The sequence below is a fragment of the Heterocephalus glaber genome, unplaced genomic scaffold (assembly GCF_053883595.1).
Source record: "Heterocephalus glaber isolate CG9 unplaced genomic scaffold, H.glaber_assembly_v1.0 deba00001572, whole genome shotgun sequence".
In the NCBI taxonomy this organism is placed as follows: Eukaryota; Metazoa; Chordata; class Mammalia; order Rodentia; family Bathyergidae; genus Heterocephalus; species Heterocephalus glaber.
Genome location: NW_028258357.1, coordinates 19,829,162 through 19,973,340, shown reverse-complemented (window position 1 = coordinate 19,973,340; position 144,179 = coordinate 19,829,162). Strand labels below are relative to the sequence as shown.

General features: G+C 44.6%; 1 protein-coding gene across 7 annotated transcripts; it reads left to right on the top strand.

Moving 5' to 3' along the window:
- The first annotated feature begins 29,519 nt into the window (after positions 1-29,519).
- On the top strand, positions 29,520-99,877 carry Pah (phenylalanine hydroxylase). 7 transcript variants are annotated; one of them, XM_004844839.4, is made up of 14 exons: positions 29,520-29,668; positions 34,849-34,956; positions 59,033-59,216; positions 72,723-72,811; positions 82,249-82,316; positions 84,667-84,863; positions 86,330-86,465; positions 87,263-87,332; positions 90,803-90,859; positions 92,505-92,600; positions 93,052-93,185; positions 95,096-95,206; positions 97,149-97,264; positions 99,297-99,877. In XM_004844839.4, exons 1-14 carry the CDS (start codon positions 29,609-29,611, stop codon positions 99,338-99,340), a joined length of 1,470 nt encoding a protein of 489 aa, XP_004844896.1. In that variant the 5' UTR covers positions 29,520-29,608; the 3' UTR covers positions 99,341-99,877. The 7 variants fall into 7 exon arrangements, with proteins under 7 accessions (XP_004844896.1, XP_021114064.1, XP_004844897.1 ...); XM_021258405.2 differs by having other exon boundaries at positions 87,227-87,332; XM_004844840.4 differs by lacking the exon at positions 90,803-90,859.
- Positions 99,878-144,179: the final 44,302 nt, after the last annotated feature.

Sequence of the window (144,179 nt, the reverse complement as noted above, 5' to 3'; positions counted from 1 at the left end):
TGTCTCTGTCTTTCTCTCCCTCTCTTTTTCTCATTTTTGGAGCCAGAGTCTCACTATGCAGCCTAGGTTGACTTCAATTCACAGCCATCTTTCTGCCTCGGCCTCCTGAGTGCTGAGATTACAGGCACGTGTGACCATTGTTCTCTGTCCTCATGTGGAATAGATCCACTTTGGAAACCGTGAGTCCCATTCCCCACTCTGCTGCTTCATCCTCTGCCTCTCCAAACCTCCTCTACCTCTTCCCGATCTTGTTTCTCCCCAACTCAGTCCAGGAAGTTTGTTTGATTAGCTTATAACCTATAAGGTATAAAATACCTATGCATCCTTTAACAAAACGAGACCTTGTACTTACATCTGCCTTCACCCTCCTCACCAGGTCCCCTGTAGTCACCTGCACCTGAGACTCCGTCACTTCTCACCTCTGAGGTTCACCCCTCCACTGCAGATGGTTAACATCCTGCATCATCATGACAGGGCCCCAGAGCACTGATATTCAGTTAAATATTGTTATACGTGTGTCGCTGAAGGTATTTCTGTTGTGACTGACACTTGAATGAGAAAACAGAGTAAAGCAGATGTCTTTTCTCTGTGTGGGTGAACATCATCTGAGCTGTTTAAGGCCTGAACAGAGCAAAAGTGGCTGAGTAAGGAAGAATTGTTCCCTCGGGGCCAGGCTGGCTTCCTGCTGGGGCATCAGGTTTCTCCTTCCTGGGGACTCAGACTTGCACTGGAAGGATGCATCCCAGGCAAAGTCATCTTTTCCATCCTGTTCTTCTACTCAAAACCTCCCCATGGCCTCCCTGGTCCTTGGGGTGAGTGCTCTGTACCTTCCAAGCTCCAGAGTGAGGGCTCTGCTTTGCCCATTTGCACACCCAGCTCTCTGCAGGGTGTCTGGGACAAGGTGAGTGTTCAGTTAATGCTTGTTGAATGAATGGATGGACTTGGTAGCAATAAAGCTGATTAGCAGTATAAGCTGTATGCCTCTAGGACAAAGCAACTGCCATGCAAAAACATTTTAAATTAATTTAATGGATTAAAAAATCATCCTTCCTCTATTCACATGTCACTTGCCTCATTTGCCCCTTGGCATGGGTTAACTAGTGTATTAGTCACTTTTCTGTCACTGGGATGAAATACCTGACAAGCACGGCTTAAAGGAAGAGAGCTTCATTTGACTCACAGTTTCCAGTGGGTTCAGTCCATGGTCAGCTTGCTCCAAGGAAGAAACAACACAATGGTAGGGCCTGGTGGAGGAGATCTGCTCAATCCATGGTGGCCAGGAAGGAGAGAGAGAGAGAGAGAGAGAGAGAGAGAGAGAGAGAGAGAGAGAGAGAGAGAGCGCACAATGGATAGAGCACACCCATCCAGCTCCAGCCTCCAGTGACCCACCTCCAACTATGCCCACATCTTCACTGCACATTCAGCTATGAACTCATCCATAGATGAGTCCACTCACAAGTACAGCACCCCAAGATCCAATCACTTTCCAAATATGTGAGATTTGGGGGGAACATTTTAGATCTAAACCATAACACCTAGGATCACCAGTGACCTTTCTATGTGACTCTAGAGAGTCGAGGAAAACATCAAGTCTTTTCTCCAAGGAGCACACAAACCTTGTTTAAAGCACTTAATAAATATTTAGTGCAGTTGATGTTGGTAGTATCACAAAGGGTGGTTGTTAACGTGTTAGAATCCTCCTTCATATTTTCAAAAATGTGGGAGGCAGGAGCATGTGCTGCTGGGGGCTGAAGGGTTGGGTTGGTGGTCAGGTGGGCTTGAGTGATGGACTGAGAAAATTAAAGCAGAGAAATGACACCATCATATCCATAGAGGGTAAGTGCAGAGCTATGGAAGACAGAATGTAGCAGACAGACTCTGACTACTTTAAACCCTTTTCCAATGCTCCTCCTGAGCTTGTTAATCATGCACACCAACATTCATGCATTCCTTCAACAAACACTGGGATGTAAAGTGCAGGAGGGCACAGACTGTGTCCATTTCATTTACTAGTGGGTCTTGATATGCAGAACAAGGCCTACCCCATGATAGGAGCTCAATAAATATTGTTGCATAACCATGTGTGGTTTACCTTCTATCGGCCAGGCACGTGAGAGTAAAATAAAATAAAATGTTCAGTTCCTTTCAGGGAGTCCACATCATATTTCAGGGAGTTCACATCATATTCCTTTTTTTTCCCCAAGTGGGCAAGCAAAAAGGCAATTTTGAAACAAAACCAAAACATCAACGGTGTGTGTGCTGAGGGAGACCAAAGGAAGGGGCCGCTGGTGGTGTCAAGGAAGCGAGGCAAAGAAATTCAGGGAGGCGGCAGAGGAAGAACTGAGGTCATCAAAACTTTGCCATAGGATTAATCCACAAGCCTTGGATCAGTGCCCAGAGACTTGCACTGCGTCTGTGTGAGACTCAGGCTACCTTTTTCCCTACAAAATCCTCACTGTTCCCTCCTTTGGTCCTCACTATTCTTCCCTAAGCCTGGCACCAACCCTAGACCCAGTCAGGACTCGCGCTGTGCTATCCCCGGGTACTTGGGGCCGCCTGGCCCGACACTGCTTTCATCCCTTGCTCTCCCACAGATGTAAAGCTGGAGCCGAGCAGGCTACTTTCCTGCCCAGCTCCCATGGTTCCCATGCGTGGGGCAGACTCAAACTTGGAAACCCTGAAGTTTATAAAACTCTAGGACTTTCTTAGGAAAAGGGGTACAACCAATTTAAATGTAAAATCAAGCAGAAAAATATGAGTGTGTCTTTAAAATAGAAATCTGAAGAAATTGCCCATTATTAAAATCTGACAAGATATCACAAATTCCAGATAAAGGACTATGATACAGTTAAACCTTGGATTGTGAGTAACTTGTGTGAGGGTCCCACAGATGAGCAGACATTTCTAACAAATTCTACCTTGATAAATGAGTGATGTCTTGCAGTTCAAGTAGTACATGATGCCCAAAATTACATGACCATAACTGAGCCAATGGTTCTCTCTCTCTTTTGCCTCAGGATTGTGGGTGATCATCTCCCTGCAGAAAGAGGTTACAGAGGAGATTTCATCACAGAGGAGGAAGAGAAAAAGGCAGAGGAGTCCCTCACTTCAAATGATATTAGGAAAATGTGTAAAATGTGGGAAACAAGGCAAAACTTTGTAGAAATGCACCACCTGAATAAGGTTGTAGCAGTGCAAGCGATGGATCTGTTTAATAACAATGCAATGTCACATTTCTGAGAAATGTTCAAGAGGAGGCAAAAGCAAGGGCCATTGCTAGGTCCCTTGTCAAAGTTTGTTATGGCTGTGTCTATATGTCTGCTCAGAGCCTCATGTGGTATAGATGGGGTTTTTCGGAGGTGGCTGAATCTAGGGTGCGTGCTGCTGGGATCAACGATGTGATGCTGGGATTGATTCATAGTATGATGCTAAGATTGAGGCTGCCCAGTCCTAGGTGTGAATGCTACCCACTCTAAGGGTAGGAAGCCTGGATAGGACAGAAGGGATAGAAAGAGGGTTGCTGTGGTTGCTTGTTGCTTGCTGTTTCCCTGCCATGGACTGTTTCTCCTCTGTGAGGCCACTCTGCCAAGCCACCTGCCTTGGACCCAGCCAACTATGAACTGAAACCTCTGTGCACTGTGAGCTAAATAAACCTTTCCTCCTTTAACTTTGGGTGTTGAGTATTTTGTCTGAGCAATGAGAAAAGTAACCAAGACAAAGTTGCACAAAAAGAAAGGTTCCATTGGGCCCATAGATAGCAGCAATACTGTTAGTGAAAGTGAAAGTCATCCCTCACACCAGCCATATAGGCTTTTAAAGGTAAATGTGGGTTAATTTATTTTTATTTATATTTTCTTTATTATTTTGTGTTGTATTACAATATTTTAGTCATTTTTTATGTGAATTTTTTGGGTTGTGGGACAAGTTGTCTTGAGTTTCTATTATTTCTTATGGGGAAATTTGCTTTGATATACAAGTACTTTGGATTACAAGCATGTTTGAAGAATGAATTACACTTGCAAAGCAAGGTTTTACTGTATTTTTATTTATAAATTACCTAATAAACTTCTACAGGAACTTTTTCTACATTTTTGGTGTCTATTCTTTGGTCATCTCATAATTTTAACCAGCATTATCTTTAAGCAATGAAAAGACAATTCATTTTTTCTGTAACATAAGATTGAAATTTATTTTTATTATTCATAGTTTGGATGCTTTTGAAGCATCATTTACCCCAGATATACTAGTTATTAGTATACCTAATATGGATTGGTGTCACGCAAAGCTGGGGGTTCTGATTAACTGATTTTGCACAATTTTCATCACACAAGGAAAAAATAGTGCATTTATAATTTGTTGTGGTTTCTGAACAGGTAGAGTCCTGACAAGGAAAGATGGTATGGGCCAGGGTTTGAAGACAACAGACCCTGTAGAGCATGCTCAGCAGCCTTCTTACATCTAGATGACCAGGGACCACTGCACTGTCCACAGAAGTGTCTGCAAGGTACAGAGCTGCATCACGGTGCAGCCTCATCTTCCTTTACCTGGATCTCAAAGATGTCTGTGCCCATCATAGGGAGGATGGGAGATGAAAAGTCAGTGTTAGCTGGCTGTGGTTCATCTGTCAGACTTCGGTGAATGTCACAAAACAGATGGCGACCCATAAGCAGGTCAGCCCACTTCCAGGGCTCCTCAGTGAGCCCCGGAGCTGTAGACAGACACAGGGCCCTGAAGACTGAGCTTCATTGGCTCCACAGTGGATCTGTCTCTGATGTCTGTGAGTAGGCTGCAAACAAATATCGAATGAGTGAACAGATGAACAAATGAATAATTGAAACAAAGTAAAGAGACCATTGGATATGGACTAAGTGGACCTGGGTGACTTTTAGCAAGTCTCTGAACTATCAAGAGGGTATGCCTTCATTTTCAAAGTGAAAATATTCATCTCTGTCTTACAGACAATGCACATGAAAATATCCTATAAATCCAAATGTAAAACCCAAATAAATGCAACATGTAAGGGAAGGTCTACATTCTCTTTCTCTAACTCACAAACCCTGGTGAGGTCCGGTCCCAGAAGGATCCTCTCAGTGGTTGGCCCAGGGGGATGAAGTCCAGGGGTCTCTCCAGTCCTCTGAGGATGTCATTGTCTCTACCTACTTAGCAGCCTAGAAAGTATCTTGGGCCTATTTCCTATGCTTGCCCACCATATCTAAATTGACTCCTTTTTTCAGTCTTTTAAATTTTCCTCAAAGCTTTTCTATTTTCTTCATCTCCCCTCTCAGCACCACCTTAGTCCAAGGTGATGTGGCCATTTCCCACCTGGAGAACTAGAATTGGTCATAAGTGCTCTTCCTACCCCTCCACTCTCCCTACTATAGCCAGGGTAGTCTTGCCCAACATACAGATTCCACATAGCCACCCTCTGACTACATATCTCAGTAGTTAGCAACTCTTTCAAGATAAAGAACAGACCTCTCACCAGGGTCTGCAAAGGCCCTACATGGTCTTGTATTTTTGACCAGGCTCTCCATTATTTCTACCACATGGCCTTTGCTCATGCTGTCTTTCTGCCTGGAAGGTTCCAGAAGGTTCCAGGTTCTTCCTTTCCTCTTTCATCTAAATATTTTCTATTGAGAGGAGGTGAGCCAATACCAGCACCCAGAAGGAGGCTCGCCACCACCATTCCACCGCTCCTAGCAGGGGAGGTGAGCCAATCCCAGTGTCCAGGAGGAGGTTCCCTGCTGCCATTCCACTGCTCCTAGGGCAGAGGAGGTGAGCCGCCTGGGTGACAGCAGCAACATGCGCCCCCCCCCCCGCCATGGAAATGAGAAGATATGTAAGCAAGCCTCAAAAACAGACTTCCAGATCACCTACAACAAGCCCAAAGGGAAATGAGATGAAACAATCTGATACTCAACCACCTGGACTCCCTGAACTGGCAACAAAAGAAGATCTGGAAAAAATAAAATCAGAAATAATTTCTCAGATAACAGCAGAGATTGTGCCCATAGTGCAAGACATTATTAGTAAATCTAGAGAGGACACAGATAAAAAAAAATAGAGGAGCTGAGGAACATGATGGAATCCCAACAAAGGAAACAAAGGAAATCCATAAAACAGATGCAAACAGATTTCCAGGAGATTAAAAACTATTGAAAGTCTACGCAGTAGAATGAACCAATGTGAGGACAGAATTTCAGATACAGAAGATAAGATTGTAATTAGTGACCAGGAAAAGAAAAATTTCTTTAAAATAGTAAGGGAACATGAGAAATCAATCCAGCAGCTGCTAGACGATGCAAAGAAGAATGACATCAGACTGATTGGAGTCAATGAAGAAACAGGAGAGAGTGCAGACGACACAAAAAACTGTTCACAGAAGTGATGGCAGAAAACTTCCCAAGGAGGGGAAAAGAACTTGACATACAGATAAGTGAGGCATATAGGACTCCAACTAGCCTTGATAAAAAAAATCTACACATAGACATATAATAGTCAGGATTCCAGAAACCTAACAGAAGAACAAAATTGTACAAGCAGTTAGAGAAAAGAAACAAATCACATACAAAGGAAAGCCCATCAGAACCACAGCAGACTTCTCACTGCAAACCCTCAAGGCAAGAAGAGCTTGGAGTAATGTGTTTCGAGCCCTAAAGGAAAACAACCTCCAACCCAGATTGATGTACCCTCCAAAACTATCTTTCAAAATTGATGGAGAAATAAGATGCTTTCATGACAAAGAGCACCTTAGGAACTTCATGAATACCAAACCAACACTCCAAAAATTTTTAAACAATATCCTAGGAAAAGACAATGAGGATCACAACCCCAGGAAACCCAGCAGAATGAATCTGCCAGGCATGACAAAAAATTAAAAGCAAAGGGGGAGGATCAAGCAAAAAGAAAAAGTCATGACAATGATAACTCAATATGTATCAGTTATAACCATCAATGTTAATGGTCTCAACTCACCAATCAAAGGAAATAGATTGGCAGAATGGGTGAAGAAGCAAGATCCAACAATATGATCCAATGAATCCATTGGGCATGAAAAATTAAATGCAAAGGGGGAGAATCCAACAAAAAGAAAAAGTCATGACAAGGCTTTTAAAACTATTAACTTCATCTCCCTAATGAGTGCATAATTCAATCTTGTTATTGTACTGATTAGTATTTTTCTGATTCTAGTGTTACACACCTTTCCTTGTGCTGTACTGGCTATTTATCATCTTCTTGTGTCTACTTTTTAATTGGGTTGTCTATTAATGAGCTGTAAGAGTCCTTTATTATCCTGGTCATAGGTTATATGTATTGTAAATATGATCTGTTTAAGGACTACTTTTCATTTTAACGATGGCATTTAAAGTTCTAAATTTTGATGGAATCTCATTTATCAATATTTTTCTTTTATACATCATGTTTTTTGTATCCTAGGAAGTTCTCGCTTACCCTAAATTCATAAACATTTTCTCTTATAATTCCTTCTTAAAGTTTTATAGTTTTAGGCTTTCATATTTAGGCTCATAGATCCTTTCAAGTTATTTTTATGTATGGAAATAAAGGGTTGAGGTTCATTTTTTATATATGGATATCAGGTATTCTAGTGCCATTTGCTGAAAACACTATCTCTTCCTCAGCTCTTGAATTGAGTTTATATTCTACAAAATGTTAATGTTTAATAATCTTTCAAAACTCAGTGGACCATATATGTGTGGTTCTATTTCTAGATTATCTGTTTTATTCCAATGATCTATGTCTTTCCTTACACCAACACTGCCTTAATTACTATAGCTTTAGAAGAAGTCTTAAAATTAGGTACTAAACATCTTTCAATACTGTTTTTTTTCCTTTTAATTTTCTAGGTCCTTTGTACTCCTACATAACTTTTAAATTTCAATATGCAATTCTTCATTTATAGCAAATATACATAGACCTGAATTTTTATATATACCTTGTGTTTTCTAATCCTGCTAAATTCAAATACAAGTTCTAGGGGCTCCTAGAGATTTCTTAGTATTTTCTCTGTAGATGATCATTTCATCTACATATAAAGATTTTGCTTCTACCTTGCCAATACTATCCTAATTGTGTCATTTTATTGCCAGACTATTTTGATTTAGGCCTATGTTTCAATGTTTAATGGACAGATGAAGAGTAGGCATATCTGTCCTTGTTCCCCACCTTAGGGAGAAAGCATTGTATCTTCTCCATTCATATAAGGCATTTTTGCTGGAAGTATGGAGTACATGTCTTTAATCTGTTGAGAAGTTTCTGTTCTACTTCTAGTCTCCTGATAGCTTTTACCATGAACAGCTGTAGAATTTAGTCCAATACTTTTTCTCAAACTAGTGACAGGATCATATGGCTTTTTCCTTTCCTCTGTTAAAATGATGACTTCTGGGGGTGGATCTTCCAATGTTGAACCAACACTGCCATCCCTATAACAAAACCACTTTCTACATCCTGCCAGATCTGACTTCTAAGAGTTTGTTTTGTTAAACAAATTTCTATCTATGTTCTTACTTTTTCCTTCTATTATCTTTATCCAGTTTTAGGATTAGTACAATGTTGATTTCCTAAAATGAGGGGAGAAGTGTTCCTTTTTTTCTGCTTTAAATGTTTGATATAATTTATCAGTTAAAATGTACATGAGCCTGTTGTCATATAGGCAGGTTTTCAAGCTAGGAATATACTTTCTTTTAATGGGTGCTATTCAAATTTTATATTTCCTCCAGAGTTAGTTTCATTAATTTGTCTTCCAAGGTACTTAAAAGTTGTCAAATTTATTTCAAAACACATTTTTGTAATATGCTTTCTATATCCTTTTAAATTCTGCAAAATCTGTGGTAATGTCTCCTAGATCTTGATATTGTAATTTAAAAAATGTATAATTGATATTGTCTAATAGGAAGTTAAGGTCTAAAGGAGCAGGGGTAGTGGGAGGGATAGGGGAAAGGAAAGAAGGGAAGGGAAAAATATGAGAAAAGGAATAAAATGGAAACAAAGTCTTTGCAAATAGGGAAGGGTGGAGGGGGTGAAGGGAGGGCAGGGGAAGGGGAAAAAATAAGAACCAAGATATTCATGTAAAGGTACAAGATCCCAATGATAAATGTAACTGTATTTTATACCTAAAATGTACCAATAAACTTAATGGGGAAAAAATAAAATAAATATTTTCTATTTTCTACCATAAGATGGAGCACACTTTTGGGAAGAGTTATTAGAGCATCATATATAATTCCTGCATGACAGTTGTTACAATTGCCCATTTGAATGTATTCCTGTCACTCAATCAATGTTTACTTCCTAAAAAGGACATAAAGCTAGGGAAGCACTTGTATTCCTGGAACCTAGGACAGTGCCTACCTTGCAGCAAGGGCTGAATAATTTTTAGATTAGATAGAAGCATGTCACTTCTATTCCCACAAATATCTCCTTAACCTTGGAGTCCAACCAGCTACTTCCTCTGATGAGAAAGACACAGAGGACTTTAGAGGAAGAATCCATACCCAAGATCAAGTCTGTGCCTGACCAGGAAACTGAGCCCCCCTGAGCTGTGAGCTGTGAGCTGTGTGCCTGCATGCTCTCCCAGAATTCTTGCTAGGTGAGTGATGACTGCAGCTGCCAAGATCCGAGCTTCCAGAAGCCCCTTGGCACGGGGTTATGGAGTGGACGGGGCTGCTCAGTTCCACTCTCCTCCACTGAGCACTTTGATTTCCCCTGAGGGCCAAGAGGGAGAGGATAAGGGTGATTTCCCCGGCCCTAACATCTCTGTCCCAGATCTTTTGCTTCCCCTCTCACAAGACCACATTGTCTCAGCTTCCTCCTCCATACAATGGGAAGCCTGAAAGCAAATTGGATTGAATGTAGAAAGCATCAAGAAAATGTGTAGTGTGGCTGGTACTGAATACATATCTAGGTACTAAATAAATGTTGGTCCCTTTCTCTTTCCAGAAGGAATGAAATAGAAATAGTAAAGCTGCAGGATGTACCATTTGTGTCTAACTAAAAATTCAATATGGCATTGGCCAATGCTCTAAAAAATATTTTTTCATTGCAATTTTCTATGGCAAAGCATGAGCATGACAAATATCACTCTTATTCCCACAATGGAGGCAGAATTTATCTTCCTAAGTTCATTTTATTTTTGTGGGTATGTACTTCTTGACATATTTACCTAATGGAGAATAGAAGGCTTTATATCTTTTGTCAGTAGATAGCTTAACTTTGTGTATTGTAAGAGCTCATACTTCTGTGATCGTAAAAATTTTGTTTCTTGGGCCAGGGATTTAGCTCAGTGGTTTCGCCACCTGCTGTGCAGGCAAAAGGACCTGAGTTCAATCTCTGGTACCAAAAAAAAAAAAAAAAACTATTTCTCCATCTATTCTGTGAATGCACTATAATGAGTTTAATTATTCTGTATTGCTGAAGATTTCATTTCACTCCTTAATTTTTGAAATAATCTTTCCCTGAACACTTTTGTTCACATTTTACTACATTTCTGATTAAACTACTAAGACTCAAGCACTTCGTACCCATCAAGCTCTATGCTTAGTCTTGGGAATTTGGAAATAGTAATAATTATCTAGTTTGAGAGCTTGTAACTTAGGAGAAGAAACAGAAGGGTGAAAACAAGTCCACATAGACTTTGTGAGTTTATAGAGGACATTCCTGGGTGCTGTCTGGCACAAACAGGGGTGACCACTTTTGATGAGGTGCAGTGAGTCAGAGAAAGTTTCTTAGAAGAGGTGGTACATGGGTTGACCAATTGAGTATGGTGTTAGTCAGGTTTTCATCATTGTGAAAAATTACATAAATAAACTTAAAAAGAGGAAAGGTTCATTTGGGCTTACAGTATTGGAGGTGTCAGTTCATGGTTGGTTGTTTCCATGACTTTTGGACCTTTGATGAGGCAACACCTCATGGCAGGAGAATGTGACAGAGGACACTGCTTACCTCATGGTGGCCCAGATCAAATGCCAGAAAAAGGAGGAAGAGGGACCAGGAGCCAATATTCCCTTCATGGACACAGCCCCAGGGATCTAGCTTCCTTCATCCGGGCTCCACTCCCTGAAGGTTCTGCTACTTCTCCATAGCACCACAGGTTGAGGATGAAGCCTTCAGCAAATGAGCTTTTGGAGGATACTTATCCAAACCATACCAAGTACCACCCCTCACTCCTAAGCCTTGCCATTATACATAGCATCATCTCCCGGCTTTGACTTTGGAGTTTTCTTCAGACAATCTGTACCCTACTCTGTGTGGATTTGGTGTCCTTGCTCTGTCAGTCAGTGGCTGAGCCTGCTCTGTCTCTAAGCATCTTCAATTCCCCTGAGACATTGCTGTCCTCCCGCTAAGGGATCTGGCTGCCACCCTACTGGTGGCTTTGCTACCACACTCAGAACCAGTGGGGTGGTGGTAAATGTTCAGCAACCTGCCCACCTTACTCCAGCGAAACAAACACGTCCCTGATTTCCAGTGTTTGATGATGTCCGTGGTGCAAATATTCACGTTCACACTTTAACAGACGTTAGGCTGCCCACATGATGTCACCGAACTCACAGTCGGAACAAGATTAATGCGGTGCATTGTGATGTGATCTTTCTACCATTTGACTCAGTGAATGTAAATAACTGGGAGAGCATAGGTAGTAGGAAAATGCAGTGAAGTCACTAGGAAATAATTTTTTGTGTGTATTTATTACAGTTGTTTTCAATATAATTTATTCAATTGCAAGTTTACATAATTTAAATTTTAATCATGGTTGTGTTTAGCGATAGGCCTACAAATTCTTGAGAAATCAGCTCTTGAGGGTGTGTATGAGCTGCCTTTGACATAAACTTGTCTTGCTCACCACTCTCGATTGAGCTCACAGCTTTCTCCCACACACCAGCCACCTCTGGCCCAGATATACACGTGCATGTATTTTAGAGATTTTCCACGGTGTTCCCTCTACTGGAAACCCTCTTCCCCCAGATCTTTGCCTCTGGAGCCCTTTCATGGGTCAGTTCTGAGCTCAAATGTTTCCTTGTTCTCAGATGGGAAGGGGATCAAAAGATAGAGGGAGAGAAGGGATAAGAGAGGAAAGAAATTGAGATGTGTCATGTACACGAGCCAACTCCATGCAGGGATTGTAAACATTATACACTGCAAACATGTACAAAAAGGAAGGGGGTCAAGGGACAGGCAGAGGGGGAGGGAGGGGAGGGAAGGGGCTGAAAGAAAGGAATGGGAGTGTGTTATGTACATGTACTACCTTCCCATAGGAATGTGGACATTGTGTGCTTCACGTGTGTGCTGATAAACTACAAAATGTTACTGCATTGATCACATCTTGCCCCTGCATCCAACTGAAGCCAGCCTCCCCCAAATAGCGTCTTATAATACCTCTTGAAAACTTATTTCTTCTCAGTCATTATCATTGTTTTAATTTTACATTTATTTTGTTCTGGTCCCTGTGTTTATAGTTCGCCTCTCCTAGTGGAATGTGGAATCGAGGCAGGAGTGGCCTTGACTCTCCTGGTCATAGGGGTCTTGCTCAGTGCCTGGAAAATACATGTGCAGCAAATGTTTGTTGAAAGGATGAGCACATGAATGACAACACTCAGTGATCTCATGCCAGTGCTGCCAAGAAGAGATGGATGTAATGTTTCCAGGAGGTTCAGATCATGAATGCATATCATTTTCATTTAATAGACCTTTGATCAAATGCGCTTGATTTACTAATTGATTTTATTTTGAGCCAATGTAATGCTAAGTTCTGCTAAGAATTCCTGGAATAGCAGGCCCTAAATCTTATTTTCTGATAACCATGACTTCATACCTTAATTGCATTTTGTTTGCATGGACTTTGATAGATTTCTTTTTGGTAGATAGATTTCCTTCAGATTTCTGGATTATCTTTCTAGGAAAGAAGACTAAAAAGAAAGACGCTGTGGAAAAGAGGTTTTGAGCAAGCTCATGGGCCAGATTGATCTTGCACAGTGGTGATTTCCTGAGTTTCTGCAACAAGACATTGTACTTTTCTCTAAATTCTAAGGAGGAAAGAGTAGTTCTCAGAGAGATAATGCCACATTGAATATCATTTCCTTGTATCTTACAGGGTTAGGGTTAGATTTGTCTGTGAGTGACAGAAACTTCAAAGTAATAGGCTTAAGCAAAATTGAAGTTAGTTTCTCTCTTATATCAAAGCCTGAGTCAGCAGTCCAAGGTGGTTGGAGGGATGATTCATGGTGTCAGGAACCAGGCTCCTTCTCTCTTGACCCTTCTCTCTTTTTGCTCTGAAAAGCATGGCTTCTGTTCTTAAATTTCTCAGAACCCAATATGGCTGCTCCTGCACCACCCAGCATTTCTGCATTCCAACCTGCCAGAAGGACAATATGGAAGAAACGTTTGCCTTGTTGTTAGGTTTATATCTATCTGGTTGTACTCTGAAAGCCTCACCCACTCAGAGGCAGGGCTGGTGGCAGGTAATAGGATCATGGGATCTATAGCTAACTACTTGTTGGGAGGTGGAGCCTGGACAAAAGAGGTGGGTCGCTGAGGACATGACCAGAAAAGTCACATCTTCCTCTTTGGTCCCACCCCTCGCTCTTGCTTCCACTGTCATTCCCCTGTGCCATGCTGTTTCTTCTTTGGAGGTGGCAGACCATGGACTGAAATGTGAGCTAAAGTAAACTTCCCCCCCTTTAAGTTGTGGGTTTGGGGTATTGTGTCTCAGCAACAAGGAAAGAGACTAGGATAAATTTGGTACCAGAGAAGTGAGGTTGTGGCTTTGACTGTGATCTGACCATGCAGTTCAGAAGCTTTCAGGAGAGGTTCACAGAAGGAATTAGGAAGGGTTTAGAGATGATGGGTGGAGAAACCCTACAATGCTGTAAGCCATGCCTGAGGAAAGATTCTTGTCAGAGCTCAGAAGACCAGGATGCTGATAGAAATGCAGACAATAAAGGCCAGGCTCAGAAGGTTATGGTTGGGAATAAGCACATCATTGACAATTAAATTCCAGGCCATGTGTATTATGCTTCCTTAGTTTAATTCATAACTATTTAATCCTTCTTGGTGCTATTGGAAATGGTACTTTTCCCTTGATTTCTTTCTCAGTGGGTTCACTATTAGTGTACAGAAATACCATGGATTTTTGTGGTTGATTTTGTATTTTGCTATATTGCAGAATATGGTTATTAATTCTATGGGGTTTTTGGTAGGTTTATTTTTTAGTCTTCTATGTAGAGGGTCATGTCCTCTGCAAATAATGATAATATGACTTCTTCCTTTTCTATACATATTCTTTTTTTTTGTTTTTCTTGCCTAATTGTTCTTGTTAATTTTTTATGTAGTATGTTGAATGGTGAAAGTATACATCCTTATATTTTCCTGATTGTAAAGGGAAAGCTTTCAGTTTTTCCAAGTTTAACATGATGTTGGTAGTATGTCACAAATGACTTTTATCAGATTGAGGATAAGATCCTTCTATACCTATTTTCTTTAGTGCCTTTGTCATGAAGGGATGTTAGATTTTGTCAAAGGCTTTTTTTGCATCTGTTGACATGATCATGGGATTTTTGTCCTTGCTTCTTCTTTGTGTGATGTATTATGTTTACTGATTTGTGTATGTCAAACTATTCTTGTCTTGCTGGGATGAAGCCTACTTGGTCACGTTGCATGATCTTTTTGATAATTCATTACATTTTTTGCCAGTATTTTATTGAGGATTTTTACATCTATATTTATTAAGCAGATTGATCAATAGTTCTTTTTTTGCTTGGATCCTTGACTGGTTTTGGAATAAGATAGTGGTACCTTCCAGGAATGAGTTTGGGAGTACTCCTTCTCTTTCAATTTCATTAAAGAGCTTGAGAAGTATCAGTATTAGATCTTTCCTAAAGGTTTTATAGAATTCAGTGGTGAATCTATCTGGACTTGCACTTTTTTTAGTTGGTAGGCTTTTTATTACTTCTTCAATTTCATTACCTGTTGGATTATTCAGGGTTTTAAATCTTCTTGGTTCAGTTTTGGTAATTCATACATACCTAGGAATCTATCCATTTTTTCCTGATTTCTCCAATTTATTGGGGTACAGGTTTGGATGGTAGTTGTTTATAATTTTTTTGATTTTGGCATGGCCTATTGTGATTTTTTTATTTTAAATTGCATTGATTTGAGTCTTTTTTGTTCTATTGGTTAGGGTTTTGTCTATTTTGTTTATTTTTTGAGGAATCAACTCTTCAATTCATTGATTCTTTGTAATTTTTTTTGTCTCAATTTCATTGATTTCTGCTCTGATTTTTATAATTTCCTTCTTTGTACTATCTTTGAGTTTAGATTGTTCTTGCTTTTCTAGGACCTTGAGGTGCATTATTAGGTTTTTGGGGGTTTTTTGGTACTGCGGATTGAACTCAGGTCCTCGTGCTTGAGCAGCAGGCTGCGAAACCACTGAGCTAAATCCCCAGCCCTCTCTAACCACTTTTAAGACTCTGTTCTTGTGTTGCACTTTGAGGATTTTGAATATGATGTGTTGTGTAGAGATTCTTTTTTGATCTTGGATATTTGAGGCTCTATACACCTCACTTTTCTGGATATTAAATTATTTTTCCTTATTTGGAAAGTTTTCTGCTATTATTTCATCAGATTTTATGTGTCATTTGTGCTGCCTTCTGATTTTTCACTAACTGCAATCAATCTTAGATTAGTTTGTGTCACCTAGGAGTTGTTAGACCTGTTTTTCATGTTCTGTTGTTGTTTCTAAGGTATTTCTCATTAATGGGCCATGACAACAGCCCTGTCTTCTGGTTCTGACACTCTGTCTTCACGTTGGTCACTTCTGCTGCCCGTACTTTCGATAAAATTTTTAATCTCCTGAATTTCTATTTGGAGCCTTTTTATGGACTCTAATTCTTTTCTAACTGATGATTCATGTTTTATATCACTTTGTTTAGCTCTGCTAGCTTTTTATTCATGTCCTCTGTAGACTCACTGATCATTTTATTTGGCCTAATATCTGTTCACTTACATCTTCTGTGAGCTTCCAAAAGTTTTATTGCTCTACCTTCTTATCTTCTTTGATATCAGTTTCCATAATTTGGGTGTGTGGCTTTTGGCTTTGATGTCCTATTGATTAGTTTTGTGGAAGTTGGGAGGTTTTGAGGCATTTTGTTGGCTTGTCTTCTCATGTTTCTATTTTTCATTTACTTGTTTTTACTTGTCTGTTTTTGTATTGAGGCTTGTGTGTTGATTGTAAGGGAAAGCTTTGTTTCTAATATGGAGACCTCTTTATTTAATGTCTGAGTTTTAGTGCTGTCCTTTGGGCATGGCTGATTATTAGTCTTTGCCTCTGACCCAGGATCAAGCTATCTCCATTTACTTGTAGTGGGAACTTGTAGTGTATTTGGCCCAATACCCAATTCTCCAGGAATGTGCCACAGTGTCAGGAGAAATTCTACATAATTATGGGAAAAATCATTTCACAATTAAAATTATGATTAGGCCTTGTGTTTCTGCCTACAGGCCAGCTATGGCATGTTGAGACATAACTCTATTTTAGTCTCAGTCACAGCTAAGACCTCAATGGTCTAGTGATGCTGTGATGCTCCAGGGCAGGACTACATCAACTGAAGAGATCTTGGGTGGGGACAAATTCCTAATCAACCTAAATTCCTCATTGTTCTAGGATTATTGCCCACCATCCTCTGAGTCATCTGTTACTCGGAAAGTACCAAATAAAGGTGTAGCAGGCTTGGGGTCTTTCGTCTTTGCTACCTATAGCAGCATTGATCAGGCCAAAGCTTCTTCTCTAAGTCTCATTTCTGTCTTTATATTAACTAATTCGCCTTGTGCTGTCGTGGCTTGCAGGAGACTAGGACTCACTGCAGGAGTTCTAATAACATCCCCTTTCCCTGTTCCCTATATCACAGTATTGTTAATGAGCCCCAAATGCTTCAGATATTGAATTCCAAGAAAATCAATTAATAGCAACAGGTATATCATCTTGGTTATAGTAAAAAAAAAATCAGCCTCAATTATAGCATCAAATACAAACTGAATAGTCGGAATCCCTAGGACAAATAGTGTACCACCTTAGCCATAGAAAAGAGATCTATTGTTGTAGTATGAACACTGAAACAAACCAAATATTGATCTGCTATTGACCAATAGTAAATATCTACTAAATGGAACAATTTTATCTTTGCTAATAATAGAAGAGTATTCAACAACAATAACAATAAAGAATAAAATAAAGAATAAACAACAGTAATATGAAGTTAACTAGACATCTAGATATTCATAAAACTTAGTAATTTACTAGTAAAGGTAGAAGGAGTGGGGAACCAGAGAGTGAGAAAAGCTGAAGTTGAGAAATTGATCAATGGGATACGAGGAGAGAAAAGTGAGATGGGATTCCTGCTGAGGATTAAACAAAAAATTACTAGTGTCAGAGGAAAGTTATAGGAAAGAATGAGCAAGAAAAAGAGGAAAAAAGATACAGCAAAATATGGAAAAAGAAAGATGAGATGCAAGAGGAAAAAGTCGAAAGGACAAAAGAATAAATGAGGAAAGAAACTAAAAAGAGGGAAAAGAGGGAAAAAACCCCTAACCCCCCCCCAACACCTGGTGAAGAAAAGATAAAAATAACAGAAAACAGAAAAATCAATAAAGACTGAGAAACATTCCTGTGTTTTTGAAGAGCAGTGTCTGCCCAAGAACTGCAGCCGGGATAGAGCTGGTGGCAGTTTTCTTTGCTTGGCTTTGGCGCCCATGGGCTTTTGAGGTGTCCTCCCGGAGTCAAAGGCCCCTTGCTCATTCACCGCGGACTGGGCATTCACAAGCCAAGGCAGGTCCTTGTCTGGTGGTCAACCCTCTGGAGCCTGTTGAGTGTGGACTGTTGGCTTCCCATCAGCAGTCACCGGACCCGTTGCTCTCCTCTGTCCCTGAGCATCACCCTTATCCGGGATCGCTTGGGTGGTTAGTCCTCACCTCTGCTGCCCAACACCAAGAGAAGCAGAATGTCGGTCTGGCTTGGAGTTGGTGGATGTTCATGCCCTTGTGTTGAGTAGGGGGAGGTCCTGTTGGTTTCTCCCCTCATTCTTCCCTTTTGGAATGGGAATGCTGATCCTGGGGCAGTGTATGTTAGCAGTGTTTTTAATTTTTACAAGGGTTCACACCTAAGAGTTTGCCCTAAAACTCAGAGATTTTGCACTTGGACTTATTCTCAGCAATGAGGAAAGTGACCAAGACAGCCTCCTTAAAGGACACTTTTCAGGTGTTGCAAAGCCTTTCTCCTTGCATTTCTTTGGTCAAATATTAGACCAGCAGCTATATATACCTTCAGGGAAGGGTGGAAAATGCATGTTTGATTCTGAGAAGCCTTGGGGGTCGCTAACATTTTCTGAGTGAGAAGGAAAGAATGCAGAGCAACTCCTCTCTATGCCACCACTCCCTTCTCTATTAACTGGGCAAGGAATTTCTAAACATCTCTCTAAGAGCTAAGCAGTCCTGTCATGTTCCTGTGAAATTGGCTTGTAAGGAAAAGGTTGTAGTTGATATCCAGATGTCCTCCTAAAGCCTCATGTCATCACAGGCAGGACTTTGGGGAAGTGATTAGACTGGGGGGGGGGACTTGTAGCTGACTTGTGTCAGGAGGTGGGGTCTGGTTGGAGTTACAACTTTCTTCCCAGCTCCTCCCTTCATTCTCTGCTTCCTTTCTGCCATTCTGTGAGCAGCTCCCCCCACCATGGCCCTGTCATGCCATTTTGCCTTGGAGCTGGCCGACTTTGGACTGAAACATGAGCCAAAATAAACTTTTCTTTCTTTAAGTTATGGATGTTGGGTATTTTGTCCCAGTGATGAGGAAAGTGACTAAGACAGAAACAATGAGCCCCAGTGAATTTAGACACTTTATTGCTCACGGTGCAATAGGCAGCATTTCCGTGCTTTCTCTGGGTCTCCTGTCTCCCAGGTGGCATTGACAACATCAGTGCAGAATGGATGCAGGTGGATGCTAAGCACACAGTGGATCTGTTTCACAGCTGGGAGCACTGAGATTGGAGCATAGATCTTAAATAAGGCCAATGGCAACTTCTCCATCCTCTGCTCCAGAGACAGGCATTGTCTCACCTTGGATTGTGAGCACAATTTCTCTGGAGAGAGGAGGATGACTCTATTATCATGATGTCTCCTCTGTTCTCTCCTATATTGGTCTGGAAGCTTCTCTCTGGCTCAGAGGGAGACGTTATCTTAGCTTCCATTGTTGTCTGCTGTGGCAGTGTCCTTGAAAATGTGGTCCCAGATGTAGAACTACCATGGGAATCGCCTGCCAACAGTCCCCTTTCCTAAATTCTGCATAAATGCTTGAAATTAATTATATATTCAAAGGAATGTCCTTGAGACCCATAGGTCTAGTTCCCACTCTGGTACTCTGTCAAACGTGATTGTTTTCTTGTTGCTATTTAGGCCTTTGAGACCTTCTATGCAGGACATGCTAAAACCCCCTTTGAAACCTTAGACTCAGCCCTCACTTTAAGGATTTATAGGGGGAGACCAGCAGACTAAAATGATGGCTTAAAAGAGAGAAATCACTAGAAAGAGATTTGTCAGTATGCCGCCACATTTCTCTTCCTTGCATTGGAAGAGGAGTGATGGGGTCCTTTCTCTTCACCTTAACCAGTTTAGGGAAGATGAAAGAAACATATCAGAGAACTTGGCCTGTGTTCTCCAGAATTTGTGGGATACAGAGACAGTGTCTAACTCACATATAGAGACAGGAAACCAGGAAGCTTCTGTGACTATTGAACATGGGGAGATGACCACAATGAGAACAGGCAGAACAAAGGTGAATTTTTCTTGAAATAGGCTGCATGATGAAATGAGTCTATAAGAGACCATAGAACCATGTTTAAAAGCATCCTGTGGGAAATTTTCAAGGCACATATACAAGGCTGCATTCAAAAAGTAATCAAAATTTTTTGTAACAGAAGACACCAACTCCAGTTTACAGCTGTGGATGTTTCCATGAAGAGCAAGTACCTTCCACAGTTCAGGGCATCTGGGGTGGGTGGGGTTAGGGATTACGCCTTGGCCTTTATCCTGCCTGGTGATTTCAAAAGCACAGGACAAGGACATTACCCAAGGCATTGAGAGTGCACACAAGAGTAAATAAAATTCAGTTTAAATGTGTGCAAACATTGCTCCAAGGGACATCCTAATTTAAACTATACTAAGGTTTTCTCCCTTTATATTGGTGAAGATTTTAAAATTTTGTAAATTCTCACACATGGTTGAATGCCATGGTTCTGCATATCTGACATTTGTCTTGGTCCCAGAGTAATACATGAAAAATGTTCTCACCTCACTGGTTTACGTTGTTAGCCTCAGGACACTGAGTGCTAAGTGGGGAGTTTGTTCAGACCAAACGAGGCTCAGGCCTTGTTCCAGGCAAGATTCCATCCAGACTAACTTGGTCTCGAGCTCCTCAAGCTGGGTATGAAGCAGAGAGCTGAGTGCACATTCACTTATGTATCACTGTCCACGACTGGACAAGCCCAGGTGCAGACTGCAAGCATGCCCTGTTGGTCCTGGATGATGCTCATGACCTTGGCACTGTGAACATGAACTCTGCAGACTTGTTTACATACTCAGGTGATGTCTGGTCTTTGTGAATCTGAATTTACTTGTTGATATTTATCAACATCAACATGTGCAACTTTCCATTGTGTTGCAGTAGGTATAGGGGAAAAGACTTGCATTTTACAGGTAAACAATAAATTGGTAGAACTTCATTGGAGACAAAAAGGAAGTTAGAAATATCTCAAGTACTTTGCATTTAAATAATATGCTCTTTAAAACTCTTAGATTGTTGAGGAAATTATATGTAAAATGTAAAACTGAACAATAATGAGGAAAACAAATGTATCAAATTAATGGGACATAGAATAGTGTTTAGAAATATTTCATTTTAAATATATTTATCAAGAAACAGCGAAGGTTGAATACAAATGAGTTCGGTATTCAACCCAAGAAATTGGAAAAAGACCAATGAGTCAAACACAAAGAAATGACAAATAGAAAGAAATCAGTGAGAGAGGAAATAACACAAACACTAGGGAAGATCAGTTCTATGAAATGCTTATTCTTTTTTTTTTTTGGTACCAGGGATCAAACTTGGGACCTTGCACTTGTGAGGCAGGCACTGGAACCACTGAGCTAAATCCCTGGCCCAAAATGCTGATTCTTAATGAACAAAAAGAATAAGTGAAACTACAATAAATGAAATATAGAACAAAAAATGAGAAAATAAATTTAGAAGCAAATGGAGCTTTAAAATAAAAAATAACATTATAAACTACAATATGTTGAATTAATGTCTGGGAAAATATAAAATGAGAAGAAATAAAAAGCAAAAGTAGGCCAATAATAGTTGAATAAATTACAATGTTTTCTATTACTCTAAGGAGCCCCCTCCCCAGATATCAGGCCCAGTAGTTTTACAAAAGGCCTACTAAATCTTCAAGAAAAAGATGTTTTCTATCTTCTATGTGTTATTCTGGAAATTATAAAAATGGGGAAAGCTGTAACACTTTTTGTATAAGGCAACTACAATCTTGATTTCAAAGTGAGATGACGGTACAAGCAATGAAAATGTTCTATTTCACTAATATAGACAGAAAAATCCTACATAAAGTATGAGCCAACCATACCTAATAGTTTACTCAAAATTAATATATCATGATCAAGTAAGGTTTATCCTATAAAGCAAAAGTCTGAAAAATCTGTCTATGTAAATTCTCCACATTAATAGACTAAAAAGAGTACATCATAGAGTTTTCTCAGCAGATTCTGGGAAGGCAATCATTCAAACCAACACTTCATGATAAAAGCACCATAGACACAGAGGGGACTTTGTAAAGTTGATGGTGGTTATAACATCAAACACTTGCATCAAGCATAATACTAATGGAAACTTTCGGACTGCACTCACAATAAGGCTGAGATCCAGCATGTACACTTACTATAACTGCCACTGTTTACATTGGCCCCAGATTATCCCACAAATTCAGAGTGAAAGTGTTCAAAATTTCATCAGGAAATTTCCTATTTATTTTTTAATTTTTTTAATTTTTTGGTACCGGGGATCAAACTTGGGTCTTTGCACTTGCGCAGGCTGAGGCGAAACCACTGAGCTAAATCCCCGGCCCTCCTATTTATTAATAATAGATAAACAAATATAAGGAAAAATAAGATCAAGAAGGGGCACTTGAGAATCTGATAGTAAGATACACCCCCAGACAATACTGTATAAATAAAGAGATTGGGTGAAGGATGTGCTAATCACGATGTGGGAAATTCGAGTAGCATCAGGGTATAAAGAAAAACATTCACGACTCCCTACTGAGGTCCTGAGTCGTGCAGAAGACACCAAATCACCCCGCTGCAGACAGGCAGCCACCTGGTTCCACACAACAAAGACACAGAGGACACTGAACCACCAGACCACTGTACTGAGTCCCGCTGCTCCCGGCCCAGAGGTAGGGGCTTCTGAGCTGCTGTCCCACTGCTCCTGGTCCAGAGGAAGGGGCTTCCCAGTCACCATCCCTCCCGCTGCTCCCAGCCCACAGGAAACGGCTTTTGGGCCATCATCCCTACAGCTGCTCCCGGCCCCTGTCCCACCTCTCCCAGCTCAGAGGAGGTAATCCGTGCAGGCACTAACAGCCCCCTGCCCCAGTTGAAATGAGAAAACATGTAAATAAGTCTCAAAACCAGACTTCCAGATCACCTACAGCAACCCCAAAGGGAAATGAGATGGAACACTCTGATACTCAAACACCTGGATCCACTTAACTGGCAACAAAAGGGGATCTGGAAAAAATGAAATCAGAAATAATTTCTCAGATAACAGGAGAAATTGTGCCCCTAGTGCAAGACATTATTAACAAATCTAGAGAGGAGCTCAGGAATATGATGGAATCCCAATATAGGAAACAAATGGAATCCATAAAACAGATGCAAATAGATTTCCAGGACATGAAAGTCTACACAGCAGAATGAGCCAATGTGAGGACAGAATTTCAGATATAGAAGGTAAGATTGCAATTAGTGACCAGGAAAAGAAAAATTGCTTCAAAATTATAAGGGAACATGAGAAATCAATCCAGCAGCTGCTAGATGATGCAAAGAAGAATAACATAAGACTGATTGGACTCAATGAAGAAACAGGAGAGAGTGCAGATGACATAAAAAAATCTCTTCACAGAAATAATGGCAGAAAACTTCCCAAGGAGGGGAAAAGAACTTGACATACAGATAAGTGAGGCATATAGGACTCCAAATAGCCTTGATTGAAAAAAATCTACACATAGGCATATAATTGTTAAGATTCCAGAAACTCAACAGAAGAACAAAGATCTACAAGCAGTCAGAGAAAAGAAACAAATCACATACAAAGGAAAGCCCATCAGAATCAGAGGAGACTTCTCAACATAAACCATCAAGGCAAGAAGAGCTTGGAGTGACATATTCCAAGCCCTAAAAGAAAACAGCCTCCAACCCAGATTGATGTACCCTGCAAAACTATCTTCAAAATTGGTGGAGAAATAAGATACTTTCATGACAAAGAGCACCTTAGGAACTTCATGAATACCAAACCAGAACTCCAAAGAATTTTACACAATATCCTAGGAACAGACATTGAGGATTACAACCCCAGGAAGCAAAGCAGAACAAACCCATCTGGCATGACAAGAAATTAAATGTAAAGGGGGAGAACCCAACAAAAAGAAAAAGTCATGGCAATGACAAGTCAATACATTTCAGTTATAACCATCAACGTTAATGGTCTCAATTCACCAATCAAAAGAAATAGACTGGCAGAATGGGTCAAGAGGCAAAATCCAACAATATGCTGCATACAAGAAACACACTTAATTCAAAAGGAAACTCATAGACTGAAAGTTAAAGGGTGGAAAACAATACTCCATGTGACAGGAACCCGAAAAAAGGCAGGAGTAGCTATCCTCTTTGCAGATCAAGTAGATTTCAAACCAACACTGATTAAGAGAGATGAAGAAGGACACTACATCCTTGTAAAGGGAAGAATCCAAGAGGAAGAGATAACAATCATAAATATCTGTGCACCAAACACTAGTGCTCCAAACTATATAAAACAAATACTAACAGACATGAGAAGTCATATATGCACTAATACAATTGTAGTGGGAGACCTCAACACCCCACTGTCACAAATAGATAGATCAACTAGACTAAAAATAAGTAATGAAATACTAGAACTCAATCGAACTCTTGAACAAATGAACTTAACAGATGTTTACACAGTCTTCCACCCCACAAAATCAGAATACACATTCTTCTGAGCTGCACATGGGTCATTCTCAAAAATAGACCACATACTCATACATAGAACATGTTTAAGTAAGTGCAAAGGAATTGAAGTTATCCCCTGTATATTATCAGACCATAGTGCGATGAAATTGGAGATCCATAGCAAAAGAAACACAAAAAGCTTCAAAAACACATGGAAATTGAACAACACACTTCTGAATAACCAATAGGTCACAGAGGAAATTAAAGAAGAAATCAGACAGTTCCTTCAATTAAATGACAATGACAATGCAACATATCAGAATCTCTGGGAAACAATGAAAGCAGTCTTACAAGGGAAATTCATAGCGGTGAATACGCATACTAGGAAAACAGAATGAGCCCAATTAAACAACCTGATGCTGAACCTCAAGCTTCTAGAAAAAGAAGAGCAGGACAACCCCAAAGCTCATACAAGGGAGGAAATTATAAAGATCAGAGCAGAAATCAATGCAATGGAGACTAAGAGAACAATACAAAAAAATCAATGAAGCCAAGAGTTGGTTCTTCGAAAGAATCAACAAAATTGATAAACCCTTAGTCAACCTTGTCAGAAAAAGGGAAGAAAAGGCCCAAATCCATGCAATTAGGAATGAAAAGGGTGAAATGACAACAGACCCAGCAGAAATCCAGAGGATCATCAATACCTACTTCCAGAACCTATATGCCAATAAGATGGACAACACAGAAGAAATGGACAGATTCCTAGATACATATGAATTACCAAAGTTGAACGAAGAAGACCTAAACATTCTGAACAACCCAATATCAACCAATGAAATTGAAAATGTAATTAAAAACTTATCATCTAAGGAAAGCCCGGGCCCTGATGGCTTCACTGCTGAATTCTACAAGACATTTAGAGAGGAACTACTGCCACTACTGTTTAAACTCTTCAGTGAAATTGAAAGGGAAGCAATACTCCCAAATTCATCCCTGGAAGTAAGCATCACCTTGATCCCCAAAGCAGAGAAAGACCCAACTGAAAAAGAGAACTATAGGCCAATTTCACTAATGAACAGAGATGCAAAAATCCTTAATAAGATACTGGCAAACAGAATGCAGAAGATCATCAAGAAGATCATACACCCTGATCAAGTGGGATTCATCCCAGGGATGTAGGGATGGTTCAATATACACAAATCAATCAATGTAATATACTATATCAATAGAGCCAAGGACAAAAACCATATGATTATCTCCATAGATGCAGAAAAAGTATTTGACAAAATCCAACACGCATTTACGATAAAAACCCTACCAAAAATTGGAATAGATGGTCTCTACCTCAAATTGATAGAAGCCATCTATGAAAAACCAAGAGCCAATATCATACTAAATGGTCAAAAACTGAAATCCTTCACACCAAAATCAGGAACAAGACAAGGATGTCCACTATCACCACTCCTGTTCAATATAGTTCTGGAAACATTAGCCATGGCAATTAGACAAGAGAAAGAAATGAAAGGAATAAAGATAGGTAATGAAGAAGTCAAATTGTCATTATTTGCAGATGACATGATACTCTATATAGAAGACCCCAAGAACTCCACCAAAAGTCTTCTAGACTTAATAACCAAATTCAGTCAAGTAGCTGGTTACAAGGTCAACACACAAAAATCAATAGCTTTCCTCTACACAAATGACAGACTCGCTGAGACAGAAATAGGGTAAATAATTCCTTTCACAATAGCATCCAAAAAACTGAAATACCTAGGAATCAACCTAATGAAAGAAATCAAAGACCTCTTGTATGAAAACTATGGCACTCTGAAAAGAGAGATTGAAGATGATATCAGAAAATGGACAGACATCCCCTGCTCCTGGGCAGGAACGATTAATATAGTGAAAATGGCCATACTTACAAAACTGCTATATAGATTTAATGCAATTCCAATTGAGATCCCAGCAGCATACATCATGGACCCTGAGAAAACAATCCAAAAATTCATTTGGAACAAGAAGAGACCCAGAATAGCAAAAGCAATTCTAGGTAACAGAGACATGGCAGGGGGTATCACAATCCCCAACCTGCAACTCTACTACAAAGCTACTGTGATAAAAACAGCATGGTACTGGCAAAGAAACAGACTTGAGGACCAGTGGAACAGATTAGAAGATGCAGAAACACTGCCAGACACACTCAGCCATCTCATCTTTGACAAAGGAGCCAAACACCCTCACTGGAGGAAAGATAGCCTCTTTAATAAATGGTGCTGGAAAAATTGGGTTTCAACTTGCCAAAGATTAAAACTAGACCTATATCTCTCACCATGCACTAAATTAAAATCAAAATGGATTAAAGATCTAAATATTAAAATGGAAACTCTGAACCAGTTGGAACAGAGGTTAGGTAGAACCCTTGAAGACATGGTTGTAGGAAAAGATTTTATGAACAAAACCTCAGTTGTCCATTAACTAGCACAAACAATCAACAAGTGGGATCTCTTCTTATTAAAAGGCTTCTGTACAGCAAGACAAACCACCAGCAGTGTGAAGAGACAACCCACAATGTGGGAAAAAAATCTTCACCTGCTCTTCCTCAGACAAAGGTCTACTATCCGGAATCTATAAAGAACTTAAAAAAATCAGACCTCCCAAATTTAAAGACCCAGTCTGAAAATGGGCATCTGAAATGAACAGACATTTCTCACACAAAGAAGTAGAAATAGCAAATAAATACATGAAAAAATGTTCAACATCACTGGTCATTTGAGAGATGCAAATGAAAACAATGCTGAGATTCCACTTCACTCCAGAAAGAATGGCTGCTATCATGAAATCAACCAATAACGAATGCTGGCTGGGTTGTGGGGAAAGAGGAACCCTGCTCCACTGCTAGTGGGAGTGTAGACTAGTGCAAGCACTGTGGAAATCAGTATGGAGATACCTCAAAGAACTAGGACTGGGAGTCCCATTTGACCCCACTATTCCACTGCTGGGGATCTTCCCCAAAGAATTAAAAGAATCATACCACAGTGATATATGTGCACCCATGTTCATAGCAGCAAAGTTTGTGATACCTAAAACTTGGAAACAGCCCAAATGCCCATCAACTGAAGACTGGATAAAGAAAATGGGTTTTTTTAATAAAATGGAGTACTACTCAGCCATAAAAAATGAGAAACTAGAGACATTTATAGCTAAGTGGATGCACATTGAGGTGACACTCTTAAGTGAAATAAATAGGACACACATGTATAAATACCGAATAGTTTCTCTGGTGTGAGAAACTGAAAGTGTAAATAAGGACTAAATGTATAATAGGTAATGTGAAATAGGAAGAAAAGGGGCAAAGGGGAAGGAAGTGGGAGGGCTAGGGTAAAGGATAGAAGAGAATGGGATTAATATGAGAAAATGGAAAAACAGGAACAAAATCTTGGTAAATAGGGAGGAATGGAGGGGTTGAAGGGAGGGCTGGGCAACGGTGAAAAATAAGAACCAAGAGAGACTATGTAAAGGTGCAAATTTCCAATGATGAATGTCATTATATTGTATACCTAAAATGTACCAATGATTAGAATGAATAATCAATAATGCAAAATAGGAAGAAAAGGTCCAAAGGGGTAGGGGTAGTGGGAGGGGCAGGGGAAAGGAAAGAAGGGAAAGGAAAAATGATGAGAAATGGAAAAAATGGAAATAAAGTCTTTGTAAATGGGGAAGGGTGGAGGGCGTGAAGGGAGGGCTAGGAATGGGGAAAACATAAGAACCAAGATGCATTATGTAAAGGTACAATTCCCAATGAGAAATGTAATTGTGTTGTATATCTAAAATGTACCAATAAAAGAATTTAATAAAGTGCAAAAAAAAAAAAGAAATACATTCACTAGTTATAAAGGAAAAGCAAATTAAAAGCAGAAGCAAGATACCCCTTCATCGTGATCAGATTGGTGAAATAAATAAAATAAATGACCCAATTCTGACTTTTGGAGAACATTAAGTATTAGGAATAGGACTGATGCTGTGCTTTCTGTCTGTACTCCTGGCAGCCTGATGGATGCAGAGGTGGGAGAAACCCTAATCAGCCACTAAAAGCTCCGTCTTAACGACAGCAAACAGAGCTCTTCAATGGTAAAACCAGGAATGAATCCACTTGTTTTTAATCCAAAACTTGAGGTTTTTCTCTTTTTTGGCAGATGCTTAGCTTTTAGGTCAGAGAATCGTGGGAGGGGTGGGGGTGGGCTCACAGAACCTCTGTTATCGGCCTGTGACCTCACACCCCTTTAACCTCTCCTGGGTAAATATTAAGCAGGCCCTCAAGGCCTCCTGTCCCTGATATTTTGCATCTTTCCTGAAACTGTAACTCTCCAGTGTTCTCTTTCTACTTCGATTTTCCTGCTAGTGACTAACACCCCAGCTCTGTGCCCCTATTTGGTAAGATGGGGTTGACAGCATTGCCCTGCCTCCCAGAAACCCACTCCCAGCCTCCTTGGCTTGCTTTAGCCCTGCTCTGGCTGCCTGGTGGCTGGCGGTTGCCCGCTCCTGTGTTTTGTTCCCTGGTGTATTCACAAGGCCCGGAAGGCCACCCGAACACGGAACAGTCCTATTGTTGCCAAGTTTATGATCATTTACCAAGTGTTACTACATTGCCTCGACCCTCTGATTCTTGCCTCTCATGCACTGCAGCGAGGTGGCCCTGCCATCCTCTACTGGGAGCCCCCCCCTGGGTTATGTAAGTTGCTGTGGAACCTGTGATGGATTTCAACCCCATTGACCCCTACCTTTGCTCTTCAGTTGTGGAGCTCAATGTCCACGACGTCAGTTATACATAGATTTCCAAAGACAAAGCATAGCAAGGTGGTTTGCTGAGCAGTCAGCAAAAGGTACCGAAAAAAATCTACATTAGGACCCTGGGTGTGTTTGTACAGGAATGAGGAGGGAATTGTTCCCATGATTGTCAGCATCAGGCAGAGGTGGATTTACTCTAGTTGGGGGCAAGCTGCTGTCCAGGCTCCGGAGAACACTTCTATGTCAAACATGCGTAATCTCCAGGCACAGGTGGCCCTAGGCTGTCTGGCCTCGGCCTCTGTTCAGGGCAGGCTGCCAAGCACAGCCTCACAGGTTGCCAGGCCCTTAGGATCCCTCCTCTCACCCTGCTGCCTCGGGGCAACGCCCCCTGGGCTTCAGCCCGACAGGTGACGTGTCAGGACACACCCTGTGCTGCACCAGGTTAAAATGCTCAGCCTCGTGCTGGTTGCTGATCTGGTGCTACAGACAGCTCTCTCCAGCCGCCAGCATGTCTGCTGTGGTCCTGGAGAACAGAGGCTTGGACCGAAAATTCTCTGACTTTGGACAGGTAGGCCAGGGTGGCCCCAGCTGCCCAGGGAGAAAGAGGTCTTAGCTGGGTGTGGCGGTGCACACCTCTAATCCGAGCACTCTGGCACCTAAGTCAGGAGGACCATGAGTTCAAGCCTAGTCTGGCCATCTTAGCAACTTACTGAAACTCTGTCTCAAAATAAAAAACAAAAGGGTTGGAGTAGTCCAGCATTCAATCCCCAGTCCTGGGTGTGCGCCTGGGAGGAGAGATCTGAGATAGGAATATACTGATGCTTCCTAGGGTCATGAGCTCACCAAGAAGTCTGAATTCATTTGCAGAGAGTGAGAATGACCAGAAGTCATCAGGTAGTTCTGCCCTTAACAACTGTCCCCAATGAACCACATCCATCCTACGTGGTTTTCAAGGAGAAAGAGCACTGCTTTAGGAGCTGGGGATCACCTGTCCAGAGCTGCTACCAACCAGCTGTGTGTCTTTGGACAGGTCACGGCCCCTGTCTGTTTCCTGTCTTCTCTCTCTAAACTGAAAGGGCTAGTCATTCATCATCTGGGGCAGAGCCTTGGAGTTCTGTGATGTTATAAAGTGCCCTGGGCCAGTTACGAGGACGGCAAGATTATGGGAAACTGAATCTCCCTTTAACTCTGGGAGAAGAGAAAGCCTGAAGAGAGTTTGGAAACTGTCTCTGAACGGGGGAGGGAGAAACTCAGTAGAGATGGAGATGAACGAGGCCATCACCCCAGGTGTACCATGGCTCAGAACCCTGAAAGTGTGCTGGGGATATAGAGAGCGTGGGTGCCACGCTGCAGGGTTTGTCATTATTCTCGTGAGGTAAATAGTTGCAGAGCACATTTCACAGTTTGACTTACATCCTCACTCCAGGTGGGAAATCCCTCTCCCGTCTATGAGATTCAGATTTCGGAGGACCGAGCCTGCAGGATTAGGGAGAACCACTAGGGGGCGAGAGAGAGGAGAGGAAGGTTGAGTCCAAAATGAGCATACCTGGAGAGACTGCGGGGATGTGGACCAGCTCTTTTGGATCCGTGAGATGGGTTAGGGCAACCTTCAGGTCAGCGAGCCAAGGGGTCTTGAGGTTTGGTTTCTGTAGCACTTAGAAGACCAAGAATCCACAGGTTGGCACTGCCAAGTGCAGGGCCCCGGTAGAGGTGGATTTCAGGCAAGCCGGGGTCTCACCTCTGCATCCAACGTGGGTATTTGACTTCGCAGAGCCTCAGACTCATTGGTTTGAAAAGTAGGAATAAAAATAGCCACATCTTAGGGGCAGCATGAGAATTAAATGAAATAAAGCCTATACATCTTTTCTGCAGTTCCTGGAGTACAGGAAAGGGACCCGGTGCGTGTAGCTAGAACCGAAGGGTTTGCTCCACAAAATGTCCTGAACTCTGGCAGGGAGGCCCGGATGGGCCAGGGGTCAGGCACTGTGCCTGGGGCAGCTCGTCCTGGAGAGGGTGCCAGGTGTGCAGGACGCTCCGGATCCATGTCAGCTGTGCTTTGGGGCAGGGAGGCTCAGCTCGGTATCTGTAGGGCCCAGGCAGATGGGATTGGACTCCATTCATCTGCAGGACTCCTTCCAGCTCTGGGAGTCTTCAGGACAGCTGGGCAGGAGGACCCCGGAGTGCTGGGGGCCTAGGGTGCAGCAGAGCTTTCCTCAGGCAGCATCACAGCTTTCCTGTCCCGTAGGAGGGAGTTGGCTCTTCCATTCACTCAGCCAAGACTTATCGAGCACTGCTGTGTGCTGGCCGGGCAGTTCCTGCCCCACCACAATCTACTCTCCTGCAAATGATCAGCAATTAAAAACTAACAAAATCAACATGTAGTATAATTTCATATAGAGAAAAATGCTGTGAAAAATAGAGTCACGGAACAGGATGTGAGGAAGGCAGAAACCATATCTACCAATAGTGGAGCTGGTGTTTAAACCTCCATCTGACTCCAACAACGATGTACATTTGTTTTCTGCAATGCTTCCTCCTATAGGCTAATGCTGGGATGTAGAGATAGATAGGGAGTTTGTACTATGCTGCAGAGAGATATTTTGTGGTGGGGCTTTGCATCTTGTGCTTAGTCATCTTACAGTGTGTGTGTGTGTGTGTGTGTGTGTGTGTGTGTGTGTGTGTGTGTGTGTGTGTGTGTCCACAGCTACAAATGCATATCTCCCTCATAACCCTCAAAGCACCAAGATTGGAAGTCAGCATTCCTGGAGTACCCTTGCTAAAATGTGTTGCTTATAAATCTGAAATCTGCTCTTTCTAAAGATAACAGAATGCACTTTTTAGACACAACTAGAAAGAACATGTTGTGTTTCTACGGTGAATGCATTCATTGTTCAACCATTGAAATTCTTTGATTCTTGGTTCCTAATAAAGTTCTTTCCTCCTGCCCTCTTTCTTCTCAGTGAGTTTGTGAGTTCCATTTCTCTACCTCATACCCATCCACATTGTACACATGTGTACAAGTCAACTCACAAATCTGTTAGAAATAAATTAAGCGCAGCTCATGAGATAATGAAAAAATACTCAAGAAGAGTTTGTCAAAGGTCTGTGATTGGCTGGGTCAACACAGCAGTGTCAGAATCCAGAAGGGAAGTTGTTGTCCTAGCCGAGTCTGCTCCTGGAACCACTGACCCTGTTGTTCAGACTCTGTTACTCATTAGCTGGATGCCCTTGGACAACTGCTTCACCTGTTTGAGCCTATTTCCTCATTTACAAAAGGAGAGCAACAGTCTTGTGAGGAAGGAGGAGTACACGTGTACACTCTTGGAGAAGAGCTAGTTGCTGCCCAAGAGGAGGTTTATTAACTGTTCAAAGCACTCAGCACAGCTCCCTGCAAGTGCTAGGTACTCAGTCAGAGGCAGAACCAACCCTAGTAACAGCACAGTATGGTGTAGCACAGGAGTGCCTAATCACATAGCAAACGTAGACTCGAAGACACACTTTTAACACACAGCCTGTGTATTTATCAGCGATTTTGAGATCTTCTGTAGTTAAAAATCATCCAGAATGCTTTAGACAGTGCAGAAGGACTTGGGCACAGTTTTTTTTTTTGGTACTGGCGATCAAACTCGGGTCCTTGTTCCTGCTCAGCAGGCGGCGAAACCACTGAGATAAATCCTCGGCCCCGGGCACAATTCTTTTCTGGGGGATCGTGTGGACCACCAAGCTGGAGTCCCACGATGGCAGTGGAAAGCAGAGTCGTTTCTGGGGAGATGGAGTTGGACTTGGTGGTCCGAGGGACAGGTGCAGGAGTGGGCCAGGGCTGGGGTGACTGATTTCGGGCAGAGGCGCTCTCAAGTGTGAGCTGCCCCAGCCGAAGGTGGGGTGTGCTGCTCAGCATCAGGGATAGCCCCTTTGCCTAGAGGTCAGCTGGAGAGAGGAAAGTTGCCAAGTGAACCAGAGACAGAGCAATCTTTGTCTCTTCGAGGGAAGAAGAACTAAGCAGGCAGCGCTCTATGGTAGGGAGGAGACGGAAGCCAGACCCGTCTGCAGCCGAGGAAGAGCCTGCAACAGGTGGTCATGCAAGGCCAGCAGGCAGGGAGGCAGCGCTCTGCCTCCATCCCAGCCCCACTGCGACCTGGGGTATTCGAGGCCACTCACTCGACCTCGCTGAGCTTTAATCCTGTCGCCAACAAAGGGGGCTTTGGTGAATAATAAAACCTATCTCTTATACTGTTTTCAAAGTTAGAGGAGATCATCCAAACCAAGCGCTTACTGTAATTCCCAGGACATGATAGGCTCTTAGTAAACGGTACATGAAAATTGCTTTTAGAAAGATAGCATCATACTCCAAATGGGACTTTATGACCGTTCGGTCTTCTAATTCTAATTCACGCTCTCATTCCACTTGCTGATAAGTTGGGTTCCTCTCCACATTGCTGTTTCATGGGAGGTTCTGGGAGAATCTGAATTTTCTGATTTGAAAAAGTTTTCCTAGGGGCCATTAGGATGGGAGCAGTGTTTACTCTCTCAGCCGCTGATAAGAATCTGCCCCACTCAGCCTTCTCCAGGGAGATGCTGTGACCTCCAGTTCCTTAACTGCATTAACTTGCTCACAAAAGGCCATGTGTCATGCACGTTTTTCCTCCCAGCTTTTAGGAACATTCTGTATGTCAGTGGTGCACATCATTTTTAAAATAAAACTTATTTTTCAAACTTGGGGTAATGTTTGGCAGATTCTGGAATGCACACCTGTCCCTTACCCCCTTTTGCTGTCACACACGAGTAGTATGTGGTAGATACTTCGCATTCTTTACTATTTATTTAAAAGTAAGCCCCTTCTGATAGGTTATTTGTGTACTTTTCTGCATTTTATGACTCTTTTTCAGAAATGGATATCTTAGATCCCAGCATATAGGAATGAGTTAATGCTTCCCGAGATTTTGCCAAAAGCTTAGCAGTTGTACTTCTTTTTTTTGCAGTTATACTTCTTTTAATATTCCTTTTAAACTTATCTTTTTTTCTTCATCATCTGAATTTGTTTTGATAAGAGTTATGATTATCATGATTTGATAGCTGAGGGAACAAAAAGGCTGAGAGATTTTCCCAAAGTGGTGCAGGAAACTGGAAGAGAGAGGATTTCAAGCCAAGTCTTCAAATTCAGAAGCCTGTGTCTATTCTGAGTACTTGCCCATGTCTTTCCCAGTGTTCTCTGGGATGCTTACTTTCAGAGCTGTATTATGTTGCCTCTAAGTATGTTTCAGTTAGTTGTAAAAGTGGCTATTAAGTAAGAATTTTAGCTCCTGAAGGGTAGAAGTGCTGCCTTTTCATCTCTGTGTCTCTCAGATACAAAGTGAATTGTGCCTGGCACTTAGTAAGTGCACATGAAAAGGCATTAATTTTAATGGGATTGACGGGTGACATCAGTGAATAACCAAAATGAAAATGGATGCGAGAGCATCACTGAGCATTTCCTTCCCCTTGACTGACTTATCTTCCACCACACGATATACTTTTTTTTTTTTTGGTACCGGGGATCAAACTCGGGTCCTTGCGCTTGCGCAGCAGGTGGCGAAACCACTGAGCTAAATCCCCGGCCCCACAATATACTTTTGGATAGAGTACACGTAGCTCACTGGATTCCAAGGCTTAACTAGGGAAAAATCCCGTTTGCTTCTTTCTTGGAGGTTTCAAAGGAAGAATTTTCCAAGATGTTGAAAATATTTTAACCAAGTGCATCTAATTCTGCAGGAAACGAGGTACATTGAAGACAACTCCAGCCAAAATAGCGCCATCTCATTGATCTTCTCCCTCAAAGAAGAAGTTGGTGCATTGGCCAAAGTCTTGCGCTTGTTTGAGGTGAGTGCTTTGTGTTTGTCTTAGGTGACATCTGAAAGACAGAGCTGAAACCAACTTCTGCTCCACCTCTCGCAAGAACCAGCTATGTGGACTTAGTTAAGTTCAATCTCTGGAGCTTGTGTCTCTCCACTCATACTGCAGTCCTGATATTTCACACCTGCTTAAGTGCAACAGGGACTTTGTGAAAAAACCATATCTGAAAATTGGTAAATATATATTGCATGTGATCATGGTTGAAGACTAGACAAAATGAAATGAAAGAATCATTGATTCTTTAATTCACTAAATTAATATTGATTATCTGGAAATAAGGTAATAAATAAGACACCATCCTTTCCTTTGGGCAGATTAAACCCAAACTATGTTCTAGACAACAGCTAATATTTTTCAAGGTATTGGTTGATATCTTATGATTAAAGAGATTCCATGGCCAATATGTATGAGAAACAAGGTTAGATGATTTTTTCTGATTTCTTTGTCATAGGACTTTTAAAGTCTACAAAACTCTAATGTACATAGCAGGTCATTATAGGGGTAAATGTGTGTACTATTTTCCAAGCCGATTACTGTGGACTCAATTTTAAGAATAGTTATTAACATCTGAGAACAGAATTCAGGAAATACTGATTTGGGCTTTCGGTAGGCACGATTTCCTAATCCAGATTTCTCACAGGTACTTTGCTAATGCTTCAGCTGGGCCTTTCCTACTGAAAATGCTTTGCTTTCTACCATTGTTAATGACCTGCCCAGTGGACTGGCAGGCTGGTTGTCAGGACTATCCGAATGTTGCTCAACCTGCATTGGTGTCATGCATTCAGCCCTTCCTGGGCCTGGCACCATGTGATGAGAGCACCCATGAAAACCTACAAAGTTCTCGGTGCTTAGGGAAGGGCTGGGGAGCCAGACAGCGGAAGGAGGAGAAGCTCTGTGAGTAGCCATGAGCAGAGGTGGGGTGTGGGAAGGCCTCTCAGTGACAGCAGCTCTGGAGACACCATCTCGCTTAGTTGCATAAAAGGAGCATGAATTAGGGGCTTTTGTCCCTATTTTTCAGAGAAAGAAACTGAAGGTTAGAGAGGTTCATTAACTTGCCCAAGGTCACCCCGCTGTAAATACTGGAGATGTTACTTGAATCTGAGCATTCTGACTTCAGAACCGACCTTCTTAACTGTTGTTCAACATTGTGTCACACAAGACTGGCTTTGTGAGTTGCAGGGCCCATTGCACCATGAAAATGCAAGTCAAATAATAGAAAAAAAAGTGCTGATACACAATAAAACTTTAAAATTTTTTCTTCTGTGGTTTCTTCCTTATCACATCATCTGCTTATTTGTTTTCCTAGTACTGGAGATTGAACTTTGCATTGATCTATATCCCGAGCTTCCCCCCCTTTCTAGTATTTTATTTTGCCAAAGAGAGTCTTGCTAAGTTGCTAATTTGCCCAGCCTAGACTGGAACCTGAGTTCCTCTTGGTTCAGACTCCCGGAGTCCTGGGATTATAGACATGCCCCCAGGCCCACTTGTCCTGGTGTCTTTCATTGGCTGTTTAGTTGTCCTCTCCTTTCTCCATCTCCTTTCTCCCCTCTGGGGAGAGGGGACAGAAGGACAGGGGCCTCCACACCAGCCTCATGCCACCAAGCACAGCTCTGGGCAGAGGGAAGCCAAGGTGATGAGATGAGTTTGGAGGGGTCCCTGGTGCGAGGGAGCTGGGGAACAAGGCCCCTGGACACGGCTCTGGGAGGCTGGGAGGGTAGAAGGCAGGAAAGCTGCCCTGCAAGCTGAGGCACTCGGCACTCAGCACATGTGCTATTGCTCCCCTGGACTTTGCTCAGCAAACACAAATCCAGATTCGTTACGGAGGATTCCTGAGGGCTACAAAGAGCCTTAAATGCTGAGGGGAGCCCAGTGGGAGTGCGTGCATTGTCCACCCAGGGAGCAGCCTGGTCAATCCTTTCCCACCAGGAGTCCCTGGATGGGTCACCCTATCCGCGTCCCCAGAGCTGTCCCCTTTGCTCACAGGATGCATCTGCTCTGCTCGATGTGCACTGCTGTCCCACAGCCCTGCCTCGAGCATGGATTCTCCAGGTGGGGGATTTTTATCTCTGCCATAGTTATATCGTCAGTAGAATTTTATATGTGCTAATTGTTCAAGTGAGAACAAAATGAAACTTAAAAACAAGCAAAGGAAATTAGGATCATTTTACCCTTTTGCCCTGGACTTTAAAAGAAATATTTTACCTGGAGTTCTTTTATAAAACTGAACCTAGGGATGAATATATTGGTACATAGAGGATCAACAGAAGAATTCCAGATAATTTAAGTAGATACTCCTGCCTCTATGAAGGAGAACCTCACTCCTGCTCCTAACATGCAGGCTTTGTGTTTTGAGATTTCTTTCTAAAGGGCACAGTAGGGGAGGGGACAAAGGGATCACTTTACAGTAGAGAAAAAAAGTTTAAAAAGAAGTTTGTTTAAAATAAGTGAACCTGGCTTTCCAAAGCAGAGATGAATAAATGCCTGCCTGAGAGTCACGAAGGTATGTAGAGACAGAGGATTTACCAGGGACAAAAATGTTCTTAGAACACATCTTTGTATTATCAGGCAGCTCATCGCATTTTTTCCTAGTGAGGTTATCCCTTAGGCCTAAATCAGAATTCATAGATTAAATAATAGTAAATGACCAGATGTTTACAATCTAACAAACGATTGGTACTGTGACTCAATTTCCAGAGCTGGGTGAAGTGCTCCTAAGAGGGCCTTGTGAGTGTGTGTGTGAGTGGGTGTGAGAGTGAGTGTGTGTGTGTGTGTGTGGTGTGTGTGTGCACTCTGGTGACTTCTCTGCAGCATTATCTAAGATCTCACCTGCCTAAGTCATGGAAAGTGTTCCTGTACCCATTTTATGGAGGGGAAACCAGAGATTGCTGTCCTGGCCCATTAATAAAGGTGGCTGTTAGTGTGTATAGATTTTTTTTCCTATAAATGTTTCAAGAATTGCTTTAGAAATTGCACAGGCCAGCATATCTCTTATACACTTATTAACATCCGGGTAAAACTCAGAGTTAGATTGTAAGCATCCAAAGTCCTGAGTTAAGGGAAAGAAACATTCTAGTATTTGTGGAACCACATTATGTGATAAGCCAAGCACATAATATTCTCAGTTAATCAAGCATCTTGATTCTTTTCCACATTTTTTATTAGTACATATTGGTCATACAGACTGGTGGCTTTCCTTTTGGCAGAATTGTTGATCCTCATTAAGCTTCATGGTCTCATTAACAGATGAGAAAACTGAAGTTCTGCGAGGTTGGATAACTTGCTTACGACCACACAGCTAATGTGCAGTGGAGATGGGTCTGAATGGGGGTCTCAGGTTCCAAAGCCCAGGCCCCGCAGTGACACCCCACACCTCTGCCACATACCGGTGTCTGTCTGCACTTCCAAATTACTCAGGGGTTTGTGGAACATGCGAATATCCTGGGCCCAGTCTTCCACTCTTATGTATATGTGTACGTGTGAGGGGTGTTCGTCTCCAGGTATTCTTTCCCCTTCCTTCCTTCCTTCCTTCCTTCCTTCCTTCTTTCCTTCCTTCTTTCCTTCCTTCTTTCCTTCCTTCCCTTCCTTCCCTTCTCTTCCTTCCCTTCCCTTCCTTCCTTCTTTCCTTCCTTCTTTCCTTCCTTCTCTTCTCTTCCTTCCCTTCCCTTCCTTCCCTTCCTTTCTTAATTGAAAAATGCACCAAAGTATAAGAAAACTAACCACTCACATTCCCTCTGTTCATTATCAACTACTGTGAACACTTTGACCAACTGTCATTTTTTTCCTGCATAATTATGGATTCAAAAATGACAAGTCAATGTGTTGTTTCTTAAGATAAAAAATTAGAACACTGAAGATAAAACCATAGTCCTTTCCTATCTTCTCTCCATCCTGGTCATCCCATAGACTTTCTGCCAAGGCGCCATCATTTTGAGTTCAGTGTAGCCTCCCACTCCCTTCAGTCACTGGGGGTCACCGAGTCGCGTCCTCCCCTCCTTGTTGCCTGGCAGCCCCGTGGCTCACTTAAGATCCCCACCTCAGGAAACCAGGGCTGTGGCTTTTACCTCACTGTGCTCCAGTTCCCATCTATAAAATGGGATAAAGCCGTGCCTGCCTCATAGAACAATTCAGGAGATGAAATGACTTAATCCGTATTAAAAGACTTCAAAACACTTATTAACTACTCACTAAGAATTGCTACGTATTGCTATGCATGCAATATTTCCAGATAAATACATGCTGATTCATGTAGATCATGTGTGTGACTTTTAACTGCTAAAGCACAGTTCTTATTATGATTGTATTGCATTTTATTTGTCTGACTGATTATTTCCAGTATCCAGGGTGATTCCTGTGTTGTGCAGTTCTGCAGTATTTACTTTTCCACTATTTTTAGTATATAATATGAAAATGTTTTTCTGGGTTATCTACCTGGGAAGAGAATTGCTGACCTTAAGGTGCGGGCATTTTTGGTTTTCATAGACACTTCTATGTTTCTCTAGATGTCATCTAGCAGTTTATAATCCCATCAGTTCAATATAGGAATACTCATTCCTTTACACTTTTAAGAACATGTGCTTATTGTTAATTTTAGTCTTGAACAATATAATGGACTACATATGATTTGCTGTTTTAATTTTAATTTCCTAGGTTTTTAGTGAGATGGGGCTGTCATTTCACATTTCGTGGTATTAGATATTTTTCTTTTGTAAATTGTGAATTATTTACCCAGATTCTCATTTCTTCTTTTTTTGCAAATTTGTCTTTTTCTTACTGACTTGTGACATTTTGTATAATATGCATTCTACTATGTGTCTGAGAAATATTTTTATTTGACTTTATGGCATCAATTATTATCCTGAAATTTCAACCTTCATTGTACACAGTGTTCTTAGTCATTCTTTTATGGGTTTTGGACTTTTATTTTTTCTTGAATTTTGCTGCTGGTGTCTCTGATGCCCTACTGGGAGTGAGAACTACAGTGCTAGCATTTGCCCAAGAGGGACTGGTCTGTGTCCAGGCCCGAGCTGACAAGTCTACTTGGGCCTCGCTCAGCATGGTGTGAGGTGGTAGGCGATGCCACCCCACTTAGACAAGAGGACACCCCAGCTCAGCGTGCTCAGGAGCTCACTTCAGATACACAGGCAGGGTGCCAGAACTGCAGAAATTGACCTGGATCTGAGACTTTCAAACCCCTGGGTTTACTATCATTTTTATCTGAGAAACACCAATTGATTTTGAGAAAGCAGAACAACACAATGATTACCATGTGCGTCTTTGTGAAGAGGATGAACTTTACCCTGGACATGTTGGAATAAGGTATTGGGATGGGTCAGGAATCTGTGAAAGTACAAAGATGTGAAAGGTGTTAGAAGACAGGGGAGATGCAGAAGTTTTTCTTTTTTTAAAATTTATTTTATTGGTACATTTGAGGTATACAATATAATCACATTCATCATTGGAAATTTGCACCTTTACATAATCTTTCTTGGTTCTTATTTTTCCCCCTTCCTCTGCCCTCTCTTCACCCCATCCACCCTTCCCTATCTATAAAGACTTTGTTTCCATTTTTTCTTTTTCTATTAATTCCATTCCCTTCTTTCCTTTCCCCTACCCCTCCCACTTCCCCTTCCCCTTTCACCTTTTCTTCCTATTTCACATTATCTATTATACCTTTTAGTTCTTATTTACACTTTCAGTTTTTCACACTAGAGAAACTATTCAGTATTTACACATGTGTGTCCTATTTATTTCACTTAAGAGTATTGCCTCAAAGTGCATCCATTTAGCTATAAATATCTCTAGTTTCTTATTCTTTCTGGCTGAGTAATACTACATTTTATTTAAAAAAACATTTTCTTTATCCAGTCTCCAGTTGATGGTTGGGTTGCTTCCAAGCTTTAGCTATCACAAATTGTGCTGCTATGAACATGGGTGCACATATATCACTGTGGTATGATTCTTTTAATTGTTTGGGGAAGATACCCAACAGGGGAATAGCTGGGTCAAATGGGACTTCCAGTCCTAGTTCTTTGAGGTATCTCCATACTGACTTCCACAGTGGTTGCACCAGTCTACACTCCCACCAGCAGTGGAGCAGGGTTCCTCTTTCCCCACAGCCCCGCCAGCATTTGTTATTGGTTGATTTCATGATAGCAGCCATTTTTCTGGGGTGAGGTGGAATCTCAGCGTTCTTTTCATTTGCATCTCTCAAATGACCAATGATGTTGGACATTTTTTCATGTATTTATTTGCTATTTCTACTTCTTTGTGTGAGAAATGTCTGTTCATTTCAGATGCCCATTTTTGGATTGGGTCTTTAAATTTCGGAGGTCTAATTTTTTAAAGTTCTTTATAGATTCGGGATAGTAGACCTTTGTCTGAGGAACAGCAGGTGAAAATGTTTTCCCACATTGTGGGTTGTCTCTTCACACTTCTGGTGGTTTCTCTTGCTATGCAGAAACTTTTTAGTAAGAAGAGATCCCACTTGTTGATTGTTTGTGCTAGTTAATGGGCAACTGAGGTTTTGTTCATAAAGTCTTTTCCTACACCAGTGTCTTCAAGAGTGCTTCCTAAACTCTCTTCCAGCTGGTTTAGTGTTTCTGTTTTAATATTTAGATCTTTAATCCATTTAGATTTTAGTTTAGTGTATGGTGAGAGATATAGGTCTAGTTTTAGTCTTTAGCAAGTTGAAACCCAATATTGCCAGCACCATTTATTAAAGAGGCTATCTGTCCTCCAGTGAGGGTGTTTGGCTCCTTTGTCAAAGATGAGGTGGCTGAATATGTTTGGAGTTGTTTCTGCATCCTCTGATCTATTCTACTGATCCTTGGGTCTGTTTCTTTGCCAGTACCATGCTGTTTTTATCATAGTAGCTTTGTAGTATAGTTTCAAATTGGGTGTTGTGATACCCCCTGCCATGTCACTGTTACCTAGAATTGCTTTTTCTATTCTGGGTCTCTTCTTGTTCCAAATGAATCTTTGGATTGCTTCCTCAAGGTCCATGAAGTATGCTGCTGGAATTTCAATTGAGATTGCATTGAATCTATATAGCAGTTTTGGAAGTATGGCCTATTTCACTGTATTGATCCTTCCTACCCAGGAGCACGGGATGTCTTTCCATTTTCTGATATCACCTTCAATCTCTCTTTTCAGAGTGATATAGTTTTCAGAGAAGAGGTCTTTGATTTCTTTTGTTAGGCTGATTCCTAGGTATTTCAATTTTTTGGATGCTATTGTGAAAGGAATTGTTTGCGCTATTTCTGTCTCAGTGAGTCTGTTGTTCATGTAGAGGAAAGCTATTGATTTTTTTGTGTTGACCTTGTATCCAGCTACTTGACTGAATTTGGTTATTAAGTTTAGAAGACTTTTGGTGGAGTTCTTGGGGTCTTCTATATACAGTATCACGTCATCTGCAAATAATGACAATTTGACTTCTTTATTTCCTATCTTTATACCTTTTATTTCTTTTTCTTGTCTAATTGTCGTGGCTAATGTTTCCAAACCTATATTGAACAGGAGTGGTGATAGTTGACATCCTTGTCTTGTTCCTGATTTTAGTGTGAAGGATTTCAGTTTTTTACCATTTAGTATGATATTGGCTGTTGGTTTTTCATAGATAGCTTTTATCAGATTGAGGGAGAGACTATTCCAATTTTTTGTAGGGTTTTTATAATACATGCATGTTGGATTTTGTCAAATGCTTTTTCTATGTCTATTGAGATGACCATATGGTTTTTGTCCTTGGCTCTATTCATATAGTGCATTACAATTACTGATTTGCATATGTTGAACCACCCCTGCATCCCTGGGATGAATCCCACTTGGTCAGGGTGTATGATCTTTTTTTTTTTGTACCGGGGATCGAACTTGGGTCCTTGCACTTGCGCAGTAGGTGGTGAAACCACTGAGCTAAATCCCCAGCCCTTAGGTGTATGATCTTCTTGATGATCTTCTGCATTCTATTTGCCAGTGCCTTATTAAGGATTTTTGCATCTATGTTCCTTAGTGAGATTGGTCTGTAGTTCTCTTTTTTGGCTGGGTCTTTGTCTGCTTTGGGGATCAAGGTGATGCTTGCTTCCAGGAATGAACTGGGGAGTATTGCTTCCCTTTCAGTTGCTTCCTATTTCATTGAAGAGTTTAAACAGTAGTGGCAGTAGTTTCTCTCTAAATGTCTTGTAGAATTCAGCAGTGAAGTCAAGGGCTTTTCTTAGTTGGTAAGGTTTTAATTATATTTTCAATTGCATTGATTGATATTGGGTTGTTTAGAAATTTTAGGTCTTCTTCATTCAACTTTGGTAATTCAAACGTATCTAGAAATCTGTCCATTTCTTCTGTGTTTTCCATCTTATTGGCATATAGGTTCTTGAAGAAGGTATTGATGATCCTCTGGATTTCTTCTGGGTCTGTTGTAATTTCATCCTTTCATTCCTAATTGCATGGATGTGGGCCTTTTCTTTCCTTTTTCTGATAAGGTTGGCTAAGGGTTTGCCAATTTTGTTTATTCTTTCAAAGAACCAACTCTTCGCTTCATTGATTTTTTGTATCATTCTCTTAGTCTCCATTGCATTGATTTCTGCTCTGATCTTTATAATTTCCTCCCTTTTATGAGCTTTGTGCTTGTTCTGTTATTTTTTTTCTAGAAGCTTGAGGTTCAGCATCAGGTTGTTTAATTGGGCTTGCTCTGTTTTCCTAATATAAGTATTCACTGCTATGAATTTCCCTTGTAAGACTGCTTTCATTGTGTCCATAGATTCTGATATGTTGCATCGTCATTGTCATTTAATTGTAGGAACTGTCTGATTTCTTCTTTAATTTCCTCGTGACCCATTGGTTATCTAGAAGTGTCTGGTGCAGTTTCCATGTGTTTATGAAATTCTTGTGGTTTCTTTTGCTATTGATCTCCAATTTCATCCCACTATGGTCTGATAATATACAGGGGATAACTTCAATTCCTTTGCACTTAAACATGTTCTATGAGGCAGTATGTGGTATATTTTAGGGAATGACCCACATGCAGCTGATAAGAATGTGTATTCTGATTTTATGAGGTGGAACACTCTGTAAACATCTGCTAAGTTCAATTGTTCAAGAGTTTGATTGAGTTCTAGTATTTCATTGTTTATTTTTTGTCTAGTTGGTCTATCTGTTTGTGACAGTGGTGTATTGAGGTCCCTCACTATTATTGTATTAGTGGTTATACGATTTTTCATGTCCATTAGTAATGTTTTATATAGTTGGGTGCACTAGTGTTTGGTGCACATATATCCTCTTGGACTGTTCCCTTTACAAGGATGTAATGTCCTTCTTTGTTTCTCTTAATCAGTGTTGGTTTGAATTCCACTTGATCTGCAAAGAGGATAGCTACTTCTGCTTTTTTTCAGGTTCCTGTCACATGGAGTATTGTTTTCCACTCTAACTTTCAGTCTATGAGTTTCTTTTTGAATTAAGTGTGTTTCTTGTATGCAGCATATTGTTGGGACTTGCTTCTTGTCCCATTCTGCCAGTCTATTTCTTTTGATTGGTGAATTGAGATGATTAACATTGATGGTTATAACTGATATATATTGAGTTATCCTTGTTGTGACTTTTTCTTTTTGTTGGATTCTCCCCCTTTGCGTTTAACTTCTTGTCATGCCTGATGGATTCATTCTGCAGGGCTTCCTGGGATTGTGATCCTCATTGTCTTTTCCTAGGATATTGTTTGAAATGTTTTGAGGGCTGGTTTGGTATTCATGAAGTTCCTAAGGTGCTCTTTGTCATGAAATTTTCTTATTTCTCCATCAATTTTGGAAGATAATTTTGCAGGGTACATTAATCTGGATTGGAAGTTGTTTTCCTTTAGGGTTTGAAATACATCACTCCACACTCTTCTTGCCTTGTGGGTTTGTGTTGAGAAGTCTTCTGTGATTCTGATGGGCTTTCCTTTGTATGTGATATTTTTCTTTTCTCTAACTGCTTGTACAATTTTGTTCTTCTGTGGGGTTTCTGGAATCTTAACTATTATATGTCTATGTGTAGATTTTTTTTTTAACCACAGCTATTTGGAGTTCTATATGCCACACTTATCTGTATGTCAAGTTCTTTTCCCCTATTTGGGAAGTTTTCTGCCATTACTACTGTGAAGAATTTTTTTTATGTCACCTGCACTCTCTCTTGTTTCTTCATTGACTCCAACCATTCTGATGTTATTCTTCTTTGCATCATCTAGCAGCTGCTGGATTGATTTCTCATGGTCCCTGATTATTTTAAAGAAATTTTTCTTTTCCTGGTCACTAATTGCAATCCTATCTCCTACCTCTGAAATTCTTTCCTCGCATTGGCTCATTCTGCTGTGTAAACTTTCAATGGAGTTTTTAATCTCTTGGAAGTCTGTTTGCATCTGTTTTATGGATTCCATTTGTTTCCTATGTTGGGATTCCATCATGTTCCTCAGCTCCTCTATTTTTTTATCTGTGTCTTCTGTAGATTTATTAATCATGTCTTGTACTATGGGCACAATCTCTGCTTTTATCTGAGAAATTATTTCTGATTTTCCTCTTTTATTGCCAGTTCAGGGAATCCAGGTTGTTGAGTATCAGATTGTTCTATCTCATTGCCCTTTGGGGTTGCCTTAGGCAATCTGGAAGTCTGGTTTTGATACTTGTTTATGTGTCTTTTCATTTCAACAGATGCAGCTTGCTGTGCCTTTGTTGAGGTGACTTTTTGCTCACCTAGTGTTCTTGAATTCTCAGCAAGCCACCAAACAGCCTTTACTCTGCTGCTCACCAGTACACTAATTCCTGGTTCAGAGTGGTGGCCTTCTGAATTCCTGAGCTGACCTCTTGTCTGGGTGGTCTTCTGGCTGGGGCCTGAGCACACTTGGGATGGTATTTAGGTGTGCCTCTTGCAGGGACCCCTATGTAGCTGTTGTCTGGGAGGCCCTTTGGCTGGGGGCTGTGCACCCCAGTTCCTGTTGTCTGCACAGGCTTTGGCTAGGGTCTCCTTGCACTGATCAATGGTATTGGGCAAGCCTCTGGGTATTGCTTGTGTACCTGTACAGCTCTTCTCCAGGTGGGACCCTGGCTGTGGCTGATGGAATGGTGGGCCTTTGGGAAACCCCTCATGCCTATGCCACAGAAGCTTTTCTTAACGTGTATGCTTCTCCCCATGTTAAATATCTAGAATGACTCACTGACATTGTTCAAGAAGACTTAGTCCAGGCAGGTGCAGGGACTGAGAGTCAGGGTGGAGCCATCAGCCCAAACCAAGCTTTTGTCCTGGAGGCCACAACACATTGCTGTGTTCCTACCTCTCTCGATGGCTTCAGGAGTCATATGCAAGAGTGAGCACCGGGTGAAAACACTGACAAAACCTTTAAACTGTGCAATTCTGTTTGCTTTTGTTTTTGCAGCACTGGGATTGAACCAAAGCCTCTTTACTGAGCCACATCCCAACCCTTTCTTTATTTTTTACTTTGGGACAGGTCTTGCTGAGTCCCTAGACTGCCCAGCCCAGGCTCTCCCTGTGGTCCTCCTGCCTCAGCCTCCTAGCAAACTATGTAGCTGGCTCTAAATTTCTGGACCATATACAATCAAATTAGGGAAATTAATGACAAAGTGAAAAATTTAAACCACTCTTTAGTGAAGTGTTTCCTAAACAATATTTGAATCTGTGTTGTTAGTATGTGTTTTATCAGAAAAGAATTCCAAGAGTGAATTACATATCTATAGGATCACAATCCCATGAACATATCAAACCCTGAAATCCTGCAGGGAAAAAATCAAATTAGTGGGATCACTCTCAGCATCTCCCAAATGCCCTTGACTATGAACCCTCATTTAGGATGACTCTGACATCTTCCAGCTATCCCTGGTCCATCAAACTCATATTGGCTTAGAGTTAGGAGCCTCAAACTATCAGCTACAGCCTAGGTTTGGGGCAGGGAGGAGCAGAACAGCACCGGGCTTAAGAATTTACTGTTTAGAACCAAACTTTTGGACCGAAACCCCGGTTGTAGCACCTAGTAGCTAGATGACCATGGGAAAGTTATTTCACATCTTAGTGGCTTGGTTTCATTTTTTAAAATAAGGGTAATAAGAAGCCTATATTATAATGTTACTGTGAAAATTAAATGAATTAATTCATGAAAAGTAATTAATTAGGACAGCATTTGCCACATAGTTAGGGTTCAATAAATATTTGTTCTGGTTACTTCTGTGCTCTGTATCTGTAAAGGGTCACAGAGCATGAGGGACTCTTAAGTTCTTGGCCATGGGAGTTGGGGACTCAAATAAATATTCTAGTGTTTCAAGGGCAATGATTAAGAATATACTCAAACCCCAACCTGCTAGGCTATCAACAGCCCACTGCTCTGTAGATTATTCTCTGTATTCTTTTTTGTTTTATTTTTCTTTATTTTCCATACTGGGGATTGAACCCAGGCATATTCTACCACTGAGGCCTTTTTACTTTTTATTTTGAGACGAGGCTTCAATAAATGTCTCGAGCTGGCCTTGAACTTGCAGTCCTCCTGCCTCAGCCTCCTGAATAGCTGGGATTATAAGCATGAGCCATTGTGCCTGGCCTGACTCAATTTTTATGCATTTATTTAAACATTTTCCATACCTCTTTATATTTTTAGTCTCCACTAGCTCGTGAAACATGCCTTCTTAGGAAAATAGTCTCCTGAGAGTTTTTGCTGCAGGTGTCTTAGTAATGAGCTATAAAATTAGAAGCAGGCTCCTGGAGGAAGATGCTGGAGGATGTCTGCATTCCCCCTGCAGTACTCTGCCAGTCAGCTTCCCCTGTGTGCTCCAGGGCAGGGAGCAAGCAGAGATGCAGACATTCAGAGCTCTGAGTTCTGCCTCCATCCCAGAGGCATATAGGGGCCTCAGTTAGCATCATTACATTGATAGAGACGCAGTGCTTCAGATTAAACAAGCTGCCCAGGGCTAGAAGGGTGCAGCTAAAACTCTCTCCAGAGTTCATCTCCCATTCTCAAAGGAGAGTGGTCTTTTGGAAACAAACGGAAAGGGCATATTCTTTATTAGTAAGATCTACTTCCGGCGCTCTTGTGTTCCCCACTGAATCCATTCCTCCTCCTCTTCCTCCTCAGACATTTGCTGTCCTTTGCTCTGTCATGCATGCATCCAGTTAGCATCTTCTGAGTATCTGCTATTGTCAGACCCTATTCAGGCCATGGGGATGGTGGAGTAAGCTAGATAGTCACTCTCGGCCCCGCGCCACTCTACATTAATGGGCAGTTACAGTGGATAATTGCAAACAGCAACAGCTAGGAGGAGCTCAGGGTTCCTCAGAGCATCCTTAACGACCTCAGGCCTGAGGGGCTGGAGGTCAGTGGAGATTTCTTGGAGATGTAATGTTTCAGCTGAAACCTGCAGGGGTTGACCAGTAGAAGGCAGAGAAAGTCAATTCTAGAATGAAGGGACATCCAAATGATGAAATCCTTGACTCCTTTGTTATCTGCCAGCCTCAGCATACCTGGGGCAGAGGGGCCATCCTGGCAGATCCAGGCAACGGGCGACTCTCAGGTTTGGACCCTGTGACCTGGGGCCTGGCAGCCAGGACTGCACAGAGATTCAGTCATGAGGACTGCCTTTGTCCCCTGGTCTCAGGTCCAGAGCAGTGGGAAAATATTTACCAAGAACCTGTCTTCCTTAATCAAAGGATGACATTGGCATTTCACTGGAGGAGTAAAAAGGTTTTATAATCCAAATGACGTTTCCATTTTATTCAAACAACACAATTATACATAATGAAACAAAGAACACCGTGTAACTTACTTGATTAAGAAATCAACCATTGTAGAACTGGCTAAAGTTCCTGCGTCCTCAGAGGCAGCTATGAATCTGAATTCTGTGTTGTTCCCTGTATCCTTTTAGACTTTTCCATAAATATCCATCACTGATGCAATGCCAGAGATTTGCAATCTCTTAATCTTCATAATATTAGAATCTTATTATAATTCTCCTGGAGGTTTTGGTTTGGGGGAGAGGATGGTGGATGTTGCTTTTGAGGTTTGTCTATGCTGCTACATAGAGCTCTTGCTTACTCGTTTCCTATTGCTTTGTGAGCTGTCCACTTCCTGTTGGTGGACACTGAGGTTTGTTTCCATTGTTTGTCTACACAAACAGTGTTGTACTGAACATTTTTGCACGGCGGATGACTGCTTTGTTGAGTAGGGGACTCTCCAGTGGAAAGCTAGCACTGTGTTTAGCTGCTGAACAGTTCATTCGCAGGCATATTTGAGAACCTGCAGCACTTGCAACTTTCCTTCTCAAGTGCGACCTCGTGCTGTGACAGTGCAGATCTGTTGCCACCGAATGTGGGGCTGGCTGAAAGCACCTGAGCCCAGCTTGCTCCTTGGTAGCCTAGACTGAAATAGCCTTCAAGGCCTTTTTGATCTTCCATATGCTATCGCTGTGCTGGCAGGAAAAGTTGTAAGAAGAGGAGTGCGAGGGAATCAGAGCAGTTTTTCCCGAGGCTTTGAACAGAGCTCGGCTGTCTCCAGGAAGCGTCTTCGCTGTGTTGGAGGAGATCCAACCACCTGAAAGAGAAGCTGGGGGAAAAACAATCATAAGCAGAGGGAGAAGGATGAGATGAAACAAAGGCCAGGGGATCTGGGGGTGAGAGACAGCCGAGCGTCCAGCTGGCCTCTTCGGGGTCTCCTCCTCCAGGGTAGAGCAGACCACTCAAGCTCCCGGTAGCATTTAATTGTGTTTTGGAGACACACTTTTTAGTTCTCATTAAGCTACCATAGTGTTACTATCCTCATTTTAAACACAAATAAGAAAATTTCAGAATGGCTAATTAGTATCACCAAAGGCGGGGAGGAGCAGAACCAACCCAGCTCCATCCCAAAGCCCCATTCTCCAGGCACTGTCCTCCTTTTCCCATAGAATCATGGAAGGAGCGGAGAGGCCCTCAGCTTGAGCTCAATGTAACATCGCAGGGCGACTGTACTTAATGATAATGTCATCCATATTTCAAAATAGCTAAAAGAGGATTTCACACATTCTCACTGTAAAGAAATAGTAGACATTAGGAGTGACAGATAGGCTGATTATCCTGACTCGGTCCCTCTACAGTGTATACACCTATCAAAGCATCGCATTGCACTGCATAAATATGCACAGTTACTTGTCAAGGAACAATAAAGCAGACCTCAGGGAACCCCGGAAGACAAGTCAATTTGTCAGCAGTGTAAATTCTGTAATTTCATTCGCTTGTTTCCAGTTCCTCTTGTTTTGTTTTTGTTTTTTGGTACCGGGGATAGAACTCGCGACCTTGGGCTTGCATGGCAGGCGCTGGAACCACTGAGCTAAATCCCTGGCCCTCCAGTTCCTCTTTAAAGAGATTTTTCTCAAGGATGGGAAGAAGAGATTTCTGATCCTTAGTAAAATAAATGAATCCTCGAACCTCACTCCACATCTCCTGTTCCAGAGTCCTGGTTTACCAGGGTTTTACATTAATAGTTTTTGTGCATCCATCAACTTTGGACAAATCATGAAATCATTTTTGAAAAGCTTAACTCTAAATCTTTCTTCCCCTTTCTCAGATGTCCCTGGGAATAATAGACAAAATTCTTCTTTCATTATCCCTCACCAAAGATGTGGGGAATGGATCTGGGCAGGTCTGTAAATCAGCACAGAGCTCTTGTTTACATAGAAATTTATTATTACAATTATGTTCTAACCAGGCTTGCAAATTAATTTCTAAAGCCTCTCTTAGCAATAAGAATTACTGGTTGCTGAAAATCTATAGTGATAAGCTGGAAAACCCTTAGTAAGGAAATTGCATGACAAATTTGAGGGTTAACTGCTAACAAACTGATTCAACTGTGAAAGAAACAGAGAATCTGGCTGGATGTTTAGTGCTTGCTTAACCAGAAACTTCTGTCACATAGATTTTGGCAAATAAGTAGAGATTTCACATGATCCCGTCATAACTCATTTTGGTGCATTTAACTCTAGTCTTTTTGGAGGGATTCTGGGCCTAACTTTTAAATATGGTTTGATTATCACATACCTATATCCATCATATTTTATCAAGCGGTTACCATTATAACCACTTAAGAATAAAGTCAGATGTTCATAATAATAAATGTTTTTAGAAAAGTTGAACCATGACAAAAAGGCAAAGAGAAAAAAGGAAACAAAATCACCCCTAAATCCATCACCTAGACTCTGCCACATTTAGCATATCTTGAAGTTATACAAGCAAGCACTTTGCTTTGTGATTGTTGCCACTTGCTTTCTAATGGTCCTATAATCTTCTACTGAGTAATTACTCTGCAATTCACCAATTCATCCAACCATTATTATGGGGATTTGGTTAGCTTAGAAACGGTGGTGAAAAGCTTTGTGAACTTTTTCCAAGATCTAGATCTCCAGCATTAGAAAAACAGAGTCACGAGGTATGAATCATTTTATGGCTATGGCCAAAGCAAGATTCTTCTTTGGAACTGGATGTTTCAAGGGGTGGAGTGTGGGTGGCGAGCACTTGTAACCTATGATCTGCCTTCCAACACCCCCCACCCTGTGCACACTCCTCACCTGCCCCTCCCAGTCCACCTCCTCAGACTTGTACAAACAAATAAGAGGGCCAGAGGTGTGGGTCCTGGCTTTGCTGCGGCCTGTGCTCTGCCCCAAGCAGGGATTGGTTGTCTCTTCTTTTGAGATTTCAACATAGGGAAACAGCAGGCAGAGCCTACCTGTTCTCTCTTCCTGAGCCAAGGAGGGTGACGTTGCTCTTTGCTGTGTCCAGCGAGTAACCTCTGTTTACCAGAGAAAGCTTCAGAGGCACCACTCTCTCCAGCCCACCCTCCTCCCGCTCCTCTCTCCCCCTTGGGGCCCCCAAGTTGGCTCATTTGGCCATAGTGTTGGGGTGTGCGGGCTGCAGCTTGAGTGCACCACCACCAGCAGCGTCCTGTGTCCTTGGGGGTGAGGGGAAGGACCAGGAGGAAGAGAACGTGTGTGAAGTTTGCTCTCCTTGTGTGTCCTGTACCTGGGGGTTTTAATTTTCTGTGTTTGACATAATATTAATAATAAAGATAGAAGTTAAATTTGTGGAGCACTCACTGTGTCTGGTAGGAAAGGAAGTCTGGTAAGAAATGGATGACTAACACTAGACAAATCTTCCTTCCTCCTCTGCCTCTTATAGCAAGGCATTATCTCTGCTGATTGTATTTTCTTTCCTTTTTTCTTATTTTCACATCTTCCTTAACCTCCCCAATAGACTATGGGATGGCCACAGAAAATCTAGACTATAAAGTGATGCATGAATGGCAAAGGCATCATTGTTCTAACCACACATGTTTTCTTCATCCTCATCTGGTTTACAACCAAGGCAGAAAATCCACTTCTTCACCCACAAGGTTTATGAATTTCATTCCTTATCATTTTAGAATATTTCAAGTTGGCACATTTTGAGGGAATTGTCTGTTCATCTAAACACTGGGGCAAGCTCTTTGACTTATTATTAATAAGGTGTAGGCGCTACTCCTTGGTATTCTCCATCATGAGCAGCACTGCCAAGAAATCAGACTTTCTGGATAAGTAGCAGATGATGTGCCAAGCACTTATGTTTGCGGACCAAGTCAAGAACATAGCTTTTTGTGTGATAACAACCATAAGAGCTAAAATCCTAACATCTAAAGACATGAAAGCAGAGAATCAATAGTAAATAATGACTATTTTTGCATTTGTATGGCATTTAATAAAGCAGCTCCAGAGCTCTTCCTGTGCCATGGAATGGATGTTTTGATGTGGACAGTGAGTTCCCCATGAGGAAGCCACCAGTGACTGTGGCCTGATTCTCAGTGTCAGGCCTCAGTGTGCTTCTCAAGATTCCACCAGATTCTGCTGCTGAGCAGCATTCTTTCCTAGTCCACTTCTGTGTCCAGCTTCTGAACCAACTTCAGGTTCCCAGATTTTGGAAGGAAACCATGACATCTCAGCACTAGAAATCAGTGCTAGACTCCCTTCGCTTCCCCTTTCTCAGAAAGAGATAATCTCAGAGCCAGGGAAAGTGAGACTTCTGAGTAACCCAGCATCATCACCATTATCAAGACTAGTATTTCAGGGAATGTGTTTGGAGAAATTATGCAACCAGTCTTGTGCTTATTATGCACATTCTGGTGATCTTGCATCTAGCTCTTCGCAAATGCCCAAATGGTGAAGTCTGGGGAACTTGTTTCTAAAATCAGGAAGCTCCTTGACAATATGGGAAGACTAGATGCTCAAGTATGATGTGGAGCAAATGACCTTCTCCTAAGAACACACCACAAGTGCAGTCCTTGAAAACCGTAAGACTATTCACAATTGTTATTTTCCTACAGTTTTTGAGAGCACTTAAAAAAATTTGTGAAGGTATTTAAAATAGCCAAGGATAACATTAACTTGAGAAAAATTACATACAACAGAATGAATATCAATATATAAACAATTATTACAAAATAGTAAAAATAGGCTTATAATGGGAGAAATTGCCTGAGTCAATAATTCATAAAAGAAGAAATACAGATAGCCACTAACCATAGGAAAAATGTTCAGTCTCATCAACAATTAAACAAAAAATTGAATAATCAGTTATGGGCTATTTTCACCTCTCAAGTCAAGAATATTGAAAATCCTGAAAGATTTATACAGATGAGAAGTTTGGGGATTTTGAAGAAAAGTAGAATAGATGAATCCAGCATATCTGGAGAACAATGGGGACACATAAATAACCCTTAAAGGATACAAAATTTGGCCCCAGATATTTATCCTGGGAAGCAGTAGGGAATCAGGTGAGAAGGGACATGTGTACATAGGGATACATACGCTGTATTTGTATATTCAATGAATGATGCTATTCACTGTATTCGGTGGCAAAAATATAAAGCAACACACACACCCATCACTTGAGTATCTGTGAAGTATTTAGGCCAGATCCACACAGTGGACCATCAGGTGACCGTGAAGAAATGGTTCAGCTGGGTTAAAGGTGCTCATGCCAGAGACACCCACACACGTTTGCATTCTGTGGTACCTAGCTTAGCCCGTGATACCTGATTCAAAAAGAGACTCTTCTGGGAGATTCGTGGGTTTTATTGGTGCCCTGCTCTGCCCTTAGACTTCAGAAACCCTCTGCACTTGGCCTCGCCATGATCAGAGTCATGGTTAAAGCGGAGGGTGCTGTAGAACATGGTGGACCTTTTTCCTTTTTTTTACCCGGCAGATTTTTCTCAGGTCTCTGGATAATTTTGGCCCTTTCAGGACATTACAAAAGGTATCCACAATAGCAGCTCTTCTCGCCCCTGCTGTCCTCCCCACCATTCCACCTGCGTGGGTTTCAGCGCCCTTCCTGCCTGGTGTGGGTGGCCTGAGGTGTCCCATTAACCAAAGTCGGTTCTCAACATGGAAGTCAGATCAATCCTTTTGAGATTGGGAGATCAAATTGTTTCTCTGCTCCAAGCCTTATAGCGACCCCTATTTCCTCAAAATAAAAATCTCACTCTTCCCCCCCCCCCCGTTAAATTTATTGGTACATTTTAGGTATAAAATACAGTTACATTCATCATTGGGATCTTGTACCATTACATGAGGCTCTTGGTTCTCATTTTTTTCCCCTTCCCTTGCCCTCCCTTCACCCCCTCCACCCTTCCCTATTTGCAAAGACCTTGTTTCCATTTTTTTCCTCTTCTCATATTTTTTCCCTTCCCTTTTTTCCCTTCCCCTACCCCTCCCAATTACCCTGCTCTTTTAGACCTTTTCTTCCTGTTACACAATATCAGTTATACATTTTTTAAATTACAATATTAAGATCTAGGAGACATTACCACAGATTTTACAGCATTTAAAAGGATATAGAAAGCATATTACAAAAATCTGTTTTGAAATAAATTTGGCAACTTCTAAGAAGTACCTTGGAAGACAAATTAATGAAACTAACTCTGGAGGAAATATAAAATTTGAATAGCACCTATTAAAGAAAGTATATTCCTAGCTTGAAAACCTACCTATATGACAACAGCAGGCTCATAAACATTTTAACTGATAAATTATACCAAACAATTAAAGCAGAAAAAAGAAGGAACATTTCTCCCCTCATTTTAAGAACTCAACATTGTGCTAATCCTAAAACTGGATAAAGATAATACAAGGAAAAAGTATGAACACAGATAGAAATTTGTTTAACAAAACAAACTCTTAGAAGTCAGATCTGGCAGGATGTAGAAAGTGGTTTTGTTATAGGGATGGCAGTGTTGGTTCAACATTGGAAGATCCACCCCCAGAAGTCATCATTTTAACAGAGGAAAGGAAAAAGCCATATGATCCTGTCACTAGTTGGAGAAAAAGTATTGGACTAAATTCTACAGCTGTTCATGGTAAAAGCTATCAGGAGACTAGAAGTAGAACAGAAACTTCTCAGCAGATTAAAGACATGTACTCCATACTTCCAGCGAGAACGCCTTATATGAATGGAGAAGATACAATGCTTTCTCCTTAAGGTGGGGAACAAGGGCAGATATGCTTACTCTTTATCTGTCCATTAAACTTTGAAACCTAGGCCCCACCAAAATAGTCTGGCAATAAAATAACACAACTAGTATAGGATTGGCATGGCAGAAGCAAAATCTTTATATGTAGATGAAATGATCATCTACAGAGAAAATACTAAGAAATCTCTAGGAGCCCCTAGAACTTGTACTTGAGTTTAGCAGGATTAGAAAACACAAGGTATATATAAAAATTCAGGTCTGTGTATACTTGCTATAAATGAAGAATTGGATATTGAAATTTAAAAGTTATGTAAGACTACAAAGGACCTAGAAAAGCCAAAAACAAAAACAAAAACAAAAACAGAGTTGGAAGATGTTTAGTACCTAATTTTAAGACTTCTTCTAAAGCTACAGTAATCAAGGCAGTGTTGGTGTAAGGAAAGATATATAGGTAATTTCAATAAAACAGAGAATCTAGAAATAGAACCATACATATATGGTCCACTGAGTTTTGAAAGATTAGTTAACATTAGCATTTTATAGAATATAAACTCAATTCAAGAGCCAAGGAAGAGACAGTGTTTTCAGCAAATGGCACTAGAACACCTGGTATCTATATATAAAAAATTAACCTCTACCCTTTTTTTCCATACATGAAAATAACTTGAAGGGATCTATGAACCTAAATAAGAAAGCCTAAAAGTATGAAACTTTAAGAAGAAATTATAAGGGAAAATACTTATGAATTCAGGGTAGGCAAAAACTACCTAGGATACAAAAAACATGATGTATAAAAGAAAAAAATTGATAAATGAGATTCCATCAAAATTTAGAACTTTAAATGACATCATTAAAATGAAAAGTAGTCCTTAAACAGACCATATTTACAATGCATATAACCTATGACCAGAATATATAAAGAACTCTTACAGCTCATTAATAGACAACCCAATTAAAATGCAGACATAAGAAGATGATAAATAGCCAGTATAGCACAAGGAAAGGTGTGCAACTCTAGAATCAGAAAAATACTAATCAGTACAATAATAAGACTGAATTATTCGCTCATTAGGGAGATGAAGTTCAAAGTTTTAAAAGCCTTGTCATGACTTTTTCTTTTTGTTGGATTCTCCCCATTTGCGTTTAATTTGTCACCCCCAATGGATTCATTCTGCTGGGTTTCCTGGGGTTGTGATCCTCATTGTCTTTTCCTAGAGTATTGTCTAAAATTTTTTGGAGTGCCGGTTTGGTATTCATGAAGTTCCTGAGGTGCTCTTTATCATGAAAGTATCTTATTTCTCCATCAATTTTGAAAGATAGTTTTGCAGGGTACATCAATCTGGGTTGGAGGCTGTTTTCTTTTAGGGCTTGCAATACATCACTCCAAGCTCTTCTTGCCTTGAGGGTTTGCATTGAGAAGTCTGCTGTGATTCTGATGGGCTTTCCTTTGTATGTGATTTGTTTCTTTTCTCTCACTGCTTGTAGAATTTTGTTCTTCTGTTGGATTTCTGGAATCCTAACAATTATATGCCTATGTGTAGATTTTTATTGATTAAGGCTAGTTGGAGTCCTATATGCCTCACTTATCTGTATGTCAAGTTCTTTTCCCCTCCTTGGGAAGTTTTCTGCCATCACTTCTGTGAACAGATTTTTTATGTCATCTGCACTCTCTCCTGTTTCTTCTTTGACTCCAATCAGTCTTATGTTATTCTTCTTTGCATCGCCTAGCAGCTTCTGGTTTGATTTCTCATGTTCCCTTACAACTTTAAAGCAATTTTTCTTTTCCTCCTCACTAATTGCAATCTTATCTTCTATATGTGAAATTCTATCCTCACATTGGTTCATTCTGCTGTACAGACTTTCAATGGAGTTTTTAATCTCTTGGAAATCTGTTTGTATCTGTTTTATGGATTCCATTTGTTTCCTATGTTGGGATTCCATCATGTTCCTCAGATACTCTATTTTTTTAATCTGTGTCCTCTCTAGATTTATTAATCATGTCTTGCACCATGAGCACAATCTTTGCTGTTATCTGAGTAATTATTTCTGATTTCATTTTTCCCAGATCCTCTTTTGTTGCCAGTTCAGAGAGTCCAGGCGGTTGAGTATCAGATTGTTTCTTCTCGTTTCCCTTTAGGCTTGCTGTAGGTGATCTGGAACTCTGTTTTTGAAGGTTGTTTATGTGTTTTCTCATTTCGGGGGGGTGCTGCTTCTGGCACCCACGCAGCTCACCTTCTCTGCCCTAGGAGCCTGGGATGGAGGTAGAGAGCTTCCTTCTGGGTGCTGGGACTGGCTCACCCTCTCTGCCCTAGGAGCCTGGGATGGCAGCGGGGGAGCTTCCTTCCGGGTGCTGGGACCGGCTGAGCTTCTCTGCTCTAGGAGCCTGGGATGGAGGTGGGGAGCTTCCTGAAAAATCTCACTCTTTGAGATAACTGTCTGGCCATGTGTTTATTCTGATTTCTCTTCCTATTTTCCCCCTGACTTCTGCTGCTCTGGTCATGCTGGCCCTGTGGCTCTCCCCTCAGCCAGCAGGGGCACTGTGCTGCAGGACCTTCCCCTCCACAGCCCCTTTAGGGTGCAATGTGTCGCCCTCTCGAGGCCATCTGTGTCACCCTGCTGAAGGCGGAGTGCAGCCTCTTCCCCCTCAGGACCTGGCATCTCCACCACCTCAGAACCCAGTGTCCCCTTTGCCCTATTCTGCCTTGTGTTTTTTTCCTTATCCTCTGTCATTCCAAAATAATGCACCTGTGACTTATCTTTTCCTTTGTTCTTTGCTCTCCTTGATGTGCACATAAACTTCATAAGCCAAAGAGCATCTTTGCTTTTCTGTTCACTCCAAGACACTTGAAAGGCGACTGGCAACTGCTGGGTCTTGTATTTATTTGTTGAATAACTGAAATGAAAAATGATTATAAAGATGTTAATAATAGTAACCATAGCATTTTTGCTGAGCATTTACCATGTGACCACCAGCATGTGTGTATGTCTCACCTTGTCCAATGTTCCCTGGGAACTTATGAAGCAGGAATCATGGAGACACCCAGCTACAGAAGAGGAAACTGAGGGCGAGAAACATGAAAGTAAATAAAGCCTAACAGCCAGTGTTACTTAGAATTTAAATGTAAAACAAGTAAGTCTGAGTCTTGAGGACTATGTTTAAGCCAAAAACTGTTGCTTCTATATTGCTTACGTATTGAGATTGCGTGGGATTTAATTTGGAAAAGGAGATTTTTCCCATGTCGATATTTTTCCATAATTACTGTCCTATATATATATATGAATCAAATCAAAGTCATATGGTGGAAATTCGGGCTGTTAGCATATTTCCATGTGTTTATATTCTATGCTAATAATTGAATTATTCTTCCCACCCCTTCCCAGTTGGTACTTGGTTTTGCTGAAGGTAAAATAAGTACCTTTAGAAAACTTAGGGACTTTCTTCTACTGTTATTGAAAAGTGAAATCCTACTCTTGGATTCTCCATTTCACTGTTTGTGCTTTTTTCTGCTTTTGCATCTTCGGCCTGTCTTAGTCCAAAGCCTGCCCAATTCTCTCTCCTAGGAGAATGACATCAATTTGACTCACATCGAATCCAGACCGTCCCGTCTAAACAAAGACGAGTACGAGTTTTTCACCCACCTGGACGAGCGCAGTGTGCCTGCCCTGTCCAGCATCATCCAGATCCTGAGGCATGACATTGGTGCCACTGTCCACGAGCTCTCTCGAGACAAGAAGAAAGACACTGGTAAGAATGAGAGGAATCTTGCAGCACGGGCGCCTCAACACTGTCGTGGTAAAACACCAGCATAAATGCTACCTACGCTGGGCTATTGTTCAGGGGACGAAGAGGGAGAATGTGGGTAGGTCAGGGACCCAGACAGAACCCTGGCATACCGTAGGCATCACCAATTGGTTCTTTTTCCACTTTCCCAAGAGAGCTGTTCCGTATCTTAGTAGTTTTCATTCTGTTGCTGAAATTTCTATGTATCTTTTGATAATTGTGTTAGCATTCTTTAAATCTCTGCCTCCAGAGGGGTGATGTCCAGGGCACTTTCTTCTTAAATGCAAATTCAGGGCAAGATCTACTTATCTCCATTCCAATCAGAGGCCGTCCAAGCACTTCTCCTAGATGCCCGGTGCTGCAGCTAGGACCACCTGGTTCCTTGATCTAGGACTTTCATTGCCGTTGTCTCTGCATCTGCCTCTTGCACTAAATCTCAAGTGTCTTGTGACTAGGGAGTCTCTCATCTGTATTTACATCCGCAGAGTTTAGCACCAGGCTTGGCATACAGCAAATATTTTTGAGTGAGCAAACATAGGCGTTTTTATGACCCGCAGTGCCCCATTATTTGAGTACCACAGAGCTGCCTGCTGCTGCTCCCTGGAGGGGAGAGGGGCCATAGAGTGGAGGAATTATCAGTGTGGACTTGGGTTCAAGTTCTGCTTCCACTACTTAAGGACTCAGAGGCCCTCGACAAGCCCTGTAATTTTTAGTCCCAATGCTTTTATGGGGATTAAATAAACTCTTATATAAATGGAGCTTGGAATAGTGCTGGTCTTCCACAGGGCCAACTGAAGGACAATATGGTGTTGTTGCAATTATGATCAGCTTCAAAAGACTAGAAAGAAATGGGTGATTGATTCGGTTTTTTTTGTTTTTGGTACTGGGGATCGAACTGTGTCCTTGCGCTTTCAAGGCAGGTGGCAGAACCACTGAGCTAAATCAGGTCCCTGATTGCTTTTTAAGGCCCAAAGTATATTTAGATGAACATAGACTTTATTTTTAGAGCAGTATTAGATTATAGAAAAATTGTACAGAAAGCACAGAAAATCCCCCCATCTTCTTTCTCTTCATGCATCATTTTTTCTATTAACACTTTCCATGAGTGCTGAACACTTTTATGCTTGATGAGCCAACACTGAACTAAATAAAGTGTATAATGTACATTTAGGAGCATGCTTTGTGTGGTACAGTTCTACTGGTTGTAACAAATGTGTGAGGTCACACAGCTGCTTCACAATCTCATAAGAAGGTTTTCATTACCCTCCAAGTATCCACCCAATCATCCTTGCTGTTTTATTCCCTCCTTTGGCAACCATTGATCTTTTTTCACTATTTCTGTAGTTTCTCCTTTTCCAGAAAGTCATACAGTTGCAATGACATAGTACACAACTCTCAGTATATATGGTTGTATATAGTATACAACTCTAAGTATGAAAATAGATATAGTTGTATATAGTATATAACTCTAAGGCTATAACCTTGTAGACTGGCTTCTTTTACTTAGTAAGACACCTATATTCTTTTCACGCAGCAGCACATCTCTTTTTATTGCTGAATAATATTCCATCATATGAACATAACTAATTGTCGAACATCTTGGTTACTTTCAATTTTTGGCAACTATAAAATTACTATAAACATTTATGTTCAGGTTTGGTGTGGACATAAGTTTTCAACTCATTTGGGTAAATATCTAAGAGTGTGATTACTGAGATAAGCTCTCTTTTTTAATCAAAAATTTTTCTGCTGTAAAATCAAAATTTTTTTCACAAACACTGAAAACCTTAGGTCAGGAGAATTTCAAGCACTGGGCTGAATTGGTTAATGGTTACTGTCACCAGCAGGTAAGAGTCTAAGCTCTGGGTTCTGCTACATAGCAGGGTAACTCGAGGTAATGATATGGTACTGTATTATTTTTAAGTCAGAAGAAAAGTGTTTAAATATTTCCACCATAAAAATGTGAATAGTGTTTAAGATGACAGAAATGCTTATTTTTTTATATGAACATTGCAGAATTTATATGTGTATGGAAACATCACAGTGTACAGTTCTTTCTTTCTTTCTTTCTTTCTTTCTTTTCTTTCTTTCTTTTTCTTTCTTTCTTTTCTTTCTTTCTTTTTCTTTCTTTCTTTTTCTTTCTTTTCTCTTGAGGAAACCAAGACCTTGAGCATGGTAAGAATATGTATAGTTCTCACATATCAATTTTAAAAATAATCTAAAAACGGCATTTTAACAGACAGAGATGCTTTCAAATGAGGCAAAACCCACTTTGTAGCACAGCCCCCTGCGACATTTCCTAACAGGCAGCTCCTAGGACGCCCTCGGAGGCCACTTCCGCCCTGGCTCCTGTAGACCGGAACCGCTGGGCCCGACGCGGTCCAGAGAGAGCTTGGGTGCGGATGGGTGCAGGTCCCAGTTTTTCCCACGCTCAGCCCTCCTGGCTTCTTTTCCCTTCCGCCTCCCAAGCAGCCTCCTTGATGACCGTCCTCTCTTTTTTCCGGCCACCTGCTCCCGACAGGAGCTGCAGGCCCCCAGGACAAAGGCCCTCCGGATCCTGGGGCAGCTCTGCCTCTGCTTGCAGCAGGTGGAGGCTGGGCCAGCTGGGGCCCTGGGGTCCGAAATCAAAGCATTTGACAGGCAGGCAGGCAGGCGCGCTGCGGGCCGGGAAGATGTGTGGAAACAGCTGGTGGGCTGCAGCCTGAACCGGACGCTCGAAGGCTGTTCCTCCTGGGGATGTCCTGGGGTTGGGCGCAGGCTGTGCACCAAGGTGTGCCTTGCTCGGGCCAATTCCTGAGCCGCTGTGTTGGGTGGGAGTAGCCGGAATGCCCGCCTGGCAGGCTGCCTGCCCTGTGCCGGGAGCCGGGAGGCCTAGTGAACCAATGTTCTGACCACCTCCATCACTGCTGTTGTGAACAGCCACGGGAGCCAGGGGTCACACAGCCCAGCAGACCCCTGTGTGACTTGTGCCTCGGGTCACGGTGCTGTGCTGGGAGCTGGAGAGAGCTGTTGCTCGTAAGAGGACGAGGCACCCTCTCCGTCACCACGGGGAGGGCCAGGGCCACAGGAGGCAGGGCCGGCGGATCGCCTCCTCTCCACTGGGCACCCTGATGACTCCACCGTGGACGGAAAGGGCTCCTGCCTTAGGGAGAGGCCGCAGGGAGCGCATCTAACTCCACTCCTGGCCCCTCGCCTTGCTGCTCTGAGGGGCAGGCTCTGGAGCTGGGAGCTGACAGCACGTTCCCCTGGGGAAGGAAAGGCCCGCTCAGCCCGACCCTTTACAGGCATGTGTGCCTCCTACCCCTTACTTTAGGAATGCTTGGTCACCCACCCCTGTCCTCACAGCTGTCCCCACCTGACCCTCACCTGCAACCATCAGCTGCTGGGGCCCCAGATGTGGGGAGCCTGGTGGGCTTGGGGGGTGGCTTTTGTGAAGCGGGGTTTGGGCTCCAAAAGAGAAATGGGAAACAACTGTTCCTGTGTCCAGTTTCTCTTTCTGCAGGACGGGGGTGGGGTGGGGCGGAGGGCACTGGAGTAGGTCGGAACCTTTGATTCTTTCTCTGGACAAACGCCCTTTTTAATGAAGGGCTCAGATCTCGGGTGAGGCTGACGGCAGGTTCAAGTGGGAGAGATGAACCCCTCAAATCAATTAAGCTAAACCACTTTCCACTCTAGTTTTCAAACCATTCAAGAAGCCATGTGGGTGATAGAAAATGAAAGTTTTTCAGTTTCTTAATTGCCAAAGTTCTCCACCCAGCACAGCTTAAGGGAAGGTTAATTATGGGGCCCGTCAAAGAGTCTTCTCAGGAGCCTCCTGGAGTAGCTGATGGGAGTTTAATAGGATTTTAATCCAGGGAGGCTTTTGAATCCTCCAGTTCTATTCTCCTGTTACCCTCTCCTGATGATCTCAAATCCTTCCTCAACCCAACATGAAAGAGCATTAATATCGGCCATCGATCCTTCTACTAATCCTTTTACCGTTCCCTTTGAGTCTTCTGCATGACATTGCATTTCGTGGGGGGTAGAAAATGCCTACACGGAGACACGCTGCAGCAGGACAGAAAGTCTGCAGTACGTGGAGTTCTAGGGCATCATTTGTTGAGAAATGTATCTCTTTGGAGTTATTTTCCAAGAGTGAAAGGAGACCTTTATTAGATTTTATTCATGTTACAGTCATTCTAAAAGTCCTGATGTAGAGGCAAAGTGAGTCCAGGTTGCTGGTATAACTGTTTATTCCATGCAAAACAGAAGGGCTTGCTGGCTATTTATCTCTGTTGTGTTCCTCTCTGTCTGTTCATCTTATCTATCTATCTGTCTATCTATCTATCTATCTATCTATCTATCTATCTATCTATCTATGCATCTAGGCATCTGCCTGTTTATGTATGTATACATGAATGTGTCTTTTTATGTGTCTGTGTCTCTCTGGATATAGCCTATCTGTCCATCCACCCGGCCATCCATTCATCTTGTGAGCACTTATTGTTATTATTGGTGAGGAGACAAAACCAACATCCTGAACCTACTCCTTCCCTCTTCCCGCCTCTTTCCCCTCCCCCACCCTCTTGAGTTTTCTCTTTTCTGCTTTAATATTGCTGCTCTGAACAGATATATTGCAAAAGATGTACATTTCAGGTCAGCTGGGTTGATGAAGGGAAGGACAGGATTCCTGGGAGGGTCCTGAAACTCCCCTGGAAAAATCACACACACACATACAACACACACACACGTGTGTGTGTGTGTGCCTGAACATGTTCAAGGACAGAAGATTTTTCAAAGAAGCCAAGGATCCCAAAGAGTCTTTCCTGAGCCCTGCTTAAGGCTGAAGGCCAAGACTGATGGTTGGGGTCCTCCCCATCCTGCCCACTGTGCCTTTCTTTCCTCCCTCCCTTTCTCGATCATCCATTTGGCCCTACTTCCCACAGGCTGCTCCCCCTCAGCTCTGCACTTCCTCCTGTGTGCTTTGCTTCACCCATGTGGGCCCCTCAGGGCCGGGATGGAGATGCGTGTGGTCCGAGGTTGGCAGGAGACCAGTATTCGCATGACATGAAAGCACACGGGACCGACAGCCTCCTTCAGCCCTGTGCAGGAGCAGCTGATGTTGCGCCAAGTCTGCCGCCTGGGGAGGTGGCTTCTGTCCAGCAGACTGCACTCCCCAGACAAGCAGACCCCTAGGTGTGAAGACACAGCCCCCGGGAAGGCTGGGGGCACAGCCTTTGGGGCCGCACCTGCTTGGTCACCGAGGTGAGCTCCGTTCATTGGGAAGGGAGACTCAGCTGCTCCTGAGCCTCATCCGGGTCACAGAGCTCCGAGCTAGGTAGACTCTAGGAAGAATTTCTCATTTATTTGCCAAATCCAGTTTCTGAAATTCTTCCTCATTACTTGTCACACTGAAGTTTGGCAACAACAAACTCAGAGCAAGCAAAAAGCAGTATGCCTCGTTTCACTGATCGGAAACAAGACAAAGGGGTCAGGCTGGAGGGTGCTCCCGTCCCTGCTCGGCCTGGGGCTGCAGCTGTTGGCCATGTTGCTCACCCTCCCTTCGCCTCCCCTTGCTCAACTGAGAATAAAGAGAGCCGGGCACCAGTGTCATTGTGCGACAGAGTTTGAGTGGACCCACAGTGTCAGTAAACTCACCCTTGAGTCTTTTGTCACCTGCATCTTAGGACTGAGCAGGTGCGGAATCCTAAACCTCCTGACCTTTTGGCCAAGAGGGGCCATGCAGTATGGGGGCAGCCACCAACTTCGGACATTAGAAGAAGCCGATGGAGCACCTTCTGCCTGCGTGACAAGTGTGTCCCCCGTGGAAGGGGAACAGGACGTGACAGCACTGTGACTGGATGGCAATGTGTCTTTCCTGCTGGATGGGGGAGCAGCGTGAGGACCCAGAAAGAGTGGCAGATTTGGATCTGTGCTTTGTACACTGCCGCCGGGTCTGGATTCCGAGGACCCCTTCCAGCGGGGTGGCCGTATCAGCCTTTGCTTCTTCACGTGTGACCTAGGAGCTGAGGCCCACTCTACCCCTTCCTGTGGGCCCTTGAAGGGATCATTCTGAATGCTGGGGCTTTGAGAAATGAGTGGAACCCCTGAATTTGAATCGGCCCTTGGCCTCCAGCATCCTTAGCCCTCGACAGACAGTGCACTGTGATCTGTAGCTCCACCCAGTTAGATGCTGTGTGTCACCTCCAGCTCCATGAAGCAGCTCCTGGGCAGGCTACGGGAGTCGGCAGCCCCCTGCCCCACTGGCCCGGCCTTACCAGCAGCTGCGGAGATGGCGCGCCGAGGTCAAGTGAGGTCAAGTGATCTCCCACGGCCGGGTGTCTCTGCCTGCGCTCGGCACTGTCCCTTGGCTGTGGGTTCAGTGGGCTATGAGAGACCAGGTTCTCCTCTGCCTTCCTCCCTGCCTTATTTCTTCCCTCCTTCCATCCCTTTTCCTGCTGCCACCTCTTCCTCCTTCCTTTCCTACCATTCCGACCACACCCACTACCCAAACAAATCTTTTTTGTTTCTTTTCGACTTCTGTGACATTTCTGTAACATCTGACACCATTATCCCTCTTTCCTTAGCATTTTATAAATTACGTGGTCCTTGCTTTTAAAAATCCTTCCTATCGACCGCTAGAAAAATGCAAATCAAAACAACACTGAGATTCCATCTTACTGCAGTGAACACTCATCACGAACAACGAAACAAGACAAGACAAACAACAAATGCTGGTGAGGTTGTGGGGAAAGGAATGCTTCCATATTGTTGCTGGGAATTTAAACTACTACAGCCACTATGGAAATCAGTGTGAAAATTCCTCAAAAAATTAAAAATAGATATCCCATTTGACCCAGCCATACCTCTCCTGGATATTTTCCTGAAGATTTAAAGATATCCTATGGGAGTGATCCATGTACACCCCTGTTTATGGCATTGTAGAAGTATACAAAAGGCCTCTGAACAAGTGAACAGATGAGGAAATCATGGTATTTATTCACTAAGGAGCACTACTCAGCTATAAGGAAGGATTAATTGGAGACATTTGTAGGAAAATGGCTGGATCTTGAGATCATAATGCTAAATGAAAAAAAAAGACATAGAAGGTTTAATGTTGCATGGTTTCACTTATATGAGAAAGCCAGCATTAAATAATTAACAGGGCAAGATGCAAGGGAGATGGAAGGTAACAGGGAGGCGGACTGTGGGGATGGGAAGAGGGTCAGGAGTGCAGAAGGGGACAGGATGGCCAGGATGAAGGGGGAGCAAGTGACCAAGATGCTGAATCTGTGTGTGCTAACTCACCCAGGTGACTGCAGTTATTATGCATATCCTAAAGCACATACTGGAAATCAAGCAATCCTGTCTCTGGATCTTCCTGGCCTTATTCCACCATTTCAGAAGTCAGAGGTGGCGTGGCCACCTTTTTCTGTTTGGTCCACCTTTAACCCCTTTATCCCCTGGGCAGTTCCTGTACTGCTGACCCCTCCGCCCGCAGCTGGACGGAGAAGCCGGTTCCTGGTCCCATCCGCTGCAGAGTGGTGAGGCTCTGTGCACCCTGCGAGGCAGTGATGAGAGGTGTGCTGGCCAAGGGGACAGGAGGTGACCCCTCTGCCCTGGGGGGCCTGCGGGACGAGGCCTCACCCGCCTCAGAGGAGCCTCTGGGAGCCAGGGCGCCGGGGTGGAAGCACCTTCTATTCTGGGCCGCGGAATGGAGGATTTATTGCTCTCTCTGAGACGGCTGGAGGCAGGCGGGGTGCCTTGCTGGCTGGCCCCTGGGGCTGGCGGCACGGGTGCTGCTGTCACTCCGGTCCAGCACTGACCCCAGCCAGGGAGTGGCTCCGCAGCACCCGGAGCAGCCGCAGCTGACCCCGACTTAATGGGCCCACGATGTGGGTGTTCAGGGCTGGCTCTCCGGCGGGCTGCTTCCTTTGGAGCACAATCAATATTTATTAAAGATCCGGCCCCCGGGAGATGGTGGCTGCACAGAGGCCCTCTGTTGAGCCAGCCGGCCGGTCATTCATTAACCAAGCCCGGCAGCCTGCCCACCGCGAGGTATATGGCAAGGTCATTAATGAGCTAATCTGATTTAACTCTTCCAAACAGAGGCCCGGGTCACGGGGTCACTCTCTCTTCCCAGCATTGTGCGACCCAGCAGGGGCTGGGGCGAGAGGACCCGCAACCTTCACTCCAGAAGAGAGAAAAGGTTATGCGGAGGAGCAGGCAGGTGCTAGGAAGCTGCGCCCCTGGGCTGGGGAGGAGGCTGGGGAGGACAGCACCATCCTCACCATGTCCTTCAAGCCCCTCTAGCTCCTGCTGTCGCCTCCTGAGAGGACAGGGTCAGCATAGCCTGGGCTGACCTGCATGGGTGCAGGATTCCAATCTCAGCTCCACCAACTTGGGGGTGTAGAGTAAGTCCCTTCATCTCCGTGCCTCAGTTTACCCATCAGGGAACCAGAACACTGGTGCCCACCTGCCAGGAGCTTCGAGATTCAAAAGAGGCAGTGGAAGTAAAGCTTTTAGCTCTGTAGCTGGTGTACAGGAAGCTCTTAAACATACATAATGTCAGAAGGAAAAAGCTGAGTCAGGTCCTAGTGTCCTTAGCCTGTTGGTCCCTTAAGAACCCACTCTGACCCCCAGGACTTCTTCTCCTGTCCTTCAGCCCGGGCCCTACTCCAAGGCGAGCATCTGCCGGTCCTTCCGTCCATCCGCCTGGGTCCTCTTCTACCCCAAAGTACAGAGGCTGCCCCAAGGGCCTTGGCTTCGAGGGCTGCTGCCTGCCACCCTTCCAGAATGACGGTGCGTCCAAACCCGGTTCTTAGTGTGGCTCACCCACCCGGGCAGTGCTCATCCTAGTCCGCGCCCACCTCCCTGGGAGACACAGGGTCATGGTTGTGTTGCAAATGGAAAGCAGGGAACAGAGGTGAATTTGCACTCGGCCCTGAAGTTAAGAAGTGGCAGAGGCAGCTGAGCACCAGCATGGATATCAGCTCCCAAGCCTGCTGAGCCTCTCCCCCTGGCTTGTTCAGGGCCTGCTCTGGAGGGCGATGGGGCTGGGGACCACCAGAGGCCCTGTTGGGGCTTCTTGGGCCTCTCCCTTCCACTTGTGCACTCGGAGGCTTTGCAAACCTCTGTGGATGTTCGCCTTTTGGTTTTTTCCGCCGAGCAAGGCCCGGTGGCCCAAGTCCTCTGGCGCCCTCTGCTGTTCACTTAGGAGGTGCCCATGGGCAGGGCTCAGCCCAGCAGGGCAAACAGGCTTCAGTGAGCCTGGAGTAAAGGCAGTTCAGGCGCTGCTGCCTATAATCCCTGCACTCTGGGAGGCTGAGTCAGGAGAATAACAAGTTCGAGCCCAACCTGGGAAGTTTGGCGATTTAGTGAAATCCTGGGTTCAATCCCCAGCACAACAAACCAAGCAAACAAATCAGGTGTCTTTGATGAGAGAGAAAGGGAAACTGTGGGGCACTGGACCTGAGGGCTGAATAATGTAGTGGCTAGAGGTAAGCCAGGAAGTAAGCTGGCTGTGCTGCTGGCATCAGGTCCCCTTTGCTACAGCACTGAGTTCCCCAGTGATGGGAAAGATCGCCTGGATGCAGTGCACGCTGGGGATAAAGACACCAAGGCGCTGAGAGATGAAACACGAGCACGCGCTCGGCTACACAGGCAGGTGAGGGACCCACATTCTAGCTCTGGGGGACACTTTCTGCTCTCTTTTCCGCGCAATGATGAACAAGGCAGACCAGGGAATTACGCATGTGTGTGTACGTTTGCATGGTTATCTGCTGTATAATGAGCTTAAGTCAGCAACGGGCCAGCTCCGAGACGTGGTCGTATAGGTCAGGCTGCTGCGGCCGACTTGTTTGTGTATTACCCCCCTGATGTTCCTGCCAGGACAAAACTCCCTAACAGAGCACATCTGTGTTCAGCAATGCCTGACTGAGTAGATTACAGGTCTAACATCTCCTGCGGCTTACAGGTGAATAACAGCTACTATGTGCCTAAACCATCCTCAGCAGATCACAGCTATTAGCTCAGTTAGGTTCTTACCATTTACTACTCTGCAGTGCCATTGTCACCACTCTGCAGACAGGAAGACTGACACCCAGTAACTTGTCTTCATGCTGCAGATAGTGAGGGCAGACACAGGATTGAAGCCCAGCCCATCTGGCTCTGTGGCCAGGCTCTTCATCACTGCTAGCCAGGCTTCCCTGAGATAAATGGGAACCAGCTGTGGGTTAGGGACAGAGCCTGGCTTCCCCAGAATGCCCTGAGCTATGGCTATTAGGGTCAAGTTTAGAGACACAAACTATCATGTAAAATAGCATCCCTGGACTGAGATTAAAGAGGTAACCAGATAGCCTTTTCTTCAACCAGATGAAGAAAAGGGAGGCCTTGTCCTGCACTGGAAAGGGTGTAAACTGGTGCAGCCATTATGGAAAACAATAGGGAGCCTCCTCTTAAAGAGCTACCATATAGTCCAGCTGTCCTACTTCTGGGAACATACCTACAGGAAATGAAATCTGTATTTCAGGAGCTTTCTGAATTCCCACATCTATTGCAGCATTATTCACAGTAGCCAGGATATAGCAACAACTTAAGGCTCTGTACTTCTGGGTGAATGGATAAAGAAAATATGGTATATAATGGAGTATTTATTATTCATTCATCAAGAAGAAGGAAAGCCTGCCATTTAGGATTGTATAAATGAACCCTGGAGGCATTATGCTAAGTGAGCTAAGTCAGATCCAGAAAGACAAATACTGCATGATCTTACTTATGTCTGGAATCTGAAAGTCAAACTCATAGAAGTAGACAGTTGGATGGGGGCTGCCACGTGCTGGGAGAAGAGAGAAATGGGGAGTTGCTGATAAAGGTTACAAGATGAATAACTTCCTAGGGCCTAACACAGAGCATAGCATCAGCAACTTAATAATAATTAAATTGTTGAGATAGAGCTGAAGTGTCCTCAACACACACGCACGCACGCAAAATGGTAACCACACGACATAATGGGTATGTTCGTGAACTTCATTGTGGGAACTATTCCACGTTATATGGAAAATCGTTACATTGTACATCTTAAATGTATGCTTTTTTATTTGTTAATTATACAGAAATGGAAAAATGGAAATAAATTTTAAGAAGAGCATCCCCAGCACTTTCACCTGCTTAGGTTGCTCTCTCTTCTTCAGGACTTTCCCACATGGCCAAATATTTACACTTACTATTGCTTACTTGCTGTCTCCCTCCAGCACCTGGCTCACAGGAGGTCTCAGTACCTGCTTGACCCCTGCCCTTGGAAGTTTAGGGTCCCTAGGTCAGAGAATGGTGCAGCCAAGGGGGTGCAGGATGCCCAGGAAGCGAGGCCTTGGGGTTTACCAGCCACACATAACACGGAGGAGGGGGACGGCCCCTCCATCCTGGTGGGTGCTGTCCTTGAAGCGCTTCCAGGGCGATGCTCTGGAGTCCTCGAAGCACTTCCGGGAGATGCTCCAGAGACAGGACGGGTCTCTGTGGAATTTGGGCCCTGGCTGTATGGAGTAGCTGACCTTTCCCAAGTGCTTTGGAGGCCATCTCCAGGGCTGACAGCACTCACCGTGCAGGGCAGATGGCAGACTCACTGAGAAAGGAGGCTTGGGGACACAGTGAGGCAAAAAAATGGGAAGCCAGGTTCCAAGCCAGGTGGGTGCTGTGGAGCTGAGTCACTCAGCAGCTGGGAGCAAGGAGGTCCAGGCCTGGACCCCACCTGTCCCTTGGTCCCCTCGCCTGGGAACGGGACGGTAACCAGCCCTACTTCCAGTGCCCTGGGGAGGACCGCAGGACCGGGTCATGTGCTGGGGGGGGGCAGCGCCTGCTCAGAGCCGTCCAGGGGAGTTGGAGCTGTGATTCTCTGCAGTGCCTGCTCATGTCGCTGCAGGAGGCTCCAGAGCCAGCCCCTAACCAGGTGGCTCTTTCGTCTCCCCAAAAGAGGCAGGGTGGATGTGGGGTCTAGGCCAGAGCCTGCAGAGTCAGCCAGGCCCACAACTGAACCCCACCTCCCCAGCCGACCCACGGTGTGTGTGTGTGCAGTTGGTACTGGGAATTGAACCCAGGACCTTCACACTGACCTACATTCCTATCTATTTATTTTAAATTTTGAAACAAGTTCTCACTAAGTCACTGAGTTAACCAAGCTGGGCTTGAACTTGCAATTGTCCCTGCCTCAGCCTCCCAAAGTGCAGGGATTACAGGTGTGCACACCATGCCCAGCTCAGGATAGATTTGACTTAGGTCTTAACACACGTTCCGGAATCTAAAAGGATCTTTTTTCAGCATATAGCTCATTGCCGATTAACCTCCTCCCGTCTTCTCCCTCCTCTCCTTCCACCCTTTTGTACTGATATTTAGGACATCTCAAGACTTTGTCCTTATCAGCCACTTAACTCTCTGTACCTCAGTTTCCTCACCTGTAATGCGGGGGTATCAAGAGTTCCCACCACATAGGCAGTCTTCAGGACAGTGTCCCGTGTTAGTTTCCACCATTGACTGGGCCAATAGAGACCTTGAGCAGCTGGGATCTACGGAAACGAGGCTGGACAGGGACTGTGGAGCACCGCGGAGAGGGGCTCTCAATCCCTATTTCCGGGAGCGCAGTCAGCGCTAGTCCCGTCTCCCACCTGGGTCACGGCGGCGATTCCCAGCCTGACCACGAGGTGGCAGGCACGTTCCTTCCTGGCCACTGAGTGGGGGAAGCTTCCTGGGCCTGCAGCCTCCTTTCCTGTAGGCCTCAGGGCACAGGCCCTGGAGCCTGGCAAGGCTTCCAATCTTTGCCGTTCTTTCTGTTGTTGCTCATCGCCCTTTACAGAGAAGGACCCGAGCCGCTACCCAGAGCACATGGCTCCAGTCCTGCTGGAGCTTCACCCACACTACCCTGGTCCCTGAGCATCCCGGGACGGCATCTTCTTCCTTCCCTCCGGGTCTCCCTCTGGGGGACCCCACCCTGCAGGGCATGAGCTGAGCCCCGCTCTGCTCCGTCTCCTCCCACACCGTCCTGCTTCCGAGCAAGGCCGCAGTGTTGGGTATCCCGAGGCATCTCGAACCCCATACTGCCTGGCTCTCGGCTTCAACTGGGGCTTCCCACTGGCTCGGGGATCAGAAGACTTGGGGTTCCTGGGCCTTCGGGAGGGAGGGAGACTCGTGATGATGAGACTCGTGATGTGAGATGGGGTCTCAGAGTCCCTCCTGGGGCTAGGTGAGGTATTCTGCTGCTAAATGCAGTCAGGGAAGATTACTGTGCTGGCTGAGGGAGGTGAGTTTGAGATAACTCGGAACATCTGCAGGAGGGCGGACGTGCTTGATATCGTGGACACTTGCTTTCCAAGCTGCTCACTCACAGTGACTTGGGGCTTCTGTGGAACCCCACCTGCTGTGCGCGGAACTGCCTGGGGGCCGAGCCTGGGTCTTTGGCCTCGTCCTGCCACTCAGCACAGGACCCTGCCCTTCTTGTTGCAGTGCCTTGGTTCCCAAGGACCATCCAGGAGCTGGACAGATTCGCCAACCAGATCCTCAGCTACGGGGCGGAGCTGGACGCGGACCACCCGGTGAGCGTGGCCTTGGGTGGGCCGGGAGATTCTATCTGTCCTCTCTTCTCCTTCTCCGCGCCTCCTCCCACATTCTCAGCTCCGAGAAAGGTTTGTTTACTCGGTCAGCAAGCAATTACTGAGTTTCTGCTTCTGTGCCTGCCGGTGCCAGTGCCGGGGAAGCAAGGAATAACAGGACTTCATTGTCAGGGTGGTTATTGTTGGAACACATAGGAATCCCTGTCTAGGAACCTCATCATCTCTATGTCGAGCACATGCACGCTGGTTCTGTCCGCTTCTGGGGTTTACCCGAGAGGCCTGGGAAGGAGCAGACTGTGTTCCAGCTCTGCAGCTGCCGGGGGCAGAGTGGCGGAGACGGTGGGGTTGAAAGCTGGGCTGTGATGCTCACAAAGAGGGGGCTCCGCACAGCATCTGGGGCCTGGGGGTGGCGCTGGGGCTCTGGGTCCTGGGTGGCTCAGACTCCAAAGGTCTCCTGCACTAGCTGTGGACTGAGGGTCCCTGGGCAGGGAACGTCCCCCACCTCAGGGGCTCAGTGAGGATGGGGCGGAGGTGCCCGGGGCTGGGCTCCTGTGCCCAGCGGCTGTTTGCATTTTCACGTTGGGCTCAGCTGGTTCAGTGCAGAGCGGCACCTGCCCGTCACCGGGCGTCCGTCCTGTCCCCGCCGCGGTCCTGATGGTGACCAGGAGCTTGCTCCTTCCAGGAGGCAGAGCGGAGGGGTCCCCAGCACAGACAGGCGCGTGGAGGCCTGGTGAGGACGGACAGCTGCCTCCCGGGCTCCCCGACCACCTCTGGCTTCTGGACTCTCCCTCGCCCTGGCCCTGGGAACGGAACTCCGCTGCGTCCGAGGACTCCTCCGCCAGTGCTCAGGGAAGCTGAGGGCCCTGCACAGACCCAGAGGGGCTTCCCGGGGCCAGGCCGGCCAGGTCTCCTGCCCCCAGACTCCGAAACAGGAAAAACCAGCCCTTACCACTCTCTTCTGAAGTAATAATTTTTTCCCTTAAGTTCTTTTATTGGTGCATTTTAGGTACACAGTACGCTTACTTTCATCATTGGGTGTTTGTACCTGTACATGATGTATCTTGGTTCTTACTTTTCCCCATTCCTTGTGCGCCCTTCACCCCCTCCACCCTTCCCTATTTACATAGACTTCGTTTCCATTTTTTTCTATTCTTATAATTTTTCCTTTCCCTTCTTTCCTTTCCCTTTCCCCTCCCACTTCCCTACTCCTTTGGACCTTTTCCTATCGCAAATTATCAATTATTCATTTTAATCTTTTTAATCCTTATTTACACTTTCAGTTTCTCACACTAGAGAAACTATTTGGTATTTACACTTGTGTCCTGTTTATTTCACTTAAGAGTATGGCCTCAATATGCGTCCATTTAGCTATAAATGTCTCTAGTCTCTCGTTCTTTATGGCCGAGTAGTACTCCATTTTATTAAAAAACCACATCTTCTTTAATCCAGTCTCCAATTGATGGGCACTTGGGCTGTTTCCAAGCTTTAGCTATTACAAACTGGGCTGCTATGAACATGGGTGCACCTATATCACTGTGGTATGATTCTTTTAATTCTCTGGGGAAGATCCCCAGCAGTGGAAGAGCAGGGTCAAATGGGACTTCCAGTCCTAGTTCTTTGAGGTATCTCCATACTGATTTCCACAGTGGTTGCACCAGTCTACACTCCTACCAGCAGTGGAACAGGGTTCCTCTTTCCCCATAGCCCCGCCAGCGTTTGTTACTGGTTGATTTCCTGATAGCAGCCATTCTTTCTGGGGTGAGGTGGAGTCTCAGTATTCTAAAGTAATAATTATGTTTGAGTCCTCTCTCTCTCTCTCTGTCTCTCTCAGTACTGGGGATTGAACCCAAGGCCTGCACACTGAGCTGCACCCCAGCCTATAACTGCTTCATTTTGAGGCAGGATATCTCTAAGTCTTTAAGGTGCCCAGGCTGGGCTTGCATTTGGAACCCTCCTGCCTCAGCCTCCCAAAGAGCCATTGCCTGCTAAGCGGCTCCCAACAGTGAACACACAGGTGGCTTCTGGTCCCTACTCTTAGGATGATCTTGGAAAGCAGCCTCCCTCCTGTGCCTCTTCATGTGACCCTTGGTGGCTTCCTTGAATCTTAGCTGTGAAGCTAAACCAAATTACCCCAAACCAAGTACAGACGTACTTATGGCTCCTGACATGGATTGGGCCATAAATACTCTGTCTCCCCCAAAGCAAAGTAAAGCTGGGGGACTTTGGTCTCCATCTACCTTCCGGTGCCGACTCCTGTGGAGCCCAGGGTGGCAAAGTCCACTGCAGGCAAAGCGCCGATGTCCCCTTAACCTGCTCTGTCCAGGCCCGAGATCCTTCCTTGGAAAGCGGCCTGCCGGACCCTTCCCCGGCCGTGGCCCTGATCAGCAGGACCTTGTTCCTTGGCACCCCCTCTTCCTTCCCTGGCCTGTCCTCCAAGGGCCGCCTGGTTCCCTGCTGTTTGGGGGCAGGAACGTTTCCTTCCCGTCAGACCCACGCAGCTTGGCCCTTGTGTTCTCTGGAATTCATTTCTCTTTCCCAACCCAGGCCGTGGCCTTGGCTCCCTGGCCTGTCTACACCATGAACTTTATCATAAAATCACAACTTATCAGGTGCATGGGAGCTGCGCCAGGCTCACTCTGTTCCTTGGGCTTCTGCTCAGGTCCCCAAGGGCCAAGCACGAAGCAGAGCCTCCTGCCACTCGGCCCCACAGGCCAGGCCTCAGGTGCAACCGGCCCAGGACAGGCCGGGCCTTGGGGCAGGGACTGTTCCTTACAGGAGGACCCCGTGTTCTGCCCGTCACCTCGACAGCACAAGCGCTTCCTCACTGATCCCGTCCTTGGCAAGAGGCACGATGTTTGGTCACATAGCTTACATCTGGGGCCTGCAGAGCAGCCCTCGGAGAGAGGAGTGGGGAGAAGGGCTGACCCAAACCCGGGAGCAGCTGGGGGTCAGAGCCTCAGACTTCAGCCAAGTGGAAGCATGAAGCGAGCCGAGCGACCTCCTGCCTGCACCCCTCCGCCGCAGTCTCCCTGCCTTCTTCCTCCATCCACACCTTACACGGTGGTGTAGCGACTACCGTTTCCTGGGCGTGGGCTAGGAGCCAGGCACCCTGCAAAATGCTCAGCCTGTGCTCTTTAATTTAAATGTTGATCACCCCCTGCAGATGAGGAGGCCCAGCCACAGAGGGCTGTGCGCCTCTTGTCTATGGAACAGTTCCGGCCACCTAAAAGGACTGAGTTGAAACCGGAGCTTCAGAGGCTGAATCCAAGCGGGTGTTTGATTCCATTTCCAAAGCTGACCCTGCCGGGCCCTTTCCTCAAGATGCTTTTCCTTTGCATCCCACTTGTTCTTTCCCACGGGCAGTCTCTGTCCTCTTCTAAGGGCCTGCTCAGGGGTCTCCCTCCTGCAGCCTGCCTGCCTCCTGTGTCTGCCGCGGGCTGTGGTGATGATCTCAGGGTCTCAAACACTCAGCACAGGCCGGAAATAAACTCACTTCTGGTGACTGTCACCTCCTGGGAGGCACGAATACACACACAAGTGGAAGAGTCTAGAGCGTGTTTCCCAGACTGCAGCCTGTGGAAAACATCCCATCATCAAAGAGCAGAAGCCGTGCTCTGTGGCCCCGTGGGAAGCATAGACAATCCCATATCTCATTAGGGGCTTTGGTAAGTCATCCAAAATTAAAGTCGATTTCACCTGAGGTCCCTCATGCTTCCTTGCCCGTAGAAGCCCCTTTTCAGCCATGTTATAATGCTGGTGTGCAGGTAGAGATTTCAGTAGGAAGTCTGGAATGTGCATAAGGCACAGCAGGTTTAAGGAGTTGGCACCAACGTTACTGTGGACCGCCGCCTGGTCAGAGAGGACTTCCAGAAAGGGCAAACCGAGCAGGGCTCTCTGGAGATCACAGCAGGCCAACCATTATCAAGAGCCCGGCTGCACAGCCAGCTCAGTGGGGACAGCCTGGCAGCGTGGCTCAGTGGGGCCGCGCTCCACATAGCACTTGGGCTGTCTCCTCCTCCAACCCCGAAGAGTCCTCTCCAGAGGGGAAGTCACCCCTGCGGGACACGACCCACACATCCGGTCACTCAAATTCCACTGAGTGGAGCTCAGCCACAGGGCCACTGGGAGAGAGATTTTTGCACTTTGAACAAGTGAGGCAGGGCAGAGCTTGGGCAGCACCAGCGACTTCCCTCCTCAGCCCCAGTTCCCCGTCCGCACTCATCTGCCGCCTGTGCCTGTGTGTAGGGTAAAGATCTACCCTCCAGGGGCCTCTCAGTCACCTCTGCCCTTCTGTGTGTATTTCCACTGCTTGATTCAAGTCTCTTAAAGGACGTTTTAACCCCCCGAGGTACAGGCATTGAGTTCCTCTGCTCAGGAGCGAATTCCCCAGCGACAAGGCTGCTTTTGCCTTCTCGCCTTCTGCTTCCTCTCCTCGCCTCCCTGCTCTACCTGAAGCCCTTCCACAGTCCATCCCGAGACTCGCTAGAGATGCATCATCCTCAGACAGTTAAGGACACACAAGTTACCGTAAGCACCTGGCAGAGAGCCACGGGGGCCGTGACGGAGGGAACTGCCAGTGAGGCAAAGACGCTGGGAAGAAACCCCAAGACCCCACTGGGTCTGCCGCCACCCAGAACAGAGCGCTGGAATAGACAGTGGGAACCGTGGCACGGGGACTAACATCCCATCAGGCAGTGAGGCCACTACCATGAGAGCAGCCCTGCCCGCCAGACAGAGACTGTGCATCTGGACCCTGAGGTATCTTGTGACTTACCTACCTTCTCCACCAGCTGCCTGAAGAGTCCTGGTTAATAAGTGGTAAATATGTTTCCCTGTGGCCTACAGTGAACTTCTGAGAAGATGACCGAAGGTGACACTGAAAAGGAGCAGGCCCATTTTCTTTTACCTTTTTGCTGAAGTTTTGCATCATTTTCTTAACAGTTCCTACTCCAGGGGATGGCTGAGAATGCCCCGTGCTGCTGACCAAGTTCTTGTGTTTAGTCCTTATTGACGGAGAGGAGAAACAGGTGTACTGGAGGGGAAACCGATAAGCAAGGGAAGTCACAGAAAGCCTCTCACGAAGCTGTTTTCTGTCACCGTGGAAGCAGCAGGCAGGAGCTTGTTCACCCAGGAGCTTGGGGAAGGGGAAGCCCTGGTGTGTTTGGAGGGTTGGAAGGACCCTGGTACAGGGCACCAGCGGGCAGGGTCAGAGGCAGAGACATAGCTGGATCGAGCAGCACCTCAAAGCTGTGCTGAGGAAACTGGGATGGACTTGGGAGCGTGGCTGACAAAGGCGACATCCTCACCCGCTGGGCTGCTGAGTCCCTCGCTCGGGTGGAGTTGGTGGCAGTAGGGCTGCGGAAGCCACTTGCAGGGCTGAGGGAAGGGAAGCCAGGTGGGAGCAGCTGCAGACGTCCAGCAGGGGGCGGCAGAGGCAGAGAAGGTGGGCAGCAGGTTCAGGGAGAAGGCCACACAGGTGGAGAGGTGGGGTGGGCAGGCTCGGATCTGGATCCCTGCAAGTGAAGGGCGCATGGGCCAGAATAAAAACGAGGCGCCGGAGGGCATGGGCTTGGGTGGCCGGTACCCAGTTCTCTTTTGGAGCAGGCTCCGGGTCTTGCTGGTATTGAGCAAGCAGGCAGCAACAGGACAACGAAGGAAGGGGCCTGTCGCCTCCAGGCTTCCCTGGCCAGGGCTCACAGGGCGGGATGTGGGCACTTGGTGGTACCAGTGCGACCCCTCGTGGCCTAGCACCCTGCTCTCCCAGTGACCAGATGAGATGTAGGGAGTGAGGTAAGAATTCACAGGTGGCGCTGAAGAGGCCCAGAAGACTCTCAGGCTCCTGCTCAGTTTGGGCGCATCCTTCTGGGGATCTGAGCCAGGCTCCCCTGTGCGCGGCTTTCCCCCACTGTGGCGCCCAGGTGTCACTGTTTGCATGCCCGCTGTGTGCTCAGAGTCTCATCCGGCACCCTGTCTGTATCACTCAAGCCACACGACCCTGCGCAGTCGCCTGACTCGAGAGCTCATCCAGGCAGAAGGAGGCGAAGGCCGTGTGAGGTGAGTCGGCCTCAGTGAGTGACACAGCGATGTCCCACAGCGGCCCGCCTGACCCCGACAGTGTGTCTCTCTCCTGAGTCGCCAAGGCAGGGGTCCCTGAGGTTTTGCCTCAGCTGGGATATCAAGAAATGAAGAACTGAGTACCTCAGTCTAGAAGAATCCTCAGAGGACCTACTGATAGACCTCATAGCATTATATTTTCCCCAGAACCTCCCGTCCACACATGCAAACACATCACAACCCCAAGACAGAACTGAGCCAAAGGAAAAGGGCTCCAGGTGGGCTCAGGAGATGTCGCCGTTTTGCATCTTGCAGAATTCTCCACACTTTCCCTCCTTCCCTCTTCCTTGTCTCCTTCTTTCTCCACCCCATCACCAACAATATATTTCCCTGTCGAAACATCCTTGGTTACATGCAGCAACAAAAATTGCTGCTATTAGTCTAAATCGAGACAGGGTGATCAGTCATTCCCAACCGCAGCCTCCTTCAGAAAGCATTTTGTATGGATGGCCACAGAGAACTCGTGGTCACCTGGCAACCGGAAGATGCAAGGACAAGTCCCCACCAGGCTGGGCTTCAAGGCCAGAGCTCTGTTCCCCCATTGGAGACAGAGAGGGCAGGAGTCCCCGTGGTTTGTTGGCCGGGGTCCGTACAGTTGACAGTGAACTTCCTAGAAACACAGAGCTGGAAAAGACCATGGTTAGCAACTCTCCTGTACGGAAGCACACGTGGTATGTTATTCATGCATGCTGTATTTCCCTTCTGCCTCTTCCCCAAAATGATTCAAGATGGATTTTAATATTATTTTGCTTTTTCCCCAATTATTAAAGAAATCCACGTTGGCAACAGAAAATCTCAGAAGCATAAATAGTACCGAAGACTAAAACAATTGTCTGGCCCATTCTTCCCACACCCCGAAAGTAGCATTTGTCAGAGTTTGGTATATTCCTTCCACCCTCTGTTCTGTATATTTGTATATTCCCTCCGCTGTAGTTGATGCCAGACACACGGTTTGTATCAAGCTTTTGTCTTCATGCATGGAAAACCTTAAACCATGTAGACAAGACACAGAAAAGATGAGCAGAGCCACTGGGGATTCAAAGGGGTCCAGGTGTGAAGTGGGGTCTGCTGCTTCAACTCTCAGATCTCAACTTGCCAGCTGGGTGGGACCAGGGCACCTCAAGGTGCTAGATCTGTCATGAAGGACCCTTCTGTGAATAAACCATGAGGCTTCACTGTCCACCTTTCCAGATCAAAATACAGAAACAAACATTCTGCCAGCTGTCTTGAGTGGGCAAAAGCAAGAAGTAGAAAGAGAAGGCCAGGGAGGGATTTATACCCCTCCAGGCCACGCCCCCAGCTACCTGCCTCCAACTAGGCTCCGCCTCCCCACAGCTCATTGGCTCTAAACTGATCCATGGACTAATCAGCACACTCTAGGATCCAGTCACCTCTAAAAAGCCCCACCTATGAGTGCACATGGCCTCTGGGAGACATCCTCAATCCAAACCATAATGATAACAGGCACCAAATCTATATTTAAATTTAGAGTTTTGAATGCAGAGTATGAAACTGTGGACATATAAGTTTTCTTTATTTTGACCACAGACTGGTTCTTAAAAGGTGCGTTAGTGCTGCTTGAAACCCAATTACGGGGCCCCATTTTCTTACCACAGGGCACCAAGCCAACCTTCCTTCACCCAGGAGAAGGGGAGCTGGACTGAGGCTCCCAGGTCTCTGCTTCCTAACTGTCCCACTTCTGTTCAGTCAGAGCCCCAAGAAAGCACTGGGTTATGCCGTGTAACAACCATGTCACAGAAGATTTTCAAAACTAAATAATCACTTACTGTAACTGGGATTGGGGTTTGGAACAAGAAACATAGTAATTTTATTTAACTTTCTAGTTTGAAACATTTGGATTTTTCTATTTCTCCAAATTCATCCTAGGAAACCAACTTTCCCCCTTTCTTTTTCTTCTTCCTTTTGACGAGTGCATGGAGTTCTTTTTGTGGGCCAAGTTCTCTGCCACAGATTTCTTAGTTGAAACAGTGTTGCATAAATACTTTGACCTCTGGTTCTTTGGAATTACTGGTTGACCCTGAGATAATGAACCATTGACCAACCCAGACACCCAATCAGGCAAACAAAATAAAAGAAGTATTTCAAAACCAGGGAATATTTGTCTTTTTAGTAGACTCCTCTCAATAATGTGCTCTGTGATACAAGCCTGACTTATTGGTGCCCTAATGATTCGTTCATGGGTAGGAGGGTTGGGGACAGAGAATTCAACCTCAAGGTATTGGGTGAGCTGGAAGGGAGCAAAGCCTCGTTCTGCAGTGGTGGGCCCGGCTCGTCTCAGGAAAATCTAGACCACAGTAAATATTTTTGGGAAATTCTCTTTTAATCATCGTGGTCATGCCTGACTCAGGATATGCCCCGCCCGCCCCAAACACTTACAGATACACTTGGCCCCTTTTCACTTGGAAGTGTGCTGCTTGGGAGTGGTTGGGGAGCCTGCCTGTTGGCCTCAGAGAAGAAACCGTTGTCATCCTGTTCGTTTCCTGAGTGGACTGCTCCCGTGGGTGAGCCCCTGCCAGGCTGTAAAGGTTGACAGTTACTGAAGTGCAGCGGGGAGACCAGAGAACTGGGTGATCCCAAGCCTGGGCTCTCCTCTACTCCGACTGCACTTCTCTGAGCCTCTGTTTATTCTGGAAAGAAGGAACTAATCCTATCTGACAATACATGACAATCATAAACTAAAATAACCAACGTAATTATACACTTTTATAAATAAATTAGAAATAAAATAATTTCCTAGCACATATCAGTTGGTACATAGTAGGTGCTCAATAAATGGTGACTTGAAAAATTGCCATAGCTGTGAGCATATATACGATTGTCTATCAGGAAGTTAGGAGGCAGCCACTGGCCAGAAAGTAAGTGGATATTCATCATAGATGTCTACCCTACTAATTCTGCCTGAGCAGGTGTGGAGTTAGAAATGCTGTGGATGAGATCTCTTTCAGGCAAGGGCACTTGGAACCTGAAGGCAGGGAGGGTTTCACTGAATGGAAGGCGTTGCTCAGGATGGGTGGCTCACAAAGCCCGGTAGGGGTGCTCTCATCTTATGATGAACTGAGACTTTTATTTTATATTTTAAAATACGCTGCTGTACTCCCAGTTCATATTTCAGAGCTCACCCTGCACTGAATGGAAGTTGTATTTTTATTTTAACGAGACCTCCTTCCTAATCAGGAGAAGGGGACCCTCACAGTCATCACCCGGAAGCCTCCATGTGAGCCCTGGTGGAGAGGCCTGGCCCTCCCTCTAAAGCCTCGAGTGACCAAATACCTGCTCTCTCCTAGGGCTTCAAGGATCCCGTGTACCGAGCGAGACGGAAGTACTTTGCTGACATTGCCTACAACTACTGCCAGTGAGTCTTGCCTACTGGGGAAAAGAGACAGGGGCGCCAGAATGCGTGGTCCTTGCTCTAGGACACTAGGATGGAAGGCACCAGCGTGGTTCATCCAGCCTTTAGGCAGAAAGAGAGAGGGAGAGGGAGAGAGAGAGAAAGAGAGAGAGATTAAGCCGTCCCTTTAATAACATGTGTTTAAAAAGCTGCTGCTAGACAAAACAAAATTACCCACTGTGCAGGGGCCCAGATTCCTCCCAAGCTTTGTGGTCTAATTATACAACATCTGAGGTAATTATAAAAGGCTTCAGTCCCAAATGAAACCACTTCTGCTCTTCTCCACATTGAACCAGGAAGAAGGAAAAAGAAAATCATTTACATTCGAGAAGGGTCTGGCTGCTCTACTGGAATAATGAACCGTGGCAGTTTCAGGCCAGCCGGGCTTCAGTGTCCTTCTTTCATTGGGCCGACCCGGCTGCGAAGGGCAATTTTAGGGTGCTTCTGTTTTTTCTCTTTGGGTCCTAGGCTCCTCACTACTCTATTTTAGCCAAAAGAAAATGCAGATATCAAATACGTTGTTTGGGAAGAGACTCTCTTGGCTATTTTGGGTTCTTGGGAACTCTCTAAGTCAATGTTTGGGGACACCTCCCCTTGTTTTAGGGAATAAGAAGAGACATAGTCAGGAAGGAACTCAGGATGACCCCTCTGTCCCCCCTCTGCCCCACAGAGAGATCGTCTCAGCAGCCGTATTCATCCCCTCCTCACTGTGTGTCTGAGGCTTTGCTGACTGCTCTGCAGATATTTAGTTAGGCTTAATAAGAACTCATCACCTTTCAAAGGTGGAAACTAGAGCTTATGAAGGCTCAGTAGCTTGCAAGGTCATGTAACAATGCGGCGACTGCATTAGGTTCTAAGTCCTTTTATCTCCAGTCATTGTCAGCCACTCTGAGGGTGTCTGGTGACTGCAGACAGAGGCAGATCCAGGACTCTGTCTCCTTCTCTCTAGGGCTCACCGTCCTCTGTAAGGGCCTCCTTTTCAGGCACTGGCCTCTCTGTCTTGGGGATGGACCCCAGCACCTCTAGGCTGACCTCCCAGCCCAATCAGGAGTTCTGCCACTGAGTCCCACAGGCTTGACAGGGACAGGAGCAGCTCTCAGCCAATCCCTGTGGCCAGGGAAATGAGACTCTCTGATTGATCAAGTTTGGTCATCTGATCACCTGTGGGGCTGGAGTGGAGCTTCCTGGTGTCTGCACCTCATAATCTGACGGGGAGGAGGATGCTGTACTGGAAGAAGAGTTTTCGGGTCCTGGGAATTACAAATATCAACCAGGACGACATCTTGATGCCCAAGATGCAGCTATTTCTTGAAATTTGTTCCAAATTATCAGATGCCTTTCTTTTTAAACGAGAATCGGTTATAATGATAGTGGTCAGTTATCCAGTGGTTATTATTGATCAGTAATAACAATGTTAGGAGCCTTATCCATAGCATTTCCCTTGGCCTTGTCCACCCCCCTGCAAATGGTATTTATTATTAGCCTATGTCAGTGCGGAGACTGAGGCTCAGAGAGGTTTACCAAATTGTCTAAGCCCACACAGCTGGGAAATGGCGCGGCTAAATGTTGAACCAGCCTCTGACTATTTCCAGAGCCTTTTTCTCCTCCTCCATCAGCACTTGGTCCTGAAATAACCATGCACGATCAGGCAGGAGCTCACCTAATGCTCATTCACAATCTCTTTTGGCCACCAAAAGATTCTGTGAATCATCTTGCTTTCCATTCCTAAACAAAAATTTGTCCTTTCCTCCTCATCCCTGCCCACCTTTCTGTGGAGGACAACAGTGACTTTGCTCTCATGGCCTCAGATGAGCTGTAACTTTGAAAGGGTAGGAGGGCCTCGCTGGGAGCCTGAGCCATCATTCTGGGATAAACAGTCCCACTTTGTGCCGGACGCTGTGTCCTCGGAGAGGCACAAGGCCTGCAGCTCCAGGAGGTCCCTGTCTCTGGAGGCCAGGCTGCGTTCGGTTTTTATGTGTTCTCCCTGTTCGGAACTCAGCTCGGGACCTTTCAAAAGAATGACTTAGAGTATAGTTGCTACTTTCTGCCTGGAGGGTACCTGCCTGGCCCCCGAAGGAAAGTGTATGGGTGTCCCCCTGGGTAAACACTTGGGGAGTCAGAAGAACAGAAAGGCCAAGGGATTTCCCAAAGGAAGAGCAAATCCTCAGTGTACCCAGCGAGCTGAGAGTGCCTATCACCATTTCATCAGATTACTCTTGTACCAGGGGGAACCGAGACAGGGTTTCCTGCATCCAGAAGTGGGGCTTTCCTCTCCCGAATAACTTTCCCACACCTGTTTGTGCCCATGTCCCAGTGGGCAGCCCATCCCCCAGGTGGAGTACACAGAGGAGGAGAAGGAAACGTGGGGGATGGTTTTCAGGACCCTGAAGTCCTTGTATAAAACCCACGCCTGCCACGAGCACAACCACATCTTCCCACTTCTGGAAAAGTACTGCAGCTTCCGCGAGGACAACATCCCCCAGCTGGAGGACGTTTCCCAGTTCCTGCAGAGTGAGTCCGGGGCACGGGCCCTGCCAGGAGGGGCGGGTGCTGGCGAGCGAGAGTCGGCGTTTGTGGAATTGTAGAGCTGAGCCTCCCCCACCCCGTGTGCTCTGCTGGCCCGCTCTGCGCCTTTGCACCTGTGGACCACGTGGCCACGGAGCGCACAGCACTTCCGGGCAAGACACGGGGGTGACCAAATATCTGGTGAGTGTTTAGTTGTTGTTTTTTTAAATTTACAGGAAAAGACATATTTCCATTAAACCTCTCAACATACTCTGCCTGAACTCTGAACACACTTATCCCATCGTTCCTGGCAATGTTTTCTTTACACTGAATCTTGTTTTGTTTTTTTTGTTTTTATTATCCCGCATTGCTGGGGATTTAGCCCAGTGGCACTACGCTTGCCTCGAACGTGCAAGGTCCTGAGTTTGATCCCCGGTACCAAAATCAATCAAGTAATCAATAAATCATCCCTCATAGGTATTTTCTTTTCTGTCAAGAAGGTATTAGCTCAGCAAAATCCCAACAATCAGCAGACTCATGCTGGCCATGTATTTGTGCCAGGAAGAGTGACGAAAAGCAGGGAGACAGAGCAGGGCTTTACAGAAATGAAGGATTTCCTCAGCGTCACATCTGTGCAGAGCTGCAGGGCTCTGGGCTAAGACACCAGGAAACTCGAGGGAGGGGAGTGAGACTGGAACTGGGGTACATGCAAGAGGCCCCCACATCGGGGAGAACGAGGGGATAAGTGTGCTGTAAGTAGGGGTCTTCTGAGGGGAATTCACGGCAACGTGTGTGTTTAAAATTTTCAATTTAAACATTCACCATATTTTTGATCACACCTTACAGGAACCAAAGCAATGATGACTTTCTGAAGAAAGTCAGGTTTAGAAAAAGCTATGTGGTAAAGCTGTACGGTCAGGATGGACTTCCTGATGTCTCACCCCTTGAGTAAGGGGGTGAGTGGCTTTCACAGGGCGGGGCCACCACGCAGCCAGGACAGAATTCACACCTGGACCTGGAGAGAGAGGGAGGGCGGGAGGTGATTTACACCGAGAGCACCGGCTTCCTCCTCACGAGCTGGGGAGACTGAGGCCCAGGGAGAAGGCAGAGCTGGCCCTTCCTCACTCCTCCAGTCCTCTTCACACTGCACGCGGAAGTGGGGCACACGCGCTGGGCCCTAAGGGACAGCAGCGGAGCTCGATGTGCAGCTGCGGCGCGAGGGCGGGGCTCCGCCGAGGCCCTTCCTGTTCCTGCCTCTTCTGGTGCTTGGTCCGTCCCAAAGCACGATGAGAAAACCAAGGCTCGCAAATGTGTGACTTACCTGAACTGCGTCAGCCACTGGAAACCCGCGGGGCAGAGGCTGCACCCTGCCTGCTTGGTGCCACAGCCTGAGCTCCCGCAGCCCGCGCCCCCTGCTGCTGGACCTGGCTCTGCAGGATGGGCCTTAGCTGCTGCTCCTCTTTGCTCCCAAGCTTGTACCGGCTTCCGCCTGCGGCCCGTGGCCGGCCTGCTGTCCTCGAGAGACTTCTTGGGCGGCCTGGCCTTTAGAGTCTTCCACTGCACACAGTACATCAGACACAGGTCCAAGCCCATGTACACGCCGGAGCCGTGAGTACCATCCGCTGTCCTCTCTTGCTCCCGGAAAAGGGTTTGGGTTCATGCAGGCTGGTGCGCAGGACTCTGCCCGGATGGATGGATGGATGGATGGATGGATGGTAGCAGTGGGAGAGGAACTCACCTACTCCTGGGGTTTTCTCTCTGCGCTTGTGCCACATTCGGACACAGATCCGGGCACCCTATGAACCAGGGCACTGGAGGCCAGAGGTCCCCCTCAAGTTTCCAAGTCAGAGCTTTGCCGTCTGCACGGGGAGGGGCAGAGCACACCCCACAGCCGTTATCTCAGACCCTGCTAAGCGCACATCTGGGTTGTGCCAGCTGCACCTTGCCCAGACTGTGTCTTAGCTGGAGTTGGACAGAGGCTGGCCACTCTGCTTCCGACCTTGGGATCCAGCCACTTCCTTAGTCTGGCAGAAATTTATAAAATAAAACACAACAGGGTGCCCCAGATCATTTCCCCCCTCCCCAAGTTCCCTGCTGCTGATCAGAAAAGAGCTGCCCCTAATGGTGGGGGCAGTGACAGTGTTAAACACGGGTGGCTGTCTTTCCTGACTGCTGGTCTCCATCCAGACCAAGAGCAGTGTGAGATCCCACTGGGGATGCTGAGCGTATTGCGTGTCCCCGGTAAGTCTTGACTGAGGAGAGGACTTGAGATGGGAAGGGCTCGTGTCCGAGGCTCACTTAGGTGCCTGTGGGATGCTCGTGGCACAGGTGGCTCTTCCGTCCTGCCCCCCTCCCCCCGCGGCTCCCAGGACGACGCTGCTGCAGCTCTGCCTGCTGTCTTCCAGGGACATCTGCCACGAGCTGCTGGGACATGTGCCCTTGTTTTCAGACCGCAGCTTTGCCCAATTTTCCCAGGTATGGAATGGGGCTTTTTAGCCTCGGGTACAGAGTGGGGCCCGGGGAGCCTCCCCCCACACACAAAGTGAGAACCGGGTCCAGCTCTGAGACTCCACGCAAGAAGCACATGTGTTTCTGTAGGGACAGCTGCATGGCGCTCCAGGGCGCTTGGCTTGCAGCTGGTGAACGGCTCAGCCTGGGAATGAGATGCGTGTGGTCCAGTCTGCAAATCCCACCTGGCTACCAGTGAGCGTGTGGGGGCCTCTCCACGCAGGAAAGTCTTTCTGACCTCCATGCAGAAGCCCTTTGCCTTCTTCTGCGATCTCCTAGGACTTCCCTCCCCACTGTCTCAGGGACTTTGTCTCTTTGAGACAGGGTCTTGCTATGTAGCTCAGTTCAGGCTGGCTGCACACTCACTCACAGAAATCCTCCCGCTTCAGCCTCCAAGTGCTAGGATTACAGGCGTACACCACCATACCTGGTTGTCTCCTCAGGGACTTTTCCACTTTCTACTTTGTCAGCCAGTCCTTTGTGCATGTACAAGGATGGATCAAACAATACCTGGTATTTATCAGGTATGATAAAAACTATGGTGAATACTGCTGTTGGGTGCCATCCATCAGAAAGGCCGCTCAAGCCTTACATACATTACATACATGTCCTCTGTCCTCATCCACCGTATTCACCAGATCTGGCACCGTGTGGCTTATGGCTCCACCAAAGTCAAAATGACCATGAAAGGTAAATGTTTTGGAACAATTCTGGACATCAAAGAAACCATGACAACACAACTAAAGACACAAAAGAGGACTTGTAGAGCTGCTTTAGAAAGCAGCAAGAAAGCTGGCATAAGTGTGTTCAAAGCAAGGGATAGTATTCTGAGGAGGATTCATGGCAATGTGCTTCTTACTGTAAAAAGTTTTTAAATTTTAAAAAATTCACAGTAGTTTTGGTCACATCTGATATTTGAATTAAATAAGATGATGTTTACTGAGAATCCAAAGCCAATAATCTTACGTATAGTTGACAAAATAAATAGGTAGATAAATAAATAAACAAATTTCTCATCCCTGCCATCAAAGCAGAAACCTAGACCTGATTCACCTTTCACATAGTGAGCAAGCTACCTGACAGTGCTTTGGGATGAGAAGAAAGATTCTAGCACTTCTCTTCAGGCTGTGAGCAGCAGCCTCACGCCTGGTTGGGTGGCCAGGGTCTCGGAAAGTTGAAGGACGCCTCTGACACGCAATCCCCGATCCTGCCACTGGCCACATTTGTAACCTGAGCCAAGGTGCCAGGCTGCCCCGTGACTCAGTTTCCACAGAAGCAGAGCAGTTAAAGCTTTCTCTGCCAGTGCTATTACTCACATGGAAGAATGGGGATCAAGCAGAGTGATTATGAATGAACTCGGGGCTCAGTGTGAACTTCAGAGCAAAGACATTGTATGTCATGTGTGACCTTTATAAGCATTTCCCCTCAGCTGCAGGAAATAAGATTTCTGCTGCCACACGAGGAGGGTATCACTTCGTATTTGACACAAACAAACCAAACAAAAAGCTGAACTCATTGCTTGGGAGTAAGGGATGCTGTATTTGTAAGCCACAAATTCTCTAAACAAAGAAAACTCATACTCTGTGTGCGATTTGGGGAATTATGGTGCTTAGAGATGGTGGTGCATTGGGAAGTGGTTGTCCTTAGGGATTAGTTGAACTTCACCTGGGGAAAATCATCCTTGACAGTGCAGGTACAGCTGCCATGATGATATGGGTTACTCAGGACGGATTTCAGTCCTGGACTTGTTACTATGGCCCGAGAACTGTCACACAGTTGCAACTTTGATCTGGACAATCCTAAGGCAGGGACTCACTTGAAATTTCCTTGATAATATCTCTTTTTGATCTAATGGCACGGCCCACTTCCCACCACGGGAAATTGTAGGGTGCGGATGGAGCACAGGGAAAGATTACAAAGAATGGTGAGTAAGCGAACAGGGCGCCATTTTGACCTTGGGTTTATCAGTGGGTCCTGTTAGACTCGGGACTTCACACACCTGGGCGGGTGGTTGGAGTGGAACTTATTACACATCTCTACCATCCTGTCCAAAAGAGAATTGTGACACCTTCTCTACCCTGGAGACCTCCTCATATCTGTCCATGGCTACTCCATCCTTCCAGCTGCTGAAACCAAAAGAATTTGAGGATTTTCTCTCTTCCTTTCTCACCTCACAACCAAAGTGTCAGAATGTTCTGTGGTTCTACCTTCAACATATGTGTGGAACCCCTGTCCCGCTGCCCCATGGCTAGCATCTTGGCTTCAGCCCCTAGCATTTCTCCCCCTGTGGACTACAGCAGCCAACTCCCTGGGGTCCCGCAGCCCCTGCAGCCCGCTCTGACGATCCGCGAGTCTCTGATGAGATAGATCAGATTGTGTCCACCTCTCTGGTCAGAACCCTGGAACACTTCCCATTTCACTGAAAGGAAAACGCCAGATCCTAAAATGTCTAAAAGTATCCTCAGGCTCCAGCTGTTCACCCACCACTAGCCCTCACTGTACTCCAACCACACCGCTCCCTCTCTGTTCCTTGAGCCAAGCTACGTTTGCCTTCCTTGAGGAACCTCTGCACTGGCTGTAGGCCTGGGTTACAGTGCGTTTGCCTCCGATGTCCCCAGAACCAACGGTCCCCGTCATGTCCCTGCCCAAATATCACCTTCTCAGTGATGCTTGCCCTGGATGCCTACCTGCTACTGCAGACCCTCGGTAGAGTCCCTGAAACTCCCAATCCCCCTCGTCCCTTCCTCTCCATGTTTCTTCTTTCTGAGGGACGTATCACTTTTCACATATCTGTGTCGACTTATTATTTATTGCGTCTCCACTACAAACCACAGGTCAACAATCTTCATCTATTTCGTATATTACCTGGCACATAGAAGGCACTCTACATATTTTTAGAATGAATGGATAGATATAGTTGGAAAGACACATATGTGCACACACACACGCACACGCACACACACACAGCAGGCTGGAGCAAGTGCTGTAGAAGAGTCGGAGCACTTGAGGGGCTCTGCACTTGGAGCTGTGATGCGAAGGGATCCCTGACACCTGGCATTTCAGCTCCAGCTGTGTAAATACCGGCTGGGGCCTTGGCCCACCATGCCATCTGCATCCCTCTGTGCTGTCTCAGGATATGGGACTAAGACTCTTCAGTGCTCTGGGAACGGTCAGCTTGTGCCCTAGGGACTCATCCCTGGGCTGCAGTCAGCCAGCTGTGTGACCATGAGCAGGCCACCTCCCCTCTATGTGCCTCAGTTTCCTCATCTATAAGCTGTAACAAATGACAGAAGCCATGGTGAAGGCTCCCTCCTGCTCTGGGGATCCGCGATTCTGGGATGTGTGGCCGGGGAGACTTGGCAGAACATGCAGTGTTGGCATGGGGGTGACATTTGAAGATGGGCCGTGCCAGTGACTCTGGTTCCCCACAACTGCAGGAGATTGGCCTGGCCTCTCTGGGTGCCCCTGACGAGTACATTGAGAAACTCGCAACCGTGAGTCCCATTGCTCTCGGGGTGGGTGGCGGGAGGCTGTGGATCTTTGAAGATCTGCTCTTCCTTTGGAAGCCAGGACGTTTAGGGGGGAAATCAGTATGTGCAGGTTACATTTGCAGGAGTAAAACTTCCATTTTGACTTATCTTTAATGATTTTATTTTTAAATCAGCTGCACGCAGAGGTAGTAATAGTTAGCCCTTGAGATCCATTGGACATAAAGGTAGGGTCTGGATTCACAGCTTTGGAGAGGGAAAGTTTATATTTCTGCCTCTGCACAGGACCAGCATTCAGCTCTTTCCTTTCTCAGACTGGGTAGGGGTGGAGGGACCTTTTCATTCTTGCCGAATTCTCCCCTCTCCCAAGGAAATCTAAGGACTGGAGCTATGGAAACAGCAAACCTGCCTAGAAGGTGGATTCCTTTCTGCTTTCAGAACATCCCTCCCCAAACTCTGAGCCACATTTCTTATGAAGTGCCCAGGCTGGAAATGGGAAAAATAAAGATTTATATTAGAATTAAGGACTGCAAATAAGTAAATCTACTATTCAGATATATTAACTTAGAAGATTTTATGAACTCAGCTCATCAGAAAGAATGAAAACATGTAGGGTTCTCTCACGCATGCCTGTTCTGAAACCTTGGGCATGTGGATTTTGTTTCCCCATCCCTGAAAATGGGCACAGCAGTGCACCTCTTGCCATCTTAAAAGTGTGTCGTGGGCATCTGAAGGGTCCAGTTTGTGTAAGCATGAATTTTAAAATGAGATGCTACAGAGATGCAAGGAGCATCCAGATAAATTTCTCATTCTGAGTCAAAAAATGAACTTGGAACTCAGAGAGTGGTGTTAGCTACCATAAGCATCATAACAGACTCGTTGTCAACATAACTTCTCAAAAAAATCAAATTATCGGCACACTGGGCTGGAATCAGTCCTGGGTTCTCTCTCTGCCCTTAATAAGCTGGTTGCCTTACCTGGGCTGAAGACCTCTCACCTGCATTTGAGGAGGTCAGATCTACTGAGCTCAAATATCCTTCCCAGGTTTAACTTTCTCTAGTCCAACATACACACTTACCTGGGACCTCCCACCAGTCCTCCAGGACTCTGTGTCTTCAGCAGCTAAGTGAGCGCTAGGTCCCTCCTGGTCCCAGGCATCTAGGACATGTTGGATTGGGAGCTGTAGAAAGAAAACAACTTGGTTATCAGAGTGGTTGGCTTCAGCAGTGCCCCAGTTTCTAGCATGGAGGATGGGATGTGTCCTGCACTGATTCTTTCAATACTGAATCCCCTACTTCCAGCAGCTGAGCCTGGATTACCTAACCCCTGCTCATTTAAGATCGTTTTAGGAGCATATCACTCTGTGCCAAGGAGTAAAAAGAAAAAGGAATGGAGGAGTTCCTTCCTAAAGAGAGTGGAGCTGGTTGGGGTATGTTGGGGGGCTCCTTAGTACCTTCCAGAGGCTCCTGTCATACCTTGGGTTCTGCTGACTCTTAGTTCAATCGGAGATGGGATAGGGTGAGACTCAGGACCAGAGAAATACCACACTGGTTTAGACAACCACCCACCTGGGCATTCCCTTCCTTGGTCCTGGGCTGGCCGCTGCCCTCCCCTTCCTAGGGTCTGCTCTCAGCCTGACTTTCCACCCTAGATCTACTGGTTCACTGTGGAGTTTGGGCTCTGCAAACAAGGGGACTCCATCAAGGCCTATGGTGCTGGGCTCCTGTCATCCTTTGGTGAATTACAGGTATGACCCTAAAAGAGTCCAAAATGGATGTGAATGTGTCGGGTAAGGGACACGATTCTCCTGCCCTTGGGGCTGTTGAAGCCCCATTTGCATCCATTTTGAGGTGCAGACTGGGGAATCAACTGCAAGTTCAGGGGCCTCCAGGGAAGAGGGGCCTCCTGATCCCAAGCTTGACCTGGGCTTACAGCCTTGCATGTATGCAAACACATGCCGGAAAAGGTGGCTGCTCATGCAGTGTCTATCAGTCAATCACCATATTTGGAGGTGGTTAGAATGAATTTATCACTTTCTACCCTGGGTGTAAGCTTTAGATGAGCTACGGAGGGTTGGATCCGGTATATGCAGCAGAGCTCACTGCCTTTGACTGGGGTGTACAAGGAGCCAGAGGGGGTGGAATGTGGCAGGGATCACCAGTCTGGATTTAACAGAGCTTTTCACTGTGCACCTGCAGTACTGCTTATCTGATAAACCAAAGCTCCTCCCGCTGGAGCTGGAGAAGATGGCTGTCCAGCCGTACACCATCACTGAGTTCCAGCCCCTCTACTATGTGGCAGAGAGTTTCAGTGATGCCAAGGAGAAAGTGAGGTGAGGAGGCACCTTAGCTCCCTGTGTGTCCTGACTCAGGCTGCTGGTATTGTCTGGGGGCCACTTGGGCGGGACACTGGACACTGGACACTGGACCCCAAGGCCCACCAGAACTTTGTGCAGCAGGTGGAGTTCATGCCCCACCTTACTCACCTGTGCCCTTTCCCTCCTTCTGCTGGGAGGTTGGACACTCCAGTGGCAGACAGGCCTGCCATGATTGCTTTCAATGTAGACACCACCTCCAGTCCTGCACCCCCTGGGGTACAGAGTGGACATGAAAGTTCCCCACCAGATCAGTCCAAGAAGTCTTCCAACCCCAAGAAGTACCTTCTTCACTTTATTCTCCCAGACACCTCCAGAACTGGCTTTCTCACCTCCTTTCCATCTTCACCCAAAAGGTCTCCTTGTTCTTCCCCAGCCAGCTTACCGTCATGCATTGCCTAATAGGGATGTGTCTGAGAATCGTAGCAGTAGTTGGTCCAACATTATGTGAACTCCAGACCATATACATACACCAGCCCAGGTGGTATAGCTCAGGACACACCGTAGCTACACTGCACACAGGAGGTGCATCGCACTGCTCCTAAGACCACGAGGAACAAAACAGCACAAGAGTAAATCAAGCACCAGAGAAAATGATGTAATCAAGGGACATGGTACATGTAAGATGTGTGAGGCTGTTGTTGGCATGATGCACCATATTGTCTTACAGTAAACATTTTGCTTTCATAGTAGGAGGAGGACACTAGAATGATGATTAAAAGTATACCTGCTAAGCACAAAACCCAGTGACATAGTCACTTAGCATCATCAAGTATTGCATACTGGACCTAACGGCATGTGACTGGCAGAGCAATGGATTCTCTGGCCCCAGGATCAAGTGAACACTGGATACTATGTGGCACTGTGATGTCACAATGGCCATGAAGTCATAATCCGATGGAGCCACAGTCTTTACTCACCCCTGCTGTCGGCGCTTCTGTAATTTATTTTTCTCCTAACTCTAATAGAATATACAAGTTAAGCTCCAGAAGTGTAGGGATTTCCAGCCTTTCTGTTTCCTGCTTGTCTTAGTTACTTTTCTCATTGCTGGGACACAATGCCTGACACCCACAAATTGAAAGAGGAGAGGTTTATTTTAGCTCATAGTCTGTAGAGGTTTCAGTCCAAAGCCGGCTGACTCCAGGGGAGAGTGGCCTGGAGGAGGAGCATGACGGAGAAGACTACAGCATGGCAGTGGGGAAGCAGAGAGCAAGTGAAGGGAGGAGCAGGGAGAGATGAGCCCTTCCGGCCACACACACCTCTTCCAAACAGACCCTCCTTCCTAACCAAAAGTCAGCTGTAAACTAACTCATTGCTGGCTAATCCAATGGTGAGTGTCACGCCGCCATGATCCAGTCACCTCCCCAAAGCCCCACCGCTGGGTGCATGGGGCTGTTGGGGAACAGCTAGATGTGAACCCCGACACTGCCCTTCCTCAGTGCCCGATACAGGCTCAGTGCTCAGTGCACACTTGGCAAGGGCATTGGCCTTGGGGGCGGTGCAGCCAGGGGCAGTCAGTGTGGGCTCAGCCCTGGGAGCTCAGACCCCTGCCAATGAGCCCGAAAACCCTCAGACCAGATTCATCCCAGCAGGAAAGAGGCCAAGCAGAGGGGCTCCTCGGCCACACATAGCCCCAAACTCACCTCTACTGCTTTCTGACACCTCTCGTCAGTGAGGGGTGAAGCACGGGGCATGCGGCCCCTGGGTCCTATGATGCTGGGTACCTCAGCTGTCCACCCACTCGGCCCATTGCAAAGGTGCAGTGTTGGCCCACAGGCACATTGGGTGTGGCCTGCAGTGGCTTCCTTTCTCCCCTCCCAGGGACCTCCCTCGGTCCTTCCTGCTCTACATTTCTAGTTTTCTCCTAGTTCTCTCCACTGCAGGAGCCTCACCTTCCTCCAGCCCCACAGGATCCCTCCTGCCATTCCGAGGACCACATTCAGATTATGGACTTTAGTGGATGATGTTACCCCACGTGGGTAAGGTCGTAATAATATTAATAATAATGAGCGGTGCACGCCTGGCACCTATTATGCACCTGAATCTGTCTCATTGCCTTTCCTGTGTTCATTACTTCACTTTTCAGTTTGCAGATGAGGATGCAGAACCATGGGGAAGGTGATGTCAGTCACCCGGCTCACTGGGCCCAGTGGCTGGGTTGGGGAGGAGCACCCCATCATGCCGAGGTCACTTCTAGATGGGCCCTCCAGAGTCAGCTCCCTGAGCAGCTAGTGACGGAAGAGCTTAGCAGGACACACACCTGCCAGGCTTTACATCCCAGCCACTCTGCCAGTGTGTAGGGCCAGGGCCCAGCAAGACCCTCACGAAAGTGCCATTCTGCTGAGAGGGGCCTTGGGGTAGAGAGGAATGTAGAAGAAGGTTCAAAACAAGGAAGGTCTGGACTTTCTGAGGATGCAACTCCCACCACTCTGGTTTTCAGGTGGGCTGAGCTTGGATTGAGTGCTGCATCCTGGTCCAAGGGGCTGAGCTCCAAACTGAGACCCCACCTGCAACACATCCAGAGGGGTCAGGGGGTGCTGCTCAAAGCCCAAAAGAGGTGCTCTGTGGGAGGAAAGGGGAGGAGGGCTGGAGCAAGCAAGACCCAGATGTGCACTGCACAGCTTGGGTCTCCTGCAGAGAAGCCATGGCGGGGCCCTCTGGGCCAGTCTTTCTTCAGGAGTCCCACTGCTAGTAAGAGCTAGCAGCACCCCGAACTCTAACAGGGCTTGGTGCACCCCTCTGGGTAAGGACAGCCATCCCTGGATCTTACAGAGGAAGAAGAGAAAGGGAGGTGCAGACAGGGGAGCTGTTGCCCAGGGTCACAGGGGCATCGTGGGCAGAGGTAGGAGTGGAGCTGGAGCAGTTTGACTTGGGCTTTTGAGGTTCTCCCACCTCCCACTCGGAGGGTTCCTGACTCCTTCATCACTGTCTTCAGTCCAGCAGCTCCCACTTTCACCAGGGGCTGACTTAAAATTAATATTTGTGATGCGCTTGGAATTTCTTGTTATTATACTGTCTGATGTCCCTCACAAAGGCGCTCATGAGGGATTCCTCCCTAGCCAGGAATAATGTCCAAGAAGGCAAGAAAGCAAGAATCATTTGAGTTCATTCCCAGGTGTGCAGCTTACCGATGGAAGTGGCCTTAGCAGTCAGCTCCCCAAGCCTCAGTTTCCTCACCTGAGAATGGGGATAGCAGTAGTCCTTACCTCTTAAGGTTTTTGTGAAGATTAAGTTAGCAATGGTATTTATAAAGGAGTTTAGAGCAGTTAGGGTTTAATATGGCTCTTGGGATATAGAAGATTAGATTCTTTACTTTATTGGATATTGTGGAGAGGTGGAGGTTGAACCCAGGACCTTCATACAGAGCTACATCACCATTTTGTGACAAGCTCTCAAAGCTGCCTAAGCTGGCCTTAAACTAGCTATTCTTCTGCCTCTGCCTCCTGAGCCACTGGGATCGCCCAGTTTGGGTTAAATGTCATCGTTAGCACACTGTTCTGTTAAGCTCTTGAGAGTTGGATTTCCTTCTCTCCTTCTCTATCCAACATCTCAGAACTTGCTTTTTTTCTCCCTCCATAGCATTCTTCAGCTGGGTTTTCTTTACTCTCTTGAGCTTATTTAGTAACACATGCCTTTTACTGTATTCATGCTGCTATTATAAGCCATCTCTGTCTTTTTGGAGCGAGGTGACTAAATCCATGTGTGTGTGTGTGTGTGTGTGTGTGTGTGTGTGTGTGTGTATACACAGAGGCACACACAAAGCCTTCCCAAGCGACCCTATTAAAACTCTACTTCCCTCCTCAGCCCTGGCTCCAGCAGCCTGGGTTCCAGTGAGCTCTCAGCGTTAATAGAGAAGGGAAACGGCCCTGAGAATTCACATCCCCACGGCACCCTTCCCTCAGGCCCTGGTTTTGCTTGCAGGAACTTCGCTGCCACAATTCCCCGACCCTTCTCAGTTCACTATGACCCCTACACCCAGAGGATTGAGGTCCTGGACAACACCCAGCAGCTGAAGATCTTGGCGGACTCCATCAACAGTGAGTTGCTACATCCTACAGGGCCACACTCTCTTTCCAGGAAATAGAGGATTACATCTTTCCATGCTCACCTTAGGAACAACAGAAATCATGAAATATTTACTTAAGGAGAAAGCATCTCTACAAAAACCGCAGGTTCACTGGGGAGAAGAATTTGGCAAAAAGGCCCCATTGGCTTGAGCACCTCTTTTTGGACCCTCTGAGGTTCCATCCTCTCTCCTACCACTATGAGACCTTTCGCACCTCACTGGCACCCTCAGCTTTGCCTCTGCCCTTTGCTTTTCCATCTCTCTCTCTAAGGGTCTAATGGCTATCACTCTGCCTGCAGTCTCATCACCTAAGTGCCGCTTTCTCTTTGCTTTATTAGCCATACAGGAGCTCAGCTACCGCCCTTCCACTCTTCTCTGATGATGGATGTTACACCACTGCTCTTCAGAAATCACGGGGTACCTTGGTCATACTTGATCCTGCCTCTGGCCCTTCAAATTATTCTCTAGCAACACTGATTGAATTCGAGTTCCTGTGCTCTCTCCTACCTCCAGACCTTTACCTATACCATTCTTTATGCTTGAAATACTCTTCCTCCATCCATTTGGAAAGGCCCAGAGCCAGCTCACCTGCCAAGTCTCACATAGATTTTCTTCTTATAAGAAGACTGGGTTGGATGTCCTTCTTGTGTCTTTACATTCCTACATCTGCCACTCACAAAGGAGTCATTATACTAGTGTTGTTTTTATAATTGTTGGCTTGTCTGCCCCCTGAACTAGACCCAAACAGAGAGTCACACCAGGTTCACATCAAAGCCCTAGCCCTATTGCTAAAAATTATATTGGGCACACAAGAGCTATTGAGTGAAGAGATGAATTATGGGATGGTGGGGGTGGGGGTGCAAGGGAGGAATTCCAGAACAGGTAGGAGTCCCTGGATTGTGTAATGCTAGAGAGCCCAGGAGGGCAGATGGGCTTGAAGTGTCGCCTATCACTGGCTGTGCCCCTCTGCTGCACAGAACTGGCCCTGGTAGTCTTTGCACCTTAGGTGTGGCCACCTGTGATCCCCCATTTTGAAAAAGCGCAAGGTTGATGCACTCCATGGGCTCACTGCATCTTGGAAACCCATTTGGAGTGGTGCTTCCACTGAAGAAGCCAGGCAGGTGCTGCAGAGGCTGGTGTGTGAGACACAGGGGTGAGGGCACAGCTGTTTTTGCATTCTTTCTCATTTCCTGTGAAAAGGCAAGAATAACTCCACTGGCTACTGGCTGTTGTTTATAAGGAAGTTTCTAAGAGTGCAGAGTAACAAATTTAGGAACTGAAGGCTTCTTAGATCTATGTGACTTTATGGAAGTCCTCATCACCTCTCTGTACTTTTGTCTCTGAGATTGAGGAGGGAGTGAAGCTTGTCAGTCTCCAAGGTCTCTCACACTTCTGTGAAGAGTTTGTATCCCTGGGGCCCTGGCAGAAATGGAATTGATTGCAAGGTACTTCTGTCCAGGAATCTAACAATCTAGGCTGGGTTCTCTGCTAAAGCTATGCTTCTTCAGAATTTAGTGTGTGTCAGAATCATGCGGACAGCTGGCTGGAACTTAGAGTCCTGAGTTATGGGCCCAGAATAAATTTACTAAATCTGTGGTAAGCCTTGGGGATTTGTCCTGGTAATAAGAGAGCAGGAGACTCTGAGGGAGAAGATTTGTGTAAGCACACTTTCAGGTTTAGCTCCTTGAAGCATCTGTGGATGTCATGTGAAAAGGAAACAGAGCAGCTTGTGATTTGCCTAGAGAGAAACCTGCTAAGTCCTTCCTGAGAAATGGCTCATGGAAAGAGGAAGCCAGTTACAGTAACAGCCCGAGGACTTCCTACAGCATACCACCTGGTCCCAGTCCTGTCTCCCTAGCTGAGTGGTGAGCTGCATGAAGTTTGGAGTGACAGCTAACTTTTCCAGTGTCCCTCGGATCCCTTAGGACTTTGCCCAAGGTGGACACTTGAGGGGTGTTTGTCCTTATAGTCATGGCCCATCTGAATGGTGCTCTTCTTTGTAGGTGAAGTTGGAATCCTTTGCAGTGCTCTCCAGAAAATAAAGTGAAGCTATGGACAGAACTCGGTGTTGGCAGAAATCTAATTATTTTTTTCATCCAAAAACTCTAAAAAGAAAACTTTAATTTGAAATAACAGCTTTAAAGTCTTTTGGGGGAACAAAATGGAGGATCAACAAGTAAGGAAACTGGTCTGAAATGATAGTATGTTAATATCTTTGTCAAAAACTAATGATGGATCTTTTGTAGTCCTCTTTGATTTAGAGATAATAATTCCATACTCTCCCTTTGGTTAAAATAGCAATCTGTTGCATTTCATCAAGGTTAATTAAAATTTGGGAAGGTCTGCATTGAAGTCTCCTTTGTTACTTGCCAAAGTGGAGTACATATAACTAAATGTAAAACATAAAACTTTCACTGGAATTGAATTATCTGGGTTAATATAAATCTTAATCTACAAAGTTCATTTTCCATTTTCATTGACTGTGATTCCAGTTACTGCTTTGTTATCATGCTTATGTAAATTTCCTTTAATGTGGGAACCCATCATATAGTTACAAGCATTAAAGTTTTATAGCGTTACACAATACATGTTTGCGTGTTTTATTATAACCATAAGTACAGCTGTGTAAGGCATCAGGACTCTCCACTGGATCCCAACAATTTCTAATGTCATTTCCAATTATTGTGAAGTCTGCTTGGGGACTACAGACATAACTGACAGATATGCAGTAATAGTCATTGAATAAGTAAGTGAATACATTATTAAATAGCAAATTTATTAGACAAGCAAGAATTTTATATGCTAGAAAGAAAAACATTAGTAGTTACACAATTTTACAGTTTCTAGTGCTTCTTGGGATGAAATAGTCTTCTCAATGCCTTAGAAAAGCATTAGCTGGGAAATCTCGCTACAAGAAGGAATAATCCGCGCCTCAGCGTCCAGCAGGGGACCCATGATGGCCAAAGTCGCATGTGCGTGGCTTTTGCTGATTGTGCAATTTATACAAACACATAAATATCTGAGATACAGTGGGAGAGATTACCAATGTCTTTAAAGCTATGATTTGAAATTTGTATGCTACTTTATGTCTTATTTTGTCAACAGTTAAGTCTTAAGAGATTTACATAGTATTTCTGCACAAGTAGTTCTGAGACCTGTGGTGCCATCATGAATAGAAAATCCTGGGACTGTCCCAGTCTGCTCACCAAGATTCTCTGGGGCTGGGGTTCAGACTCCTGCACTTTAGGTACCTAGATTATCCTTTTGCTTAAAATTCACAGCCAGATTTACTGGGCACCTTGAGAAAATGACTTTGGTGATCTGTCTGCCACTTGCCAATGAGGTCACCTTAGATAATCTACTTCCTTTCATCGGATCTTGGTTTCATTCTAATAAAGAGAGAATTAAACAATGTCAATGAAGCTCCTTCCTGCCCTTAAAATATGACTCAGTTGCTTGTGTGTCTGTAAATAGCTGTCACTAATCAGCTACTACAGGAACAAGTACCTGCCTGAGTATGCCAGCTGGGAGGAACGAATAATAATTTAGTCTGAATGTGTCTGAGCCGTCCTTGTCTCGAAGTTGTCGATTTTCCAATGCCTTTATAGAACCCATTGATTTTACCGCCAGAAATGGACTCCTTCCTCTGGTACTCCCCTAGAGAGTGAGCATTCTGCAAAGGGACTCACCCAATGCCCCTTTACTTCACATTAGAAGCTAATTGTTGACTCTGGAATATAAGTATTATAGAGTATTTTAGACAGAATATGTAGTAGTGATGTTTTTTAGTCCTAGTGAAGATATTTTAATGATTATGAAGTTAAAGTTTAGGGTTAAGGCATAGCTTTCATAGAAAAAAATTACCTACTGAATGAAGATAAACTTTGGACCGGAGGTGTAAGTGCTGGACATTTGCGTACAACATGATGACTATAAATAACAGTGCACTGTATACTTGAAAATTGCTGACAGAGTAGATTTTAATGTTATCACCACAAAAAGGGATAAATGTGAGCTGATGGTTATGTTAATTAGCTTTAATAAATATCAAACATCATTTATATCAAAGTACCACACTGTACACCACAAATGTATACAGATTTTCTTTGTCAATTAAAAATTTTAAAATGTGCTTCTCTGACAAATGAATCTCTTAAGTTTCTAAGAAGAGAAAATATTACTGAAGGAGTATATCATCTGTTTATTTTTCCAGTTTGCCTGTATGAATAAAAGATGACAACAGTTAGCTTGAACTGCAATCTTTATTTTTCCTTGGATCATTCTTAGGAAGTACATGATGTCCAGAGAAAGGAAGTGGCTCAGCATCCTTCATTGAGTAGATTAAAATCAGCATATTGTTTGGATGCCTATGTTTTATTCTTTCCAGGAGAAATAAATTAAGGAATATCTAATAAAGAAGAAGTAGACTCAGTCCTCCCTGAGGTTGCTTTATTTTTATCTAAATACAACATTACCTGGGACCTGTGCTTTTCTTCAGTTTCCCTGCAGGTGGAGAGAGTGGAGTTAGAGATGATTTCCACACCTCCTTCTGGGGGTCTGGAGCTCGGATTTAGAAAGGAAGAATGAGCAATGCATGCTCCTTTGCGTCTTTCAGTCCCCCCTTTTTCTCTCTTTCCTAAGCTTTGGCTCTCAGCTTCCTTTGAAAAACTTCTTTCTATCACTGCCACCTTCATTACCCTCACCTCTCCGAAGCTACAAGAAAAGGCACAGATCTGCTGTCCCTTTCCCTCAGCCCCAGCCCTCCAGGTGCTGGGAAGAACACATGTTAAAGCTTCCCCAAGCGTCCCCATGTAGCAGCACCTCTGGTAGCAGAAAACTTTTCTGGAGCCGCCACCCTGCTTGTAAAGGGTAAGTGTTGGCCTAGGGAACTGCTGAGCTGGAGCAGCATTCAAACGCTACACTCCTCACAGCTGCCAGTGCTGAATCCCTTGCACTGGATGAGCTCCACTTTCTAACGAAATAAATCAAATTTCGGAATGAAGGAGGAAGCAGAACCTTTCCCAGATTTTCCATTCCCAGGAAAGTCCTTGGGAAAAATTTTTTTCAGCGCAAGAGCACTCTGGGATTAAAACTAGAGGTTTTGTGACTGTAAGGTGTCTCCAAAGACAAGGCATTTGAGGCGGGGTGAATGGAAAGACAACTGGACAGTGCCTGCTGGAGGGAGATGCTCAGCACCGAGGACAGCGCCCGCCAGGCCCACAGAAGTGGTGGCACGTCCTAAACCATGTTTCCCCCCTTTCGTCCCGAGTGCTGGGGATAGAAATCAGGCTGTTGCACATGCAAGACAAGGGCTGTGCCACTAATCAGTATCCCAAAGCTATCTTTTTATGCAGCAAGAGTCAGCAGTAGAAACCAGAACAGAGTGAGTCAGTACAAGCTAGAAACAAGACCTAAGTGTGGTCTAGCTCACTGCAGACTTTACATTTTGGCCGAATAAAGAAATGACAGGATGGAAGGTGTGAATTTATCCCCTGATGACAATGTCTGATGTCTTGTGATGTAGACAAATGAAAGCCAGGTACCATATTATTATTTTTAGCTGCACATCCCCTCATGTTACAAGATAGGGCCTCTTTCAGTAGAGTCCCCTGGAGATCCCAGCTTAGATTTTCATTTTCCCATCAAGCTGAACCAACTGGGATGGACCCTTAATCTCCCTGAGTCTCAATTTCCTCACTTGTTAGAGGAAGATGCCTACCTCACAAGAATGTCACAGTGGTCAAATAATATTGTGTGTACAGTAGTACTTAACAATGTCAAGCATGCATTATTCTGGTATAGACAAATGGACCCCCACAGTAATGGCCATTATCATTCTGGTACTCTTGGATCAGCAACATGATACCAACTGCCTCTCTTTCCAAAGAGACAGGAGTTGTGAAGAAATCTTACTTAAAGCTTCTCTGACTTCTACTTGAAAAAAATGTTCTTTTTCTTTTTTAAAAAAGTTCCTTTTAAAGTGTTTTAAAGAATATGTTAGTTGACTGAAGCAGGATATAAACCTTTTGGTGCAGGTTGTATATGCTGTATATACTGTAATGTGTGTGGTACATATTGTATATAGTACACATATATAAGCTTGTTCATAACATATATACATGAAATTTATTCCAACTTGAGGCCAAAACTGCATTTTTAAAAAGGTAATATTGGAGATAGAAATTTAAAAGTCCCATTTGAAAAGTGCTATAGATTTTTTCTTTCCTCCTCCACCTTTATTTCTGACATTCACACATCGTTTTGCATTTTTCCATTTCCTCCTGGAGCTGTAGTGACCCTCACTTCACTGTACTGCTAAAGACACTGCTTTCAGCTGAGAATGCTTTGTGTAGGTTTTATGAAATGACTAAAATAAACAAGGTTAATCTTACAACTAAATCATTCCACATGCTCCTTTACTAAGGGATCAGCACAGGGAAACATGGCTTCACTTTGTTTCTCAGTCTTAGGGTTACCTTGGGGAGTGAGGACAGAGTAGCTTTTTCATGTTTCCAGGGTGCAGGACATGGAGATCAGTTTTCACAATCAAAGTGTCCCGCAATATGGTCAAGCTGTTTTTTTTTCTTCTGGGCACTGCCTCTAGAAGAAGTGAATGTGGAAGGCAGAATAGGCAAAGCAAGTTTTGCAAAACAGAACAGGACAAGTCAGACTCTCAGTGATGCAGGGGTGAAAGGAAGCAACCCGCTCCTGGAGGAAGATTCTCTGTTCTCTAAAGAGCCAGAGAGCCGGAGTCTCCAGAATCTGCCATGAGGTGTACAGTTTGATGGGAGAGGAAGAGAAAGCTCTCCAATTCCTGTAGTGCCTTTCCGGGTTTAATTCTGCAAGCATTTGTTGAGCCCTTGCTTTGCGTTCAGCATAGATCCAGACCCACTGAAAGTGACTACAAGGGCCACACTCGCTGCTGCAGACCCGTCTTTTCCACGCACCACCCGGCTGTTACCTCCTGTCCTCCCCCATGCTCAGGAACACCCTAACAGAAAGGGGCACCAGCCTCACACCAGCCCCACAGGCGCACTGTGCATCTAAAGAGGTCCGGACCTCACTGTTCCAGACATGCAGTTTCTAACTGGTGAACTCAAAGTCCCGTCCTCTTGGCACATAGACAGGAGGAGTGAGTGTTAGCCCAGTCCCAACTCAGTCTGCCCTGGCATTTCCCAGAGCAGCCTGGCCCCTTGGGACTCAGGAACAGGGCTGGGAGTGAACGCCCTGGGCTCCTCACTTGGCGCTGCCTGGGGCAGGGGAGGGTAATGGACGCCAGGGGTAGGAACAAGAAGGGAGACGTCAAAATAGTCTTAATTTCTCAGAGGGGAACGGCACTGAGTGGGAACATGAAGGGGACGTGGCTCTCAGGCCTCGCCTGCAGGAAGGTTGATGAAAGCCAGCCCTGGCTTTGTACCCTTTAGAGAAGTACCGGTGCTGCCCTGGGTTAAGTACCCGCTGGGAGACACCGGCCAGGACCGCGGACAGCTCCCGTGCCGTAGGCCTCTGCTCCTTCAAGGGAGGAACCCGAGTGCGGTGCAGGCCGCCCGAAGGCCTCGCCCTCCCTACCCACCCCTAGGTGGTTACCGGGCTGCTGGAGTCCAGCCTCGAGCAGGTCAGAGACCCACAGCTGGGAAAGCAGCGCTCCAGGAAGACCTAGGCTTGCAGATCGCTGGGAGCTGGGCTCCGGGCCGGAGAGGTAGCACCCTGGAAATGACAAGCAGGAGGAGGAGGCTGTGGCTCCAGGAAGACAGGGGGCAGGTGACTCTGCTTCTCCTTAGAGGTGGTGGTGGGGGTCTTGGCCATGGAGGGACAGGGTGCTTACCTCTGAGTTGGTCTTTGATCCCAACAGAGAGCAGAAGACAGACGAGTCAGAGGGCTCCGCTCAGTGCGGCTGCGATTTTCAGGCACAATAAGCGGAGGCCCTCTGCTTTCTCCTCCTGACCCTGGCTCCTCACCCTTCCTCACCTGGGTCCTGTGGGGCAGGGGCTTTCCGGCTGTGGAGTCCTTCATGGTTCTTCTCCACCACAGGGAGGTCTCTACACTTCACATTCTCGCTTTTAAGCCTGTCAGTCTCCACCCATGCGCAAGCAGCCAGGAGGGAAGCGCAGTCCCTAGGTCCCAGATGCAAGGGATTGGGACCTTCAGGTTCTGCCCTCCTGCTGGGAAGTGAGGAGGGAGATCCTTGGCGCCACTTCGGTTGCTGGGCAGAGCTCAGAATGCTTCCTGTTTCTCCAAGACAGTAGAGGTTTTTTGAGTGAAGAGTGAACACAGAGCTGGAGTTTTCATTCTGCGTGGGCAGTGGGTAGAGCCACATTTCAACTTAAAGGAGTAACAGCTTCCTGGTGTCTGGACTCTGGGAGCCAGGACAGATTCAGGGCTGGTCCTGGAGGCAGTGGCAGGGACATGAGCTGGACTAGGAGAGGTAGAAGCAGGAAGAAGGGGGAGGAGGCCTCGTGAATTTTCTTCTTGGTTGTGTGTAACTGTGGGAATGTCTTTGGGGGTCAAAATCCAAAATATTGCTTAATGTGGGTGTCTGAACTGGAATCAGAAGCAGGAAGTATTTGTGGAAGGCAGTCTGAGAATCTGAAAATGAAATGCTTAGTTACATTTTACTATTCAGTACAAGATGGAAAAGTTCCAACCATCTGACATCTTCGGGTAGTTGCTAACTGCGCTAAAATGATATGGACTGGTGAACGAAAGATACAGCAGGTGATCACTGTAGCAGTTTGGGTATTAGCAAATATTTTTTAATACATTCAAGTTTTTCTCAGTTTGGCAAAAATGGACAAAAGTCAAAATGAAACAGAAATGCTTCCTGTGTCTTATCCACTGTCAATACTATTGATGCAATATATTTGCCAAAAATACCTCAGCTTTTATTTTTCATTTTAAATAACTACAATATTTATAAGATGTTTAGAATCCCTCTCTCTCTCTCTCTCTCTCTCTCTCTCACACACACACACACACACAGGCACAAGTATGTAGACCCTTATCCCTGGCTTGTATTGAATGCTAGGAAAGCCAGTGAATACTTTTCACAGCCCACGATCAGAAAAGGGAGGCCCGCTTTTCTCCCTCACACCTGCTCTCCTGTGTCACTCCTAATACTCCTCCTCCCATGCCTTCACGAGGAGCTCATTGCCAGACTAGCAAACATTCTGAAGTAAGCCAGATGTCCATCGGGAAGAGATCATTTAGAAGAAGCATCATCTGTGCAGTGGAATGTTGTATGGAAGAGACACAGAAAATGAGGTAAAACTGTAAATACTGACTGGGGAAGTCTAGGAGGTACTTCGAAGGAAAAATTATGACATTTTTATTTTTTTAAATTCCTGTTAATAATGTATATGTATGTACATGGTGTACGATATATATGACATGTATGATACCATACATATATGCTATAAAAGATATCATATACATAATATATACTTTCATGATCACAGAGGGGAGAAAGGACTAGCAAGTTTGAATGTTAGCAGTCATCACTATTGGCCCTTGAAAAGAGCTAGGAGATTTTCCTCACAAATTGTTTTCTATGGTTTGAAAGCAACCCATCCCCTTTAAAACTCGTGCTTAAAATTAACCCCTCCTGCGAGACAAGAAGGCATGGGACCAGGTGGGAGCTTGAAGACAGATCCAAGCTCTGCCTGAGTGAAGGGCTGAATCCACCCACTCGATTACCAGGCTAAAGGGGTGTCCTGACAGCAGGCGGGCCTGCTGTTGGAGCCGTTCTGTCCAGGCCTCTTGCCGTGTGCTGCTTGGTGCCACCTCAGGACCCTGTTAGCAAAAGCCCATCACGAGATGTGGCCCTTGGCCTCACACCGGAACCGCTAGCAGCCTCAAGCTCTCCTCTTCATAACTCACCTACTCTGTAGCGTTATACTGGCAAAAGATGGACTCAGCCACTGATTTGTTGAGAAGGAAGCCCACGGGATGAAAGGTATTCTGAGCATGTTTTCTAGCTGTTGTTTTTATTTTCTGTATTTCAATATGTTGTATAAGAAAAACACCACTGAAATCAGGAAAAGACCAAGTTTATGAATCTTCATTTCTGATGTTCCTTGCAGTTCCTTCAAGCAGAAAGTGATGGTGCAGAATCCAGACCTCCCCAGGCCAGCGTGCTGAGTCCCAGGTGGGTATTCACACCAAAGGGGCCAATATGAAGTCCAGTTACTGACGTCTTACAACCAGAGCTCAGATGTGTGCACATCCACCCTATGGAAAGGGGCACATCTTTCCATTCCAGCTTTGTAAATCATCACTGACCCTAGAGCTGAAGTTCTGCAACTTCTCTGAAGTGGGAATGTCACAAACCTTGTTGCATTGTGAAGGACCCTAGTTAGCAAGACAGACTCCATATTGCTGCTTGACCCACCTGCCTGCCCTTTAGATGAACTCAGAAGGAAGAAGCTTAGAAGCCTCCTCCCCTTAGAAAGTCTCTTTAGAAATAACAATTAATCAACTACTGTTTTACAAATGTTCTAACAGCAGGACGTTCCGCTTCTGTACCTTTCGCTTGCTTTGCTAGTTCTATCCCATAGCGGGGCCTAGAAACTGTTGGCCTCAAAGGTGTATAAAATATGTTTGTCTCTCCCCCAGTCAGGGCTCGAGTCCGATGCTCGGCTTGGGTCCCAGCTGGTAATAAACTCATGTGTGGATTTAATATCGGTCTCTGGTTGGTTCTTTCTTGCTGGGTCTAACACATTGTAAGGGCAGCACCCAGAACTGCCAAGTGCCACCGTCATCTCAAAACTTTGTTTTTTCAAACTTTTCTGACCAAGGAGGCAGCAGAACATATTGAATAAGCAAGGGAGTAGAAGCCAGACTGGATCTTGCTTTTCCCCTTCACTGGTTATAAATCCTCTAACAAGTTATTGCCTGTGGCTGGGTTTCCTCATCAATCAAGTGAGAATATAAAAGCACTGACCTCATAGATTTGATAAGAGTATTAAGTAAATCTGTGAAGGACTTAGAGGAAAGTTAAGGGTTAGCAGTTGTTAACATTAACCTTGCCTGGAAAAATTCAAATCACGAGCAGGGAAAACTTGGTGGAAGCAACTTGGATCTTTTTCAGATAAAAATATCAGTGTAGACAGAAGGGTTGGGGTTGGAGAAGCAGGAATAGATTGAGGACCGAGGAGCTGCAGTAGTGTGATGAACTTAAAAGCCAGAGTTCCTGGATCCAACTTGTGACTCAACCAGTTACCAACGATTCCCACACCAGCAGTTATGTGACTTCCCTGTACTTTCTGCTAATTAAAAAATGCCAATAATAATAGTACCCACTTAACATGGTTATTCAATCAATTCTAATCATCCAATGAGTGTTAGCAATTACCTCTCTCAATGTCTATAATCAAAATGACTTCAGATGCACCCAGTGACCCCCAATATCCCTTTGCCTTTCCTCTGTAGTTCAGGATGGCTGAGTTTCAATAGACAGCCCTGCAGCCTTCTTCTTAAATGCTGGGGCTCTGGACTCCAAGCACAATGGCACATAGTATTCGGGAAATGTTAGCTCTCTTTAGTTCTATTGATAATAATAACAGCAAGAGTTTTAGCAAGGGCCCATAAGGGACCCTACGCCACACATTGAATCTATAAACTTGATGCTGCCCAAAGTCTATAGACATTTTGCACCAGATAATCCTCTAACTGAGGCCAGGTGAGGTGATGTTATACAAGATGCACAGATGGTTTCAGCAAGCAAATGCTATAATGGCTCACAACACGTTAGATGTCATTGTTGGTGCTGGAGTTGTTGCGGTGGGTACAGCAGACAAATAAGAAGGCTGGTTTTGGAAAGCAATAAGGCTGTAGGTCTGTGCCAAGCCTCTTGTTGCCAGCTAGCAGGTGGCCACTGGTAACATCGACGTAGGGGCTGAAGACGGGAGGCCATTTTTCTTTTCCAGGCAAGAATGTGGTGGGAACCTTGGAAGCAAGGTGGGAATTACTGACTGCAGTTTTCTGGAGGGAGAAATGGGTTTAATTCTCTAGAATACTGAGCTGGGAGTACATGGGAACAGAGACGGATCTACTCCAGACATGCCTGATCTCATCTAACAAGAACAGAGCAGGAGCGTGGCTTCTGCCTTAATGCTCTCAGTGGCTGGTGGTTGGCAGGGAGATCAGTATGGAGGGCAGAATGAGGATCCACTGTCTGCAGGTCACAGTGCTGCTGGGGGAACACACGGTGGCATCTGCTCTAGGAATGTCTGCCCCTTCTCTCCAAGCCCCACAATGGAGGTTTAAACAGGAGTGAACTGTTGGAATTCTTCCAAAATTTTAGCCTAAAAAACGGGGCTTCATCAGGCATGCACACACACACACACACACACACACACACACACCCCTTCCTGTCCCTTCTGACCTCCTGACTGTAAACATAACAGTGTTATGGATCAGACCACGGTCTTTGGAAGCAGATTGGAAAAGTAGCCTAATACTATCGGACATATATTGACTTTTACCTTATGCCAGGCAGGTATTAATAAGTTGCCTAAGTTACATAGCTAGTTAGTTCTAAAGCCAGGATCTGAGTTCAAGCAGCTGCACTCCAAATCCCACAGTCTTGAAGACGCTGGTGTTCTGTTACATTATTCCTCTGTTTTCTCGTTGTTAAAATGGGAATGAAAGTAACAATACTCCTCTCGGCAAGGGAAACAGTCTTATGAGTGATGCAGCCATAATAGATTAGTTTCTCTAACATCAAGTTCTCTAATGATTGCATTTTACTGAACCAACTGAAATGCACAGAAGTTACTTTCCTTTTGCCACATTAGTAGATTAATTGCTGGAGTGGGCTGGATTTAACTTTGGACCTGCACTACATCCAGACAAAGCATTGAAGCCATACTGTGCCATCTGCTGAATATAGGATACTGGGCATGTTTCTTTATTTCTTTCTGCCTCCAACTTCTCATTTTCAAGCTAAAGGATGATAATACCTGCCCTGCCCGCCTCATAAAGCTGGGGTAAGAACGAAATTGAAAATGAAAGTGCAATTTGTAGACCTCCCAATGACATGGAAATGTCAGCGTGGTATTGTGGAGGTGTCATCACGGGATTGGTCTAGAAGTGTTCCTCTTAAGTAGCAGAGCTGGGGAACAGACAAAGTTTGGGGCACACACCAGACACCCCCAAACACCAGAGCTGGCCACTCGGTCTCCTGGGAGTTCCACTGAGAGAACCTGCTGGGGAGGGGAGGGAGCTGCCCAGGTACTTGGGGACAGGGCTGCAGAATCGAGGAGCCGCCCCTGCCCCTCCCAGAACAGGAGGAGAATCTCAGTCCTACTGGAGCAGCCGTGTACTTCAGAGGTGCTGTTCCTAGGGGAGAAGGAAGCTTCAACAGCTGAGAGCCCAGCCCCTCCTTCTCTTATTTATCCCCATGTCTGGTCCAACACAGTCATGGTACTGGCCTCCCCGCGGGTACAGGGTGCCATAAATTTGTCAAGCACCTATTATGTGCCAGGCATGGTTCCAAAGAATATAAGCTAGGTTCCTGCATCCTGATTACAGAAGGAGGCAGGAGAGAAGGCAAAATAAGAAAAAACAAAGAACGAAATTCTTTTGTGTGGCAAAGACTGTGAAGGAAATACGCATTTGAGGGCTAATTACAATAATTTTTATGATGGATCATGATGTACTGTTAACAAGCTGAGGTTGTTGCAAAAATTGAGTGACATTACTATAGCAAACCTTATGTTTCAATTTGCCTATTCATGTCAATACAGATTCTCAGGACCTACAACCATAAAAATATGGAAAAAACCCACAAATAAAATCAATACTGGTTCCTGCCTCAATCTAAAAATAAGTACATTTCATATGAACTGTAAGGAAAAAAACATACCCAATTAATAAGTTAAAGTGTACTTTTGAGCTTAATAATTATTTGTAAATTGTGTACCAGTAACATTTATAGGTATACTTAATACAAAAGAAATATTTTAACTCTTAAGATCTTATAGTCACAGCATTAAATCATTAAAAACAGACTTGCTTTTTATTTATATGCATAGTTTCCTTGCAAAGATAAAATGCTCTGAGGAATAAATACATTACATCGGGATAAAGTCCCGAGTGTGACATAGAGAGGTAACAGAATTTCAAGAGAAAAAGGAAAGATGTCAAATTGCTAATTATTATAGAAGTGTCTATTTCAGTTTTTGACTGGATTATTGTAAATACCAAATTGCGATGGAATTTAGATGTCAATGGATACCTACTGAAGAATGAGCTGTTTTATTTATTTATTTATCTTGTATTAAATTCTTTTATTGGTACATTGTAGGTATACAACACAATTACATTTCTCATTGGGAAATGTACCTTTACATAATGCATCTTGGTTCTTATTTTTTCCCCATTCCTAGCCCTCCCTTCACCCCCTCCACCCATCCCCATTTACAAAGACTTTATTTCCATTTTTTCCATTTCTCATCATTTTTTCCTTTCCCTTCTTTCCTATTCCCTGCCCCTCCCACTACCCTTACCCCTTTGGACCTTTTCTTCCTATTTTACATTATCGATTATTCATTCTAATCATTGGTACATTTTAGGTATACAATATAATGACATTCATCATTGGAAATTTGCACCTTTACATAGTCTCTCTTGGTTCTTATTTTTCACCCTTGCCCAGCCCTCCGTTCAACTCCTCCAGTCCTCCCTATTTACAAAGATTTTGTTCCTATTTTTTCATTTTCTCATATTAATCCCATTCCCTTCTATCCTTTACCCTAGCCCTCCCACTTCCTTCCCCTTTGCCTCTTTTCTTCCTATTTCACATTACCTATTATACATTTAGCCCTTATTAACACTTTCAGTTTCTCACACCAGAGAAACTATTCAGTATTTACACACGTGTGCCCTATTTATTTCACTTAAGAGTATTGCCTCAATGTGCATCCACTTAGCTATAAATGTCTCTAATTTCTCATTTTTTATGGCTGAGTAGTACTCCATTTTATAAAAAAAAAAACACATTTTCTTTATCCAGTCTCCAGTTGATGGGCATTTGGGCTGTTTCCAAGTTTTAGCTATTACAAACTGTGCTGTTATGAACATGGGTGCACATATATCACTGTGGTATGATTCTTTTAATTGTTTGGGGAAGATCCCCAGCAGGGGAATAGCGGGGTCAAATGGGACTTTCAGTCCTAGTTCTCTGAGGTATCTCCATACTGATTTCCACAGTGGTTGCACCAGTCTACACTCCCACCAGCAGTGGAGGAGGGTTCCTCTTTCCCCACAGCCCTGCCAGCATTTGTTATTGGTTGATTTCATGATAGCAGCCATTCTTTCTGGAGTGAAGTGGAATCTCAGTGTTGTTTTCATTTGCATCTCTTGAATGACCAGTGATGTTGAACATTTTTTCATGTATTTATTTGCTATTTCTATTTCTTTGTCTGAGAAATGTCTGTTCATTTCAGATGCCCATTTTTGGACTGGGTCTTTAAATTTGGAAGGTCTGATCTTTTTAAGTTCTTTATAGATTCAAGATAGTAGACCTTTGTCTGAGGAAGAGCAGGTGAAGATTTTTTCCCACATTGTGGGTTGTCTCTTCACACTGCTGGTGGTTTCTCTTACTGTGCAGAAGCTTTTTAATAAGAAGAGATCTCGTTTGTTGATTGTTTGTGCTAGTTCACGGGCAACTGAAGTTTTGTTCATAAAATCTTTTCCTACACTGATGTCTTCAAGTGTTCTACCTAACCTCTGTTCCAACTGGTTCAGAGTTTCTATTTTAATATTTAGATCTTTAATCCATTTTGATTTTAGTTTAGTGCATGGTGAGAGATATAGGTCTAGTTTTAATCTTTGGTAAGTTGAAGCCCAATTTTTCCAGCACCATTTATTAAAGAGGCTATCTTTCCTCCAGTGAGGGTGTTTGGCTCCTTTGTCGAAGATGAGATGGCTGAATGTGTCTGGCATTGTTTCTGCATCTTCTAATCTGTTCCACTGGTCCTCAAGTCTGTTTCTTTGCCAGTACCTGGCTTTTTTTAAATCACAGTAACTTTGTAGTATAGTTGCAGGTTGGGGATTGTGATACCCCCTGCCATGTCTCTGTTACCTAGAATTGCTTTTGCTATTCTGGGTCTCTTCTTGCTCCAAATGAATTTTTGGATTGTTTTCTCGAGGTCTATAAAGTATGTTGCTGGGATCTCAATTGGAATTGCATTAAATCTATATAGCAGTTTTGGAAGTATGGCCATTTTCACTATGTTGATCCTTCCTAGCCAGGAGCAGGGGATGTCTGTCCATTTTCTGATATCATCTTCAATCTCTCTTTTCAGAGTGCCATAGTTTTCAGAGAAGAGGTCTTTGATTTCTTTCATTAGGATGATTCCTAGGTATTTCAGTTTTTTGGATGCTATTGTGAAAGGAATTATTTGTCCTATTTCTGTCTCAGCGAGTCTGTCATTTGTGTAGAGGAAAGCTATTGATTTTTGTGTGTTGATCTTGTAACCAGCTACTTGACTGAATTTGGTTATTAAGTCTAGAAGACTTTTGGTGGAGTTCTTGGGGTCTTCTATATACAGTATCATGTCATCTGCAAATAATGACAATTTGACTTCTTCATTACCTATCTTTATTCCTTTTATTTCTTTCTCTTGTCGAATTGCCATGGCTAATGTTTCCAGAACTATATTGAACAGGAGTGGTGATAGTGGACATCCTTGTCTTGTTCCTGATTTGAGTGTGAAGGATTTCAGTTTTTGACCATTTAGTATGATATTGGCTCTTGGTTTTTCATAGATGGCTTCTATCAGTTTAAGGTAGAGACCATCTATTCCTATTTTTGTAGGGTTTTTATCATAAATGCATGTTGGATTTTGTCAAATGCTTTTTCTGCACCTATGGAGATAATCATATGGTTTTTGTCCTTGGCTCTATTGATATAGTGTATTACATGAATTGATTTTCATATATTGAACCATCCCTGCATCCCTGGGATGAATTCCACTTGATCAGGGTGTATGATCTTCTTAATGATCTTCTGCATTCTGTTTGCCAGTATCTTATTAAGGATTTTTGCATCTGTGTTCATTAGTGAGATTGGCCTATAGTTCTTTTTTTCAGTTGGGTCTTTCTCTGCTTTGGGGATCAAGGTGATGCTTGCTTCCAGGAATGAATTTGGGAGTATTGCTTCCCTTTCAATTTCATTGAAGAGTTTAAACAGTAGTGGCAGCAGTTCCTCTCTAAATGTCTTGTAGAATTCAGCAGTGAAGCCATCAGGGCCCGAGATTTTCTTAGTTGATAAGTTTTTAATTACATTTTTAATTTCATTGGTTGATATTGGGTTGTTCAGAATTTTTAGGTCTTCTTCATTCCACTTTGGTAATTCATATGTATCTAGGAATCTGTCCATTTCTTCTGTGTTGTCCATCTTATTGGCGTATAGGTTCTGAAAGTAGGTATTGGTGATCCTCTGGATTTCTGCTGGGTCTGTTGTAATTTCACCCTTTTCATTCCTAATTGCATGGATTTGGGCCTTTTCTTTTCTTTTTCTGATAAGGTTGGCTAAAGCTTTGTCAATTTTGTTGATTCTTTCAAAGAACCAACTCTTGGCTTCATTGATTTTTTGTATCGTTCTCTTAGTCTCCATTGCACTGATTTCTCCTCTGATCTTTATAATTTCCTCCCTTGTATGAGCTTTGGGGTTGTCTTGGTCTTCTTTTTCTAGAAGCTTGAGGCTCAGCATCAGGTTGTTTAATTGGGCTCATTCTGTTTTCCTAATATGCATATTCACTGCTATGAATTTCCCTTGTAAGACTGCTTTCATTGTGTCCCATAGATTCCAATATGTTGTATTGTTATTGTCATTTAATTGAAGGAACTGTCAGATTTCTTCTTTAATTTCCTCTGTGACCTATTGGTTATTCAGAAGTGTGTTGTTCAATTTCCATGTGTTTATGAAATTTTTTGAGTTTCTTTTGCTATGGATCTCCAATTTCATCGCACTATGGTCTGATAATATATAGGGGATAACTTATTCCTTTGCACTTACTTAAACATGTTCTATGTGTGAGTATGTGGTCTATTTTGGAGAATGACCCATGTGCAGCTCAGAAGAATGTGTATTCTGATTTTGGGGGGTGGAAGACTGTGTAAACATCTGTTAAGTTCATTTGTTCAAGAGTTCAATTGAATTCTAGTATTTCATTACTTATTTTTAGTCTAGTTGATCTATCTATTTGTGACAGTGGGGTGTTGAGGTCCCCCACTACAATTGTAGTAGTGCATATATGACTTTTCATGTCTGTTAGTATTTGTTTTATATAGTTGGGTGCACTAGTGTTTGGTGCATAGATATTTATGATTGTCATCTCTTCCTCTTGGATTCTTCCCTTTACAAGGATGTAGTGTCCTTCTTTGCCTCTCTTAATCAGTGTTGGTTTGAAATCTACTTGATCTGCAAAGAGGATAGCTACTCCTGCCTTTTTTCGGGTTCCTGCCACATGGAGTATTGTTTTCCACCCTTTAACTTTCAGTCTATGAGTTTCTTTTTGAATTAAGTGTGTTTCTTGTATGCAGCATATTTTTGGATTTTGCTTGTTGACCCATTCTGCCAGTCTATTTCTTTTGATTGAATTGAGATCATTAACATTGATGGTTATAACTGAAACGTATTGACTTGTCATTGCCATGACTTTTTCTTTTTGTTGGGTTCTCCCCCTCTACATTTAATTTCTTGTCATGCCAGATGGGTTCATTCTGCTTTGCTTCCTGGGGTTGTGATCCTCAATGTCTGTTCCTAGGATATTGTGTAAAATTCTTTGGAGTGCTGGTTTGGTATTCATGAAGTTCCTAAGGTGCTCTTTGTCATGAAAGTATCTTATTTCTCCATCCATTGTGAAAGATAGTTTTGCAGGGTACATCAATCTGGGTTGGAGGCTGTTTTCTTTTAGGGCTTGGAATATGTCACTCCAAGCTCTTCTTGCCTTGATGGTTTGTGTTGAGAAGTCTGCTGTGATTCTGATGGGCTTTCCTTTGTATGTGATTTGTTTCATTTCTCTGACTGCTTGTAGAACTTTGTGCTTCTGTTGTGTTTCTGGAATCTTAACAATTATATGCCTATGTGTAGATTTTTTTTGATCAAGGCTATTTGGAGTCCTCTATGCTTCACTTACCTGTATGTCAAGCTCTTTTCCCCTGCTTGGGAAGTTTTCTGCCATTATTTCTGTGAAGAGACTTTTTATGTCATCTGCACTCTCTCCTGTTTTTTCATTGAGTCCAATCAGTCTTATGTTATTCTTTTTTGCATCATCTAGCAGCTGCTGGATTGATTTCTCATGTTCCCTTATAATTTTGAAGCAATTTTTCTTTTCCTGGTCACTAATTGCAATCTTATCTTCTATATCTGAAATTTGGTCCTCAGATTGGCTCATTCTGCTGTGTAGACTTTCATGTCCTGGAAATCTATTTGCATCTGTTTTATGGATTCCATTTGTTTCCTATATTTGGAATCCATCATGTTCCTGAGCTCCTCTCTAGATTTGTTAATAATGTCTTGCACTAGGGGCACAATTTCTCCTGTTATCTGAGAAATTATTTCTGATTTCATTTTTTCCAGATCCCCTTTTGTTGCCAGTTCAGTGGGTCCAGGTGGTTGAGTATCAGTGTTCCATCTCATTTCCCTTTGGGGTTGCTGTAGGTGATCTGGAAGTCTGGTTTTGAGACTTATTTACTTGTTTTCTCATTTCGACTGGGACAGGGGGCTGTTAGCGCCTGCACGGATTACTTCCTCTGAGCTGGGTGAGGTGGGACAGAGGCCGGGAGCAGCAGTAGGGATGGTGACCCAAAAGCCCTTTCTTGTGGGCTGGGATCAGCCGGAGGGATGGTGGCCGGGAAACCCCTTCCTCTGGACCAGGAGCAGTGGGATCGTGGCTCAGAAGCCCCTCCCTCTGGGCCGGGAGTGGTGGGAGAGATGGTGGCCCAGAAGCCCCTTCCTCTGGGCCAGGAGCAGTGGGACGGAAGGTGGCCCAAAAGTACTTTCCTCTGGGATGGGAGCAGCGGGAGGGATGGTGACTGGGAAGCCCCTTCCTCTGGACCAGGAGCAGTGGGACGACAGCTCAGAAGCCCCTACCTGTGGGCTGGGAACAGTGGGACTCAGTACCTTGGTCTGGTGGTCTGGTGTTCTCTGTGTCTTTGTAGTGTGGAAGCAGGTGGCTGCCTGTCTGTAGCGGGTTGATTCGGTGTCTTCCACGTGACTCAGGACCTCGGTAGGGCATGCACAGACCTGCCTGTCTGCAGCGGGCTGATTCGGCGTGTGTTCCGCGTGACTGGGGACCTCGGTAGGGTGTGGGCAGACCTGCCTGTCTGCAGCGGGGTGATTCGGCATGTTCTGTGTGACTCAGGACCTAGGTAGGGCATGGGCAGACCTGCCTGTCTGCAACGAGGTTGAGCTGTTTTATTTTAAAAGTCAGTAGTGTCATAACACACCGGGTGCTACATTCTTTCCAGTATGTTACAACATTTTCAGGTGATAAGGTTAATGAACATATGTAAGGGGGATATAGTTGTGCAGAATTTTCGTCGGAAGTGTGTGACAGAAGTTTGAAGCTCTGGTAGAACGCGCCGGCTGCAGTATACTAGTGACCCCTAGAGGGAGCCTCTCCTCACACATGGCGCTCCACCTCCGGACATCCACCCAGCAGGGGTGCCGCTCGCCTTGGCATCCATTGCTCCCCAAACTACTGGAGCGACCCCAGGAGAAGCTCAGTGGAAGAAAATAAGACATAGTGCTAATGGCACTAGATGAAGTGTGAGTCCGGACTCTCCTCCTAACTAGCCCTTTGGTTCACTGAGCCTCAGTTTCTCCACTTGAAATATGGATGGTAGAATATAAGCGGAACCAGTAGAGTCTGGAATTGACTGCATGGGTTCAGATTTCAGCCTCACCACTTATCAGCTGGTGACCTGGGTGTATTTTTCCATGCCCTTCTCTGTGTCATCTAGTAATCACTATAATAGGAGTAGTCAGAGCATCGCTAAATAGAACTGCTGTGGTGATTAAGCAAATTCACATGTACAGGTAATGTGCTTTGGAGACTGTACCCACCCTGTCACTCTTAGTATCCGTCACTATTATTGTGACCCTTAAGGTGACCATTGAAAGAATCAATGAGAGCAAAGGGAAATGCTTTACATAAACCCTACAGCTCCTGCCCAAATAAAAGAAATGCTAATAACACTGCATAGGTTGTGGTTCTTTTGGTGTCAAATTACAAAACATGTAAACAAACAAAAAACAAATCAACAAAGAAACACTAAAACAAGTTTAACCCACAAGGAGATCTATTATTTCCCCTAACCGCAAGCCGAGCCATAGGCAGGACAATCGGGGCTCTGTTATTCTGGCTCTGGCCTGCAAGTGCTGTTGTGACCACAGTGCCTCTCTGCTGGCTCCTAAGATGGTGGCTGGCAGAAGCTGAAGTCAGGGACTTCCTTTCTCTTCTATCTCATTGGCCCATGTGGGTCAGGTGCTCACTGGTCAGTCACTTTCTCCTCATTGGGACCCAATACCCAAAACCCACAATCACAGGAGGAGAAGTTAATTTTGATTCATGCTTTAGGAGCCTCAGTCCTTGCATGGTGGGCCTGCTCCAGGCAGTAGCAGCATGGCGGAAGGGCCTGCGTGGAAGAAAGCTGCTCACAGCATGGCGGCCAGGAAGCAGAGAGAGATCAAGGGAGAAGCCAGGGAGGGAGACAGATCCAAACCATAACATCACCTCCATGTCAAAGATATTTAAGGGTTGCCATATACTGATTGCCCTAACCTGGGTGTCTGGATGGATTACTGCTAGAAGGGACGCTGTGCCTAGGCTAGACTCATCAGAATCTGGCCCCTGAGACTGGAAATGTATGCCACACAATATCTTAGTGAAGGTCTCAGTAGGAAACAGGCAGCATATTAAAACTAGTTAGATGAGGAGAACTTAGTAAAGTGACTTTTGTAAGGTTGAGGGCCAAGTCCAGACCAGCTGCTCTCATCCTGAGGAGTGGGGAGCTGTTATTAGGGTGCAGGGACAGAAGACTGGCTAGAGAGGCTGCCAGAGAGGGTCTTTGACCATTCCTACAGGACACTGGTCAACCTGCAAATATCCAGCAAAGGGGGAAGGTAGCAAACATTTCCAACTCACTCTGAGAGGGCAGTCAACTCCACCCGTAGGCGCCCATGACCCCCAGACTAGGCTAGAGCAGAGAGGGATAAAAGTGAGTCTGCAGGAACAACTGGAGTATTGAGCCTGGGTGAGCTGTGTGGACAGTGGACCGAAATCCTGTCTCGGCTAGACGGTCAACAGGATCCACTACTAGTATCCTTATTTAAAATAAAACCTTTCTGTTTCTTTTTCAAATATGAATCATCCAAAATTGCAGACATCTTTAATTTGTAAGTAGAAGTCATCCCCAAGGGAAGAACAACAGAAGATAACAAAAAGTTGGGCCTGTCACTGCCTAAGGAGGCGTTCAGGGAAAGGCCATGTCCTGACCTTTCAGGAAAAAGTGAAGAAATCCATTCTGGGGAAGGATCCGGAAGGGAAGCTCCTGTTTCTTTGATAAGGCCAAAGAGGACAAGCCTAATGAGGCTGAGCCAGTACGTGGGGTAATTTGCTGAATGCTGTTGCAATGTTTCAAGGCAATATTTTTTGCAATATATGATTGGTAGGAAAAAAGAGATTTGGATATTACCATTTTCCAAGGGAAACTTGACTACAGCTGGTAATAAAGAAAAATATTCTCCTTGGAAAGTTTCAGATTTCTAAGCAAAGTGCTGTGGTGTCCCAAGTCAGAATTGACACAGTGTATTATTGCTTGGTGTGTGAGGATCATCTAATTAGTTCCGAGCCAGATGCCAAGATAAACAACTCAATCCCCAAAGAGCTCCAAGGAGCTGTGTGACTAAGGGGCACTGTGGAGGGCGAGGAGACTAGTTCTCACCACAGGCTCTGCATGAGAACTGCTTGAGGAGCTTCAAAATATTTCAGTACCCAGACTCCACCCCAGGGCAATTAAATAGGAATCTCTTCCAGTAAGGTGCAGGCATTAGTTTTCGCAAAGAGCTCAAGTGATCCTAATATGCTGCCAGGGCTGAGAATAGATGCAGCATGCCCAAGTCCACCAGCTGCTTTGCTGATTCCACAATTCAACCCCAATAGCCATCTTGGCCTGTGGAACCTGTGGCTCAGACTTTTAGCCAAACATGGAAGCAACAAGATGAAGAATGGTTAAGGCCAAGCTTAAGAATGGGGGCTCTGAGGTCTGGCTGTCTCAGTCAAATTTGGAGTCCATTCCTGGTCTATGTGACTTTGAGAAAGTCACTCAATATTTTGGAGACTTGGTTTTATCATGTGAAAAGCAGGAGCAATGGTAGGAATTGCAACATAGGGTCTTTTGAGCATTCACTTAGAAAGTATTTATGAAGGTCATAGTGCAATATGCACCACGGATGAATCCTCACTAAATGCACACTGGTCTCATGTGTCTAGATCTAAGCCAACTGGAAGGCATAGAAGGGTCCCTACGTGGTCCCCAGCTCTCTGTGTGTAGTCCTCTGGCATGGGGGCAGGAAGAGGAGGTGTAGCGGGCTCTTCTGGCTCCTTATGACTCAGCATCTATGGGTGTTTAGATGCTTTGGGTTCATTCTGTATGAGGCCATCAACAAAGAAAACTACAACTACTTTATGAGTAATAGACACTACTGTTAGAATGTGCCAGGAACCTTGGTTGACCATTTCCATCACCTCTCAGTCCCCACAAGAATTCCACAGAAATAAGCAGCATCTCCCACTTTACGGATGAGGGTTCTTAGGCCCAGGGAGCATTAACGACCTTCTCGAAGGTATCCAGCTTGATAACAGACCAAATAAGGATTCCAAACCCAGACATCTCTGGCTTTAGAGCTCATGCCTTGCCAAAGTCATTTTCCCTGTGTTCAGTGACATCCTCTACCTTAGGCCTGCTCTAATTTCTCCAGCAAAAATAAATCCTTTGCTGAACATATGTGGCTGTGCCCCAGGGCTGCAGCCTCTCAGCAAATCTAATCCTTCCGAGGGTGGCCAGACTTCGGGTACAGGAGGCTAAGGGCAGACACTGTGGAAATGGCTTCGGCCATGGGGAGTACAGACTCATGGGAAAGAGGACCCCAGAACTGCTTCAGAAAGTGGCAAGAATGATGGGATAAGTGTGTTCTAAGCGAGAAGGGGTATTTTGAGGAGTTTTATGAAATGTAAACATTCTCTGTAATTTTTCATTCACACTTCATAAGTGAACCCCTCACATGGTGCCTTGGTCCAGAGATTTCCCTGGAAGGAGAGCTGTTGTCTCCATAGGAATATCTGTAGTCCTATAGGACAGGCCAGCGTGTCCGCCATTCCACAGAAGGAGGGTGGAGCCCACTTTGGTGCTTTTGGAAAGCCAGCTCTCCTTATGTTCCATGAGGGGAACATATGATCAGTGAGCGAGAGACCTGCTGACAGCCACCTCTATGATGCTTGCAGGACCTGCTACTACCAATCATCAGGCAGGGCACCAGAACTGCTCTAATCCCGCCTTTTCCTGGGCTCTGCGACACATGAATTTTTTCTGGGTTTGAAGTGCTATGGGAAAACCTTTACAAATGTAATACTTTAAAATTACATTTGCATATACTGCATATAAAGATATACTTAATATCCTCCTTGCAAAGACAAAATGGTGTAAGAGTAACCTAGTTTTGCTGAGAGTTTTCCCATGCCAAGCTTTATTTAAACCTCCTGGTAACCCTGTGAAGTACTGACCTGGTCTTCCAGTGGAGGAAGCTGGAACCCAAAGAGGTTGAGTTCTTGCCTAGTGGATTCCACAGTTGGTCTCTGGTTCCTATGAGGACCCTACAGGAAACAGAGGGGACTTGAGTGGGCCAGTAAGGGAGGGTGATGTTAGGAGTAGATACAAGGGCCAGGCAAGGTGTAAGGGAATCCCAGAGGGAGAGGCAGTGACCAGCCCTGGGCTTAACTGAAGACCTCTGTGGGAGCTATGATGTTGAGTGGCAGGATGTCAGTGTTGCAGGCTCAGCAAGGAGGGAGCTGGCAGACCACCCACTCACTCCCTGCTGATCTCCTACAGCATTCTCCATCCCTGGACCCAACTGGAATACAGAAGGAAAGGACCTGGGGCTCAGTCCACACACACTGACCATCCCAGAGCATAGAGCAGAGTGGAAAAGGGTACAGAACGGGGGAGTACATGTGCAGGAACAAACAGAAAACCTCCATGCACATCTGATCTCAGTTAGATCAGTCAGCTCCGGTGTTTCCAGAATTTGAGATTAGAAACATACAGACACGGAAACTCCCATTAGCAATGAGTACTGCCAGTGCCCCATGCGTTTCTGTTCTGAAGAATTTTGGGCTTTTCTGCTTCCACATTTACACATTATGTGCTGGTTTCCCAGGACCTTTCTGATAAGCTCCCAAAGTCTGCTGGTAAAGGTACTTACTGTTGCTCACACCAGAAGTTCCCTAACTAAGCAAAGGACAAGCTTTCTCTAAGCCAATCCAGCCTTCTCTGGTATTAGCAGTTAGATCATTGCTTTCCTGTTGTGTTCCTAATTTTATTCAACAGTAGAGCTCATATTTATATTTAGTAGTAATAATAAAGAAAAGGAGGAGGAAGGAAAGGAAGAGAAAAAAAGGAAAACAAGAAATAGTGATTTTAGAAAATTTGAAAGTAGGAACCTCTTTGACATGGTGCTGTGGAGACCATGGATCTTACCTTCCACTTGCTCATGTTGCTTGGAGAAAACCTTAATAATGGATTATAATTTTTATACGGTTGACTGTTCTGGCTAGGTGTACTTGCTGGTTAATTGCTCAGCACCTTGAATCATAGTTCTAGTTGACAGCTTTAGTAAATTCGACAGCTTACCTCTTCCTTAGTGAGGAGTGCTTTATCCTTGAGAGAAGGTTCTGAGCCCGATGGCCTGGAGTTTTATGTGAATCTGCAGCAGTTCCTTGAGGAAAAAGTAAGTTGAATATCTACTTTCATACTTAGTATGTTAATAAAGACCTCTTCCTCAAATTATTTAAAATCACATCATAATAGAAAAATTGCTCACTAGTTGTGTTTCTTTCACTTTTTCATAACTCCACCGTGGAGAATTTGGCTCTGTGGAGCGTAGGTTTATGGCCAGGTCCCCATCCACCTGAGGGCAACATTCCCTCACCCAGGAATGACCTTGCAAGAAACAATCGGTCCTCTGTGCTCCCCACTTTCAAACACAAGCCTTTGGAGCAGTGTTCCCCAAATTATGGATCCATCAGTATTCTGAAGAATTATGCATAAAAAGGAATTCCAAAGTGATGTAAGTTTGGGAAACTCAGGAGTAAGCGAAGGTAGACAGGGGTTTAACACTGTAGGACTTCTCAGAATGTTTACTAGACTTTCCTGGTACAAAAGAAGAAAGGATTTTGCATGCTTTTACCATGGATAAATACGTTAAATCATATTTAAACATCACACAATGTATCCCTATATCGAGGCTTTACACAGTACTCCATTAACATGTACAACTTTTTATGTTTTTATGTATCAGTGAAAAATACATTTAATAATAAAAAGTCAACACCAGGGTGTGCATACTCTATGACTATGACTGCTAAGTGCTTTACCCACACTGACCTGTTACATCTGCAGCCACTCCAGAAGGTAACCACTAATATTATTCCTTGTTTTGCAAATGGAACAGTTATGAAACTTGTAAGTACTGGCTGAGCTTCAAGTTCAGGTCATCCAGCTACAGAACTTGCATGCTTAGCCATGACAGGAGATGGCTCTGCAGCAGGAGGCTCCAAAAGGGGGGATTTAGTATTCAATGTTTCCCCAGTTTACTTGACTTTGGAACTCTTTTATTCCTTCCGATCAACATAGAGAACCAGTGTTTACTGAGTGCCTTTTGAGGAATGCTTCCCTAAAGTGATGCTTTATGTCTCACTTCTCCAAAATGTAACTGAAGGCATGAGTTCCCCAGCCCATTGTATAATCCATGGGTCACAGCTGAATTCTGTGAACAGATCCTGTCCTGCTGATCTCTCAAAGCACATGCCACTGAATGGAGAGTATTCAGTGCATTTAAAGTAGGTCAAATACCAGTCAGAATTGGGGCTTCTTAGAGAGAAAAAAAGTGTATGGTAGAGAGATAAAATTAGGAAACCAGGGGTCTTGGTGAGGAAGCCAAATATAGCTCAGAGTGTGCTGGGGAAAGGAGGATACACTCACCACTTCCTGGGACCTCAGAAATAGACCAAGATTCATAATAATGCTGAGGATTAGAGCTAGAACAGTGTAGGACTCTTGAGCAGCCCGCGGCCTTTCATAATGAATTTAAAACAGCTAAGGGACCACAGGTCAGGTGGCTGCATGCCACACAAGCCTGGTGACGAGTTTAAGTAGTGTTTTTGAAACTGCAGTCATTTAGATATCAACTCTATGACATCTGGTTTCCTATTAGGGTACTACTATTAGATTTTACCTAACATTTCTTTTAGGTAGTCTTACATGTTTGCTTAAATTTGTTTTTTTCAAGCTTAATAGGTGAGCCTTTATGGTCTTGAAAAAATGATTTTTTTCTATTATATAAATATAAAAATTACAAAAATGACCTCTATCCCATCTAAAGTAGTAAGCATGCCATTCTTTGAGATCGATCTTCTAATGGTTAAAAACTTGCCAATGTTGTAGAAAAAAGAAAAAAAGAGAATGGAGACAGAGTTAAAGAAAGCAAAAATAAACTTGATGAAAAGGACTAGAGGTGAGACGTAGCATATGTCTGTCTCTACTTTGAGGTACAATTTCAAATTATTTTCATAGATTGCTTTAAATCTATGTTCTTCGATTTGATCACTTTTTCTTTGATTCTGTTTTAATGCAATGGTTGAATAAAGAGATGAGCTAACTTCATAAATACATGATCTTTTTCTTAGTTCCATCTGAAAACTACAGATAAAACATCAAATATATTTGACATGAATTGCCAAGCCAAAAGAACGTTTGTCATATTAGATATTTTATTTCTGACAACCTATATAACAGCTTTGCGTTAACATTAGCTTGTATGAAATTTTTAGGAATCTATTTTATATTTTTAAAAACTCACCTTGCTTCTAACGAGTAAAAAACATATTAATATACTACAAAATCCATCCCATCAAAGAACATTTTATCAATCCAGTGGTTAATCCCAACAGCAAAAATTCTTCCATATTGGTATTTAACCTCCAAACTGAAATACGCATAACACCTATTTCAGCCAAATATGTATCAGCAGACTATTTGATAAGACAGAGAAAGCCCTACAGCCATGCTTAATGCCATACAATAGAGCTTTATGTGATGGGAAATGGTCAGCTCAGCAGCTACTAGCTACACGGTGCCACTGCCCAGGTGAAATGAGGTTGTGTCCATGGGACTCATTGTTAATTTATTTAATTGAAATGACTGGTGGCTAATGGTCTGCACAGAGCTCTGTAGGGCAGGAAAGATTCTGACCAGGGTGCTGTCTTTTGAAGAGAGTTTGGAGAAAATTCTTTCTTTCAAATACAGTTTCCTTCCTTTAAAGTGAAACTTACAACTTTTTATGCTTACTTTTTAATAAAATGACCTGAACATTCTAGTTAATAACTAGTGTCTCATAATCACTCATGATCACGCTCAACCACATAGGGTAAAATAAAGATAAATTAACATCTTCAGCTGTTTGATGGCTTTTGTTAATATCCTTGATTCTCTCAGAGATTCATCAAAGAACTAGGGCTGGAGGTCCCATTGGACCCAGCTATTCCCCTGCTGGGGATCTTCCCCAAAGAATTAAAAGAATCATGCCACAGTGATATATGTGCACCCATGTTCATAGCACCACAGTTTGTAATAGCTAAAGCTTGGAAACAGCCCAAGTGCCCATCAACTGGAGACTGGATAAAGAAGATGTGTTTTTTTTATAAAATGGGGTACTACTCAGCCATGAAGAATGAAAAACTAGAGTCATTTATAGCTGAATGGATGCATATTGAGGTCATACTCTTAAGTGAAATAAATAGGACACACATGTGTAAATACCGAATAGTTTCTCTAATGTGAGAAACTGAAAGTGTAAACAAGGGTTGCAATGATTAAAATGAATAATTGATAATTTGAAATAGGAAAAAAGGTCCAAAGGAGTAGGGAAGTGGGAGGGGAAGGGGAAAGGAAAGAAAGGAAAGGAAAAATTATAAGAATAGAAAAAAATGGAAACGAAGTCTATGTAAATAGGGAAGGGTGGAGGGGCTGAAGGGAGCACAGGTAATGGGGGAAAAATAAGAACCAAGATACATCATGAACAGGTATAAGCACCCAATGATAAATGTAAATGAATTGTATACCTAAAATGTACCAACAAAAGAACAACAAAAAAAGGCAGATGTTCTTCCTGAAGGGGAAATATGAAATATAATTTTTTATTTTAAAAGTTTAGAAATTATATTTTAGAAATATTCTATTTAAAGAAGCTGGACTTTTAAACTGTAAGTTGCTTTTACTCTAGAAGTATTTTCAGGTATGAAAAAAATGTATTCTAGTGAAACAAAATCAATTTTATAGGAGGTACTGGCAGATATTGCATGATAGTTTTTAGGCAGGTTGGGGGTCAAAGACAAGTTGAACTTGAAACCTTCTGGTACTGCTCTGAGGAAGGAGGGGTCATCGGCCTTGGAGGTTTAGTGCACTGGAGACCCTGGCCTCAGCTGGAGCAATGGCAGCACATGCATGTCACACCCAATGGCATGATAAGACATCTATCTAGATAAACCACATACTCTATTTTGCATCATCGTCTCACTCCGGAACCCAGATAGCTAGAAAAAAATGCCCAGTCTGGTGTAGTCAGACTCACACGTTTGCCCCTCTTGGTAACACTATGTTCAGATTTTTTAGTGAACTTAAACTCTGAACATTTACTTTATTGTCACTTGAAAGCAGAGTGCAAGCTGCAAAAGAAAGTGGAGTTTGTTCATTTGGTAAATAACTTGTTGCAAGTCTCCTTTTGGTAAAATGCTGAAGATGTGCAGCATAAAGCAAGCAATTCCTGCCTTCACAAAATGTCCGTTCTAGCTGGGTAAGGTGTATTGAGATTATGAAGCTTCGTCAGAGATAGAAGGGCCCCCTGCGAGCTTTGCACACATACACAATCCAGCAGCCGATGATGTGCTCAGAACTCCTCAGACTTGTACCTCAGTGGGAAGAAACTATTCTAAGCCAGAAAGTGGAAAGCTATTTGTCAGATGTCTTTCTTTGTGCTTCCTGTTCCTCCCTGTTTTCCAAGTAATGATCCCTTAAGTCAAGAGTACATTCTACAACTCAGAAAACTGCGACTTAGTACACATACTCGCTACTCAGTAATTCATTTATCATTTATGGACATAGATTGGCTTTTCACTTTGTAAAAAAGAGTTTCTAAAAGCGCTATGGTATGCTTTGCGTGACTTTGTGTTGATAGCTCAGCATGCAGGCTTAGGGAAGTGATCGCTCTCTGGTCGATCCCTTTGGTATCATCGAGCAGGTGACATTCAGCCCTGGATCTAACCCCAAATGTATGCTTTATCACAAACGGATAATCTCAAATGTACAAAGCAAGCCAATTGCATGCTTCGGACTCATCAGCCAATTGGATGGGCTGGAACTATGCTTTGTAGGCAAGGAATTTTTTATTTATAAAATAATAAAACTTGAGGTTGGAAGGCATCTTCACATTTTTCTTAAGATAGATAATGGGTAACAATTCCAGGGCCAGGCAGGTAATATGAATTGGATGTTATGAAACATATGATGTATAAAACCCCAGAGGCTAAGAGGCTAAGCTGCTTATATTCCTATTAAGCTAACTCCTGGCTAGTTTCACTGCCTGTTAAAACACTCTGCTGGCAAAATGAAATTAGAGAAGTTTCATTTATTACTGAAAATAAGGACATATTACCTAGGACCTAAGCTTGTTTTAGGCCCTACAGAAATATTGGCGATCTAGAAACAAAAAGTCTTAGTTCCAAAACATAAAAGAGAAAACTATAAAATTACAATTACTATTTGTATGCCTACAAAGGGTAACATGCCCACCAATCAACTGCATTTCAACTATTTTGTAGTTAATTTAAATTATATTTAATTTGGACTATGGTTGATTTTAACATGTTTTATAGATTACATGGGCCTATAAGAGAAAGAGCACTTAGACATCTGACCAAAAAGGCAAAACCAAGCCTTCCTGGAAGCAGTGTTGAGGTCCTGGATGGCCGGCTTATTGTCTAGATAAGAAAGCCACAGGCAGGGGTCAAATGCATTGGATTTAACAGGATGCCTGTTAAAATGCAGATTCACAGGCTATCCTGCAACTCTGCTGTATCAGAACTTTTGTGTTTCAAAGCTAAGAATCTGTATTTTGCCCCACACAAAGCTGCACAGCATTGCACTTCTTTCCAGTGTCATGCTTAGTCACTCAGCTGGTCAGCTCCAGTCGATTCAGTTAGCCAGTTTGTTTCCAGTAAGTTATGAATCGCATTCGATTGAGCTGTTGGCACAATGTGTCTATGATAAATCTACCAGTGGTGTTGCTTTTTTAAAAGGGCTCTGGGTTGGAGAAATGATAATACTTAATCCTCTCCTCAACAGTGCCATAGAATCGAACATTTCAAAGTTCTTTTGGAAGAAGAGAACTTACTGGACCCACTGTCAGTGCCAGGAGATGACTGTGATGGAGGGGAAATAAGGACAGAGATGGAAAAGCTCACTTGGTAAAAGCTCAGCAGTAACTACTGTAGCTACTCAAGCTTTTGCTCTCCCGCTTCTCTGGCTTCCTTTCTCTAAATTCACAGTTCAAAATGGCGAACGTATGGATTTATGGAGTGTTCCCAATATGGGTGAGCTGGGCACTGTCCTGGGTGCTGAGGAAGGCACGGTGATGCAGTGAGACTCAATCCTTGTCTTAAATTAGCTTACGGTGTAGCTCAGAACAGGGCAAATGAGGTTTTAATCTAAACTCTGTTGCTTACAAGCTGTGTGACTTAGAGTAAGCCACCTAACCTCTCTGAATTTCTGTGTCTTCCTTTAAGAAGTAAGAAAGCCACATGCCCTGCAGGAGCACCAGTCGCCTTGGGAAGGCTGCGAGCGTCATCAGCATGGAAGTTACCTGTGGTTTCTTGTGTGCATCGAGCGAGGCTATGCCAGACTGACTGAAAGGCTGTCTCTTCCACCTGGCCCTGCTGGGGGGCCCTCCAGGCCAATCACATCGATGCTCTTCACATCCTCTCCAAGGTAGTTCTTGGCCACTCTGGCTACACAAAAGGCTCACGTTCATCACCACCTGGAAATGATGACTCCAGCACCACCCTGGGGAGTTGAGTCCCCACTGTCTCCCCCTCAGAGGGTTTTCCAGGGGGTGACAGTAAGATGCTTCCTCTCTGCTGGGCCAGCTATTCCCCTTCTAGGAATCTTCCCAAAAGAGTTAAAGGGAATTACAGGGATCCATGCATACCTATGTTTATAGCAGCCAAACCTATGTTTATACAGCTAAATCTTGGAACCAGCCTACATGTCAATCAACAGATGAATGAATAAAGAAAATGTGGTATTTACACACATCACGGAATACTACTCTGCTCTAAAGAATGATAAACCTGAGTAACTTGTAAGAAAATGGATACACCTTGAGATCATAATGTTAAGTGAAATAAATCAGACACATAAGCTTAAAAATCGCATGGTTTGGCAATCCAAAGTATAAATAAATTAAAGAGAAAAATAAAAGATAGATAATAAGAAATAGGGAGCTAGATATTTTGCAAATGGTAAGGGGGCAGGAGATGAGGGTGGAGAAGACAAAGTGGGCATAAAAAGGAATTAAGATGTGTTATGTAGATGTACCAATTCCTTATGATGAAAGTGAGCATGTACTGAAAACATGAACTAAACAAAAGAAAAAAAACGATTCCAGAGTCCAAAACTTCACTTCTGAAGTAGTCGCAGGACTAAGACAAAGTGTGGTAGAGGACTGAGGGAAAGAAAGAGATAGAATTATGTGTACAAGGGGTGAAAAAAGAGGCAAGCCCAAAAGTGATGGCTGTGGCTTTTAAGGGAGAATACACCTTATTCCAATCACAAGCCTAACCAAATCTGGCAAATTCTGATGGGGGCATTTTTAAGAACCTTTAGTCTTAATCTGTACATCTCAGTTACTAACTTAGTTCAAAATACGTACTCTAGTCTGTATGCACAGTAGCTGCCAATTTAACTCACAGGTATGGAACAGCTATTATGTGCCGGCAGCATTATGAGCATTGGGATTACAATGACAAACAAAGAGTCTTTGCATCCACAGTGCATGTGTTCTAGTTCAGTGAGACAGGAAATAAGAGCAAACTCACTAAATCCAAAGACAGAAATGGCTGGATTTCATAGTAAGTGCTGTGATATGAGGCAGGAAATGAGGGATGGGCAGAGGAGGCTCTGAGATGCATTTGCAAGGAAACTTAAATGAAAGGAGGAACATGATCTAGGCAGATATTTGAGGAACAGCATCCATATGAAGGAAGCAGCCTAGCAGTCTATCAGAGGCTGGTTGCTACCTGTGATGCACAGGTCAGAAATATTTGAATTAAAAGTTATGATCAAAAACTAGAGTGAATGTTTAAATTTTTTTAAAACACTTTATTACAGTGAAAGACACATCGCCATGAATCCCCCTCAAAATCCTCCCCCTCACCTTGAACACATTTATTCCAGCCTTCTTGCCACTTCCTGAAGCAGCTCTGGAAGTTCTCTTTTGTGAGGGTCTTTAGCTCTTCTGTCATGGCTGCCTCAATGTCCTGAATCAACCCTAAGCATTTACCTTCCATGCCCATTTTGACTTTTAGGAGGAGCCAGAAGTCTCGTGGTGCCGGGTCCAGTGAATAAAGTAGATAAGGACACAGAGTAATGTGTTTAGGAGCCTGCCTTTCTGTTGGATAGCAGAAGCAGCAGCATTCACTGTATTCTCGATTACGCCTGGTAAAGACACTCATGAAAGAGGACTCCTGAACTGCTACAAAAAGTGGCAAGAGTGATGGGATGAGCATCAGGAAGTAAGGGATTCATAGCAATGTGTCTTTTACGGCAATAAAATATTTTTAACTTCAGTGCTCACTGTGTATTTTGGTCCATATCTCATAGTTCTTAAACTGTAACACAGGTGTTTTTACTGACGTTGGACAAGAAGGAGATGCAGTGAGGTTTAGCAAACGCATCCAGAGCCACCCAGAAAGTTAAAAGACAGAGTTGTAAAGTGATACTAGCTCAGTGCTCTCTACTCCTATTTTAGTAGTTCCAGTTATCACCATTGGAAGGCGAACCAGCATTCCTGTGACTCCATTAAATCGCACCCGCCTTGCTCCCTCAAATGAGGCACAGACCTCCACCACCCTAAGTTTGGAGAAGCTCTGAACTCAGGAACTGTGTACAAATCCCTAGAAACTGAGCTTTCTGTTAATGGCCTGAGTCTCACCCAAAAATGTGATGCAGAGCCCCCCCCCCATGCCAAAGACTGGTTCTGGAGCCCCCCGAAGCATTGGTGAGCGTTTCCTGAGCCTATTGTGACTGTCTCAGGCACGTAAGCTGCTGCCCCTAGCCCAACTCCTTCTCTCTTGCTGGGGAGAACTGGGCATAGAGGGGGTGTCAGTTCCACCCTCCTCCATGAAGGAAATGTGCAGAATGGAAAGACAGCCTCTCCCCAGAGCTGGCCATTGCCTCCTTAGCAACAATAGCCATGTACACATTCACACACAAACACTGCACCAAAACAAGCAAAGGTCACTCCCAGTGGGCACTTCCAAGAATGATCTCAATTTTTCATAAAACAATGTTTATAAATTAGATGGAACCCCGGAGCAGTCCGGGAATAGAAATAACCATTTTATGAGGCTTCCTGCCATTACATCATTACTTGTTTGCTGGGAATTAGCAAAATACAGTGTGTGACCGAACTCTTCTGAAGCCAAGCCAAGGTCTCCTTTCAGATCCCCAAGAGCCCGAGCTGGGAGGTAGCTCTGGTGCTGGCAGGGACTTCCATTCTGGGCCATCAGACTGGAAGCATCTTAGAAGTAAGAGCCATGCTCTGTTCACCTTTCCATCCCAGCACCCAGCACAGTTTCTGGCCCAACACAAGCAATAAAGAAAAGATTTTAATTGTTGAGCAAGTGAGTACATGATGGAGTCAATGAATGAATAATGCGATCCCAGGGCTTGTGCTAAAGAAAATGAAGATACTCAGCAAGTCCTGCAAACATGCCAGGCTCTGCTCAGGGCTTTATATGTGCTGCTACTGAAGGTGTGACTCACCTTCTCCAGTCTGATTGCTGCTCTTCCTGGCTTTTCCTCGGTTCTTTTGGGCCTTGATGTCGCTTGCTCTAGGCAGTGATGAGGGCTGCTCTTCAACCTCCACTTCCCCTCTTTACCTATAAAACTTCCCATTATCTCAGTCCCCTGAATGTAACTACTTGACATGAAGAGACGCACTCACTGAACCAACTGGCTTCTTAGAGAGTCCTCAGAAACAGACCCCAGACAAGAGCTTACATCTAAATTTATTTGGAAGAGAGGCTGAGAAAGAGAAGAGCTGATCAAGAGTCCAAAACTTAAGCCAGTTACACTATAGGCCACCTGACCTGTGAAAACTCTGTCAATTGGCCACCTTCTGGGGCTTGTCCCACTGAGAGGCAAAGGACCCAAGGTATTTACTCACCATAGTGGCAGCTATTGGTTGAGGATGTTAATACTCTGGCCCTTCCAGGCTTCCCTGCGCCTAGGAAGATTGGCAGGTCCATTTTGGAGAAAGCACTCAGGAAAAGTGACACAGAATCCCATGGACGGGAGCAACCAGGCACACACGTGGTGAAGCTGAAGGAAATGCAGGTGGTCCACTGACAAGCTGGGTGTCCACACTCTCATGGGATCCCATCCTCCCCAAATTACCCTCCTGCTCTGAGAGGTTTGATCTTCTAAGGACCTTGGATGGGATAACACCAAATGAATGCTTTTCTCATCGGCTTGGAAGGCGAGGGGAGAAGTACAGATTTTGAAGTGGAGGAGGACAGATGGGTCCCCACTTAAATATGACGGATGCAGGAGCTTTCCCTGAGATTCTGCCTGAGGTGAGGTCCACTTCACAAAGGAGTGGTAACAGGAGGGAAGATTCTTGGTAAGAGAGAAGTCTACCAGTCACCGAGTAGCCCCATTGCAGTTATGCCCACCAGCAGTACCTGGATGCTCTCCAGCTGCTAGAGGAATTCGGTGCGGACTCAGGGGGCCGTGTCCCCTCAACCACAGGACATACTTTGGTTCTTAAAAGGCAAATGTCCCTTCTCTTCTCCCCCTTCTTTCCTCATAAACCTATGAGAGAGGACTGATAATCTTAGGGTATTTTATTGAGTTTGAAACTAGAAGTCAACTTAGAGATCATCTCCAAGCCTATCATTCAACAGAATGGAAGCCGAGGCCCAGAAGAGAGAGATCTCTTAACTGGTACCAAACAATGGTTAGTGGTTGACTTGCTTTTTCACTCTGCAATTGCCCAGAGTCTGTCAAGCAAAAAGAGGTTTAACACTGAGTAATAACTTTTATAAAATCATTGAAAAGGTGGAGAGGCCAAGTCAGGAAGATTTTAGGATGTGGTTCTCAAAACTTCACAAAATGCTTGAAGCTCTTCAGCACTTGAAAACCAGTTTTCTAATGGATGCGGGACAGGTGAAGTTCAGGAGACCCCTGCAGACCCTCCTGTCTGCATCATCACCTGTTGCTTTTTTGAGAAGAAAAGAGTGGCTTTGGCCTCTCTTCCACCTTCTACATCTTCCTGGCCAACTGTGAATCATATTTATACTAAGTCACATCTAGAGAACCTGAGAGGGAAAGGAGCCTAGGACATCTAGTTTCCTGGCTTCCAGACCCTGAGTTTCAGGAGAGAGCATAAAATGGGTAGAAATGCATAGAGATGATGTCAATCAAAACATCTAGCATTGCAGTGAGGTGTGGCCTGCATAAAAGAGGAGCATCTGCTTGGGTACTGAATGCCAAACGGCCCTATGGGAAGAGGCAGAAAGGAAGAAGGCTAATACTGGTCAGGCTAACACTGGGTCCCACTGTTAGCAACTAGAGACTAGAACAAAAGTGTCCCTCGTCACCCTTCTGTCCATCACATGCCTTGTCTTCGATATTTCCTCTTCCACACCATTCAGTCTATACTGATACACCCTGATAGTGTAGTGGCAAACCTCAGGAAAACTGAGGACCTCAGGGCTTGTAGCAGCTACAAGTGAAGCAATGTGTGTGGGCATCCAGATACCCCACTGGTTAAGCCACAGTTCATCGGATGCTTCAGTTAGTGCCTCATGGGTATGTAGACATTTGGACAAATGTGAATGCTCATGAATCTTGGGTAACTTGGTTGGGATTATGGGCAATTTGATGCATAATTTTGAACAAGTTACCTCAATTTCTTCATCTCCAGGGGGAAAGTCAATGGGCCACAGTATCTACATTCCCAGTTCTGACATTTAGCATCTTGACCTTGAACATCTTATCTCAATTATAAGATTGCAACATTGCCCTAAACCTCAAAGTAAGGCAAGTTTTCACTAGCATCTGGGATTTTCTACCTTAATAGGAAAAATCTGTTTAGGCAATTCCTTCCCGATTTTTTCTCCCTTCTGCAGAGTTAGGACTGACCCTTAAGCCAATAAGGTCACTACAGGAGTTGGTTCCCAAACAAATATATAAACTCTAGTGTAGTATAATTGTGAGTCTTCCATCAGAAATCACCTCAGCTCCTTGGATACTTTGTTCCAAGCAATCCTTGTGCCAAACTTTGGGGATGACAAGACCTTTGCTTATTTCAGATAACCAAGGCTTTCCTGTTGTTCTCCCACCTCAAACTCTTCTAAGTATGGTGACGTCTCCTGTTCCTAACCTCTTTCCACTAATCACAACTTACCAAGGGTCCCTCTTTCTAAGGATGTTACTGACCAGATGATCAAATCCCTGATACCTTCCTAATGAACTAATATGTTATTTCATCTAATTCAGAGAATACTCAAGTCCTTTTAAAATGTGGTGCTCATGGTGAGTGTATTAGAAGTACTGTTGGTTATTACTTAAGGAGTAATAGTAATGATGATGAATGAAGATAACAACACATTAGCATCCTTTGCAGTTTATATCTTTAAATTGTTTTATTTTTGATTTTCTAAAAGGGGGACTAAGTCTCAGGTCAACCAAGAGATTTACCTAAGATTACACAACTGATTAGTGACAGAGCTGGTAATAAAACCCATATGCTTTGATTCCAGTCTACATTCTTTTCACTGCACATCTCCCTGCCTACCAAAGTCCTAGAGCAAGGGTGACTGAGGAGCATGGATGGACCAAGGGAAGGGCCAATTCCTTCTTATGTCCCAATGTGCCATTGCTCTCTCAGTCCTTCATAGCCACGCAGCTGATTCTTGTCTTTTAGTGGCAAACATTCATTTCTATCTATATAGTTTTCTGCCTAAAAAATCGCCAGCTCTGCCATCTTTTTGTTAGTTGGGCATGGCAAAACCCTTTCAGTACCATTCACAAGATAGGCCCTATAGATTTATATAGCCATTATTAAAATTTGAAATGTTCTTCCAATGAAATCAATGTATTATGACATTTTTCTGACAGATGAAAATTAAGGGTCTTATAGAAGGGGCTCTCTTTTTCTAATAGACTCAAAGACAGATGAGTATCATGGACACAATCTAGGGTCCAGGCAGATGGACAATAGGGAAGAGAAATTTGGCTTTCCTTTGTTAACATATTAATCCACTCACACATTGCTGGGCACATGCGTTGATTCACTTATTCATGTATTATGCATCCATTTAAAAACTAAACTTTAAGTGGTAGTACCTGCTAAACATGGTCTCAGACACTGAGATGGTTACGACAATTTTTTTGCTGTTGGAAAGTTCAGACTAAAGAGAGACTCAAACAAGCAAATGAAGTATCTATAAGTTGCATGGAGTTTCATGGGAATCCTAAAGCAGGAAATGTAACCCAGTGTGGATGGGTGGGTTAAAGGAGAGTCAGGTAAAGTCCCTTTCCCACCTTGGTGGTGGCCTGAGGGTGCTCTACACTGAAGGTGCAGTGTGTGCAAAGGTCAGAAGTAATGGCTGTGTTCTCCCACTTGATGTGTATTAGCTCATTTGAATCTCAGAACAGCCTTATCAGAAGGCTCCATCAGGATTCCCATTAACAGACGAGGAAACAGACACCACCGAGAGATTAAGTGATTTGCTCAAGGTCACACTGCATGGCTAATGAAGAGCAAATCCAGCATCTGAATCCTGACTACACACCTGCAGGGTTTACATTACTCCCGACCTCCGAGAGAATGCAGAGGTGTTTTGAGAGAACTGAGCAGTTCAGCCCAGCAGATGCTCAGGGCTAAGGCTGGATGCTGAGACAGAAGCTGAAGGAGCTGGAGGGCGTGAGCCAAGGCTTGGAGCCTCTGGGATTGGATTGAGGGATGACCCATGCCTCTTCTTTCTCGCCAGCAAGTGTTGCTGCCCTTCCCTCTGGCTGCTTCCTGGAATCCACCATCCGGCCCCCACGAGGGCATATACCTAGCAAACTATGGGGATCCGGGGAAATTATTCATCTTTCCATTCTAGATCTGTAATGCCTCCAGAGACAGTTTCCAGAAATTGATTTGTCAATTTTTTAAACGAAATTTCCATCCACTTGTTTGGTTTTTATGAGCCTCTTTTTCCTAAATGTTGAGTGACGGGAAGGTTGACCCAAAAATTGAATTCCAGTTATTTGAGGACTCTGATTTAAATCGATTCCAGTTCATTGTGAGTTTACTCTATTGTGTTATTGTATTATTCAAGTTCCAAAAATCTGGAAGGAATCCACACATTTCAAAAGAACTATCACTTGCCTTCTTGGAAGTTGAGTGTTTGGTCCGAGTCAAATTTATATTCGAGAGATTATTACAAAAAATTAAATTAAAGTTAAAAAAATAACTTCTGTGCATAATAGCCTGTTAATATCACTACCCAAACTCCTGCCACTGTTCATAAGGTTTAATCAAATGAGCAGCAAATGCTCCCCACCACCACCAGGGGAGGGAGGCTCTAGCCTAATTTAACATCAGATGCAAATACTCAGCCATTAGAACACAATTTAAAATATGTTTTACCGAACACTAGGGTGGCTACGTTAACACAGAGCAAAGAGATATTAATAAAATGTCCGATCTGCAAATCAGTTCTGTGTGTATTTTGCTATTGATCATGGAAAGCAAAGACCTATTGAGATGGTTGGAGACCACCATGTGGACTAAAGGGTAGGTGAACTCCTGGATCCTAAACCTGTTACTCAAGAAAAGCATGATTTGTGTTTCCTTCTGAAGCCCTCAGGGACTTAAAAAACTGCTTTTCTTAAAAAAAAAAAAAAATAACTTTTCACCTGAGCCTATAGATCCCCGATGAGTAACTAAAAGCAGAGCAGAGCTTTATTTGTATCTGCCTCTTTTATTACCTCAAAACTTAGGGTCAGATCCTTGTTCACCTTTGTAGGTAGGCATGTTAATCATTTAGGGAGTCTGCCAGTTAATCTTGACTGTCAGCTTGGATTAAGAGACTCCAGAGGACGTGACTGGATTCTGCAGGCACTAACTTGATCAGTGGGTTACTCCACTGATGAGTTCATAGCTGAATGGGCCATTAGGACATAGCACCTAGCTGGAGGAAATGGGTCATGAAGGCATGACTTTGGGGACTGTACCTGGGCCCTGGCTCGTGCCTCTCTGGCTCTTCCCCTGCTGTTTGCTTCCTGGCTGCCGTAAGTTGAGCAGCTCTCCTCCACGATGCCCTTCTGCCATGATGTTTCTGCCTTGGAGCCAGACCATGGACTGAAACCTCTGAAATCATGAGCCAAAATAAACCTCTCCTTTAGGTTGTGGGTTTCAAGTATTTTGTCCCACAATGGAAAAGATGACTAATACGGAGAGTGCCTATTTAAAAGCTGGTAATACAGGGTTGGTCAGCCCTAAATTTATGTAACCTATCTCATCCTCATATAATTGAGGCTATCAGGATTGGTGCCTAGAAGTCTCCAGTCATTTCCCTAAACCTGTGGTCTCCTTGGATTCCAGCAAAGCCCCTACAAGACAGAAACTGCCACCACCGACAGAAGTAGTCATCTCATGGAGACCAGGTCACTCACTCATGCAATAAGAACATCTCCAGAGCCATTTTACAAAACCAGAACTGAGGTAATGATCATACAGACCCTAGCTAACCTCAGCCTGTCTATAAACACTGGCCTTGTTCCTTTGCTAACGGACCAGTCTGATCTTCTCCATCAGAGGTGTACTCCTTTCAGCTCCTCATGTTCAAGTCCCTTCTCTATATTCTCATACTTTCTAACTCTGCCTGACAAGCCTATGCCTCTCCTGACATGTTCTGAGCTTTTCTGTGATGAGACGTCAAGACCTTGCTTGGCCTTGCCCATCCCTTTAGGAAGACCTCCTCATACTCCGTCTAGCGACACTACCACTTCAGGTCATTTGCTGTGTAAATTACCTTCTTTGTTTCAAAAGTGGAGTCTTGGTGGAAATGGAGTTAGGGAGAGACAATACTAGCACCATTTCTACCATTAACTAATTTTAGGCCAATCACTTTATTTTGTGTGGAGTTTCTTATCTGCAAAGGATTGGATGCTATGGTTTCCCTATTTCTAAGGGCCAAAACCTTGGTACTGGCGGTCAGAGCTCTACAGACTTTTTCTGTGAAAGACTGGGCTTTGCTGACATTTTCTTAGTCAACTTTGCCCTTGTAGATTGAAAGCAGCCAGAAGCAACAGGTAAATGATTAGCTCTAGCTCTATGCCAGCAACAATTTATTTACAAAAACAAGCAGAGGGCACAGGGCAGGATTTGACCAGTGGGCTCCCACTGACCAGCCCCGGGTTGGGATGCTGGTCGTGATGTAGAACATCACAGTGAAGGCTGGACATCAGCCACCCCAGTATCTGATGGGGACACTGAGGGCTCATGAACCTGCTCCAGACCCACCCAGCTAAGGCCACTCAGCCATCCACTTCCAGGACCCAAAAAACACATTAGGGCGAGTTTCTCTCTTAGGGATGGAAGGGTTAAGGAGGCGGGGCAGACACAATTGTTTCTTTCTAGGGAAACTATTTGGAGTTGGGAGTTTGCTGTACCACACAGCTGTTGCTCATTACGGCCCAGGGTTTTTAAGCTTGGAAGTTTTATTTAGGTCCTTGTGAAGGTTTTCTTAGGCCCAGAGTGGAGCCTGGTGCTCACACTCAGGTCTTCTTTCCCCAGGTGCTCCCACATTCCCGCCGAGGGCTGGCCTCCACTCTGCTGCATCCTGCCCACCCTGGCCCTCCTCCCAACTTGCCTCTTCCCTTCTTTCCTTCTTCTGGCTTCTTTCATAAAATACCAGTCCACGTAGATCCTCTCTGGCAAATCGGATGGGCCTGTCGCTTCAATTTGGAAAATTCCATAACTAGACAATGGAAACATTCACCTTCTTGGTGTCTGAGATCCAAAAATGCTAATGTTTTAGGTGGATGCCAGGATCCCTCACCCAGAGGCTGGTGCAGACCACAGAAAAGCTGGGCAAAACACATACTGAGCGGGAGAAGCAGAGGCTCTGCCCTTCTCTTGAGGCAATTCAGACCAAAGAGGCAAGGGCTTGTTTGCTTGCTGTGAATTAAACCTCTTAATGAACTAGACCCCAATGCGATAGTGGCCCTAGCTAAAAAGATATCTCCTCCTACCCCCTCCTCTCCTTCTCCTTCTCATCCTTCTTCCTCCTTCCTCTTCTTCCTCTCTCTCTCTCTCTCCTATCTCTCTTTCCTTATTTATTTTAACTTTTAGGCCAAAGTGTGTATGTGGGGAGCAGTGAGGACCCAGCTGTGGTCAGGGCTTAATAAATGATATTTATTTAAAGCCAACTTCCTGGTGTTCTTTCTATGATCGCCTCTACACACCATACCCCAGCAAGAGTTTGGTAGAATGGTAGTAACTGAGGTTCAGATTTGGAGTCATCACAATCATGTCATGCTGCATCCTTCCCTTTACCAAAGCAAGGCAGCATCCTCAGATCTGCTAACAGGATTATCAACAACTCTGGACTGACAGCCTGTCTCTGAGGGATGCTCTGGTTCACCAGAGAACTGCTGAGAGGTGGAGCCCTTTCTCTGAACACAGCTTAGAGATCTAACACCAGGCTGCTGTGGCTCACCCTGGCCAAAGCAGTTGTCCTTTCAGAAGTCTGGCAGCAAGGCTCCATGTGACTAGCACAGAAATAGAGTCCGGGTGATGAAGTGGCAAAACTTTGTGTCTGAGATTTCAGTGGATATGTGTAGCATTCCATGTGAGGGTTTGGATTAAGCCAACTCAAATATTTCTAACTTAGAAAGTAAATGATGCTGGTTTCCGCAACACCACTAACTTTCTCTGAGTTCTTAGGATGCATTAGGCTCTGTGCTCAGTGCTTCCCAAGCATTATGGGAAGCAGAGGTAGAGGTTTAGAGCTGCACCATGGTTTGCCATGGTGAACTGGAGAACTGAAGGACAGAATCTGTGTCCTCTGTCCTGCTGCTCTGGTGGACCAGAGGAGGGGAGCAGGCAGCAGAGATGGAGACCGAGAGTCTGGCCCAAATGCTACCACTGCCACCCAGGCGCTAGATGAAACCTTGCTCTGCCTGGGCCTTCAAACCCCAGCCTTCCTTAGCTTCCCCCATTGAGCTCCAACATGTGGTAATCGTCTTCCTGTGCCTGGCTCATGTCACTCCACACACTGTCTTCCAGTGCCGTCCAGGTTGCTACAAATGGCAGGATTTCCTTCTTTTGTATGAGCCAATAACATTGCACTGTTTTTATATACCAGATTTCTTTACCCATTCATACAAATATTACATGTCAACTAAAATTTTTTTAAATCCGCCCCAATATGAAGAGTCTTGACTTTGGATCTAAGAGTGCGATGTGGCCCGGGACTATCAGAAATCTGGCTCATTCCCCTCCCTCCCTTGCAAACTGAACAGACCTGTAGCTGCCACTGCTGCAGGATGGTCATCAGGTCAGGACTTCCATGCAGCCTCAATTTCAGGTCCCAGTGCTCCCTGCACGTCAAACACCCCTCACCCCTGAGGCAGCCTCTCAAACACAGGTGAGGGACTGGTCGCCCTGACCCTGCCTGCATCCTCCCAGGCTGAGGCCCCAGGCTGAGACTGGGAACCCCTCCCAGCAAGGCCACTTCCCTGCAGGGACACGAACAGGGTGCGGGTCAGACAAGAGCCAGGGTAAACACACGGTGGTTGTTAAACATCTGAATATGTCTGTATGTCTTGGTTAAAGGAGCTGCTCTAAGCTGACTACATGAACCTAAGCATGCTCTTGGTGCCCAGAATCCTGCTGACTGGGTTGGTGGGTTGATGTCTGTCCCAGAGACCTGCTCCAGTCTCCTGCTGACACCAGAACTCACAGTGGATGCTCCCGCTGCAGAGTCCATATTTTAAATACCACCCACCCCTGGCCCCACCAGACCAGTAACAGGGGAAGGACAGGTGGCACTCCCTGGACAAACATCTTCAGGGACATTAGAGAAAGTCCTCGTGAATATTAAAAATCAGACAAAACAATATAAGTAGGAAGAGTCTTACTATTCATTCATGTATTCCTTCATCAGATATGCACGTTCACTAGGAGGGGGCAGAAGGACGTTGGAGGCTTGGTGAGAGGCAGCAGTAGGGGCATGTTTCAGCCAGAAGGAAAGGAATAGAAACAGGCCGAGGATCTTGAAACCATACTGGTACATTGGGCAATCTATGTGGTGCATGGGAACCCAAACACTCCTTGGGATGATAATTTGGGGCATGCATTCACACCAAAGGACAAACTTTGGTTTGATGGTGTTAGGTTAGCTGAAAACACATTTTTGACCATACAGCAATTGTGACAGTTTTGTAGCATTTGTGGGGAGATAGGAGGAAGTACTAAGAAGCTGAAGAGGAAAAGGGAAGCCAGAAAAGACATAATCAAGTGACCCTCCGCCCAAATGTTCCTGTAAGGTCCCAGTACAGAGCTCTCCAGAGCTCCCTGCTGCAAGCCAGAGACAAGTTTTGCATGCTGTTGTACACAGCCTGGTGAGCTTGGAGGCTCATGATGGGATACAGCCTTGAGTCCCAAAGTCCACAATTCGTCCACCTGGGAGTTCTTGTACAATGTTTTCCTTCCACAGAATGGAGAGCTGGAGCAACTTTCCCAAGGTCATACATCCAAAGTCTAGGTCCTCACTGCTCACCCTCTGTTACCCAAACGAGCGGTTCACCTTTTAAAGCAGTTGTTCTCAAACTATTTCCTGTCTAAGCACACATGGTAGGCATCACTCATGTCTTTGACAGATGCACTGAGATGTGCCAAGATCAAGCCCTGGGCTATAGAGGAGATCCATGGCAGATCCATGGTAGGATATGAGAAACTCACAGCCGAGATTCAGACTCTGCTCTTTCCATGCTCCATAAAGCACATTGCTATGCAAACGAGCAACAGGGAGGGTATCACAAAAGGGATCAATGTTGAAAATTATTAATGTGCTTTTTCATTCTAATTGCAGCATTTCTAATTTCTCCTTTCTACAGATAAATATACTGAGCCATGTCCTGGGAAAAGCAGAAGAGTAAAAAGCAGAAGAGTAAAAGCACAATTATCTGCATTTCGCTCTCTCTGTTGAAAAGATTTGCATATTGCTAAATACCTTTTACTTAAATCTAAGGAAACATCTTTTGGCAAATGGGTTGGGCTCATGCCTCTATTTCAAATCTACTTCTCTCTCTACCTTCTGTGCTTTCAAATGCTGCCTTAGAAACCTTTGGCACTGATGAAATCTTACCTCTTCCCACAAATGGTCATTAGTTAACACCCAAAGAGGCTTGACTGTCTCAGAACACTGCCTCCCTGACTCTCCCAAGGAGCTCAGTCCCTGAAGTAGATAGAATGTTCTTACACAGAACTAAATCACGAGTAGACCCTATCAGGGGAGAGGGAGCAGTTTGCTTGGTACAGCCTGTAATAAGCTCATAATTCAACAGTCATCCATCACATTCCCTCCAACCTTCTTGAATTAGTATCCAGGCTCCTGACTTCCTAATTTGAGAGAAAATAATGGTACTATGCAAGGACCAGGGACAGTCTCAGCCCTTTCATCACTCCAAGGTTAGTTCCACAAACCCTGGCATCATTTGCACTTGCTTCCTGGGGCCTAGGGAAGTCTTCCCCCATAGCCCAGGCCCCTGGGAATGTGTCTGCTGATCTCTTGAGACACAGAGAAGGTCAGTTCTGTGTTTACAAAGCTCCAGAAATGCAGCTGCCAGTATCACAAGCCCCAAAGTCACCTGTTCTCAACATGTAGAACCTAGAAAAGGTCCCACCCACATCCAACAGTCTTGGGAGCAGACATGTTGGTGCTTTAAGCCCTATCATTACCATGCTCAACCTACAGGACCCAAGGAAGATCTGTTTGGATCGTGCAGCTTCGGGACCTTGAATTCAGACCGCCAAAGCCCAGGTGTCACCTCTGTGCATCCTGAGGGATGTGGAAAAGGTCTTCCCCATATCCTGGGGTTTAGGGCCACAGCTTCTGGTGTCACAACTCCCAGGGTCACTCACACAGGCTTCGTGGGACTAGAGGTCAGAGCAGGCCTGCTGCCATCACGAGGTCCAGCAAGATCAGCACTGGGCTCCATGGGCTGAGCACGTGCATCCTTGGAAGTCCACCTCCACT

What these genes read in the sequence shown, in the direction of transcription:
- Pah (XM_021258405.2), top strand. Translation starts at nt 29,609, where the DNA reads ATGTCTGCTGTGGTCCTGGAGAACAGAGGCTTGGACCGAAAATTCTCT. An exon ending in ATTGCCTACAACTACTGCCA is followed by an intron (nt 82,317 to 84,666) that starts GTGAGTCTTGCC and finishes CCCATGTCCCAG; the next exon opens with TGGGCAGCCCATCCCCCAGG. An exon ending in CGTTTCCCAGTTCCTGCAGA is followed by an intron (nt 84,864 to 86,329) that starts GTGAGTCCGGGG and finishes TTTGCTCCCAAG; the next exon opens with CTTGTACCGGCTTCCGCCTG.